The sequence below is a fragment of the Mesoplodon mirus genome (assembly GCF_964341445.2).
Source record: "Mesoplodon mirus genome assembly, chromosome: 12".
In the NCBI taxonomy this organism is placed as follows: domain Eukaryota; kingdom Metazoa; phylum Chordata; class Mammalia; order Artiodactyla; family Ziphiidae; genus Mesoplodon; species Mesoplodon mirus.
In genome coordinates, this window is record NC_138988.1 from 92,804,803 (window position 1) to 92,919,061 (window position 114,259).

The 114,259-nt window shown below is 39.7% G+C and overlaps 2 protein-coding genes and 1 pseudogene across 3 annotated transcripts; 2 read left to right on the plus strand and 1 right to left on the minus strand.

Annotated features, from left to right (window-relative positions):
* The first annotated feature begins 10,286 nt into the window (after window positions 1-10,286).
* On the plus strand, window positions 10,287-91,097 carry NUP153 (nucleoporin 153). The gene is made up of 22 exons (XM_082638458.1): window positions 10,287-10,617; window positions 32,218-32,443; window positions 43,993-44,241; window positions 44,391-44,530; window positions 44,612-44,740; window positions 50,347-50,463; window positions 50,550-50,594; window positions 50,705-50,761; window positions 53,229-53,375; window positions 56,687-56,739; window positions 57,013-57,139; window positions 60,642-60,779; window positions 61,421-61,519; window positions 62,562-62,649; window positions 73,784-73,909; window positions 75,785-76,402; window positions 79,035-79,229; window positions 81,487-82,371; window positions 84,535-84,891; window positions 85,582-85,854; window positions 88,696-88,867; window positions 89,116-91,097. Exons 1-22 carry the CDS (start codon window positions 10,507-10,509, stop codon window positions 89,198-89,200), a joined length of 4,437 nt encoding a protein of 1,478 aa, XP_082494584.1. The 5' UTR covers window positions 10,287-10,506; the 3' UTR covers window positions 89,201-91,097.
* A 1,629-nt stretch (window positions 91,098-92,726) lies between these two features.
* Window positions 92,727-102,332, minus strand: FAM8A1 (family with sequence similarity 8 member A1). The gene is made up of 5 exons (XM_082638461.1): window positions 101,514-102,332; window positions 100,306-100,426; window positions 98,555-98,678; window positions 97,911-98,050; window positions 92,727-96,191 (listed from the first exon to the last, which is right to left on the minus strand). Exons 1-5 carry the CDS (start codon window positions 102,241-102,243, stop codon window positions 96,047-96,049), a joined length of 1,260 nt encoding a protein of 419 aa, XP_082494587.1. The 5' UTR covers window positions 102,244-102,332; the 3' UTR covers window positions 92,727-96,046.
* Window positions 102,333-111,064: 8,732 nt separating this feature from the next.
* Window positions 111,065-112,436, plus strand: LOC309812863 (small ribosomal subunit protein uS2B-like; annotated as a pseudogene). The gene is made up of 2 exons: window positions 111,065-111,192; window positions 111,709-112,436. The product of its transcript is annotated as a small ribosomal subunit protein uS2B-like (transcript).
* Window positions 112,437-114,259: the final 1,823 nt, after the last annotated feature.

Genomic DNA, 114,259 nt, shown 5'->3' on the forward strand with positions numbered 1-114,259 from the left:
GGGCTACTTCTCGTTGTGGTGCGTGGGTTTCTCATTGCGGTGGCTTCTCGTTGTGGAGCACGGGCTCTAGGCTCGCAGGCTTCAGTAGTTGTGGCTCACGGGCGCTAGAGCACAGGCTCAGTAGTTGTGGCGCATGGGCTTAGTTGCTCCGTGGCATGAGGGATCTTTCTGGACCAGGGCTTGAACCGGTGTCCCCTGCATTGGCAGGAGGATTCTTAACCACTGCGCCACCAGGGAAGTCCCCCCTTAGTCCTCTTATTTCATGCAATTAATTACTAAATAAGAGTGTGGGAAACTTTAAATCGTATTCCTTGGTCTCTTCCTCTCCTCTGGAAGATCCTACTTGGATATTGCAATTATTTGGGGACACAATTTGTCCCGTTGCAAACTCAGGGCTATGTATCTCAGTCTAGAGTTTACATTTTACAGTATTTTCTTTTACCCTGTTCTGTTATCCTAAAGAATTTATTTACATCTAAACAAAGGGCTAGGGAATTCCTTGGCAGTCCAGTGGTTAGGACTCTGTGCTTCCACTGCAGGGGGCCCGGGTTTGATCCCTGGTCAGGGAACTGGGATCCCACAAGCCACATGGCCATAAAAATAAATAAATAAATAAATTTTAAAAATGGTTAATTTTAAAAAATAAATAAATAAAGGAATAGCGTACTCAACTCATTCCTTAGTTGAGCATCCTGATCACAATTCCACTGAGCCCAGGGTATGGGGACAAATCTGGTTTAGGTGAAGGTGTTTTCTGACTGAAAATTGTTTAAAATAAAGAATGTAAACTTACAGCCATTTATGCAATACATATTTCCAAAAGGAAATTTATCTGCATTAAGTATTTATTCAAAACCCTTAAAGTAAAAGTATAACCATTTCTACTTGTCCCTAAACGGCAGGCCCTATGTCGTCATCATGTTTCTATCTGCAGAACATATGGCTCAGAATGCTAGTAAATATTTGTTGCATAGTATTCCAAAGGTCTGGTTTTAAAGGATATATCCTCCTCCTGTAGTTCCTATTTTGGTATAATCCCTGAGGGAAAGCACTATCTTCATCCAATTACATAAAAGTGATTTTTTTCTGTTTACTTCTGACACAGCAAATAGTACATGGTCTAAGGTAAACTGTATTTAAAAAGAAAGGGAGGATTAAAGGTGTTTTAATAATAAAAGATTATTTTAACAAACTAAAGTATTTTTGAAATACACAGAAAAATAATTCCATCACATAAAAGTGGTTGAGGGAAATAACAAACTGAAATAACGAACCTCTGTGAATATGCATTCAGCCATCTAGTAAACATTTATCCAATTTGCACATGGTACTCTGGATATAAAATGTTAGGAAACCATGATGTGGCAATAATGAGGGGCTTTTCTTTCTAATGTATTATTTATTAGTCCTTCATTATTTACGACGTTAGTAAGTGATACTCTGCACGTCTGTAGCACCATTCCTGCAAAGTACCCCTCATCCCTCCTTCGTTTATTTTACAGCATGTGAATTTGGATCAACAAGAAGCCAGTCTAGACTCAGAAGACTGACTTACGAAGGGTCAATCCACCAAAGGTGAGTTCAGGTCGGCTGCGGACCTGGCAGAATATTTGACTGAGTTTTCAGGAATTGCTCATCGTGACTATTTGTCAGAATTTAAAATTTGCTCTTCCCTGTTTCTCCTCAGCCCTCCCTTCTTCTATGTCACCCCTTAAACATTTCCCCTTTCTTTTTCCACATTGTTGGCATGGGTAGGAAGTTGTCAGTGAAAGTTGCTGAAAAAAATCTAAACAAATGATCTTACTTGTCTTGTTTTGACTTGATGTAGAACTGGTCGCTGTACTTTTATTTTCCTTAGTTTGAACTTAGGACAGAAAGCTTCTAAGACCTATTGCATTTTTTTTTCCCCTCCATCTCAGTCTTTAAGACTTTTCAAAAAATCCCGTTCTAAAGTTAACGATGGAGCAAATGAAGGGGAAAAGTCAGCTCCTTTTTGTTTGTAAACTCAAAGCAAACCTTGAGAAAAGGAAGAGGCTGTTATCTGAGGAAGTGTGGCTGCAAAGGGTAGGCCCAGATGATGAGTTAAGGAGAGGCATAGTCGCAAGGGCCAGCAGTGAAAAGAGAAAAATGGCTTTTCCTTCTTAACTGTCTACTCCTAGTGGCCTTTTGCAGGTCTGTGTCCTCACCACCTGTTTGCAGAGTAACTGCCGTTCTGCATGGCACCATCTAATCTGGGAGAGACAAGGGATTATACTCCAATGTGAGCAGGCATGAAGCTAAGATCATTCACTGATCTCTGCACCTCAGCTGAAAGGCATGGGCTTAAAAGCAGGTGCTTCTTATAGTAAGTGCTTAGGAGGTACTGCTGCTTCACAGAAGGGTCAAGATTTTATGACCACACAAGTGAAAAAGGGCTGGTTTAACTCTTACTAATTTAAAGCATCTAAGTTGTGGCTTGGATTTAATCGTGGCTGGTAGAAGCTGTGCGTTGCTTGGTTAGGGCCTCTGCAGAAACTTTTGACGTGCTTTGATGTTTTAATTCTGAATCTAAACCTTTGTGGGCAGAGGTAGCTTTCTCTAACCGGAGGTGGTCTGTTTAACAGGCTTTGCTCCATGTCTGCAGAGTTGCCTTTGTTTGGCAACACTGCCTATTTAATATTACATGTAGAATAGTTTAACTTCACTCATATTTGCTTTGGAGAATATTTGTAGAGTTCTTTTTGTTTTCTGGTTCTGAAGAACCATGTTGGTGGTGACTCATGATATGCTGTTGTCCTTATAATGGACCCAAACAAGGTGAGATAGTTTGAAGACAGGCCGTGGGTTATAGGTACTGGCTTTAAAATCATCTTGTTAACCGTTATGTTTGGTTAGTTGCTCTGTTAAATCAGCTCTGCTATCTGCGATAATAGACACTAAAAAAGTACTAAATCCAGAATTTCATTTCAGGTAATACTCTAGCTTCCTTTGAAAGAAGAAGCTAATGAAAATTTTAAATGTTTAATTTCATTTCTGCTCACATTGTGGTAAAGGTGAAATGTACCAAATGTTAAATAAGAGGGAAAAAAATCTACAAAAAAAAATCTATAAGCTGCAGGTTCATCAACTCTTACTTAAATTGTTGATTGCAGACTAATGAAGAACAGGGATTCCTAAGCCTGCTCTTTACAGAAACTTTGGTTAACTTCAATACCTTGATGTCTTGATGTGTAAGTTGTTCATATGAACAAATGTGTTTATATTTGGCCTATAGGAGGGGAGGTATGTGTGAGTCTTTTAAAAACGATTTTTCATTTCTTGTGTTTCACAACTTTTTAGGCCTTCCCTGTTGTAAGAGTTAAGAGCTATAGGTGTGTTGTGGAAAGAATACTTTTGATGACCAATGTCAGGGAAGGAATTTTTACTCTAAAGATCCATTACTATTTAATTATTTTCCACAAGTAATTTTTGGAGAAAATACTGTATCGGAATTTTGTCTTGACTTCATAGCACCTACGTAGGAGGTCAGGCTATTAGTAGGTGATCTATTTAATTGCTTTTATAATTTGTTAAGTAGAAAGCTGCCGTCATTTGTGTCCTGACAGTTTAGGAAAGTGAAAAAATCTATAGATTTTACTCCAAGTTGCCTGACTTCTTATCCAACATTTTAGATATTAGTTGCTAACCCAGTACCAAGAATATTCCCCCTTAAGAGTTCCTACCTTAGCATTGGTTTTGTGAGTGTTTGGAAAAGAGAAAAGCCACAGCAATTCTAAGGAAGTAGTCTGATATTTCTTTTCAGAATTTCTCTCTGCTCACAGCTTCTGGGATTGTAAGATGGTTTACTCTCCATCCATGTCTTTTGTTTCTTGTGAATTAATTCTAAAAGAAAATTTGTACAAGTAAAGAAGGATAGTTGGGAATTAGCAAAGTGCTCTTTAAAGTGCTCAAGTATGTTTCATAACTGGTGTTTAGTTTCAGACTGTTAACATTTCAGATGTGCTTTATGAATTCTACAGCATGGTTAATTCTTAAAACAGTGCCTCTCAGATGTCCTGTGCATAGAAATCACCTGGCGATCTTGTTGAACGGCAGATTCTGATTAAGTAGGCCTGGGATGATCTTTATTCTAACAAGCTCCCAAGGACTGGTGCTGCTAGCCCCTGAGTAGCGAGGGGCCAAAAGACACCCTTTAAGCTAAGTAGGTTGTACCTTTCTGGTGGTGGTGGGGTGACGTGTACAGTAGGCTTGTTAACATGTTAATTAGTAGAATGCTCTTGAAAAGAAGTCTTAATAAGTTAGGGTCTAATACATTCCAGCATTCCCTACAAATGCTTTTAAAAAATGAAAATGCTTGGTCTCACTGTGAGCAAATTGAATTTTGCAAACGTTATAGTTTTACATAGATTGATGTAATGATGAGGCCAGTTTTCTAATGAAACTGAGGAATTATATTTAAAAAAATAAACTAAGCCATTAGATTTATTGTATGGGATGAATTCAATAAGAGGTGTTTAGAATTTAGAAAGTAGAATTTGGGAGTAATTATTAGTGTTACGTGCTAGGGGTTAATAAGAGCATAATACAGTAAACTTTAAGAGAATTCAGTAAAATGATAAAGTATAATGCACTATGTGGACAGAGCTTGTTTTAATGTTTTGTACACTGACATATATACTAAATGCTGAGATTAGAAATCAACACATAGTAGGTTCAACACATAGTAGGTGTTAATGTTTAGATTATGTTTGTAAATTGTTTATAAATATCTATATCCTCCTTTAGCCTTGATCTCAATTGTTTTTGTTTACCCTAGTTTACATTTTGCCTATAGGCTAATATATGTTTAATCTTTGTTGATTCATTAACTGTCTTAAATAATAGGATGGGACTGGTCTTCCTGAATTTGGTTATTATTTCATTCAGTAAAACTGAATTTCCATTTAGGATTGATGAATTTAAAATGTGCCTTCAATTATAATGGAAGGTACATAAACACATATATGCCCAAAGCTACTATATATTGACATACACAGTCAGGAAGAAGAAAAATGTTATATGGCATGTTAGAATTAAGTGATATATATAGTTAATCAAAATTTGATTATATTAGTTAATTCAGTTAGTCTTAAGTATTACTTTATTCCCCAAAGACAGAGAACACAGTAAGTTAATGAGAGTATAATGATGTACATCTTTAAATATCTTCCCAATGCTGTGGCCTCTCTGTCCCTAAAATACAGACAAAAACCCCAGTACTTTCCTAGAATCCCAACCCCACTTTGAGTTTTTCCAGCTGAGATTGAAGTTCATTATATCATTAGAATACATTTTTTTAAAAAACCCACTAGTTTAACCTTATTTTTCTATCTAATGAAATGCTTGGTAATAATTATCACATAGAAATGTCTGTTGGAAGATCAAGGAGATCTGTCTAAAACTACTCTCAATAAAATAATTTGCTTCAATACACATCATAGCAGATACCTCATTTTGTGTAGGTAGGGTAAATACATACCTTTCTAACTTCTTGTAACTGTCATCTCTAAATACTCCTTTGGCCAGAATTGTCTTACCTTTTGAAGAAGATATAAAGGCTGTTTTTCAATCCAGGTTGGGTGTAGACCAAATTGTATTTCACTTGTAATTGGTGGATATTCCTTATCTCTAAAGAAAGGTCAGAAACCTCTCTATTTGCTAATTTATAATTGTCAGATGGATACCATATTATATGGGGAAAAATAAAGACGTTTCTTTGTGGGGAGGGACTTTAGTAGTAACAGTCTTCTCATAAATTAAGATCTCTTCCAATACACCATCTGTTTTGGCTGAAAAAAACTGGATCCACGTTTAAGTGAAGTTGGTCTAATTTTTGTTTTCAACTTACTGAGATGGAATTTCTGTCCTTCTGTGTTTTGTGTCCATTTCTGCCACTTGATCTGAATATGAATAGCTGTCTTTTTTTCCCTTATCCTTCATAGAGACAAATACATTGAATTCTATTGATTTTGCTAACATGGCTTCTCTCTGTGATTTGGAGGTCTGATGTACAATATCCTTTCTACCCAAATGCACCTGTTGATGTACTCTTCACTCCCATCCTTCAACATGTCCTCATATCCCCATGCCACGATGGGAGTCCTGGAATTCCCAGGTGATCCTAAGCCAGCTATTTGAGTCTAGACTTTCCAATGGCTATCATATCATACAGGTGGCAAATGTCTATGCTCACTATGCAGTAAGACAGTACTAGGATCTCAACATTTTAGTCAACATGAAGGCCATCACAGAGAGAGTTTTTTAAGTGTGAAGTTCTCCACTGAACTGGAAAAAAAATCTTAAAAAAAAAATGTTTAAGTGGGCTTCCCTGGTGGCGCAGTGGTTGAGAGTCCGCCTGCCGATGCAGGGGACGCGGGTTCGTGCCCCGGTCCGGGAGGATCCCACATGCCGCGGAGGGACTGGGCCCGTGAGCCGTGGCCGCTGGGCCTGTGCGTCCGGAGCCTGTGCTCTGCAACGGGAGAGGCCACAGCAGTGAGAGGCCCACGTACCGCAAAAAAAAAAAAAGTTTAAGTGGTAGTTAGGTTCCTAAATTGGCTACAAAAATGGCAGAGTGATGGCAAAGGTAAGAGGATAATAATTCCTGCATAATATTTTCATAGGGATCTGTTTACAATGCTAATGAGTGCTTTATCATGAATAAATAAATGAATTTGAGAAATATTAATTTGTTATGCAGTATAGGAAATGAATGTATGCAAGCTAGGAAAGGTTATATAAAATAGTTCATCTGTATTCATCATTGTATTATTTATTACAATAAAATGGAAACAGTTGGCAATGGTAGTAATTGGATGTTGGGCAAATGAGCTAAAGTATATGTAGAGCTACTGCTATGTGTCAACACTCTTCTATGTGCTCAGATTATAGCAGTGAGTAGAAAAATCTTGGCGTTTAAAACCTATTAGGGGAGAAATTAGTTTCTATTAAAATACTCCCAGTGAAACAACCCAAAACACAAGATCACTTCTCAGAGTTATTTCAATTTTGTCTAGACCTAAAGACTGATGGGAATAGAAATAATGAAAAAAGGACGAATAAAGAAGATAACCACTTTATAATAGAAAATCTGCAAGTGATAGCTTCCAATTCTGTGAACTACAGAATATCATAGGTTTTGTAGGGATTAAATTTTATCATTTATAGAAATTGCTTACTTACACGTACTAAATAATACATATTATTCCCTTCCCCCCAAACTTAACTCCTAATATCGCTGGAAGGATTTCAAGAATACCTATTATTATTCCATGCCATTTGATATTTTTCCCAACTTATATATAGTATCTCTTAGAGAAATATTCAGTAATTATTTGTATGTTTTGAAGGTGGGCAGGTTAAGTTTTATAATCAGAATAACTTATTATAACCCATTCAACTACTAGTAATTCCTAACTGAACAGTGAGTTCTGTACCAAAAGTGTGTGAAGAATTCTAGATTTGGTGATTTGTAACTCCAAACTGAATTTCAGCACAGACACCATATTATTTTAGAATCTCAAAGTATGTACAAGAAGTTATTTCATCCCATAGCGAGGCTGATACTATTTCAGGGTAAAATTAGGCAGTGGAAAGTTTAGGATGCAGATTTCTTCTTGCTTCTTATTGCTTCTCTGCTGTCAAGATTGGTAAAGTTTCCAATAACTCAGTTACCTGAATGTGGGACTAAAGTATTATTGTTCCCTCACATTTATTTTACTTCAAAGAAATAATCATAAAATGAGTTAAACAACTGAGATCAAGGCTAAAGGAGGATGTGGATTTTTCCTTATCTCCCTGAATCCTACTAATCTTCTGTTCTGAAGTTTTATCTGAGTGTGGCCCAGCTCTTTCGCATGTCCTTTCCTTTCAGAGCTTGGATATGAATGCTGTCTCATACACCAAATAACAGCCCCCAAGAAAGGAATGATTTTTGAGTCCCAGCCAGTTTATTCTCCTGTGCTGGAAATTTTGAGTTTGGTAGGGTGAAGAGGGCAAATGGTATGTGGCTACAGTTCAGTCTCCTATATATGAAGTGCAGTTAGAGATTCAGGTACAGATGTTTCCTGGGAGTTGGCTTATTAGGCATTACCTTACTCTGCTTGTCACATACCTAGCTAAGAATCATGAAAGACAACTGTATTGAAGAAGGATGAAGTGCTTCAGGGGGAAGAGTTTGTATACCTGGAGAGTTAGTGGTGGAAGGGGGCATGAAGCTAGGACACTGAAGCACAAAAGGAGGTAATTAATTTTGTCTATCCTATTTGGGAACTTTTTATAGTCTTGGTGGTTATAGTCAGAGGTGCCATTTGTTCTGTAAGCCTATGCCTTATACGGCATGATTCTTTAGGTGCTGGAAGGTACTACAAATTCCAAGGTACTGTAAATTTGGCTTCACCTTTTTTTTTTTTTTGCGGTACGCGGGCCTCTCACTGCTGTGGCCTCTCCCGTTGCGGAGCACAGGCTCCGAACGCACAGGCTCAGTGGCCACGGCTCACGGGCCCAGCCGCTCCACAGCATGTGGGATCTTCCCGGACCAGGGTATGAACCCCTGTCCCCTGCATCGGCAGGCAGACTCTCACCCACTGCGCCACCAGGGAAGCCCTGGCTTCACCTTTTGACTTATATGATTTATATAGTGATTGGAATATTGTAGTGAAGTTTGGTGGTAGAGATGGTATAAAAGTCTTGAAGTTAGTTATTTGTATCTGATAACTGGATGATATTAGATGCTTTGTATCTAAGCATTTATTATGAACTATACAGAGATACATAAATCCTTTCATCAGAACCACCAACCTGTTGAGGTTAATATTCATTCTATTTGCAGATGAGGAAACTGAAGCTTAGAAAGAGGATCAGTAACTTCCCCAAGGCTACACAGCTAGTAAGTGATAGATTTTAAATTAAGTCTATTTGACTTCGAAGTTATTTATAAGCTTTAAAACCAATTGTCTCAAATGGAACATTAAGCCTATGTTTCTTCACAGTAGATTTTCTCCCTAAGGTTACTTGTTTGAACTCTTATAGAAAAGCTGGGTTATAGTCCTCACTTTGACTGCACAGCTCAGTGTCCTCCAGTATGCCACCTGAATTCTCTGGACCCCTGTCTTGTCCGTTGAATGAGGGCTGGACCACGTGATCACCAAGATCTTTCTAACAGTCAGCTCTTACAATCTCTCTACTTTGTGGATGCAGTCTCTGAGCCTAGCTCGCTTATTCACTTTCCTAAATATAATGCCCTCAATTTGGGGCAAATATATGTATATTTTTATTACTGGTAATATACCACTCACCTCTAATGTGAGCTGACTGCTGTAGGTAATCATTTATTGCATTTCCTGTATACCAGGAAATATACTAAGTGCTCCATTTGGATGACCACAACAGCTCTATAAGGTGGATTTTAAAGTTCCCGTTTTATAGGGGGGAGGAAGGTTTTGACTTATCCAAGGTCAAACTAGAGAGTGGTGGAGTGAGAATTCCAGCACTTGTGTGTTTTGACAACAAAGCCCTTATATGTTAATGGAACATTAACGAAACTATGTATTTTCTATTTCTGCTTTAGGCTTAAAGATCATGGACATTGTCTTTTCAACCAGTTTTTTTCTTTTTATAAGGTATTGTTAGCTTCTGTCTGTGATTTTACAATCTGCTCACTTTCTGCCCGCTTTACCAACCAAGGGGAGAAGGAGACTGGGAAGGAGGTTACTCTTTTTGTGCTAAACGCCTCTTTCGAAGTCTACGTTTGCAACGAAGAGCAATAAAGCGAACGGAACCCCTGGCTTTGTGCCTCTGCGGCGAACCGTCCATCTCCTTCCGTGTCCTGAGAATTCGCCTTCTTCCGCTGAACTACGTTTCCCAGCGGCCAGCGCAGCCGAGAGCGCGGGCTCGACCCGCCCTTCCTTCCTCCTCGCCTATCACCCGGTCGCAGCGTGATGATGCGAACTCGTCGGGCGCTGACAAGTGACGACCGTCTGGCTCACGACTGCAGCGGCTTTAGCAGCGTCAATAGACGCAACAGCGGCGACTGCAGGGGCGACGACAACGGCTGGGCGGGCGCTGTGCGCAAAGGGGAGGGGTAGGCGGGCGGCGCCGGCGGCTTCAACTGCGGCAGCTACGGCTAGGGCGACGGAAGAAGAATCCCCAGCAGCCGGCGGTTGAGTTAGGCCTAAGCAGCGCCCGGAGCCGCTCGCACTGTCCTCTGCGGGGGAACCTCCACAGAGACGGTGACATACACAGAGGCGGGGGTCCGCGGGAGCCTGCCGGACCGGAGCCAGCTCCTCGGCCTCTGTCGCCGCCACCCCCTTCCCTGCCGCCAGCGCGCGTTCTCTCTCCGCTCCTGCTCGCAGCCCCGCGATTCCCGGTGTGCCTGTGCCCCGCTGTGTGGGCAGCGCGTGCGTACTTCTGGGCTGGGGCCGGGCGGGGGGGTGCTCTAAGGCCGTCTCTGCCTCTCCCGCCCCGGAGGGGGAAGCCGCGGAGGCTCACGCCATGGCCTCGGGAGCTGGAGGCATAGGAGGGGGCGGTGGCGGCAAGATCCGGACTCGGCGTTGCCACCAGGGGCCAATTAAACCTTACCAGCAGGGGCGACAACAGCACCAGGTACGGGACCCCGGCGCCGTGGGGGCCTAGCGGGTCGGGAACTGGGCGGGAGTGGACGGGCGGCGAGGGGCCCCGGCGCCCCACGTGGAGCGGACGGGAGGGCCTGAGCGGAGGCCCGAGCGAGGCGGCGGGAGCTCTGGCCGCTGGGGCGGCGACGGGAAGTGGGCTGAGACGGGCCAATCCTGCGGCGCACACGTGTGGTTCGGCCGCCTCTCCCCAGCCCTCTCCGCCTGGGGCTTTCCCCCGACCGGCGCAGGGCGGGAACAGGAATCCTAGGCCACGCTGGGCCTAGAATTCTTCCGTTTTTTGGCGGGGATTGGGGGTTTGGGGGTATTACTCACGTCCTCTCGAGGGAGAAGGAAAAAGATGTGACTGGAGGCCCCTACGCCTGCTGTTTGCTAGTCTCCCGCGTCTTAGCGTGTGTGAGGAGGGGGCTGCCCGGAGGAATCTGCCTCCGGGGCACCCGGGGGTTGTCGGTGCCGCTGTTAGGGCGGAAAGTGGAATAACTTACAACGCGATTAATTAATTCTCTATCTCCCGGTGTCCCTCCCCGATCTGAGAGCACTGGCTTCGATTTTGTTTTGTTTGTTTGTTTGTTTGTTTCTTAACCGGCTTATAGTTAGTGGCACTGGGGCATTTTGAAAGTCCCTCTCCACACTTACGTCTCTTTTCCGTCGCGAGACTCTTTCCTCTCCACTTTTGTCCAATCCCCCCCCGCCACCCCACCCCCCCGCCTCCCCACCCCCCCGCCTTTTATTTTGGAAGCTGGAATTGGCCATTCTGCACAGCTGACCGGGACTCCAGTTCTGATCTCACGCACAAACTATTTTAATGTTACGGGGCGTATTCTAGAAGTTTAGGTACTTTTGACACTCCGGGAATGTTGGTGGTCTTATAATCTAAGCACCCTGTGCATTCGTGGGTGTTTGAAATTATGAAAAGGAGTTTATCCTAATTGTAACTAAGACATTTGATTCTGAGACAACTCCGTTTTTAAAATTTTACTTGTTATGGGGATTGAGTAGGAATATGTTAAGAATATTCTAATAAACGTCACTTACAACACTTTTCAGGGATACTAGGTAGAAGTAAGTGTGGGTCTTAAACCTATAAAAAACACAAAGGTATAGCAAAAGGGTCTGATAACTTGTCGCTTACTGTTAAGGGTAGACTTCCTAGATTGCCTTATTCTGGATGATGATGAATATTGAACACTTCAACATGTTTGGTGCTGGTGTTAAATTGTATTATTAAAAACAGAATTTTAAAAGATTTCAGAGAAATTTCTTAATAGTAAAAATTGTGGTTTATAATATTAGGTAGCTTTCTACTTACGGTTACAGGTCTTGGCCTTACTTTTACCTCCCACCGGTTTTCCCCCAGATATATACCAAAAGAGCTTGGTTTTCAGATTCCTTTGTGAGGAGCAGGGGTACTTGCAGGCAGATTTAAGATTAGAATTCAGGTCACAAGCCTGGCCATTTAACCTAATCCTTTGGTTGAGTGGAAGTTAAACACACATGCTTTCTGTTTTTCCTAAGAATAAATGTCTTTGAGTGCTTTCGTAGATCTCCTCAAAAGAAAGTTACTACATAAAAAAAGAAATTTGTAAATACAGATCATTGTATGGTCTGGACAGAGTTTAGAAAGGAGCTCATATATTCTGAGTGGCAAAAGCCAAAAATCACACCTTATTTTTATTTTTTTTTATTTTTGCGGTACGCGGGCCTCTCACTGTTGTGGCCTCTCCCATTGCGGAGCACAGGCTTCGGATGCGCAGGCTCAGTGGCCATGGCTCACGGGCCCAGCCGCTCCGCGGCATGTGGGATCCTCCCGGACCGGGGCACGAACCCGCGTCCCCTGCATCGGCAGGCGGACTCCCAACCACTGTACCACCAGGGAAGCCCCACACCTTATTTTAAAATGTACTTAGATAAAAATCTAATTTGGGGGAGATGATGCCTTAACGACGTAACACCTATGATCCAAATGGTCTTAGAGCTGGTATGATTTCAGACTGTGTGGTTTTGTTTTAAAGCCTGATAGTTTATCATTTCCCCCTATCTAAAGTACTTTCAGCTTTTTGCCCCACCCATTTAATTGAAAAAGAAAGTACATTTTTAGCTTTTGAATTGGATCAAAGGTGTTTGGGGGTTTCTTAATCAACACTGCAGGTATTAATATTGGCAGATACTACCAAAGAAAAGTATCCAGGAATATACAAAATAATACTTTAAGGATTTTAAAAAAAAATCTTAAAATAAGGACTTTCTTTAATCCTTACTGGAACTTTTGTGCACTTGTAGACTACCTGGTTGCTGTCAACTATCCTAGGCTGTCACCTCTCTGCTTTGCAGCAACTGCTGAGTCATCATGAATAGCAAGGAGCTTCATGACATGGCATGTTTTGTACTAATGTATTTTGATTAAATGTCCAGTGGTTTCTGGGCAAAAACGAAGTTTTTGGGTTGTGTAGTAGAGGCTTGAAAGAAGAATGAGCGATCTGGCACTGTTAGTTAATGGATGTTTGCCATTGCTTGTCAGGCCAACTGGCTTGTACAGTCACGCAGTACCTGCGACTTTCGCATGTGTTCAACTGACTTGTAATTTCCTGTTTTGACTTATTCTGGTTTAGCTCTGCTGAGGTATATCTAAAGTTCACATTTTTTTTCCTATTAAGTTCTGATCTTTAAAATGGCATCTTGCTTCAAGTTGTGGAGACAAACATCCATTGTCTTATTCAACTAACTGAAGGGTAGTAACTTAAGAATTGTAGAAGCAAAAATGAAGAACAGCACCAAATGATTAAGTTGATCATTTTCACTTGCCTTCTTTCCTACCCGCTAACTCTTAGCCCAGATGCATTTAGGAAATGGTATCATTTTTCTAGTGGGAGTGAACAGGTCAGTAAAGAGAATGTGCTTAGTTCTTGTCACCTGTTCAGTCTCCTTTCCCCTTTCCTTTTTGTGCAGATTGTCAGGCCCAGAAAGTCAGCTCTGGAGAGGTCAAGCTGCTTTTCTTAATAGCCACCACAAAACACTTGAGCCCCTGGGCAAACCAGAACCTTGCCTCTGGAAGAATCTACTGCCACCTCCTGGTGAGAAGGGAACTACTTATTTTTGCCCTTTTTTGGGGGGTGTCCTTCAGAGGTTTTGTCTTCTGGTTTGGAGCTAAGGGAATCCACTCATTTTATCTTCCTAGATGCAGTTTGTCTTACAAGCCAGTTTCTGCATTTAGCTATTTTTTAAAAAGGGGGGGAGGAAACCCCTTTATCTATTCAGTAGCTTAAATCAGGAGTCTGCAAACGTTTTCTGTAAAGGACCATAGAGTAAATATTTTAGGTTTTGTTGCTGCAGGTTCTTTGTTTTGTTTTTATAACCCTTTAAAAAATGTAAAAATCATTCTTAGCTTGCCGCCTGTATGAAAACAGGCTGAGGGCTGAATTTGGCCCACAGACCGTGGTTTGCCTAATCTTGGTTTATATGATAGTGTAGCTTTTTTTGTTGTTTTGGTAGCTTCTGTATGATACTTTGTCCCAAATAACTATGTCCTGCTTGGATTCTGATGGCAAAAGAGTGTTTTCAGTTTTGAAAAGGAGGGATATTTAATGGCTGAATAATTAACTCATTCCAGAAGTCGCTGAGTAGTTTTGACTTTTATCTTTATTTGCTTTATCCTAGATGTTTAATACTGTTAGTGAAAATAGAAATGGAAATAGTTGATAGGAAAAAGATGTGCTGTAATACAGTCAGAGCCTCTGAATTTGAATCCCTATTCTGCCAGAACTTGGACAAGTTCTCTCTGCTTAATTTACTCATCTGTAAAGTGGAAATTGTTGGGAGGGGTTAAAGGAGATAATATAAGGAAAGCTCTTAGAACAGAGCCTGGCATATAGAGTAAGGACTCATTTTAAATTGTTGTGATTAAGTAGAACCTTTTGATTTAAATGTTTTATTGTCTCTGAATTTTGCTGCCTCTTCGTAGAGGTATTTTTCTTTTATGTACCAAAGTTCAATCTTTTATAGGTTTGTATTATATTTAAAAACTTGTTTTCTTTTCTTTTCCTTTAAACTACCTTAAGCTACATAAAAATACATTATTTTTAACATGTTCCTCATAGAAATGCCAGTCATTTAAGTGTATAGGAAAATAAATCCAAGTGTTAAATTACTTAATGCATAGTAGGTTTTTTTGTTTGTGATGAGAGGCCCTTGTGTGTGATAGTTTATCAATTTACTCACCAGTTTTTCAGATAATGACAAAAGAGCCCAGGTGTCTCCATTTCCTGGAAAGTCCTTTGATGAGGCAATTACCTATTACTTAAGTAGAATGGTCTGATGTCACTAATTAAAACCATTTCATTAGGCACAGAATATTATTGGAAAGATGTGATGACCTTGTATTTTCAAAAATGTTTTATTTGTAGCTACTTGGCTAATGGTCATGGTTGTTTTATATATATATATATATATATACACACACACATATTTCTCTTTTAGATATCTGTTTTTGGTTTTTTTTAAGATCTTTACTGGACTATAATTGCTTTACAATGTTGTATTAGTTTCTGCTGTATAACAGGGTGAATCAGCTATATGTATACATATATCCCCATATCCCCTCCCTCTCGCACCTCCCTCCTACCCTCCCTATCCCACCCCTCTAGGTGGTCACAAAGCACTGAACTGATTTCCCTGTGCTATGTGGCTGCTTCCCACTAGCTAGCTATTTTACGTTTGGTAGTGTATATATGTCCATGCCTCTCTCTCACTTCGTTGCAGCTTACCCTTCCCCCTCCCTGTGTCCTCAAGTCCATTCTCTACGTCTGCGTCTTTATTCCTGTCCTGCCCCTAGGTTCATCAGAACCTTTTTTTTTTTTTTAGCTTCCATGTATATATGTTAGCATACGGTATTTGTTTTTCTCTTTCTGACTTACTTCACTCTGTAAGACAGACTCTAGGTCCATCCACCTCACTACAAATAACTCAATTTCATTTCTTTTTATGGCTTAGTAATATTCCATTGTATATATGTGCCACATCTTCTTTATCCATTCATCTGTCGATGGACACTTAGGTTGCTTCCATGTCTTGGCTATTGTAAATAGAGCTGCAATGAACATTGTGGTACATGACTCTTTTTGAATTATGGTTTTCTCAGGGTATGTGCCCAGTAGTGGGATTGCAGGGTCATATGGTAGCTCTACTTTTAGTTTTTTAAGGAACCTCCATACTGTTCTCCACAGTGGCTGTATCAGTTTACATTCCCACCAACAGTGCAAGAGGGTTCCCTTTTCTCCACACCCTCTCTAGCATTTATTGTTTGTAGGTTTTTTGATGATGGACATTCTGACGGTGTGAGGTGATACCTCATTGTAGTTTTGATTTGCATTTCTCTAATGATTAGTGATGTTGAGCATCTTTTCATGTGTTTGTTGACAATCTATATCTTCTTTGGAGAAATGTCTGTTTAGGTCTTCTGCCCATTTTTGGATTGGGTTGTTTGTTTTTTTGATATTGAGCTGCATGAGCTGCTTGTATATTTTGGAGATGAGTCCTTTGTCAGTTGCTTCATTTGCAAATATTTTCTCCCATTCTGAGGGCTGTCTTCATCTTGTTTATGGTTTCCTTTGCTGTGCAAAAGCTTTTAAGTTTCATTAGGTCCCATTTGTTTATTTTTTATTTTATTTCCATTTCTCTAAGAGGTGGGTCAAAAAGGATCTTGCTGTGATTTATGTCATAGAATGTTCTGCCTGTGTTTTCCTTTAACAATTTTATAGTGTCTGGCCTTACATTTAGGTCTTTAATCCATTTTCAGTTTATTTTTGTGTATGGTGTTAGGAAATGTTCTAATTTCATTCTTTTACATGTAGCTGTCCAGTTTTCCCAGCACCACTTATTGAAGAGGCTGTTTTTTCTCCACTGTATACTCTTGTCTCCTTTATCAAAGATAAGGTGACCATATGTGCGTGGGTTTATCTCTGGGCTTTCTATCCTGTTCCATCCATCTATATTTCTGTTTTTGTGCCAGTACAAGACTATCTTGATTACTGTAGCTTTGTAGTATAGTCTGAAGTCTGGGAGCCTGATTCCTCCAGCTCCGTTCTTCTTTCTCAAGATTGCTTTGGCTATTCGGGGGTCTTTTGTGTTTCCATACAAATTTTGAAATTTTTTGTTCTAGTTCTGTGAAAAATAGCAGTGGTAATTTGATAGGGATTGCATTGAATCTGTAGATTGCTTTGGGTAGTATAGTCATTTTCACAATGTTGATTCTTCCAATCCAGTAACATGGTATATCTCTCCATCTGTTTGTATCATCTTTAATTTCTTTCATCAGTGTCTTATAATTTTCTGCATATAGGTTTTTATCTCCTTAGGTAGGTTTATTCCTAGGTATTTTATTCTTTTTGTTGCAGTGGTAAATGGGAGTGTTTCCTTTTCAGATTTTTCAACATTAGTGTATAGGAATGCAAGAGATTCTGTGCATTAATTTTTTAAAATTAATTTATTTATATTTTTGGCTGTGTTAGGTCTTCGTTGCTGCACGTGGGATTTCTCTAGTTGCGGCGAGTGGAGGCTACTCTTCATTGTGGTGTGCGGGCTTCTCATTGCGGTGGCTTCTCTTGTTGCAGAGCATGGGCTCTAGAGCACAGGCTCAGTAGTTGTGACACAGAGGCTTAGTTGGTCTGCAGCATGTGGGATCTTCCCGGACCGTGGCTTGAACCCGTGTCCCCTGCATTGGCAGGCAGGTTCTTAACCACTCTGCCACCAGGGAAGCCCCTGTGCTTTAATTTTGTATCCTGCCACTCTACCGTATTCATTGATTAGCTCTAGTAGTTTACTGGTAGCATCTTTAGGATTCTCTATGTATAGTGTCACGTCATCTGCAAACAGTGACAGTTTTACTTCTTTTCCGATTTGGATTTCTTTTATTTCTTTTTCGTCTCTGATTGCTGTGGCTAAAACTTCCAAAACTATGTTGAATAAGAGTGGTGAGAGTGGGCAACCTTGTCTTGTTCCTGATCTTAGAGGAAATGGTTTCAGTGTTTCACCCTTGAGAACAATGTTGGCTGTGGGTTTGTCATATATGGCCTTCATTATGTTGACGTAGGTTCCCTCTGCCTACTTCCTGGAGAGTTTTTATCATAAATGGGTGTTGAATTTTGTCAAAAGCTTTTTCTGCATTTATTGAGATGATCATATGGTTTTTATCCTTCAGTTTGTTAATATGGTGTACCACATTGATTGACTTGCGTATACTCAAGAATCCTTGGATTCCTGGGATAAACCCCACTTGATCATGGTGTATGATCCTTTTAATGCGCTGCTGGATTCTGTTTGCTAGTATTTTGTTGAGGATTTTTGCATCTGTGTTCATTAGAGATATTGGCCTGTAGTTTTCTTTGTGACATTTGTCTGGTTTTGGTATCAGGGTGATGGTGGCCTCATAGAATGAGTTTGGGAGTGTTCCTCCCTCTGCTATATTATGGAAGAGTTTGAGAAGGTTAGGTGTTAACTCTTCTCTAAATGATAGAATTTGCCTGTGAAGCCATCTGGTCCTGGGCTGTTGTTTGTTGGAAGATTTTTAATCACAGTTCCAATTTCAGTGCTTGTGATTGGTTTGTTTATATTTTCTATTTCTGGTTCAGTTTCGGAAGGTTGTGCTTTTCTAAGAATTCCAGGTTGTCCATATTATTGGCATATGTAGTTGCTTGTAGTAATCTCTCTTGATCCTTTGTATTTCTGCAGTGTCAGTTTTTACTTCCCCTTTTTCATTTCTAATTTTATTGATTTGAGTCTTCTCCCTTTTTCTTCTTGATGAGTATGGCTAATGGTTTGTCAATTTTGTTTATCTTCTCAAAGAACCAGCTTTTGGTTTTATTCATCTTTGCTATTGTTTCCTTCATTTCTTTTTCAGTTATTTCTGATCTGATCTCTATGATTTCTTTCCTTCTGCTAACTTTGGGGTGTTTTTGTTCTTCTTTCTCTAATTGCTTTAGGTTAGGTTGTTGGAGATTTTTCTTGTTTCTTGAGGTAGGATTGTATTGCTATAAACCTCCCTCTTAGAACTGCTTTTGCTGCTTCCCATAGGTTTTGGGTCATCGTGTTTTCCTTGTCATTTGCTTCCTAGGTATTTTTTGATTTCCTCTTTGATCTCTTCAGTGATCTCTTGGTTATTTAATAATGTATTGTTTAGCCTCCATGTGTTTGTGTTTTTTACGTTTTTTCCTTTTATTGATAACTAGTCTCATAGCATTGTGGTCAGAAGAGAAACTTGATACAATTTCAGTTTTCTTAAATTTACCAAGGCTTGATTTGTGACCCAAGATATGATCTATCCTGGAGAATGTTCCATGAGCACTTGAGAAGAAAGTGTATTCTGTTATTTTTAGATGGAATGTCCTATAAATATCAATTAAGTCCATCTTGGTTAATGTATCATTTAAAGCCTGTGTTTTCTTATTTTCATTTTGGTTGATCTATCCATTGGTGAAAGTGGCATGTTAAAGTCCCCTACTGTTATTTTGTTACTGTCGATTTCCCCTTTTATGGCTGTTAGCATTTGCCTTATGTATTGAGGTGCTCCTATGTTGGGTACATAAATATTTGCAGTTGTTATACCTTCTTCTTGGATTGATCCCTTGATCATTATGTCATATCCTTCTTTGTGTTTTGTAATGGTCTTTATTTTAAAGTCTATCTTGTCTGATATGAGAATTGCTACTCCAGCTTTCTTTTGATTTCCATTTGCATGGAATATCTTTTTCCATCCCCTCACTTTCAGTCTGTATGTGTCCCTAGATTTGAAGTGGGTCTCTTGTAGACAGCATATGTATGGGTCTTGTTTTTGTATCCATTCAGCCAGTCTGTGTCTTTGGTTGGAGCATTTAATCCATTTACATTTAAGGTAATTATCGATATGTATGTTCCTGTTACCATTTGCTTAATGTTTTGGGTTTGTTTTTTAAGTCTTTTCCTTCTCTTGTGATTCCTGCCTAGAGAGGTTCCTTTAGCATTTGTTGTAGAGCTGGTTTGGTGGTGGTGAATTCTCTTAACTTTTGCTAATCTGTAAAGGTTTTAATTTCTCCATCAAATCTGAATGAGATCCTTGCTGGGTAGAGTAATCTTGGTTGTAGGTTCTTCCCTTTCATCACTTTAAATATGTCCTGCCACTCCCTTCTGGCTTGCAGAGTTTCTGCTGAAAGATCAGTTGTTCACCTTATGGGGATTCCCTTGTATGTTATTTGTTGCTTTTCCCTTGCTGCTCTTAATATTTTTTCTTTGTATTTAATTTTTGATAGTTTGATTAATATGTGTCTTGGCATGCTTCTTCTTGGATTTATCCTGTATGGGACTCTGCACTTCCTGGACTTGATTGACTATTTCCTTTCCCATGTTAGGGAAGTTTTCAATTATAATCTCTTCTTTCTTTTCTTCTTCTGGGATCCCTGTAGTTTGAATGTTGGTTCGTTTAGTGTTGTCCCAGAGGCTTCTGAGACTGTCCTCAATTTTTTTCATTTTTTTTTTTTTTATTCTGCACTGCGGTAGTTATTTCTGCTCTTTTATCTTCCAGGTCACTTATCTGTTCTTCTGCCTCAGTTATTCTGCTATTGGTTCCTTCTAGAGAATCTTTAATTACATTTATTGTGTTGTTCATCTCTCTTTGCTCTTTAGTTCTTCTAGACCCTTGTTAAGTGTGTCTTGTATTTTCTCCATTCTGTTTCCAATATTTTGGATCATCTTTACTGTCATTACTCTGAATTTTTTTTGGGTAGTTGCCTATTTTGTGTTCATTTATTTGGTCTTGTAGGTTTTTACCTTGCTCCTTAGTCTGTAATACATTTTTTAGTCGTTTCTTTCTTTTTTTTGGGGGGTGGTGGTGGTGCTGTATTCCTGTCCTGCTGGTTGTTTGGCCTGAGACATCTAGCGCTTGAGTTTGCAGGCAGTTGGATAGAGCCAGTTCTTGATGCTGAGATGAGGACTTCCGGGAGGCCTCACTCCGATTGATATTCCCTGGTGTCTGAGGTTCTCTGTTAGTCCAGTGGTTTGGACTCAGAGCTCCCACCACAGGAGCTCAGCCCTAACCTCCGGCCTGGGAACCAAGATCCTGCAAGCTTTGTGGCATGGTAAAAAAAAAAAGAAAAAGAAAAAAGAAAGAGAAAAGGAGCAGTACAGTATCAAAGAATAAAAAAGAAAATAAAATTAGAAAGATAAATAATATATTAGGAAAAATAAAACTGTAGTTGAAACAACTGCAACAAGGTAAAATAAAACTACAACAGATAAAAGAAAAACAAGGGGCGGGGGGACAAGCCAAAAGGAGAGAACAATGACAAGGTATAAAGAATAAAATAAAATTAGAAAAATAAAAGATTAGGGAAAATAAAAATATAAAAGAATTGGAACAATGAATCAACAAGGTAAAACAGAATCTCAATCTAAAAGAGGAAAAAAGAAAATAAAAAAGCCTTGGCTATGGGAGTCAAAAAAAGCTTGGTGAAGTTTAGGTGTGGGTGGAACTGAGTCAGGAGCGAGGTTTAGCGTTGGGTGGGGCCTAGGCAGGGTGACTGTTCAAGCGTGGGGCGGGGCCTCTGCTTAGGACCTGCTTGGAAGGGGTGAGGCAGCACCTCCAAAGGAGGGCCTGCAGAGTGTGGAGCTCCTGGGGCCCTGGTTAAGGGTGTGTGGGAGGGGTGTAAGCCCAGCGCGTTGGAAGGGGTCTCAGAGGGGATCTCTGAGGGTAGAGATGGGGCCCTGGGTGGGGGGGCAGGGGTGGGGCTTGGGCTCTGCGCAGCAGGAGTGGGGCTCCGAGGGCAGAGGATTAGGCCTGGGAGACCAGCAGGCGTCCTGGTGCCCAAGCGGACAGGGAGAGCACGCCCCGTTCCCTTCCGTTCCTTTGTGCCCCTCCCCCACCGTCTCCCCCAGTGTCTCTCCCGTCGTCGCTGGACCCCTAGCCGGGGTGGGTCCCGCTGCTGTAGGACCCCCTCCCTTCCCCTAGCCACACCTCAGGGGTGCCGGTCCCAGAGTTCCGGCCTTTACTTTTGCTCCCCCTTCCCTCCCTCCCACTCCCTCAGGACCCATGCAGCTGGAGGGGCCCTTGGTGAGCATAGGATCAGGCCCGGGATCTCAGCAGGCTCCCGGGGGCCCACGTGGGCAGGGGAAACCTGGCCGTGCTCCCTTTTGATCCTCTGCCCCCCAGTGGTTCCCCAATTTCCCCCTTCGGGCGTGGGATCCCTTCCCCTCCCCCAGCCGCCCCTTAGGGGCACCAGTCCCGTCCCGCCTCCACTTCTCCTCCCCCTTCACTCCCCCCACGCCCCCCGTCCTACCTGGTTGCTGGGGGTTCTTCCCGTGTCTGTGGTCCCCCACTGGTGCCTGGTAGGTGCCCTAGTGGTGAGGAGACGTGAATTCAGCGTCCTCCTAGTCCTCCATCTTAACTCCGCCCTCTCTGTAATATATTTTGAAAGGATTTCTTCTGTGTTGCTAAACCCAGTTGAAAGTCTTGCCACCAGATACAATTTATTCTGTTTACTATTGGAAAAAGGATGGTAGAACGCCTCTTCTGTCTAAAGATATTTCAGTTTCCCTGCCCCTTTGCTTGTGACTTAAAGAATAAACTTTTACACCCAGTTTTCAAGCAGATTGTGAAAGGAAAGTGACAATATCTTGTAGATAACTTTTAGTGGATTAAATTGCTTTAGGCTTTTATTGTGTCTCCTATTGCTAGTTTGAAAGGTCTTTTAGGGACTCCTTTTCTTGTCCTTGTTGTTTGATTACTGTTAATTATTTATTAATACCACCTGTATAATGTAGATCTCTAAAAATAAGAGACTAAGCCAGGTCATGTTTCTCCTTCCTGAATTAGTGTTAGAGTCTTAAAGGACGTTGAAAATTGTGGCCAGTTGTAATTTAAAATTTTCTTAGCTACAATAACTATTATGCTCATTTTTAAAAAAATTAATTAAGTTTATTTTTGGCTGCATTGGATCTTTGTTGCAGCGAGCGGGGGCTACTCTTCATTGCAGTGGCTTCTCTTTGTTGCAGAGCGCGGGCTCAGTACTTGTGCCGGCAGAGAGATATTGGGAGAGCAAGGTGTATGGGTTTGGTACTACTGGGTGGAGAGGAATTATGGCCTCATTGATTAGTCGGAGGTCCTGGACCAGGCGATAATCCCCAGAGGCCTTGCGGACAGGCAGGATGGGGGTGTTGCAGGGAGAGTCAGTGGGGATAAGGAGTCCCTGGTTTAGGAGTCTGGTGATAATAGGTTGTAGGCCCCTAAGGTGAGTCTCAGAGATGGGAAATTGGGGCCTTGATGGAAATTTGGAGGGGTCCTTTAGGCGGATGAGGACGGGGGAATGGTGTGTTGCTATTATGGGCTTAGAAGTATCCCAGACTTGGGGATTGATTGGGTTCGGTGTGATTGGAAGAGGGGGATAGGAGGGGGAGGGTTCTAGAGACAGGCCGAGAAGAGGAAGCAGGAGTTGGGAGGAGGGGACCTTAGGGTCAAGTCTAACCAGCTGGAGGGAGGCCCCTAAGTTGAAAAGGACATCTCAGCCTAGCAAGGGAACTGGGCAGGTTGGTATGACTAAGGAATGAGTAAAAGGGAGGCCTTCGATATGACATGGGAGTGGACCGGTCTGGAGTGGGAAGGATGGTTTGCCATCAGTACCCATGACCGAGATCTGGGAAGGAGAAACTGGCCCGGAATAAGTAGGCAGGACCGAATAGGTAGCCCCTGTGTCCACCAGAAATGAGATGGACTTACCCGCTACCTGTAGCGTTACCCTGGGCTCGGCGAGGGTGATGGGGGTCTCCGAGTCCGGGCGCTGTCAGTCGTCAGCCAATCCCAGCAGTTCGAGTGGTAATGCCGTGGGGTCGGCCTGCCCCCTGCGTGGAGACGCCGAGGGAGGGCCAGTCGTAGGGCAGTCACTCTTCCAGTGGCCCGTTAGCCCGCAGCTGGGACAGGGCTTAGTAGGAGGTCGGAGATTGGGACATTGGTGAGCCCAGTGGCCTTCTTTTCCGCATTTGAAGCAGGCCCCCGGCGGGGTTGCCTTTTGCGGACCCCGTGGATGCTGTGATCCATGGGAGATGGCCGGCCTTAGGGCGGCTACAAGAGCTTGGGTTTGGAGGGCCACCTTCTGGTGCATCCGAGCCTGTCGGCTGGATTCTGCCAAATCCTCACGGCCATTGTAGACTTTAAAGGCCATCTTTAACAGATCTCGAATAGGGGTTTGAGGGCCGTCTTCTGCCCGTTTTAATTTCTTTCGGATGTCCGGGGCTGATTGGGTGATAAAGTGGGTGGCTAGGACCGCTGCCCTTGCTGGGATGTCGGGATCCAGCCGGGTGTAGAGAGTTAAGGCCTCTGTAAGGCGATTGAGAAAGATAGCTGGATTTTCGTTAAGTTCTTGGGTTATCTCTTTTAGTTTTTCAAAATGGACTACCCTATGAGCGGCAGCCTGCATGCCAGCCAGGAGGCATTGGATCATGAGGTCGCGTTTACAACGGCCATTTTGGCCATCCTGATAAGTCCAGCCTGGATCGGTGCCAGGTACGGCAGTCGCTCCGACAGGCATGGAGTTGTCGGGTAAGGTGAACCTGATCTGCATGGTTTCGGGCAGCAGTTTGAATTCTTTCCCTCTCGTTAGGGGTCAGAGTAGAAGATAGGATCACAGAGATATCGTGCCAGGTTAGATCGTAAGCTTGAGAGAGGTAGCGAAATTCTTTGATGTAGCGGGAAGAGTCGGCAGAAAAGGAGCCTAATCGCTTTTCTATTTGAGAGAGATCTTGGAGGGAAAAGGGAACATGAACTCTAACTACTCCTTCCGCTCCTGCCACCTCCCTCAGAGGGCAGAGGAGATTTGGATCTTGGGAGTCGTGAGAGCGTGTATGTGCACTAATTGGCGAAGCAAGGGGCGTGGCAGGAGAAACCGTTGAGGGAGGCGGGGAGCGGTTGGATGGACCGTTGAGGGAGGCGGGGGAGCGGTTGGATGGGCTGGAGCGGGTTCGGGAGGAGGAGGGACTGCTTCAGGGTTGGGTGGAGGTTGGAGCGGAGCTCTGGAGCGGGGAGAGGCGAGAGATTCGGGTGGGTCCGCTAGTGGAGAGGCGTCATCGTCAAAGGAAATGAGGGGCTTGGATGTAGGAGATGTCTGGCAAGAAGGATCTGGGAAGTGGAGCAATCGACGCAGAGGGAGGGGCGGGAGCGTAAATACCAGAAGGCCTGAACGTAGGGGACCTCGGGCCATTTGCCCGTCCTGCGGCAGGAATTATCTAGATCACAGAGGATGTTAAAATCGAAAGTCCCTTCAGGAGGCCATTTTGGATTGACTGTCTAGAGGATATTGTGGCCAGGCCACAGTGGAATAGAAAATAAGCCGTCGGCGACAGAGATCTTGGGAGAAACCGAGGGCTGTAAAATTGGCTAGGAGACACCCCAGGGGCGTCTTAGAATCTGGTTTCGATTGTGAGGTTCCCATGACCCCCAGTCTGTCCCTGAGTGAATGGAGAGGGAGAGAGGCGTCCCTGGTCTCAGTCTCCAATTCACGGCAGGTCGGAGGGCGGTCAGGCGGTTGCGACGTCTCCACAGTTGCCCGAGGCCCGGAGAGAGGACGGAGGAGTCCCTGACGCGGCCGCGATTAGGGACAGGGAGTCTGGCGGGTAGGGACTCTGGGGTTCGGAGGGAACAAGGGAGCGGGACTTACTCGTTTTCTGCCGGATCGGGTGGATGAGTAGAGGTTCCCTGGTTGTCTCCTGGGGGAGGGGAGGAGCGGCCCGCGCGGTAACCCGCGGGGCTTGGTACCCCTCCCGGGTTTCGGCACCAAATGTAAGGTTGGATCTTAACAAACGGCACCGCGAAACGGAGGAAAGCTTCAAGTGAGCTTTATTAGGGGGCGCTCCCGGGCGAGGTTCACTGGCCCGAGAGAAAGGGGCCAGAGAAGTGGCACCCGGGCGAGGGCTGGGCAAGATTTTATAGGGGAAGAAGGGAAAGGGGTGTGGTGAATCTGGGAGGGCGCAGGGTATTCCTTATTTGGTGGTCTCTTCGGGTATCGTGGCGATATCTGGTGCCGGTTACATCAGTCTTGGGACCGTTAGTCCCGCCCCTCGAAAGGCGGGAAGGCTGGGCCGGGTGGAAGGTCCCCAGGTCAGTTTCTGGAACTGGGTGGTCCAGAGAGTTTCGGTCTGATGCAACCTGTGGATCTGATTGCGTTCCCCTGCCTCGGGCCAGTTGGCCTTACAATATATAGGATTTTTTTTTCCATTACAAATGAGTTGAGTTAGGATTGTAGAAGAGCCTTGTCCCACCTCAGCCTCTTTCATTAACCCTTGAACTCAGGTTAAATGAAATTTGAAAAGCTAATATATTCACAGTACCTTACAAATTGGATGTGCTTGATATGTGTATAGTATTGAATTGAATTTACTTCTGGCCCCCAAATTGAGTATTTATTCTAGACCTCAGTGACATTTTGATAGTGTTGTTGTTGTGAGGTTTTTTGTTTTTGTTTTTGTTTTGTTTTTGCCATGTTTGCCAAATGAAGAACGCTTAGTTCTTGAGGAGAAGAAAAATCCAATCATTTTAACCAGTCCAGGTTTAAAGATTCACTCCTGTAAATCCTTGACTCTAACTTCATTACTTAGGATCATCTGGTGTAGACTTTGCTTTGGCTACGAGGAGTATTTTAAAGATTTTAATGCCCTGTTTGTTTTGTTGCTTTTTCTAATAAGCCCTTCATTAATTTTTCTTTCTTTGACTACTTTTCTGCTTCTCTTCATTTAGTTGGCTTTGTTTTATCTATCATTCCAGAGGATGGTTCAGTTTTCCCATGCTCTTGGCTAACTTCACAAGTTGTTTTTTGGAGGAAGGACTATTAGTGTGGCAACAAAAATAATATTTGTTTAAGCTGAAGCTATTATACCAAGCAAATGTATTATTTATTTTTTTGAATTCTAGGATTATTGATGTCCTCTTTTGAAACTTGCCACAGCATATTCGTATGTGGGAATAAAGAGCTGGTTGACTGGTGCAGCTGTAGAAACTTAAAATCATGCACCAGCTACTCTGTGCACTGTACAGGCCTGTTGCCTACCTTCACAGAGCTGATCCTCCAGGGGAGGTGATAGACTGTGATTACCATCCCATGCGCCAGATTGCCTGTAGGAAGTACAGGGTGCTGTCGGTGCATGGAAGTGGGTGACTGTCCTAGACTTGGAGAATCAGAGAAGATTTTCTGTAGGAAAACTGAAACATCAAGTTATAATGACGGCAGTCATGCTTAGCACTGAAGCCTGTGGAAGTGGAGAGAAAGCTATTCTGGTAAGGTAGGACTTGAGTATTCACTCCTTAGTAGACCTTTACTCAGTGTACCTCTTTCCCCCTCAAGGTTGGTTGGTTTGTTTGCTGGTTTATTTTTAATATCACAGAACATTCTTTCTTCAAGTCCATATAGGAAGCTGATTTTCCCCATTCCTGTAAAGACCTGAAGTATATTATCTCAATAACTCCTGAAAAGGTAGACCTTCTTTGGTGATTGTAAAAGGAACCTTTTCTTCCATAAGAAAACCATTTTTCCCCTTTTCTAACTTCCTTCACTTTTTCTCAGTTTTCCATTAGTGGCTGAAGTACTTCGAAACTCATAAAAATTGCCCGCCAGGGAAGTACTTCTCCAAATCTATATGATAGACAGGGTCCCTTACATCTTCAGTCTACCCTATTCTGTGCATAATCAGGAGATTTCTTTTCCCTAACAGTTTTTTAAACTTCTAATATCTGGTAGTTGGTTATTTACTATAAATAAGCATGTTAAGTCTTTAACTGGAAATAAAAGAGATTCAAAGGTAGCCTTTTATGTTTTACTTCTGTTTACTTCTATATTTGATTTTCAGAATTCATATTATAAAGTAGGTATTTATGAAAGTTGGTATAATGGTATGACATCTTTGATGAGATAATCTTGGAAACAGTTTATTTTGTAGTTAAGTTTATACTCAGGGTTATGTTTATCATGGCCTTAATTGGGAAACTTGTCAGAGTTTTTAGATGATTTTAGTACAGTGTTTCTCAAACTTTATAATTTGCATAAGAATCGCCATAAGAGCTTGTTAAAACAAATTTACATTTCTAACATGCCCTTAGGTGACACCAAACCAAGGCTGCTGGTCTGAAGATTCCAATTTGAGAACCACTTTTTTAGGCTTTTTTATAGTCACTAGATGAGCCACAGAACAAAAGGTTACATGTACATTCTCACACGTACACGTATGTGCACACACACATGATTAAAGGGGAATTTTGAAGGATCGAAATAGTTATTTCAGGTCTATCAGATTTTGCATTTATTAACAACGTTATGAGAAGCTTGGATGGCATGTGCCAAGGACATTCCTACATTTGAGTCTTTGCACCTTTTGCTTCCTCAGCCTATAATACTTCTCTGCTAGAAACGTATATGGCTCATTTCTCACTTTTTCAGGTCTTTGCATATATAAAATGACTATCCCCATTTTGCTTCCCTGCTTTATTGTTGCCCATAGCACTGAATCACCATATCATGTGTTACATGTTATACGTATTTGTCTCCCTAACTTAGAATCTAAGCTCCAAGAGGGCAGGAACCTGTTCCCTGTTTTTTATCCCTAGTGTTCTTGCCTGACATGTAGTATGTGATCAACAAGTATAGATTAAATGAAGAAAAGCAATGTTTGCCTTTTACCTCTGTGATCTAGATAAGATTTTAAAATATTCATCAGGGTAAGCCTCTTTCCTGGTCCGTTTATGTACTGTTTTACAGAGAAAACAGTTGGATATAACTTTTGGATAGTAAGTGCTTCCCCAAGTGTGGTATATGTGTTCCATTGTTGCTAAAGAAGATGAATCTAACTGATACGTGGACTGACTTTTTATTTTTCATGTTAATTAGAAAACAAATTTAACAAGTACACTAAGGACCCAACAGGAAACAGTTCTCCAGATGGTTCAGCTGAAATATCTTTAAGAAAGAGTCTACTCAAAGATATGGTGGTGATTAAAGGAATACATGTGGGATAGCAGGATACCCAGAGACTAGCAACAGTGGGAAGCTGCTACCATCCCTAGGACTGGATGGATAAAGGGAAGAAATTGTGTAACTGGAGTGGAGGAAGGGCTACCTGGCTGGAGCTGTAGTTTTGGAGAAGGGGCGCTTGAGCAGAGGGAGCACAGGAAGAAAGACTTCTCTTTTCTTCCATCCTCTAATATCTAATATCCTCCAGAATCTCTCATGAGCCAATCCAGAAGCCAGTTTGTTGAGACAGCCAGTCAGGAATGGTGTCAGGGCAGCGCAAGTGAAGACCAGTACAGCATCAGATTTGTGATTTGGTAGATTTTATTGTGTAGGAAAAACTGTTTATTAAGAGAAATAAAATAAATAGAAAGAAAACCATTAAATAACAGTACAGGTAAAAATCATGGCTAAAGTTTGGGAAACACTGGGGAAATAGTTATTAATCCTCATTGTATTCAGCACAGTCCACAATAAGATTTGTTTTCCTGATTCATTAAATAGCATTTTAATATTATGATATATTTTAATTATTGTCTGACTAGTACCCCACATGTATGTTTTCCGGATAACTGAATATTAAGGTTTAAGTATACATAATTTTATTCACCTCTTGTAGAGGGATTTCTTCCCTGAAATGTATTGTGATTTCCTGAAATGTATCTAATTTCCTGATCTCTTTAATTAGATTGGTGGTTCTCAAACTGTAGCATACATCAGATTCACTTGGGAAGGTTTGTGAAAACAGGTGGGCCCTATCTCCTGAATTTAGTAGGGCTGGGATTGGGCCTTAGGTAACGCAGATAGAAATGGTGAGGGGACCACATCTTGGGAACCACTAATACTAGGGTATACTGAGCTTCATTTAACTTTTCTTGATGACTTAGGGTCATTTACCCTAGAGAGGCATATTGAAGTAAGGGGATATTTCCTTTTAATAACGGTTCCAGGTCAGTTTTAGCATCTGTATTTGATTTTGTTGTCAAGTGCATCATGCTGACATTCATTGTGCCACTAGTAATTCCTCTCTCTCACTGTAATTTTTTTTTTAATTTGTTTATTTTATTTATTTATTTTGGGCTGCATTGGGTCTTCGTTGCTGTGTGCGGGCTTTCTCTAGTTGAGGCAAGCGGGGGCTACCCTTCGCTGTGGTGTGGGGACTTCTCATTGTGGTGGCTTCTCTTGTTGCGGAGCACAGGCTCCAGGTGCACGGGCTTCAGTAGTTGTGGCCCATGGGCTCAGTACTTGTGGTGCACGGGCCCAGCCGCTCCACGGCATGTGGGATCTTCCCAGACCAGGGCTCGAACCCGTGTCCCCTGCATTGGCAGGCGGATTCTTACCCACTGTGCCACCAGGGAGGCCCTCTCACTGTAATTTTGTACTGAGCTGCTCTGGGCTGAGACTAAATAAATTGGTTACATTATAGTTGAGAAAAGAGAAGGTCTCCAAGCAAAATTCATGAGTTTCAACGAAGGAGCTTTTTTTTTTTTAAATCCATTTTGCCTGTTCAATTTTTACTGATTATTCTCCACAATACCTAATGCTGCCACATAAGTGACCTTTGGTTAAGTACGGTGCTAATTTTAAGTTGTTCTGTACTTGCCTCCTTCAGTGAGTAGAGATCACAGGAATCTCTGATACTTTTAGTAGCTAAACACCTTAGAGGAAGTCTACAAAACATTTATTTCACACTAAATTCTTGCTATAGTGCCTTAATGTCACTTTGTATCAAGTGTGTCTTTTTTTTTTCTTATTTAAACTGTGTTATGTATTGAAAGCACTTTCAAGTCTTTTGGAATATGGGGAGGGGGTAAATAAATATTTAAATATAAATAATTAGCAAAATAGTAAACATGAATGTTTTTATAAATATTAAATCTTGGAACAGGTATAGAATCTTTCTTTCCAAAGAAACTAATACTGTGTAACATTGGCATAGAAAAGGGGAACAGTGTGGGCTTCCCTGGTGGCGCAGTGGTTGAGAGTCCGCCTGCCGATGCAGGGGACACGGGTTCGTGCCCCGGTCTGGGGGGATCCCGCATACAGCGGAGCGGCTGTGCCCGTGGGCCGTGGTCACTGGGCCTGCGCGTCCGGAGCCTGTGCTCTGCAACGGGAGAGGCCACAACAGTGAGAGGCCCGCGTACAGCCGGAAAAAAAAAGGGGGGGGAACAGTGAATTTGTGTTTTTCAGTAGTGAGTATTCTAGGGCTGCTGGCTTCATGTGTTGTTAGAGATCTCACACAATGTAGATCTGTTCAAAGTTTCTGTTTGGAGGAAAAGTAATTACTTTTTTCCCAGTTGTTACCTACAGCTTTTCAGATAATCAGGAAAATACTATTCAAGTGCTTATATCAGAGGTGTCCTCCATCTTTCCTATCGACAGAATTTTCAAGGCCTCTTTGTCTTGGGTTTGCTTTCAAGGTTTATGTGTTCTGCGTTAACTTTACCGTTTTTTTTTTTGTACCTGGTGATTCATTCTTTCCCTTCCGTGACTTTCTCTCTGAAATCCTATTCTGTGAAGGGAATTGTTGCCTAAAACTGATTACCTCACCCCAGCTTGTTTCTGCTAATTTTTTTTCTCATTAGTAATAAAATTATCAGTGTATGTTTCTGTTAATATTTAGTAAATTGTGAAGTGCTTTCACATTACTTCATTTGATCTTCATTATAATTCCTATCAGGTAATAATAGGAGAGAGTGTTATTCTTATTTTACATAGAGTAAATCGTAGTACAGCCTACCAACCCCGAAGTCGATGCTTTTACTCTATCCTAGATATACCACAGCAGTCGTATTTGTACCTGGGCAAGTTACTTAACTTCATTGTCTCTCTTCATCTGTAAAGTGGCACGGTTAAAACCAATTTCATAAAATTATTGTGAGGATTAAATTGAATAATATGTTTAAACTGCTGAGAACAGTGTCTGTTCTATGATGAATGTTAATAATGCTGGTAGTTTTTATACCACATCTTTTTCTCTCTTTAAAAGTTACTGTAATAAAATTCTTGGTTTTCAGGCAACATTTGATATAACAAAATTTTACCATCAAAAAAAATCTTAGATTATTTCTTGAGTTTATGTTGGATTAGTTGTCTTATTGCCTTTTAAAAAAATTCTAATTTTTATTTGTCTAAATTTTTGTTCTTAAAGAATGTGCAATAAAATATTTGAGGAAGCTGTTGAAGGTATTTATTGCTTCTTTTAATATGCTGGGATCAAGATGGATGCCTTTTGTCTGGGATTATAACATTTTAGTGCATATCTTATTACTAAATCTAAAATTTATATTGCTTAGTTGAAGACCTGTGGGAGCTTTTTAAAGATTAGAATAATATGGCCATTTGGGACAATTATTGGCTCATGGACATATGCATATGAAAGAAAGAAAAAGTAGGAATTTCATAAAGTATAGAATTCGTAAAATACATTACGTCAACATTAACTCACGTAACTGAATTTTAGGAAACTTTGTTGGAAACAGTTGTGTTTTGCTTGGTTTGGCTTTCTGTAAATAGGTACTTATTTAAAAGATAAATTTCTAAAACTGCCTTACATGTTTTCCCGCCAACAGGGCATTCTCAGCAGGGTTACAGAATCTGTTAAGAATATTGTGCCAGGATGGCTACAAAGATACTTCCACAAGAGCGAAGATGTATGTAGCTGCTCAGCAGACACAAGAGAGATGGCACAGTGGCCGGAAAATAGGGAAGATGACCGTATAATATATGCTGATGAGGAGAACCCTAACATGCATGATGGGAGAATCACTCCTGAGCCAACAGTCAGTAATACAGAAGGTAAATAGAATGTGGATATTTTGTTGTGAATGATAGGTTTTCATGCCTTCATTTAAAATATGTTACCTGGCTATGGTAAATCTAATTGTGTAGTACAGAAACGATGTTGGAGGAGGGTGATGATCACCTTCAAATTAGAAATCTTTTTTATTTATCATCTTTGTTGTTTACTAAGGGAGGCTGAAATACTGTATCAGTTGAGAGTGCAAGCTCTGCTGTTAGACTTTGGGTTTGAATTTTCATACCACCAATTGTTAGTCATGTGGCTTTGGTCAGGATAATCTTTGTTCTCCTCTGTACCCTCGGAAATGGTTTTGAAGAAAGTAAAGGTGAAGCCCTTTGCGTAGGTCGTGGCACTGAAGGAGCAGCGTGGCAGTGCTCCCCACAGCACACGGACTTGGGTGTGGTGTCACTGCGGTTGTCTCCAGTCCTCTGCAGCTAGCGCAGCTGGGCCACTTCATTAATCCTGCCACTGAGTGACCCTGCATTTTAAATGCTTTTTTGGATCCATTTATGGTGTGTTTGTGGGGTTTACAAGTATTAAATAGCTTCAGTGTAACCCATGAATGTGACATATTTGGGAATATTACTCTGTCATTTCACTTTATTTTTTACAGCTTTAGTGAGATGTACTTCACATAACAATAGGACTCACCCATTTAAATTGTATAGTTCAGTGGTTTTTAGTATATACAGAGTTGTTCAGTCACCACAGTCAATTTTAGAACATTTTAATCACCATCCTTCCCTCCCCATCACCTCAAAATCCTATACCCATTAGTAGTCACTCCCCATCCCTACCCCTCCAGCCCTAGGCAACCAGCAATCTGTATACTGGACATTTCATATAAATGGAATCATAAAATATGTGGTCTTTTGTAACTGGCTTCTTTCACTTAGCATAATGTCTTCAGGGTTCATCCATGTCATAGCATGTATCAGAACTTCCTTTTTATTGCCAGGTAATAGCTCGTGGAATGGAGAAACTATATTTTATTTATCCATTCATCCGTTGATGGACATTTGTGTTGTTTCTACTTTTTGGGTATTATGAACAGTGCCACTTTGAGTTGAATTGAAAGAGGTCTTCACATATTCTGGATATAAGCCCTTACCTGTATATGATTTGCAAGTATTTTCTCCTATTCTGGCTTCTTGATGGTGCCCTTTGAAGCACAAAATTTTAAATTTTGATGAAGTCCACTTTATCCCTCAAGTATATGTTTCTTTCAGTTTATATATTTTTTCTTTCACTACATGTTTTACTTATAATTATAAAAAATTTTTTGAACTCTGAAATCTTGTCTTGCCTAAATAATTGATGTGGATGTGCCTATTAATTTTGGTATACTCAGTAACTTATTTTCCTGCCTGATTTGCTTATAAGGGAAAACTAGTGAGGGTGAAATGGGCTGAAAGAGTGATTCTTATTTGGGAGAAATGGCAAATCTAAGTTTTCTTAGTGATATTCAGTTTGGCTTAGTCTTCAAATCCTTGCTTATTTTTATTAGAGTAACTTAGGGAGTTTTAGTATCTGTGCTCTTCAAGATTTCTTTCTAATATATTACCACCAACCATCTTGAGGTTTTATTTGTTAGATCTCTAAGGTGACTGCTTCTATATTGTTCTCTTTTCTGGACATCAAATGGGACCACAGCTTCCTTCTTTCTTTTGACTGGAGACTTTTAGTGTGCAGCAGCGTATATCTACAGTGACTGAAGCCTTCTTTTGCACCCTAATGAGTATGCTTGTGGGGATTAACTAACTTGAAGAATTTAATTCAGGTGTGAGATTAATGGCGTTTCTCATTTTATATCTGTAAAGTTCTTTTCTGTTTGTATTTTCATTGAAATTATGGAATTAATTCAATGGTCTGCCAAGGTTAATTCCAACTTGGATTTTATTCATTATATTATTAGGTTTGTAAGGTAGCTTTTCTGTTATGTGTATATTACACACGCCTTTGTGAATAACTTCTAAATTTAAATTATTGTGGAAATTTTCAAACTACAAAAGTAAGGAGGATAGTAGAACCTCCATGTACCTGTTACCCAGCTTCAAAGACAACCAGCTTTTGGCTGACTTTGTTTTCTTTATTCCCACATCTATTCACCTACCTTCTCAGTCTAACTCCCCTGGTTATTTAGAAGCAAATTGTGAACAGCTTTCTGATATTAACTTCAAAAACTTGATGGCATTTTCCCTCTGTCTTGTCTAAGAGCTGACTCCTGCTCCTATCTTAAAATCTGTAAGTTCCAGGCAGTTCTCTTCACACAGTCTGCCTCCATCTTTCTCAAAGTATTTATTCAATAGTTGCAGTCACATAATGTGTGACTACAGTACCATTGATAACTCCCCAGTATGATGACTATAGATCTTACTAGATGTAGCAAATCAGTTTATGTTTACTCTGTGAAACATTGCTCTTAATTTTGACAATGCATTCTCAAAACAACTTAGAGGGCTTCCTTGGTGGCACAGTGGTTCAGAGTCTGCCTGCCGATTCAGGGGACACAGGTTCGTGTCCCGGTCGGGGAAGATCCCACATGCTGCGGAGCGGCTGGGCCCATGAGCCATGGCCGCTGAGCCTGTGCGTCCGGAGCCTGTGCTCCACAATGGGAGAGGCCACAACAGTGAGAGGCCCGCGTACCGCAAAAAAAAAAATCAAAACCCCCCCCCAGAAAAACAACTTAAGATATACTTGCTCTTAAAGTAGTGTAAAATTATCAAAAGCTTAAAATAATTTAGATATAACAGTCCTGAGGGTTGTTTACTAAATAGTAATTTTACCACTGTAACTTCTGTATTAATAGTAACTGGAGCTGGAGAGTATAGGACATTCTTCAAATAGCACAGTGCAGTATGACAGTTATAGAATCTGTGGCCCCTTTCAGATCTCTTGTCTGCAGCTGTCTGCTTATATGTACCTCCTTGTATTGACTGTCTTAATGATGGTGAGCCATTAGGTGTCTAGATTTCTTCTGCTAGGGTAATGAAATGGATCAGTGAGGAGAACCTCAAATAATGTACCTGTTAGATTTTTATTGATTCAGTAAGAGTTCAGGCCTCTGAGAGGCCCACGATGGCATATCTAATATGCTAGTCAGCAGTAGATTGAAGTTGTAGACCACATTGGCTGATTGATACTATGTGATCATAGGTGTACTCTTAGAAACTGGGCATTTATGGCTGATGTGAATCTGTAGATGATGTGGCCTTATTTAGTCTTATTATCCCAAAATGCATCCTTCATTGGGCCTGATTTGGAGGTTAAGGAAGCTCTGTAAGTATAAAAAACTGGCATTGCTATTAGCAGCATACCTTCCAGTAGAAGTATATCATACTAGATTTCTTTTTTCTCTATAGCTTCTGTATATACTAGATTACTAAATGTCTGCCAATATCTAGAGAGTTGTCCTATCACTTTTATCCTATAGGATAAACTGCTGTAGGGATGAGAGAATGGGTAAGTGAACAGCACTTTTAGGATATAACATACTACAAAATTAGAATACTTAATACTCTAAGAAACAATTCAGCCTGTATGTGTATGAATCCTGACTGCAGAGAAATTGAAATATGATCATCTTTAGATGCCAATAGGTTTAAATGCCAATACCAGCAGATTTCGAAGCTCCAGCCAGTTTCTGTCTTAACTTGAGCAAGCTTGATAAGAAATTATTACATATACATTAAATTCTAATTCCCCCTTCCCCCTCCCCGCAAGCCCCTGGCAAACACCATTGTAGTTTCTCTGTGACTTTGACTACGTACCTCATATGAGTAGAATCATACAGTAATCTGTTGTGACTGACTTATTTCACTTAGCAGAATGTCTTCAAAGTTCATTCACATTATTGTAGCATGTATCAGAATTTATTTCCTTTTTAAGGCTGAAGAATATTCACTGTATGTATTTACCACATTTATTTATTCATTCATCTGTTGATGGACACTTAACGTTACTTCCACCTTTGGCTCTTGTGAATAATGCTGTTAGGAACATGGTTGTACACATCTCTCTGAGACTCTGCTTTCAGTTCTTTTGGATATATACCCAGAATTGGAATTGCTGGGTCATACGGTAATTCTATTTTTAATTTTTTGAGGAACCACCATACTGTTTTCCACAGTGGCCGCATCCATTTTACATTTCCTCTCAACAGTGCACAAGGTTTCTAGCTTCTCCACATCCATGCCAACATTACTTTCTTTTTTTCTGATAGTAGCTGTCCTTATGAGTGTGAAGTGGTATCTCATTGTGGTTTTGATTTGCATTTTTCTGATGATTAGTGATGCTGAGCATCTTTTCATATGCTTTTGGTTGTTTGTATATCATCTTTGGAGAAATGTCTGTTCAAGTCCTTTGCCCAGTTTTTAATCAGTTTATTTGATTTGTTGTTGTTGACTTGTAGGAGTTCTTTGTGTGTTCTAGATATTAACCCCTTATCATATATATGATTTTCAAACATTTTCTACCATTCTGTAAGTTGCCTTTTTACTCTTGATTGTGTCTTAGTGCACAAAAGTTTTTAAGTTTTATATAGTCCCACATGTCTTTTTTCTTTTGTTGCCTGTCATATCTAAGAAATCACTGCCAAGACTAATGTCTTGAAGCTTTTCTCTGTTTTTTTTCCTATCAGTTTTATAGTTTTGGGTCTTACGTTAGGTCTTTAAAACAGTTTGGGTTTATTTTTGTATATAGTGTAAGATAAGGGTCCAGTTTCCTTCTTTTGCCTGTGGGTATCCAGTTTTCCCAAAATTATTTGTGGAAGAGACTGTCCTTTCCCCATTCATTGACTGGTCTTGGCACTGTATCAAGGATCATTTGACCATGTATGCAAGGGTTTATTTCTGGGTTCTCTATTCTTTTCCGTTGGTCTACCTGTCTGTCTGTATGCCAGCAGCATACTTTTGATTACTGTTTTGTAATAAGTTTTTGAAATCAGGAAGTGTGAGATCTCCAGTGTTGTTCTTCTTCAAGATTATCTTGGTTATAAGTGGTCCCTTGAGATTCCATAGGAACTTTAGAATGGATTTTTCTATTTTGTCCAAAAAAAGTCATTGGTTTTTTTTAAAGGAATTGCATTGAATCTGCAGATCACTTTGGGTAGTACATTTACATTTTAACAACATTAGGTCTTCCAACCTAAGAACATGGGATGTCTTTCCATTTATTTACATCTTAAATTGCTTTCAGCGATGTTTTATAGTTTTCATCATGCAAGTCTTTCACTTCCTTCCTTAGTTAATTCCTAAGTGTTTTATTCTTTTTGAAGCTATTAATAATGGAATCATTTTCTTTTTTTTTTTTTTTTTTTTTTTTTTGCTGTACGCGGGCCTCTCACTGCTGTGGCCTCTCCCGTTGCGGAGCACAGGCTCCGGACACACAGGCTCCGCGGCCATGGCTCGCGGGCCCAGCCGCTCCGCGGCATGTGGGATCTTCCGGGATCGGGGCACGAACCCGTGTCCCCTGCATCGGCAGGCGGACTCTCAACCACTGCACCACCAGGGAAGCCCGGAATCATTTTCTTTATTTACTTTTTAGATTGTTCATTGTTAGTGTATAGAAACAAAATTGATTTTTGTATGTTGATTTTGTATTCTGCTACTTTGCCGAATTTGTTTATTCTAACACTTTTTTTTGGGTGGAATATTTAGGGATTTCTGCGTATAAGATATATCATTTGAAAACATAATTTTACTTCTTCCCTTCCAATTTGGATGAATTTAGTTTCTTTTTCTTGCCTTATTACTCGAGCTAGAGTTTCCAATCCTGTGTTAAATAGAAGTGGGGAACGCAGGCATTCTTATCTTATTCCTGGTCTTGGAGGAAAATCAGTCTTGCACCATTAGGTATGATGTTAGCTGTTAGTTTTTCATATATATGGCTTTTGTTATGTTGATGTTTCCTTCTAGTCTTATTTGAGTGTTTTTGTCTGCACTTTTTTTTTTTAATACAATAGCACTTGGAAACTAAATAATCCAGAATTGTTTTGCATTGCTTAAGCTGGTAAATATTTTTGAAGACAAACTTTTAGAAAGATAGTATTGATACATAGAAGAAGATTACAGAGTAATTTCAAGTAGCAAATACAGTCAAGCACCACAGTAAAGAACAGCAGACTCTTCTTACTCATTGGGGACAGTTAATGTAGGGATGCAAGGAATCATTAATCATTAGGGAATTATTAATATAGTGTAGCATGTTAATAGGTGAAATGAGGTTGTAAATTGTTTCTTTCAGGTAGATACTAAATAGGCATTTGTTAAAACTTAAAAATCTATTGTTTTTTATTTCTACTTGTAATATGGAAACCACTGCTTAATATGTCAGTCATCCACAGACCAGAAATCATGTGTCATAGTGAAACAATAGAAGCATCTTTTAAAATGTGATTTTTCAAGTGATTTTTGACTAAATTATTTTGTAGAATATGGGTGGAGATTCTGGGTTCTGTTGTCTTCCTCTGAGAAGTATTGATTCTTGTTTCAGCAAGCAGTTGTTACTGAATGATCATTTTGAACTCTTACATAGTTCTATGTTTTATTAATGTCCATCTGTGGAAAATCTAAGGTGTGTGTTAAGTCCCCTAAAGTGACAGGATTTAGCCTCCAAACTCTGTCTCCTCTGTGGCTTTTTAGATGGGTTTACAGCAGGTCTTGTTCTAGGACATGGCCCTTAGTCTCAAGGGAAAGCTCTTCTGGTATCTCAGCTGAATGCCAGGGTTATTTAAGGAGGTGTTTATGGGACCTCTAAATTCTGGCAGTCTTGGAACTTCACTGTCCTCAGCACTGCTTTTTTCCCCTAGCACTGATCAACCTTCTAGTAGCTGTTTTCTCAGTTTCATAGCAGCTGCTGTTTGGTAAGCCTTAGGTGGTCTTGCTCTGTGTATGTATAGCCCGTCCACGCTCTGGACACTCCTGTGTAGACTTCTGGAGGCCCCTTTCTGTGTAGTTTTCTACTGTTCAATGCCCTTAATTCTGATTTCTGCCTACTGTATTTTGCTTTGACTCCACCTCTCTCTGCCAGGTCTGGAAATGTTCCTAGACAGCTGGGTAGCGATAGGGCTCACTGTGAGTTTTCCTTGTCCGTCTTCTGTTGTCTGAAAATTACTACCTCATGTATATTGTCCACTTTTATAGTTATTTACAGTAAGAAGGGCTAGTCTAGGGCCCCACTTATTCCAGCCTAACTGGAAGAGAGTCTTTTGGAAACTTGACAAATGATTCTAAGGTTCTTAAAAATACACCAGAAAATGAATAGAGAAATCCTGAAAAAGAGTAAGGGAAATGTGATGTAAGTCAGAGTAACTTTTACAAGCATTAAATGTGTTATAAAGGTATAGGATTTAAAACATTATGGTACTGGTATAGATATATATCGTTGGGGAAGGCCTCTTAGAATTTACTATGTGGTAGTGGTGGCTTCTCGATCAGTGAGGAAAAGATGGCTTACTTAAGATTATTTTATTTTATTTTATTTTATTTTATTTGCGGTACGCGGGCCTCTCACTGTTGTGGCCTCTCCTGTTGCGGAGCACAGGCTCCGGACGCGCAGGCTCAGCGGCCATGGCTCACAGGCCCAGCCTCTCCGCGGCATGTGGGATCTTCCCGGACCAGGGCACAAACCCGTGTCCCCTGCATCGGCAGGCGGACTCTCAACCACTGCGCCACCAGGGAAGCCCAAGAAGATTATTTTAGAATATAAACAGACTAACCATTTGGAAAACAATGAAGCTAAATCATTCCCTCACTACTTCATCATAACTGATTCCATATGGAGTCAAGATTAAACCTTATATTGAAATAAAAGCAATACTGCCAAAAAGAAGAGAGTAAAATTTTTTATTTCTCAGTCTTGGAATGGTAGAAGTCTCTGTTAAAATACGTATTATTTTCTATATTACAAAGGACACCATCAAAAAAATAATGGTTTCAACCAACAGTGAAAAAAATTAGTTGTGATATTTCAGATCATGTCACAGTAATCTTACTGATCAAAAAGAAACTAGATTGGACTAATTTTATTAGCAAGATAATAAAATATTAGTATATAGTTATAGTTTATCAATGAGCAGTTAACAGAAGAAATATAAATGACCAATGAATAGGGAAGGGTGCTCAATATGTCATTTAAATAAATGCAGATAGTAATGATGCCACTGGACACAGTAGATTGACAGAAATCAGAAAAGGTTATTATTATCCAGTATTGGAGAGCATGGGGGAAATATACATTGTCATTTACTATTTATGCAGTATAGCTTAACAGAAAACCTTTGGATCCACAGTATCTCTCATAAGCAAAAGTGAGCATGTACTCTGATCCAGCATGACAGGGCAGTTCCACAAGTCATTGTTTATCCATTGATTCTCAGGATACCTTGCACTACTCAGGCTGCTTTATGGGCCCAATTTCAGACTTAGAGTCAGATTTTTTGTGGGTCACTTAGGCATATTTCTTAAATAATTTCTCCTCATGTTTCTCTTACATATTTAAAGAACCATGGATTTATCCAAAAAGAATACAAAGTCTGCAAGTATAAGTGCGCTTGTATGTTTGATAGAATATTGAGAAACAATTACATAAATAATTATGCTAGATCAGTCTGATAAAATAGAATGTGGTCTTCACATGGAATGTGCTCTGTATATGGAGACAAAATTATATGATAAATGAAAAAAACAGGTCACAGAACATAATGCATTAGCATGATTGTGATTAGGGAAAATGTGTGTATGCATATAGAATGTCTGAGAGGATGTACAAATGTTTTTGAGATATAATTGATTTACAGTATTATGTTTCAGATGTACAACATAGTGATTCACAGTTTTTAAAGGTTATTCTCCCTTTATTGTTATTGTAAAATATTGCTTGTATTCCCTGTGCTGTACAATAAATATGTCCTTGTAGCTTATACATTTTATATGTAGTAGTTTGTATCTCTTACTATCCCTACCCCCGTCTGGTGCCCACCCACTTCTCTCTCTCTCCACTGGTAACTATTTGTTCTCTGTATTTGTGAGTCTGTTTCTTTTTTGTAATATTCATTAGTTCTGTTTTTTAGATTCCTCATGTAAGTGATATCATACACTGTTTGCCATTTGCTGACTTATTTCACTAAGCATAATACTTTCTAATACTCTCCATGTCCATCCATGTTGATGCAAAATGGCAAAATTTCATTCTTTTTTATTGACTGAATAGTATTCCATTAGAGGATATACAAATTTAATAGGGGTTGTTTCTGGAGGGATGGACTTACCTTTTTGTTTTATGACTTTTTTTTCTTTTTTAGCAGGAAGTTGAATGATATATTTATTTTAAAGAAGTGAAATGTTTTCAAATGTAGTTCATATAAACAAAAGAAAGTGCTAAGTAATAGAAAATGAGTATTACAGTTAATTTTTTGGATAACAGTTCTTATATATTAATAGATATGTATATATGGCTTATAACTGGGAAAAAATTATTTTTTTTTTGAAAAAAACTTTTAGACTGATTTGCCAATTTATTACACTGGTAACTTAAACATGAAGAAATGGATTTCCTCATCCTTCTATACCCCTTGATTAACAGCTAAGACTTGGGAGAAAAAGACACCTAGATTGAAATCTCACCTCAGTGCATCTTTAGCTGTATACCAAGCTTATCAAGATACTAAAATTCTCTGTGACTCATCTATAAACAACTGACCACAGCTAACTGACAGGATTTTGTGAGAGTCAAAGAAGTAAAGCAGATAGCACAATGTTTAGCACATAGTATGTATTCAATAACTGAAAGCTATTATTGTGATTCCATATGTACGTGGGCCCCTCAATCCCAACTTTAAATTATTTTTGGACTTTAAATTCCTGAAAATGGGATTGCTAACTATATTATGAATAGAGAAAGTGGCTGGGAACTTGGTAGCTGTAGTAATGATGTTCTTGCAAATACTGCAGATAAAAGTTAATTTGGAAGGGAGCAGGGGAAAGATGCAAATCCTAGTTTTATATTATTTCTGGGTAAAACCTGTGTGAATGTGCCTACTTAAGCTCAAGGCAAGGATCTCTGAGTAGTTTTGCTTAGCTAAGTTTGTTGAAGCCAAAGGACTTTATGCTAAACAGCCTGCCCTGACCCAGAGAGCAAACTAAAGCTATGATTTCTTATTCCTCATTGGCATAGCATTAGTGAGGGGCCCACAGTGCAGGCTTTGGTGGAGATTAACTGGAAGAGCCTGTCGTCTGCCAGTAAAATATTCCCTTAGGCAAGTCTCCTAGGAGGGGCAGTTTCTACTCTATCAGACTGATTTCTCCTTCTGTTTTCAAGACTGGGCTACTCTTGAAGTGGAAGGGGGTTGAGAGTGAGTATTCAAATTAAAGTTGCGGCTATAAGGGTTAGACTCTGTAGCCTATGAGTTCTGCTAACGTGAGGGTCATGCCTCATTCATTTTTGTGCCCCTGATGCCTCAACAGGGTTCTGCATTCAATATAATTATGAATATATGAATCCTCATAATTTTTCTTTACCTAATTGTCGCGTGTAGGAACACTACGCCAGTTTTTAAAACAAGTACACCTTTTTAGGTAGTTGCTTTGGAAATGTATGACCTGTGGTGTGAGTAATAAGGCATACCAAATGCCAAGCACTGGAGCTAAGCATTTTACCTTACTACTGAGTGAAGTCAATTTTGGAAACTGAGGCTTCGACATTAAAGAATACAACTAAGATGGCACAGCTCATAGGTGACAGGGTTTAAAACTTGAACCCAAGGCTGCCTGACTTTTAATCACAAGAGAAAAGGCCTCGTATTAATTCGGCAAAACTCGGTGAGCCGCCGCCCTTCAACTTGCAGTTCTCGGCAGGTTCCACCCGGAATTTAAGGCCTGGTTTACCAAGAAGAACCTCACCCTAAAGAGAACTGGACGGGAAAAGGTAAAACGTGGCCCCTGCGCAGGCTCAAACGTCCCTTCCTAATTCTTCCTTCCCTGCTCCTCGGGACGTCACGGCGGCAACTTTCTAGAGTCGGCAACGACTCTAGAACGCTCCCGCCCACTGTGAAGTCAAACGGGTGGAAGCTGTACCCCTCTGTGACGTGGACAACCTTCTCTTCCTAGGGCCTTTCCAACTTGGAAGCCAACACCACGCGCCTCGGCTTCTCGGGGATTCAAGCAGGAGTTTGCCAGATGTCAATATGGCCGCTCTATGACTTTCTTACATAGCTTCTTCGCTTTTATTTTTCCATGAGCAGATTTTATTGTTTTTTCTCTTTCTTATTGAGCATGTTTTATAATACCAATTCAAGGGAAATCAAGAACTTTGTACTTTTAGAAGTGTATTTGATAATGAAGTATATTTTGACACTAGGTTAGGTAAATTTCAGTTAGTTGAAACTTTGGCTAAAGAAAATCTTAAATTGGGCTTATGGGAGGCTTCAGTGTTTTTAATTGAAGCTATATTATACAGTATATTTTCTTGAAACAAACACTGTTTTGTTTTGACAGTGTATTGCTTTTTCTAAGTTGAGTATTCATAATATTAATGCTTTTCTTTTAAGAACCCTCAACAACTAGTACTGCTTCAAATTATCCAGATGTATTAACAAGGCCTTCTCTTCATCGGAGCCATCTGAGTCTCTCCATGTTGGAATCTCCTGTGTTACACTGTCAGCCCTCCACATCTTCGGCATTCCCAATTGGCAGTTCTGGATTTTCCCTCGTAAAGGAAATTAAAGATTCTACCTCTCAGCATGATGATGATAACATCTCAACCACCAGTGGTTTTTCTTCAAGAGCTTCTGATAAAGGTATTCTTGGCATTTGGTAGTATATAATTTTGGTAGTAAAAATAAATTTCATGGGATAATTTTTTCTAATTTGGTTGTCATTTTCAATTTATAAAAATATAGGCCTTGTAATCAGTGGCATTACTATGCATTGCATATTTTTGTTTCAGATATAGCTGTTTCAAAGAACACTTCAGTGCCACCTCTGTGGTCCCCAGAGGCTGAACGTTCTCATTCACTCTCACAGCACACCACCACCAGCTCAAAAAAACCAGCATTCAACTTGTCTGTCTTTGGAACGCTTTCTCCTGTGAGTACTAATTTGATTTGATTTAACCACATTAGTTTTGAGTGTTTATTGCTTATAATTTATCATTATGTTTTTGTGCAGTCACTTGGGAATTCTTCAGTTCTTAAAACAAGTCAGCTTGGAGATTCTCCTTTTTACCCTGGAAAAACGACATATGGTGGGGCAGCAGCTGCTGTAAGACAGTCTAAACTACAAAACACACCCTATCAGGTTGGTTTGAAAGGGAGGAGGATTTGTAACCCTTTTTTTTTTTTTTTAATAATCAATAAGTAACTTGGCACTCAAATAGAGTTTTGGTTTAGTTATTCTTTAGTGAAATGATAGAACTCTGGATTACATTCTTTTCATTTAGGGGCTATATTAATATTATTTGAGACCTAAGGGAACATTTTATACATTATTTGTGATTTATTTATTCATTCATTCACTCATTCATTTGTTCATTGATTTATTTATGGCTGTGTTGGGTTTTTGTTGCTGCACACGGGCTTTCTCTAGTTGTGGTATGTGGGCTTCTCCTGTTGCGGAACACGGGTTCTAGGTGCACGGGCTTCAGTAGTTGCATCACGCGGGCTCAGTAATTGTGGCATGTGGGCCCTAGAGTGCGCGGGTTTCTGTAGTTGTGGAATGCAGGCTCAGTAGTTGTGGCTTGCAGGCTCTAGAGCGCAGACTCAGTAGTTGTGGCGCACGGGCCTAGGTGCTCTGTGGCATGTGGGATCTTCCCCAGCCAGGGATCGAACCTGTGTCTGCCGCCTTGGCAGGTGGATTCTTTTTTTTAAATTTATGTATTTTTTGGCTGCGTTTGGTCTTTGTTGCTGAGCGTGGGCTTTCTCTAGTTGCGGCGAGTGGGGGCTACTCTTCGTTGCGGTGCGCGGGCTTCCCACTGCGGTAGCTTCTCTTGTTGCGGAGCATGGGCTCTAGGCACGCGGGCTCAGTAGTTGTGACTCGCAGGCTCTAGACTGCAGGCTCTGTAGTTGTGGCACATGGGCTTAGATGCTCCGTGGCATGTGGGATCTTCCCAGACCAGGGCTCAAACCTGTGTTGCCTGCATTAGCAGGCAGATCCTTAACCACTGCACCACCAGGGAAGTCCGTGTGTGTGTGTGTGTGTTTTAGGAAGCATGATGATTAATTCCTTTTTTAAAAAATTGAGGTATAATTTACACGTAGTAAAATTTACCCTTTCCACGGTATTTGAATTTTAACTAAACACATACAGTTGAGTAACCACTTCTGCAATCAAAATACTGAATAAACATTTCCATCACCCCAGAATATTACCTTGTGTATCTCTGTAGTCAGCCCTTCTTCCTACTTCTACCTCTTGGCAACCACTGATCTGTTTTCTTTCCCTGTAGTTTTGTTTTTTCCCAGGATGTCATAAATTTAATCACATACTGCGTAGTTTTCTGAATGTGGCTTATTCTGCTTAGCATAGTGTATTTAAGATCAGTCTCTGTATTTGCATATATCAATAGTTAGTTCCTTTTTATTGCTGAGTTATTGTTTATCTGCTCACCAGTGAAAGGATGCTTGGGTTGTTTCTAATTTTTGTCCATTGTGAATAAAGCTGCTATAAACATTAATTTTCATTTCTCTTGGATAAATACCTAGAAGTTGGACTGCTGAGTCAGATGGTAAATATACATTAATTTTATAATAAACCATGAAAGTGTTTTCCAAAGTGGCTGATACCACTTTGCATTCTCACCAGTATCATAAGTGTGTTCTGGTCAGCACTTGTTATCATCAGTGTTTTGTTTATTTCAGGCATTCTAATAGGCATGTAGTGATAACTCCAACTCACTGTGGTTTTGCATTTCCCTAATGACTAATGATGTTGGGCATCTTTTCATGTGCTTATTTACCATCAATATATCTTAGGTGAAGTACCTGTTCAAATCTTACTGCCCATTAAAAAAAAATCTAAAAACATTTTTCACTGAGTTATAATTAATTTAGAATATTAGGTTTAGATGTGCAACATAGTGATTTGATATTTTTATACATTATGAAACAACTGCATTAAGACCAGTTACCATCCATCACCATGCAAAGTTGTTAAAATATTAATTACTGACTATATTCCCCGTGTGTACATTACATCCCTGTGACTTATTTATTGTATAGCTGAAGTGTACACCGATTAATCCCCTTCACCTATTTTGTCTGTCCCTTTTGCCCATTTAAAAAAAATTTTTTTTCTTACTAGTGAGTTTTGAGAGTTCATTATTCAAGATGTAAGTCCTTTATTAGATATATGTTTTGCAAATATTTTCTCCCATTCTCTGGCTTGTCTGAACAATACCTTGTCAAGAGAAGTTTTTACTTTTGATGACATTCAGCATATTGTTTTTTCTTCCTTTTATGGTTCATGCTTTTGGTATCATATCTAAGAAATTTTTGCCTAACCCAAGGTCACAGACTTTCTTCTGTTCTCTTTTAGAAGCTTTATAGTTTTAGGTTTTAATTTAGATCTGTGATTCATTTTGAGGTAAAATGTTTGTGTGTGGTATGAGGTGTGGATCAAGATTCATTTTTTTAACATACAGGTTTTCATTTTTTCTGGTCCTGTTGATAAGACTGTACTTTCTCCATTGAATTGCCTTTGCACCTTTTATGAAAATCAATTGACCATATAGGTGGCTCTATTTCTGGACTTTCTGTTTTTTTCTATTGATGTGTGTGTGTGTGTGAGTGCATATATATATATATATATATATATATATATCTTTTGTCAACACTATCCTTTTGTCTTGATTCTTATATATTCTTATATTCTTATCTTTATATTAAGTTTTGAAATCAAGTAATCTGAGTTTTCCAAACCCCCCTTCCCCCGCCCAAGATTGTTTTGGCTTTCCTAGTTCCTTTACTTTTTCATAATTTTAGAATTACCTTATCAGTTTCCACAAATCTGTTGGGATTCTGATTGTGATTACATTGAATCTAAAGATCAATTTGAGGAGAATATACATCTTAACAAAATTGAGTCTTCCAATCAGTGAACACAGTATGTCTCTCCATTATATAGGTCTTTTTATTTCTTTCATCAGTGTTTTGTAGTATTCATCACGCAGACCTTACACATATTTTGTTGGATGTATACCTAAGTATTTTATGTTATTTGGTATTAGTCAACAATAAATAGCCCGAATAGTCTATTCAGTAAATTGAATTCATAGTTAAAGTACTTTCCACCAAAGAAAACTTCAAGCCCAGATAGCTTCCCTGGCAAATTCTACCAAACATTTAAGAAAAAAATAATACCAATTTTATACAAACATTTCCATACAATAGGAAGGCATACTTCCTCATAAACACATTTATGAGGCCAACATTACCCTGATATTAAACCAGACAAAGACATTACAAGAACTCTACAAACCAGTATTTCTCATGAATTACCTACACAAGCCTTTTCAACAGGTATTTGCAAATTGCACCCAGTATATATAAAAAGGATACTACATTATGATCAAGTGGGGTTTATCCTGGGAATGCAAGGTTGGCTCAACATTTGAAAATTAATGTGATCTATCATGGAAACAAACTAAAGAATAAAAACTGAATGAACGTCTCCACAGATACATAAAACACATTTGACAAAATCAAGCATCCATTCATGATAAAAATTTTCAGTGACCTAGGAATAGATGGGAACCTACTCAACCTGATAAATTTTATCTACGGAAAATCTTCGGCTAGCATCGTACTCATGGTGAAAGCTTAGTACTTTCTTCCTAAGATCAGGAAGAGAACAAGGATGTCTGCTGTCACCGCTACTGATCAGTGTTGTGTTGCAAGACCTAGCCAAAGCAAGAATACAGAAATACAAGGCACCCTGATTAGAAAGGAAGAAGTAAAAATGACTCCTATTCATAGACAACGTGCTTATCTACATGGAAAACCTTAAGAAACGCCAAAAAAAAGTTGTCAGAACTTACAAATGAGCTTAGCAAGGTCACAGAATAAAGGTCAACATACAAAATCAGCTGTATTTACATACATATATTAACAGAACAATTGGAAATTGATTAATTTTTTAAAAACATCAATTTAAGGTAAATTGCATCATTCTGTGCTTTGTCCCAAGAGTTACTTGATCATAAAAGTCCAGTTTCATGTGTATGTTGTCATGGTGCTTACATAACAGGTTTTGACCTTTTAAAGATGGAGGTGTAATAATACTTTAAGCCTGTAGGCTTTTGGTAGGCTTTTGGAGAGGGAGATCCATTTGAAGATGACAATCCATGATATAGAAATGACACAAAAGCCAGTATATATGAAGATTGTGTCTTGTCCTTAAGAGTAGTTTCTTTCCTAAGTAGAGGATGCTTCTATATGTAATTGACAGTAATTATGAGTCTTATTTCTGAGTGTGTTGTTCATTAAGGGCAATATTTTGTTACTTAAAGTGTTAACTGGATGTTGGAGTTACACAGGGAGTTTTTTCTAGAGCTTAAACTGGATCATATTACTCTTTTTCACAAAATGTTTACAGTTAAAATAGTTCAGCGTGTATTAGAAGATAAGATGAAGCATGCCTGTGATTCATGGAATAGTCCAAGTCAGAGTATATTTCTGCTATTTCCTCCTCTGTTTCTTGTATCACATCCTGTACTTTTTAATGCTGAGTCCTGACATACCCTTAGAATCCTTGTCAGCATGAGCTTCCAACTGTTCATCATTGATATTTGGGGTTAAATCTATTTCCTATTCCTTTCCTAGGGTGTTAGAGCTGGGAGGTATATTAAAGATTCTCTAATTCAGTTCCATTTTATTGATTTGTGAATTGAGGCCCTGAGAGGCCAGTGACCAGCAGAATCCAATGACAGACTGTCATGTTTTCCCCAAGGATTTTAATGTTGCCTCATGTTTGCCAAAGCCTCTGGCCTGAACAGCAGTCCTAAACAGTGCACCAAGTTCTTAATAAAACTAACGTAGAATATTGCAGCTACTCTGAAAATAAAATGAATATTGGTATCAGAGAAACTTATTTAAAGTAGTTATTATGATTCAAGTTTTCAGATATTATGAGCTATTTATAGAAACTGAGTTATATTTTGAATGTGAGCATATATATTTTTTTTATATTAAGCATTTCCAGACTACATTTGTGGTAGTCACTTGGCTATTGGAATGTTATAATGCGTTCATGACAAAAGGAAGTGTTTCTATTAGAATTTGTAAACACTGCATGTGTGTTAAAGGGTACATGTTTATTCTTTATAAGGATTTTTCCTTAACTCCAATTTTAAGAACATTTAAAAGTCATTTATTAAGAAATAGCCTGAGTATTTAAAATTTTTCTTATATTAAAATTTGAGAAATAAGTCAGTTTAAAATTTTTAATTTCCATTTCAGTAAAAGTTTACAGCCTTGTTTAGCTATCTTGGATGTTACTATAGTTAGAAGTTATTTAATACCAAAAATAATTAATACTAATGCAGTTCTCATTAGTGTTCTTTGATTTAAATATCAGGGATAAATTGATCCAGGTGATACTATAACTTTTTACCAGTTGTCTCATTTTTCACATTTGACATAGCTGACAGGTCTTTAGAGTAGTGTGTGCTATCTTATCATTTTTATCTGATTGTAAAAGTAATTTCTCAGAGAATTGAATTTTCAATAAAGGCGTAAAGAAAAAACGTTGAACATGAGCTTAATGATACCACCCAGAGATAAGTTGCTGTTAACAGTTAATCCTATTTCACTTCTCACATTCATTCTATTTTGTAAATATTTTCATTTCCTGAAATGTGTGCTTTAGAGTTTACGGTTCCAACAAATAACTCAAGGTTTACATTATAGGCACCAGTCAGAAGACAGATGAAAGCTAAGCAACTGAACGCACAATCCTGTGGTGTGACTAGTTCAACAGCTCGGAGGATATTGCAGTCTTTAGAGAAGATGTCAAGCCCTCTAGTGGTAAATTTTTTAAATCACAAATTCAGAATTGTAACAGAATTTCAGTTTAGTGAAAAATCTTAATTTTGTTATTTCAACATTAACAGGATGCAAAAAGAATTCCATCTGTTTTTACTTCTCCTCTGAATTCCGTAAGTTGACTTTTAAATCTTTTTAGGAGATAATATTTTTATATATTGGTGATGAGAGTCGTATTTTTTCAAAGTTTTCCATCTATTCTAATAGTGTTTTATTTTTTCAGCCTCTTGATAGGAGTGGGATAGATACCACCACAGATTTTCAGACCAGAAGGGAAAAGGTAAGACTTCTTTAGCATTTATTTAAGGTATTGGCAGTTTTGTTGTATTTATTTATTTATTTTTTGCGGTACGCGGGCCTCTCACTGTTGTGGCCTCTCCCATTGCGGAGCACAGGCTCCAGACGCGCAGGCTCAGCAGCCATGGCTCACGGGCCTAGCTGCTCCGCAGCATGTGGGATCTTCCCGGACCGGGGCATGAACCCGTGTCCCCTGCATCGGCAGGCAGACTCTCAACCACTGCGCCACTAGGGAAGCCCTATATTTACTTTTAAGTTGGCACATATACAAATTGACTTTAATTGATAGTCATTAGGGAACATGTTTGAAAAAATAGATTTTTTTTTACTTGGACATTGTAACCTCTTGTGAGGGCCTTACCACATGCTGTATATGTAGTAGATGCCCAGTGAATATTTCTTGGTTATTTGGCATTTCCATCTTCAGTATCCTGGCAGTCTTTTTTTTTTAACTTTATTTATTTTTAAAAATTTTGGGGGGTATAGGTGATTTACAATGTTTTGTTAGTTTCAGGTGTATAGCAAAGTGAATCAGTTATACATATGTCCACTCATTTTTTAGATTCTTTTCCCATATAGGCCATTACAGAGTATAGAGTAGAGTTCCCTTTGCTATACAGTAGGTTCTTATTAGTTATCTATTTTATATATTCCTGTCAGTCTTTATACCTTTTGATAAATGAAAATAAGAGTGAACGGAGTTTGACGTTTTTATTAATTAGAAGTTCAGTGAACTAAAGCCCTCATTGAACATAGTTATCTTTGTAAATTTTCCTCATAAACATTATGTCAAATTTGTTATGTGTGATGGGATTTCTAGTTGGCATATCTTCCATCAGTCAGCCAATGTACTGTTCCAAGATAGCAGAGCTAATAAAAAATATAATATAGATTATACATTGATAACCTTTTTTAGTGTATTCTATTTGTTTAAAATTAGCTTTGGAGGTTACTGTGGGGGGAAAAATGCTTGATAGTTAGAGTTAAAGAGGTATCTTTTTTGTCAGTTATACTTGTGGCTAGTTAAATTTCCTTCAGGGGAAGCAGATTCCCAGATCATTACTTGTGAAAGCATTTATTATGACCCCAAGTTCCCCCAGCAGTAATTGATTAAAATTATCATAAATCTCTGAATTAATTGTGGTAACTATATTCAAGATATTGGTAAATTATAATTATTGTTATGAAATTCTGAAAGCTTAATTGAGTTTTTTCTTGGGATAGCATTGCTTCTCAGTTTTCCGTAGTACCCAGACATTTGTAATAAGGCAAGAGAGAATTCATTATTGGCTGCTGTGATGGGGTTAATTTAAGCCATTAGCTGCTTTTCTCAGACTCACTTATATCAGATTGCTTAAAAAGACGTAAAATTAAAAAATTGTGCCATAAGAGAAGTTCTCATCAATAAAAATTTTATTAATGGTTGAGTATGGTATCAATAAAATTTTGGTAATGGGTGCTAGGAAGTATAAAGACCAGAATACAGTATTGTAGTTCAGGTTTTACGGTTATAATCAGAACAGTCTACAAAATAGACTTGTTTATTGAATTATAGGATCAGCACATTTGTGATGAGGATTTAGGGAAGAGATAGTAACTATACAGAGGCTTTGCCCTGGAAACCAATGTTGTTCACAGCTGCTGCTGGGTGAAAGGACTGTATTCATAGTATTACAGTCTTTGGACAGAGTAGAAGCTCTTGGCTTTATAGTCGTCTTATACCAACAGGATTTTTAGTGTGTTTCAGTGTACCAAAAGAATGTTGACAAAACACTTGTGTACTTAGATAATGAAGCCAGTTCATCTTAAGATTTGGAATTCTTCACAGTGCTTTACTAATTAGACTTAAATTGTATGACTTTTGATTTGGTTTTTAAATAAAAATGGAAGAAAATTTACTTGGAGAGAGATTTGCTCATTTTTTAGCAATTAAGATATTTTCATAGCTAGTTAAAAAATACAGCTGAAGAGAATGTAAATAGTAATTTGGGGAAAATGTGGCAAAATCAGTTTTATGTTTGAATAAACATGTATGTATGTTTATCAGTTTTATGTATGAATCAGTTCATATGTTTGAAGTTCATCCTGTAAAAGCTTAGATTATTCAAAAGGCTCTGCAATAGTTTCCATTTTGTGTGTGTCACATGTGTGTGAAAAGGCATTAAGTCTAGAATAAAATAGTCTGTGAAACTGTTTTGAAATTATATGTGTATATGTAGATATATGTCTAAATAAATAAGTACATACATAAATTAATAATATAAATACACACACCCTTGGTTCTTTACTTTCAGTTTTTCCTCCTAGTATTTGTTTGCACCTACTGGGTATTTCTCTAGGAAGTACTCATAGTCTCTGGGTTACATTCGCTATTGTCAAATAATTTTTAGATATACATCGCTGATACATGAAAATAAAAGTTTGTCTTTTGATTTCTGCCTGTCTGTAAGGTGGACTCTCAACACCCCCCTGTTCAGAGACTCGTGACCCCAAAACCAGTTTCCATAGCAGCAAATCGAACTGTTTATTTTAAACCATCTCTGACCCCATCTGGTGAATTAAGGAAGACTAATCAAAGAATAGATAAAAAGCACAGTGTGAGTATGTGTTTATTTTCACTAGTCTTTGAATATTGATTTAAATGAATAAGAATAAGTAACATAAAGTACCAGTAACCTACTGTTGCAGTCTAGCAACTAGATAATGCATAAAGTTTGCGAATTAGTGATGATTACGGATTGGTATAGCTTTAAATGGTTGGCACCTTGGTCAAATCCTAAATTAGTGTTTACTAGTAAACACTAGTATATATTCATTGTTTAGATTAAATAATTTTGCCACACTAGCTTTATTTGTGTGTTTTGTTTATGTTATTGAACTATTTGAAAATAAATTTGAGACACCATGCCTGTTCACCCCAAACTACTTTGGTATAGATCTCCTATGTCGTCATGTCTAAGCAAATTACTGTCAGTTCCTTCCTAATATTATCTAATAGCTAGTTCATATTCATATGTTATTTATAGCTGTTTGGGGTGTTTTTGTTTCTGTTTTTGTTTTGCCATACCATGCATCTTGTGGGATCTTAGTTCCCCAACCAGAGATTGAACCCAGGGCCCAGGCAGTGAAAGCACAGAGTCCTAACCACTGGGCTGCAAGGGAATTAATTCCCTATGGCTACTTTTTTGAGCCAGAATCCAAACAGGTTTCACATATTACTTTTGGTTTTGTCTTTCTAGACCTCAAATCTTCATGCTCACCACATTGTTTTTGTTTTTAAATAACTTCCTTATTGAGATATAATTCACATACCTTGCCATTCACCTATTTATTTAAAGTTTACAGTTCAGTGGTTTTAGTATATTCACAATTGTTCATCTACCACTACAGTCAATTTTAGAACATTTTCATCACCATCCCCTCCCCCTCACCCAAATCTCACATCCGTTAGTAGTCACTTTCCACCTCTACCCCTCAAGCCCTAGGCAACCACTAATCTGTCTCTATAGGTTTGCTTATCTGGACATTTCATATAAATGAAATCTTAAAATAAGTGGTCCTTGGTGTTTGGCTTATTTCACTTATGTTTTTGAGGTTCACATCATATATTAAACCTTCAGTACTTTTTTTTAAATTTTTTTTTTTTTTTTGCGGTACGTGGGCCTCTCACTGTTGTGGCCTCTCCCGTTGCGGAGCACAGGCTCTGGACGTGCAGGCTCAGCGGCCATGGCTCACGGCCCAGCCACTCTGTGGCACGTGGGATCTTCCCGGACTGGGCACGAACCCACATCGCCTGCATCGGCAGGCGGACTCTCAACCACCGTGCCACCAGGGAAGCCCAGAACTTCAGTCCTTTTTATGGCTGAATAATATTTAATTGTTTGGATATACCATGTTTATCCATTCATCAGCTGAGGGACATTTGGGTTGTTCTCACTTTTTAACTGTAATGAATAAATACTGCTGTGAGCTTTTGTGTGCAAGTTTTTTTGTGGACATAGGTATTCATTTCTCTTGGGTCTTAGAGCTTGGAGTAGAATTGTTAGGCACATTGGTATTTGAAAAGGCCAGGTCAGTTGTCTTATATGATGTGTCTTGTATCCTGGGTTTGTCTGTTTTCCTGTGTCATTTAACTAAAGTGTATTTTTTTGTATTTACATAATATCTTCCTGTTTGTGCCTTTGTTTATGTTTAATTTCATTCAATCTTCATAACTCAATTTCTTGAAAATTTTCAAACTAAAGTTGAAAGAATAGTACAGTATTTACCCATTTCCTTTAACTTGACTCACCAGTCTTTAACATTTTGTCATATTTGCTTTATCAAACTTTAAAAAAATGATTTGAGCATAATTTTGGACTTGGAAGAAAAATCTTAAGAACTCCACATTTTACTACATTTCCTTCATGTTTTTCTGTGTTTTCTACAAACAAGGAATTCCCTCACATAACTGCAGAACAATTACCCAAACCAGAAAGAAACTTGACATCGGTACAGTACTATTATTTACAGGTTTTATTTAGATGCCAGTTGTCCCAAAAGAAAGAAAATGCAAGATCATGTCTTGCACTTAGTTGTCATATCTCTTTATCTCCTTTAGTCTACAACAGGTTTTTAGGGGTTTTTTATTTGTTTTTTGGTATTTCATAACATTGATAGTTCTGAAGAGTAAAGTAAGCTGCGTGTTTGACGTCTCCTCATGATTAGACTCCGGTGTGGTACTTTTGGTAGTAATACCACAGAATAGAGTCTGAACTCTTCTCAATGTGTCGTATTAGGAGGCATGCTCTACCAGCTTGTCCCACTCCTGACACTGTGATAACTAGTTAAGGTGGCATCAGTGGGATTTCTTCATTGTGAAGTTACTGTTTTACCTTTCGTAATTAATAAGATAACTTTGAGAGGATAAATATCTTTTTCACCCACCAGTGTTAGCATTATTTTTTTGCGGTACGTGGGTCTCTCACTGTTGTGGCCTCTCCCATTGCCAAGCACAGGCTCTGGACGCGCAGACTCAGCGGCCATGGCTCACCGGCCTAGCCGCTCCGCGGCATGTGGGATCTTCCCAGACCAGGGCACGAACCCGTGTCCCCTGCATCAGCAGGCGGACTCTCAACCACTGCGCCACCAGGGAAGCCCTGTTAGCATTATTGATGATATTTGCCTGAATCTGTTATTTGTAGATGCCAAATGGTGGCTTTCTAATTACACTATTTCTTCTACCTTTATGAAGTTGGTTTTCTACTGTAGGAAGTTTACTTTTCTCTTTTTTTGTGTGTATTTCTCTATTTAAGTCAGTGTGAATTCTTATATTTCATAAGATTATAATCTTTTACTAGCATTATTTATTTTGATGCTCATATTGTCCCATATTTGGCCTTTGAACTGGCTCCTGTGTGTCCTTTTAATATTTCCCCTTCATTTTTCAAGCACTTAGTTTCTTTTTGATACTATGAAACAACCCAGGCTCATCTTGTGAGTTTTCAGCCCCAGCCCTGTAATCAGCCATTTCTCCAAGGAACCCTGATTCCTTTAGTTGGAGGAATTCTTAAGTTGCAGAGAATCATTTCAAAAGGAATATCCTTGTAAATTTGATTGCACATTTAATAGGCCATAATGAAAGATAAGTAAAAGTATTTTTTTGTGGTGGTAAGTGTATTAAATTTGTCCACTGCTGTTTTGTTGAAAGGACAGTTGTGTTTAGTGATAGTTTATGTGTATAATCACACTGTATGTAGCTCTTGGTTATCATTTTGGAGACAGGGTATAGGTTGCAGATTTTAGGATTCACTAACTAAAAAAATCATTAAATTCCTGATTCCAAATATTAAAATTCACAGATAGAAGGGTGGTGCTAAGAAAATTAAATAAGCAAGCATGTAAATACGTTGCGTTTATTCTTTCCTAGACTGGATATGAAAAAAATATGACACCAGGACAAAATAGAGAACAACGAGAAAGGTAATGTCATCCTTATAGTGAAGCTTCTTTATACTCATTTGTAAGGTCTGTATTTGATTTGTATCTGCCTTTTTGAAGATTAAGAAGGTTAAAAAAATAGAAACCACACACACACACACACACACACAAATCTGTCAGCTTTTAAAATCACATTCAGCTGAACATTTATTTTCTCAGTTGTTAGCAGTTCTAATTTTTCGGTGTTCAATTAGTTAACAAGTTATGGACCAGAGTAATACATCATTGGTTTTAATTTTCTTTTTCTTTGCCTAGCGGCTTTTCTTACCCAGATTTCAGTGTGTCTGCAGCCAATGGTTTGTCTTCTGGAGTAGGTGGTGGAGGTGGGAAGATGAGGCGAGAGAGGACGCGCTTTGTGGCATCTGAACCTCAAGAGGAGGAGGTAGGGTTGTACTCTTAACGTGTGTTCTGAAGCATCGTAATACCTTGAAGTTTATTATTAAAAGCTTTGGTGTGGTGGTGAGGGGGAGACCTGGAGGTCCCCTGGAGGGGTGGGGTTTGGGGAGACCCAGCACAAGAATAATCTGCCATTGAAACAGTTCCTTAAAAGTGTGTGTGTGTGTGTGTTAAGCTGTCAGGCTTTTTTTTTTTTTTTTTTTTTTTTTAAATAATTTTTGGCTGCGTTGGGTCTTCGTTGCTGCGCGGGCTTTCTCTAGTCGCGGTGAGGAAGGGCTACTCTTCATTGCAGTGCGCTGGCTTCTCATTGTGGTGGCTTCTCTTGTTGCGGAACATGGACTCTAGGCGTGTGGGCTTCAGTAGTTGTGGCACGCGGGCTCAGTAGTTGTGGCTCTCGGGCTCTAGAGTGCAGGCAGGCTCAGTAGTTGTGGCACATGGGCTTAGTTGCTCTATGGCATGTGGGATCTTGGTTTCCCCGACCAGGGATCAAACTGGCATCCCCTGCATTGCAAGATGGATTCTTAACCACTGGGCCACCAGGGAAGTCCAGAGAAATGATTCCACCTGTGTAACCCAAACCCCTGTCAAGCTGTCACACATTTCCATCACTCCAGAAAGTTCACTCATGCACCTTACCTGTCAATGCCCATTGCCTCCTGCCCCAGGGACAGTCACTGTTCTCATTTGTTCCATCATATATATATATGGTTTTGCTGGTTCTAGAACTTCATATTGATACAGTTCGTCAGTATGTATTCTTTTGTTCCTGACTATTGTGAATAAAGCTGCTGTGAACATTCTTGAACCTTTTTGTAGACATAAGTTATTTCTCTTAGGGTAAATACTTAGAAGTGGAGTTATGAGGTTATATGATTTGTTTAACTTTTTAAGTAACTGACAAACTGTTTTCCCCAAAGCGATTGTAACATTTTACACTCCCACCAGCAGCGTGGGGCTTTTCTTACTCAGTCAACTACTCTTTATCAGTAGTTGACTGTCATCCTTTAAAGTTCAGCCATTCCGGGCCTCCCTGGTGGCGCAGTGGTTGAGAGTCCGCCTGCCGATGCAGGGGATACGGGTTCGTGCCCCGGTCTGGGAGGATCCCATATGCCGCGGAGCGGCTGGGCCCGTGAGCCATGGCCGCTGGGCCTGCGCATCCAGAGCCTGTGCTCCGCAACGGGAGAGGCCACAACAGTGAGAGGCCCGCATACCGCAAAAAGAAAAAAAAAAAAAAAAAAAAAAAGTTCAGCCATTCCGCTTTGTGTCTGATGGTGTCTCACTAATTTTAATTTGCCTTTCTCTCTTGCTTCATAATGTGTTCTTCTTTATTGGCCATAATATCTTCCTTTGTGAAGTGTCAGATCTTTTGCTCTTTTAAAAATTGGATTGCCTTACTATCATCGAGTTGTAGGAACTCTATAAATTCTAGACCCAAGTACTTTGTCAGATACGTGTCTTACAAATATTTTCTCCCAGTTTGACTTGCCTAATCCTTTTCTTAACAGTATCCTTTGATAAGCAGATGTTCTAACTTTATGAAGTCTGAACTTACCCATTTTTTCCCATTATTTTTACTGTTCTTTGTGTCCTAAGAAACCTATCCCCAGGCTGCCAAAAAAGTCTCCTATGTTTTCTTCTAAGAGATTTATAGTACTGCTTTTATGTTTTTCCTACTTTCCTTTTTGATTCCGTATGTGATCCGTGGATTATTAAGAAGTGGATTTAGTCCTGATTTTAATGTTTTGAAATGTATTGAGACTTGTTTTGTAGCCCAGCACATGGTCTGCTTGATGAGTCTTGACGAATGTGTATTCTGCGGTTGTTGGGTATAGTATTCTCTAGATATCAGTTAGATAAGATGACGGATAGTATTTCTAAGATCTTTGTTCTTGCTGAATTTTGGAGGGAGTGGGGTGGGGAGATGTCTGTTTTCTGTATTGTTGAGATATGAGTTAAAATTGTCAACTTTTATTTGGTGAATTTATCTTTTTCCCATTTATAATGTCAATTTTTGCTTACTTATTTTGAGGCCCTCATTGGTGCATACACACCTTATATCTATTGTGGCTTCTCAGTGATTTGCCCCTTTTAATATTACTAAATGTCCTTTAAAAAAATCTTTGGAAATATTCTCTGTCTTGAAACCTGCTGTAGCCGGTGTTTAATGTAGCCAGCCACTTTATTACTGGAATTAGCCTTCTTATGCTTACTAACTGCAAGTTATATCTTTTTCCATCCATTTACTTTCAATCTGTGCCTTTTCGTTTAACGTAAGTCTCTTATAGACAGCGTATAATTGAGTCTTGTCCTTTTATCTATTTTCTGCCTTTTAATTGGAATGTTCACTTATATTATTGGTATGGTTGGATTAAGATCTACCTTTTTTAAAATTTTCTATTTTTCCCACTTGTTTTTTGTTTCTCTCTTGTTCCTTTTGAAAGCTGTCTTCTTTTAGGTTAAGTGGAAAAATTAAGAGGAAAAATGGATGTTTACCTCACATATTCTCCACTTCTTCCAGAAATCTGAATTTCCATTTGGTATCATTTCCCTTCCCCCTGAAGAACCTATAGAGCAGGTTTTATGGCGACAGATTCTTAGTTTTGTTTTCTCCAATTGCCTTTATTACACACCTGTAGTTTACAGAGATTTGGTTTGCCAGAGATTTAGACAGTTTATATGCAGACTTGGGACTCCCCTTCTGTGGCTCTTCATTCCTGCATCTCCCCTTATTTTCTACCTACTGTGATCACCCTCATGTGTCCTTTGAATGCCTCAATCAACAGATTTGCAGTTTTCTTTCTGAATTTCAACTATCCGACTGGCATCAACTCAAAGAGAGCAGGAAGCTCACTCAGAAGAAGCCTGTCTTCTAAGTATCTTCTTCCCTCCAGTATCTGCTTGCTTTTGGTTGCTTTGAAGTGTTTTCAGATGGATGTTTTTAATATATTGTCCAGAGTCTGTAATTCTTATCTGTCAGAGCATTGGTCAGACACAAGCTCCTCCGCCATTAGCAGAAGTGGAACTCTTTTTGTTTGTTCTAATCTGGGTCATTTGCGACTAGTGGTGGTCTTTGCTATATTGAGTTAAAAACCAAGGCAGTTCACCAGACTTACCAGTGCTGACATTTATTAAATGCTTGTTTTACATGCCAAGACCAAAAGTGACTTTCTTTCGTATTAATACCACAACTGTGGTATGTTGATTTTTTTTTTTCTCATTTTCACCAGTTAGGAAATTGCTACCGAGGACAGTTAGGTTCACAAAGTCACATGGCTGACAGGTGGCACAGCTGGGATTCATATCTTGTTTAGTATTTTTTTTTTTTAATTCAAGAGCTCACATTGTGAACACTGCATAGTGCTACCGTATCCCTGTTATTCTAAACTTACCTGTAACTATTGATACATCAGTTCTACCTGAAAATAAGTAGAGACAGAAGTATGACACAAAAGATGAAATATACCATTGTAAAACATGTTGTGTTTTAGGAACTGGAAGTCCCAGTATTACCGAAAATCTCTCTACCCATCACCAGTTCTTCACTGCCTACCTTCAGTTTTAGTTCTTCTGTGATCACAACTTCCTCTCCATCACCCACTAGTCCTTCACAGTCATTAACAAACCAGGTAAAAAACCATTGTACCAATAGAGGTGATTTTTGTTTTTTCTCATTCTTTATTTTTAAAAAAGCTAATCTGTTTAAAGCAGTGATTAATTTTCACTATGGAAATTAACAACTCAGTAAGATGAGAAAAATGGAAATAGTGTTTTGCTTCTTTTTTTTTAATGTACATCATGATGGGAGCATTCTTCAACTCTTATGAATGCATTAGAGGAAGAGTTGAGTATTAGTTTGTTTCCAAACAATGTTCCCAGTTAAAATACTTTTTTCTTCAGTGAGAGTGGATTTATGTTTTTGTTTCTCAAGTAGTATTAACATTTTTAATCTGCTCCTGAAATTTTTATGCTTTTTTCCCTGACTTTTACATCTTCTGAACATATTCTTATAGATGTCATTTCTCCCCTTTAGATAAGTATCTCCCTCTAAGGTAATGTATATTCCTCTTCTAAGAGGAAGCAAGATCTTATAAGCAGTTAACTGTTTAGTAGTTTTCAGAAGTTAAAAAGTGATTTTTAAATTCAGAAGGGGAAAAATTGCTTTTGGCTTCTTTGTAATAATTAATTTTGCTTAAGGTCTATTTTATTGTCAAATTCTTTTCTAAAAAACTATTTTTGTATCGTTTCTTTAATAATTTGGAAAACCTAGGTACAAATGACCTCTCCAAACAGCACTGGCAGCCCCTTGTTTAGATTTTCATCTCCAATTGTAAAATCTACTGAGGCAGATGTACTACCTCCGTCATCTGTAAGTAGCAAGCAAGGAATATTTCATATTTATTGATTTCAAAGGCCTACTATATTTTTAAAATCAAATCTAAGATGCCATTGGTAGTAAGAAATACCACTTTTCTTACCAAAAAAATTCCAGTGTACAGAAAACTTTCAATGAACATCTATATATTTTTCACTATATATACATATATATATATTATGCATATGCATTTTCTTATGTACCATTTGCAAGTTAGGATGCAGACATCTTGGTACCCTTAATACCTTTCCGTGTATCCCCTAAGAAAAAGGATATTCCTTTGTATACCCACAATGCAGTTATCCTATCCAAGAAATGTAACATGATATAATAGTAATAGTGTTCATGTTCAGATCTACCCATCAGCCCCAGACTGTCCTTTAATTGCTGTTTGTTTCTCTTGGTCCTGGATCCACTTACGATTAGGACTAATCTAAGTCATATTGAATTTAGTTAACATGTCTCTTGAATTGACTTTAATCTAGAAAAGTTGGAAGTTTTTATGTCCCACAGTATGTATTTTTTTCTTCATAATTAAGAATAAATATTTTGAGTAAGAATAATACATAAGTTTAATGTTCAAATTGTCCTACCTGTATTTGGCATGTGTATCATTTTAACATGTTACTTTCTGTTTTTCACTGTGTCCTTGTTTTCTGTCACAACTAGATGTTCCAGATCATTTTGTAACTTCCCTGCCACATGCCTGAAGTGCACTTGTTGGCCATAAAGTCTCATACTTTTTATTAGGAAATGGCATTTAGAAGTCCAGAACTGGGCATTAGGAACACATTATTTTTACGTATTGCTTTGAATGAAAAAATGCTTCAGAAATTTAAAATGCTGTTGTTAAACTGTGACACACCATTCATTATAAGAAGCACACCAAGTTTAGAGATTTACACTAGGAGAAACTGTGAATCTTAGAATATGTGAAGTTCAGTATATTTTTTTGACTTGGCGTAAACTAGAGCTTTATATTTGATCATCACTTGAAGCTAAGTGGACACTGAAAAGACACCTTCTCTTTCTGCAGATTGGATTTACGTTCAGTGTGCCCGTGGCAAAGACAGCGGGACGCCGCGGCCCTAGTAGTACCTCAGAGCCACTTACAAGGAGTTCAGGTAAGGGGCCACTTCCGTAATAGTTCACATAAAAATACATGAGGTCGGTATTTTAAATTATCTTTCACCTTTGGCGGTTCTTGTAAATGGTTTCATTTGAATACAGTTAGCTCTCTAAATGTGAGTGGTTACAGTTTGGATGTGAAAGGGATGGTCACAATAACAAATTTATCCACTGTCTTTATTTAGTCAAAGTAAAGTGATATTTTGTTATAAATGAAATCTTCCCTTTCTTTTTAACATCTTTATGGAGCATAATTGCTTTACAATGGTGTGTTAGTTTCTGCTTTATAACAAAGTGAATCAGCTATATGCATACATATATCCCCATATCCCCTCCCTCTTGCGTCTCCCTCCCACCCTCCCTACCCACCCCTCTAGGTGGTCACAAAGCACCGAGCTGATCTCCCTGTGCTATGCGGCTGCTTCCCACTAGCTATCTATTTTACATTTGGTAGTGTATATATGTCCATGCCACACTCTCAGTTTGTCCCAGCTTCCCCTTCCCCGAGTCCTCAAGTCCATTCTCTCGTCCGCGTCTTTTTTCTTTATTCCAGTCCTGCCCCTAGGTTCTTCAGAACCCTCTTTTTTTTTTTTTTAAGATTCCATATATATGTGTTAGCATATGATATTTGTTTTTCTCTTTCTGACTTACTTCACTCTGTGTGACAGACTCTATGTCCATCCACCTCACTACAAATAACTCAATTTCATTTGTTTTTATGGCTGAGTAATATTCCATTGTATATGTCGATGGACACTTAGGTTGCTTCCATGTCCTGGCTATTGTAAACAGTACTGCAATGAACACTGTTGTACATGTCTCTTTTTGAATTATGGTTTTCTCAGGGTATATGCCCAGTAGTGGGGTTGTGGGGTCATATGGTAGTTCTATTTTTAGTTTTTTAAGGAACCTCCATACTGTTCTCCATAGTGGCTGGAGATTTACATTCCCACCAACAGGTCAAGAGGGTTCTCTTTTCTCCACACCCTCTCCAACATTTATTGTTTGTAGGTTTTTTGATGATGGCCATTCTGACTGGTGTGAGGTAATACCTCATTGTAGTTTTGATTTGCATTTCTGTAATGATCAGTAATGTTGAGCATCCTTTCATGTGTTTGTTGACAATCTGTATATCTTTGGAGAAGTGTCTATTTAGGTCTCCACCCATTTTTTTTTTTTTTTTTTTGATAATGAGCTGCTTGTATATTTTGGAGATTAGTCCTTTGTCAGTTGCTTCGTTTACAAATATTTTCTCCCATTCTGAGGGTTGTCTTTTCGTCTTTTTTTATGGTTGCCTTTGCTGTGCAAAAGATTTTAAGTTTCATTAGGTCCCATGTGTTTATTTTTGTCTTTATTTCCATTTCTCTAGGAGGTGGGTCAAAAAGGATCTTGCTGTGATTTATGTCATAGAGTGTTCTGCCTATGTTTTCCTCTAAGAGTTTGACAGTGTCTGGCCTTACATTTAAGTCTTTAATCCATTTTGAGTTTATTTTTGTGTATGGTGTGAGGGAGTGTTCTAATTTCATTCTTTTACATGTAGCTGTCCAGTTTTCCCAGCACCACTTATTGAAGAGGCTGTCTTTTCTCCATTGTATATCCTTGCCTCCTTTGTCATAGATTAGTTGACCATATGTGCGTAGGTTTATCTCTGGGCTTTCTATCCTGTTCCACTGATCTATATTTCTGTTTTTGTGCCAGTACCAGACTGTCTTGATTACTGTAGCTTTGTAGTAATAGTCTGAAGTCTGGGAGCCTGATTCCTCCAGCTCCGTTTTTCTTTCTCAAGATTACTTTGGCTATTTCGGGTCTTTTGTGTTTCCATACAAATTGTGAAGTTTTTTTGTTCTAGTTCTGTGGAAAATGCCATTGGTAGTTTGATAGGGATTGCATTGAATCTGTAGATTGCTTTGGGTGGTATATATTCTTCCAATCCAAGAATACAGTATATCTCCTCCATCTATTTGTATCATGTTTAATTTCTTTCATCAGTGTCTTATAATTTTCTGCATACAGGTCTTTTGTCTCCTTAGGTAGGTTTATTTGTAGGTATTTTATTCTTTTTGTTGCAGTGGTAAATGGGAGTGTTTCCTTAATTTCTCTTTCAGATTTTTCATCATTAGTGTAGAGGAATGCAAGAGATTTCTGTGCATTAATTTTGTATCCTGCTACTTCACCAGATTCGTTGATTAGCTCTAGTAGTTTTCTGGTAGCATTTTTAGGATTCCCTGTGTGTAGTATCATGTCATCTGCAGACAGTGACAGTTTTACTTCTTCTTTTCTGATTTGGATTCCTTTTATTTCTTTTTCTTGTCTGGCTGCTGTGGCTAAAACTTCCAAAACTATGTTGAATAGTAATGGTGAGAGTGGGCAACCTTGTCTTGTTCCTGATCTTAGTGGAAATGGTTTCAGTTTCTCACCATTGAGAACGATGTTGGCTGTGGGTTTGTCATATATGGCCTTTATTATGTTGAGGTAGGTTCCCTCTGTGCCCATTTTCTGGAGAATTTTTATCATAAATGGGTGTTGAATTTTGTCAAAAGCTTTTTCTGCATCTATTGAGATGATCATATGGTTTTTATCCTGCAGTCTGTTAATATGATGTATCACATTCATTGATTTGCATATATTGAAGAATCCTTGCATTCCTGGGATAAACCCCACTTTATCATGGTGTGTGATCTTTTTAGTATGCTCTTGGATTCTGTTTGCTAGTATTTTGTTGAGGATTTTTGCATCTATGTTCATCAGTGATATTGGCCTGTAGTTTTCTTTTTTTGTAACATCTTTGTCTGGTTTTGGTATCAGGGTGATCGTGGCCTCGTAGAATGAGTTTGGGAGTGTTCCTCCCTCTGCTATATTTTGGAAGAGTTTGAGAAGGATAGGTGTTAGCCCTAATCTAAATGTTTGATAGAATTCGCCTGTGAATCCATCTGGTCCTGGGCTTTTGTTTGTTCGAAGATTTTTAATCACAGTTCCAATTTCAGTGCTTGTGATTGGTCTGTTTATATTTTCTATTTCTTCCTAGTTCGGTTTCAGAAGTTTGTGCTTTTCTAAGAATTCCAGGTTGTCCATTTTATTGGCATATAGTTGCTTGTAGTCATCTCTCATGATCCTTTGTATTTCTGCAGTGTCAGTTGTTACTTCTCCTTTTTCATTTCTAATTCTATTGATTTGAGTCTTCTCCCTTTTTTTCTTGATGAGTCTGGCTAATGGTATATCGATTTTGTTTATCTTCTCAAAGAACCAGCTTTTAGTTTTATTCATCTTTGCTATTGTTTCCTTCATTTCTTTTTCATTTATTTCTGATCTGATCTTCATGATTTCTTTCCTTCTGTTAACTTTGGTGGGGTTTTTTGTTCTTTCTCTAATTGCTTTAGGTGTAACGTTAGGTTGTTGGAGATTTTTCTTGTTTCTTGAGGTAGGATTGTATTGCTATAAACTTCTCTCTTAGAACTGGTTTTGCTGCATCCCATAGGATTTGGGCTGTCACGTTTTCATTGTCATTTGCTTCTAATTTCCTCTTTGATTTCTTCAGTGATCCCTTGGTTATTTAGTAGCATATTGTTTAACCTCCATGTGTTTGTATTTTACAGTTTTTTTCCTGTAATTGATATCTAGTCATATAACATTGTTGTCAGAAAAGATACTCGATATAATTTCAATTTTCTTAACTTTACCAAAGCTTGATTTGTGACCCAAGATATGATCTGTCCTGGAGAATGTTCCATGAACACTTGAGAAGAAAGTGCATTCTGTTGTTTTTGATGGAGTGTGCTATAAATACCAATTAAATCCATCTTGGTTAATGTATCTTTTAAAGCTTGTGTTGCCTTATTTATTTTTGTTTTGGTTTATCTATCCATTGGTGAAAGTGGGGTGTTAAAGTCCCCTACTGTTATTGTGTTACTGTCGATTTCCCCTTTTATGGCTGTTAGCATTTGCCTTATGTATTGAGGTGCTCCTGTGTTGGGCGCATAAATATTTACAATTGTTATATCTTCTTGGATTGATCCCTTGATCATTATATAGTATCCTTCTTTGTGTCTTGTAATAGTCTTTATTTTAAAGTCTATTTTGTCTTATATGAGAATTGCTACTCCAGCTTTTTTTTGATTTCCATTTGCATAGAACATCTTTTTCCATCCCCTCACTTTCAGTCTGTATGTGTCCCTAGGTCTGAAGTGGGTCTCTTGTAGACAGCATATATATGGGTCTTGTTTTTGTATCCATTCAGCCAGTCTGTGTCTTTTGGTTGGAGCATTTAATCCATTTACATTTAAGGTAGTTATCGATATGTATGTTCCTGTTACCATTTTCTTAATTGTTTTGGTTTTGTTATAGTAGGTCTTTTCCTTCTCTTGTATTTCCTGCCTAGAGAAGTTCCTTTAGCATTTGCTGTAAAGCTGGTTTGGTGGTGCTGAATTCTCTTAGCTTTTGCTTGTCTGTAAAGGTTTTAGTTTCTCTGTCGAATCTGAGTGAGATTCTTGCTGGGTAGAGTAATCTTGTTTGTAGGTTTTTCCCTTTCATCACTATAAATATGTCCTGCCACTCCCTTCTGGCTTGCAGAGTTTCTGCTGAAAGGTCAGCTGTTAACCTTATGGGGATTCCCTTGTATGTTATTTGTTACTTTTCCCTTACTGCTGTTAATACTTTTTCTTTGTATTTAATTTTTGATAGTTTGATTAATATGTGTCTTGGCGTGTGTCTCCTTAGATTTATCCTGTATGGGACTCTGTGCTTCCTGGACCTGATTGAAAACTTTCCTAACATGGGAAAGGATATAGTCAACTATAATCTCCTCAAATATTTTCTCAGTACCTTTCTTTTTCTCTTCTTCTTCTGAGACCCCTATAATTCAAATGTTGGTGTGTTTAATGTTTTCCCAGAGATCTCTGAGACTCTCCTCAATTCTTTTCATTTTTTTTTCTTTATTCTGCTCTGTGGTAGTTATTTCTACTATTTTATCTTCCAGGTCACTTATCCATTCTTCTGCCTCAGTTATTCTGCTATTGATTCCTTCTAGAGAATTTTTAATTTCATTTATTGTGTTGTTCATCATTGTTTGTTTGCTCTTTAGTTCTTCTAGGTCCTTGTTAAACGTTTCTTGTATTTTCTCCATTCTATTTCCAAGATTTTGGATTATCTTTACTATCATTATTCTGAATTCTTTTTCAGGTAGACTGCCTATTTCCTCTTCATTTGTTTGGTCTGGTGGGTTTTTACCTTGCTCCTTCATCTGCTGTGTATTTCTCTGTCTTCTCATTTTACTTAACTTACTGCGTTTGGGGTCTTCTTTTCGCAGGCTGCAGGTTCGTAGTTCCTGTTGTTTTTGGTGTCTGCCCCCAGTGGCTGAGGTTGTTTCAGTGGGTTGTTTAGGCTTCCTGGTGGAGGGGACTGGTACCTGTGTTCTGGTGGATGAGGCTGGATCTTGTCTTTCTGGTGGGCAGGACTGTGTCTGGTGCTGTGTTTTGGGGTGTCTGTGAACTTAGTATGACTTTAGGAAGTCTCTCTGCTGGTCATGGCTGGGGTCGTGTTCCTGTCTTGCTAGTTGTTTGGCATGGGGTGTCCAGCACTGGAGCTTGCTGGTCGTTGAGTGGAGCTGGGTCTTAGCGTTGAGACGGAGATTTCTGGGGGAGCTCTCGCCGATTGATATTACGTGGAGCTGGGAGGTCTCTGGTGGTCCAGTGTCCTGAACTCGGCTCTCCCACCTCAGAGGCTCAGGCCTGACACCCGGCTGGAGTACCGGGACCCTGTCGGCCACACGGCCAGGTATGTGGGACGTGTCTTGCCTTTTGGGAGGTCTGAGGTCTTCTGCCAGCGTTCAGTAGGTGTTCTGTAGGAGTTGTTCCACATGTAGATGTATTTTTGATGTATTTGTGGGGAAGATGGTGATCTTCACGTCTTACTCCTTCGCTGTCTTGAAGGTCGCCCACTGTGTTTACTTTTGATTACAACAGTTAATGTTATTCTTCTCTTTGTATCATATTTGATGTATTATTTCAGGAATATCCTGATGGTTATAAACTTGTCCTCAGTTGGGGGAACCAAGCAACAGGGAGCTGTGCTGACGTTTGTTCCTGTCACTGGAACTACTCCTATTGCTGCAGCTTCACTCCTAGGCCTCCACTCACCAGATCCAGGCAGCTTTCCAGGAGCCTTGACTGCTGGTTACTGATCCCAGGGCTGCCCACCAGGTCTCACAGAGGTGTCTGGTATTAACCTCTCTACCAGTGCTCTCGGTACCAGATTCTCCTCTGTGCTAAGCAGACATCGTCATCTGAGCAACAGGAGAGCTCCCTCAGCGGGTCTCTCGCCTTGGAAGGTCTATAAATGAAATGTTACAAGAAGTTCAAGGGTGGTCTACATTGTAATTACAGTGGATTCCATCTGTAGATTTACTCTTGAGTTCATAAGCATTTTTATGCGTAAGGGTTATGCTGGCCTCTGCAGATAGTGATATATAATTTCTAAACTCAAAAAAATGGGCATAATTGAGGGAAAGAAATGAATATTCAGATAATTAAACCATAGGCTTTTGCTGTGGTGGTGGTGGTTTTGTTTCAAGTATTGGGTGTTTGGGAAATGAAGAATAATCTGGGCTGAGTTACTCAGGTCAAGAATTCTGAGTAAGGGCATTTCTCACCCAACAAACAGCCAAATGCAAGAGAACAAGAGGAAAAGCATGGCATACTTTGAAAATCGCAAATAATTTGTCATGAGATTGAGAGGTAGCTTTAAATTCTAAAAATTCTGTGAATGCTATGCTCAATAATTGGATTTTAATCTGAATGTGGTAGGAAAAGATGGGGTGGTTTTTATAGGGGGTGAGATGGTGCCTTGGAGTAACAGCAGTGTGTTAGGTGGGCATGTGAGTGGGAGTGGGGTGTCATATGCTGAGACACCAGTTAAGGGGCTGTTGCCTTATTCAGAAGTGTTTCGTTGACTATCTGCTGAGTTTGGGAATTTTTAAAAACTAGATCCTCCCTCAAAAGATAGATTTAAAAAACTATCAAAGAGCCAGGACCTATAAGCTAAGAAAGTCTTTGTCTTTGGATGATCTGGAAGACAAGAGCATAGGTTACGAGAGTGGCACAAAATAAGAATTTGGTATGTTTTCAATCCTAATTTTTGTTAAATAAAACAGCCCTGTTTAAGAGAAAGTAATAAGCATATTTCAGATGTACTTAACACATGTTTTTTTTTTCTTTAATGTTACTGTGAATTCAAGAAGAATAAACTGATTCAAATTTCATTTTCATGCCTGGTTATGAGGGAAAGGCATTAAAGTCCTTCAGTTTTTATTAATGCTTTACTGATGGTAACTGAATGAGTAATAGTTTGTTAAAACAACTTTTTGTGTTTCATTACGTCTGGGAAGATTGTCCAGATCTTTCAAGAGTTTATTATGAGTGGCATATATAGAATTGTTCTTACATTGAGACCTCTGTTTCTCACCACTTCTTCTTTTTCTTTTCTTTTTTTTTTTTTTTTTTTTTTTTTTTTGCGGTACGCGGGCCTCTCACTGTTGTGGCCTCTCCCATTGCGGAGCACAGGCTCCGGACGCACAGGCTCAGCGGCCATGGCTCACGGGCCCAGCCGCTCCGTGGCATGTGGGAACTTCCCGGACTGGGGCACGAACCCGTGTCCCCTGCATCGGCAGGCGGACTCTCAACCACTGCACCACCAGCGAAGCCCTCTCACCACTCTGTCATTAAAAAACTGATGAAAATGTGGAAGTCATGGTTACGCTGTGATAGGAGCTAATTTTCCCATTATCTTCATTTTCCATCTCTTTTAGTACACTTTAGGAAATCCTTAAAATTTACCTTAAGTTACTAAAAGCAATTCAATATTGATTATAAAGGAAGATAGAATGTGATAAAGTAATAAAAGCATTTTTCTTTGTTTTGACACAGTTGTAAGAGATAGGTATGGTGTTTTGTTTTTTGCACATTTTTATTATTCAGGTGAAATTGACACAAGATAAAGTTAATCATTTACAGGGAACAATTCATTGGTGTTTAGTACAATCACAATGTTGATTGTGTTTAGTACAGTCACCACCTCTAACTGGTACCAAACATTTTTATCACTTCCAAAAGGAAACCTGTACCCATTAACCAGTTTTTCCCCATTTCCCCTCCCCCCCCCCCCCAACTGCTGACAGCTACTAATCTGTGTTCTGTTTCTATGTAGTTACCTATCCTGGAACCATACAATGTAACTTTTTGTATCTGGCTTCTTTCACGTACTGTTTTCAAGGTTCATCTGTCTTGTAGTATGTATCATGACTTCATACCTTTTGTGGCTGAATGATAGTCCACCATATGGATATACCATAATTTATCTGTTTATTCGTTGATAGACATTTGAGTTGTTTCCACTTTTTGGCTGTTGTGAATAGTGTTGCTATGAATATGCATGTACTTGTATTTGTTTGAATACTGGTTTCAGTGCTTTGGAGTGTATACCTGGGAATGGAGTTGATGAATCAAATGAGAGTCCTATATTTAACTCCTTGAGGAACTACAAAACTTTTTCTCAGCAGCCGGCCCATTTTACATTCCCACCAGCAGGATTCAAATTTCTCCATGTTCTCACCATGTTTATTATTTTCCATTTTTTGATGATAGCCATCATAGTGGGTATGAAGTGATGCTTCATTGTGGGGTTTTTTGTTGTTGTTGTTTTGTTTTGTTTTGTTTTTTGCAGTACATGGGCCTGTCACTGATGTGGCCTCTCCCGTTGTGGAGCACAGGCTCTGGACGCACAGGCTCAGTGGCCATGGCTTACGGGCCCAGCCGCTCTGCAGCATGCGGGATCCTCCCGGACCGGGGCACAAACCTGTGTCCCCTGCATCGGCAGGCGGACTCTCAACCACTGCGCCACCAGGGAAGCCCTTCATTGTGGTTTTGATTTGCATTTATTTCCCTGAAGACTTATGGTTTTTAGTATCTTTTTTTTTGGAACAGAGGAAGGTTTATTGCAGGGACAAGCAAGGAGAACAGGTGGCTTATGCTTAAAAAACCTGAACTCCTGGTTAGCATCTTCTCATGTGCTTTTTGGCCCTTTACATATCTTCTTGGGAGAAATGTCTGGTCAGGTCCTTTGCCCATTTTTAAATTGGTTTGTCTTGTTGCTGAGTTGTAGTGTTTTTATATAGTCTGGATACTAGATCTTTATCAGATGTGTGATTTGCAAATATTTTTTCCCATTCAGTCAGTTGTCACTTTCTTAATAATGTCCTTAGATGCACAAAGATTTCTAATTTTGGTGAAGTTCAGTTTTTTATTTACTTGTTCTTTTGGTGTCATATCTAAGAATTCATTGTCAAATCCATGGTCATGAAGATACACCTCCTAGGTTTTCTTTTAAGAGTTTTATGGTTTCAGTTCTTATGTTTTAGGTCATTGATCCAATTTTTTGTTAAATTAATTAATTCATTTTTGTCTGTGTTGGGTCTTCGTTGCTGCGCACGGGCTTTCTCTAGTCGTGGCAAGTGGGGGCTTCTCTTCGTTGCGGTGCGCGGGCTTCTCATTGCGGTGGCTTCTCTTGTTGCAGAGCACGGGCTCTAGGTTCATGGGCTTCAGTAGTTGTGGCTCGTGGGCTGTAGAGTGCAGGCTCAGTAGTAGTGGCGCACAGGCTTAGTTGCTCTGCAGCGTGTGGGATCTTCCCAGAACAGGGCTCGAACCCGTGTCCCCCGCGTTGGCAGGTGGATTCTTAACCACTGCGCCACCAGAGAAGTCCCCATTGATCCATTTTGAATTAATTTTTGTTTATGGTGTGAGGTAAGGGTAGGTTGGGTTTTTGAACTCCTTTACCCACTGCTTTAAAATTGGCAAGCACTTTAGAAGAAAAACCTGATTATTTATATTTTACTATGGAAAATTTCAAACATTCTCAGAAGTGGAAGAGTAGACTGAGTCCCCATACACACTTTACTGAGCTTCAGCGTTTGCCATTTTGTGACCAATCTTGTTTCTCTCTCCCTCCTTCCTTCCTTCTCCCCTCACACACACAAACACACCTATCGGGTAATTTTGAAACAATCCCAAACATATTTCATCTGTAAACAGAAATATAATGACAAAACGATTATTGTACTCACAATATAGATCTCTTATTTAAGTATAAGGATATGTTTGTTTTAGCAAGTTTGGGAACTATGAAAAGTAAAAACATCACTCTTTCGATGTAAACAGTCAAAATTTTCTGGACTTTCTAACCTACTCTTTCCCATAACTGTGCTTCTGAGAATGATTTTTTGTGGCTGCATAGCATTCCATCATGTCAGTGTTCTGTAATTTATGTAGTTAGCTCCTTTTATTAAGTATCATCCAGGTTTTCGATATAATAACTGAAAGATATTTTTAATCATAGGATGAATTTCTAGAAATGAAATATCTGGCTTAATTAAACATTAAATTTTTTTAACATCTTTATTGGAGTATAATTGCTTTACAATGTTGTGTTAGTTTGTGCTGTATAACAAAGTGAATCAGCTATACATATACATATATCCCCATATCCACTCCCTCTTGCGTCTCCCTCCCACCCTCCCTATCCCACCCCTCTAGGTGGTCACAGAGCACTGACCTGATCTCCCTGTGCTATGCGGCTGCTTCCCACTAGCTATCTATTTTACATTTGGTAGTGTGTATATATGTCCATGCCACTCTCTCACTTCATCCCAGCTTCCCCTTCCCCCTCCCTGTGTCCTCAAGTCCATTCTCTATGTCTGTGTCTTTATTCCTGTCCTGCCCCTAGGTTCTTCAGAACCATTTTTTCTTTTAGATTCCATATATATGTGTTAGCATACAGTATTTGTTTTTCTCTTTCTGACTTACTCAGATATTGGATAACAATTATAGATTATATATAGTTTATATAATTTTTTGTCCTTCTGGAGGAGAGAGATATACAGTATGGGAAATAGTATTTTTTGCTTCCTTGTAATGGCAAGGTAACCCTGTACTTTAAGTCATTTGTTCATTATCTTTGAATTACAGTGACTTTTTTGGTGGGTATTTTTTTTTAAGATCTTGATTCAAATTGACTTTGAGAGATTTTTCATACATGTAACTTGCTTTTTCTTAGCATAATATCTCTTACAATTAAAAAAAATTACAGCTCAAGATATCACTGCAGTGAACAGTCCAAGCTGTAAGAAGAAACCAGATGAAGATTGCAAGGGCCCTTTCAAACCTGCAAAAACCCTGAAAGAAGGAAGTGTCCTAGATGTTCTGAAGAACCCTGGTAAGATAATGGCTGCCCTTGAGATAATCTAAAATCTTAATTGCAAAATCATGATCTCATCTTAATATCACTTGTTAATACTTTGTTGTACTTCAGGCTTTTAAAAAATGATGTCTAGTTTGATAGGAGATTGGCTTTTGAATGTAGATGTAGTCAGATGTAACTTTTTAGGTGCAAGAACTTAGAAACTATTTCTTTAGAATTTAAGGACTCTGCGCTAAAATGAAATCTCTAAGGGGCAAGTATAGAAGGAGAAAATGTGAATTGCCTGTTAATTAGAGATGGGCCAATAATTGGAAAAAAGTAAATAAACCTGATGATATACCTGGACATGTCTCTCTCTGAGAGCGTTGAACTGCCTTGTTCTTCTCAGATTATTCCCCAGTTGTGGGATATATATAACAAAGCCAAGTGGAAAGAAAACATATGCTGACTGTAACACACACACACACACACACACACACACACACACACACACACAATAGTACTCACTTCAAATAAAATAAGATATGAATGTTAGTGGTTAAGAATTTGAAAATAATGAATAGAAGTCCTCAAATAGGAATAGGTTTTCAGTTTGAAAATCAAAGAGGATAGTATAATTCCAACTGGGATGTATAAGAATATAAAAGTGTTTATAAGATAATCCAGTAGCTCAGAGAGAATTTAGATTTATCCAGCACATGTGTTCATGTATAACTGAATATGAGTTTCAATAATAAGGTTGGATGCTCCAGCAAGATTTAGAGGGATTAGGTTCTTTTGGTGTCGCTCCCATTTTATAGATGAGTAGACTGCCTACTGGAGTCTCAATATAGACGGTTTTATGCAGTTATGGGCAGGACTCCAGAATGCCTGTGTCAGGGTGAACTGAGTGGTAGTCAGTCAGCATCAAATGCATATAGGTTATCTTCATAGAAGTTACACTTTGCATTCATAATGCCCACTCCTCCCCTCTTTTAAACTTTGTTTAAAGAGCAAAAATTTGGAGAAGTTACATGTTCTCTTGAGGGAAATCCGGAAAATCCAAAAAAGTGGGAGGAAAAGAAAACTTGTAACACCTTGAAGTGGTTACGTTAAAATTTTGCCAACCTTAGTGACTCAGGTTAATCATTAACAAACTAGTACATTTTCCTCCTTTGGGAGTAACTGAAGTACATGGGATTGATTTATCTTTAGGCAAAAAATAGCTCTAGGCTGGATTATTTCTTGGTACCACTAGAAAACCTCTTTAACAACCTTCTGTATCATCTTTCCCTCTGATTTTCTTTTCCCTTGATGCTAAAGGCTAGAGAAACGGGTGTTTTTTTGGTGTATGTAAAATAAAAGTTAATTGGTCCAGAGTAAAGGATTGAAAGGTCATTTCTACAAATAAAGTGTAGTTTGAGTGAATCAAGTCAATGTTATCAGTTTTGGTAGCACAAAGACTTTTCCTCATGGTTTTTTCCCTTATTTCCAAAGACTTTTCCTTATTTCATGGTTCTATGTGCATACCTTAATTAAGTCTCAAATTAGGTATTGGTTGAATAAACAGTAAACAGATTCCTAGAGGAAAATGATATACTATAAACCAAACATCTTTTGTAGACTTTTAACTAGGTCTGTCACTTATTAATTATGGGATTAGTACTAGAAATATAGCTTAGGTGAAAAACTACTCTTAAGTAGTCCATCTTGGATTGTAATAACTCTGTAATTAAGGTAAAAATGTTTTCTCCCAGGAATAATATTTTTATTATTAGCAGCTATTATTCTATAATTATTATTGTCAATATTATTAATATTTATTAATGATTAAAAAAATAATAGGGAGGCTTTCTAATCAAAACATTGACTAATCTTTTCCTTCCCACTCCCCTCTTCCCCGCATTGTAGGTTTCACATCACCAAAGGCAGACTCTCTTGCTGCTCAACCTACCACCACAAGCCTGGTAGTTTATTCAAGACCAGCAATAAGTAGCTTTTCTTCTAGTGGAATTGGGTTTGGGGAAAGTTTAAAAGCTGGGTCATCGTGGCAGTGTGATACCTGTCTACTCCAGAACAAAGTTACAGACAACAAATGTGTAGCCTGTCAAGCAGCAAAATTGCCACCAAAAGATACTGCTAAACAGACTGGAACTGGGACACCAAGTAAAAGTGGCAAACCAACTGTTTCTGCACCAGAGACAGGCTTTGGAGACAAATTTAAACCAGCAGTAGGAACTTGGGATTGCGATACCTGTTTAGTGCAAAATAAACCTGAAGCGATAAAATGTGTAGCTTGTGAAACACCGAAACCGGGAACTGGTGTTAAGCGAGTCCTTACGTTGCCGGTGGCTTCAGAAAGTGCTGTTACTGTGGCTGCTTCCTCCTCCAGCTGCACTGTGACCACTGGTGCCTTAGGATTTACAGATAAATTCAAAAGGCCCGTGGGATCTTGGGAGTGTCCAGTGTGCTGTGTTTCTAATAATGCAGAAGACAATAAATGTGTGTCCTGTATGTCTCAGAAACCAGGTACGTTTATGGCTGTTTGGAATAATTTTGTTCATTTCTTTAATAGAACATTTTAATTTATTCTCTGTAAAACAGCTAAGAATAACCTCAATATTTTAGATGTTTTAAGATGAGCATTTCCTCATATGTCTTAATTTTTCTGAACTGTCTTGAAATTAAAATGACTTGCTTGGGACTGGAACTGCATGTTCTCTTAGGAGAGTCTGTGTGTTTAAATCAGTCCAGCACCTGCTTTGACCTCTTTTTTTGTGTGTAATTTTATCAGAAGCTTCTGGCTCTCCATGATCATTTTCAAAGTTGGCTAATACAGATGCAAAGGTCTTAGAATGGGGCAATCTTTCTCAAACCTTTACACAGAATAAAATACTCCTTTGTCTCTTTTCTTCTAAGTAGAAGTGAGGATGGCTAGTGGTCATTTACACAGCTGGTTTCACTGCATTATGAGAAGGCTGTGGCTGAATGTTAATGGTGATACCTGTACCTATATGTGCTATCTGCCAGAGATACTGCGATGATCATAAATTACTGAATCATTAATGAAAAGTTCTATTAGGTAACCAGAAAAATGAAGTTAGAGTTGAGTTTTTCCTGTTTCTGTTCAATTTTGAAAGAGTTACTGAAGATTTACATTGATCTTTAATTCCTTTGACTCTGCTGTGTTTGTAATGCTATTATATAATTATTTGGTACAGATATATGGTAACATGGATACTAAATAAAACATGTTATGAGTATCCTGGGAATTATACTTCCTATTTTTATTGCATTATCATGGATGTGTGATTTTGTGTCTGCAATGGAAAGCTCTTGAGTTAATAGCCCACATCCCTCTCTTAACACCAGGGGTGAGCCATACTTCTGATTCCTGCTAGACATCTCTACAAGAATAAGGTTTCAGAATCTTTATTCTGAAATATTTTTCTCTTTCCGTCTGGCATTCTTCCTCTTCCCCTTAACAAAAAAAAGAAAGGCTCGCTCTTGATATGTGTAGGAAACCAAAATTTACTCTGAGTTGATGGGTCAAACTTATATTTTTGATACATCACCTGGTGGCTTTTTGGAGGATAGATTTGAAGGCAGCAAAATTTGGAAACCAGAGGACAGGTTAGGACGTTGATCAATAATATAAGTAGAGATAGTAGTGATATGTACTAATAAAAGCAAATGGGGTGTAGAATAATGTACGGTTGAAGATATGTTGATTTCAAGCTGCTGAAGTTGACATCTGTGTGAGGCCTTTGGATATACGGATAATGGACCCTTCGGACTGGGGATACAGATTTGGGAGTCATTAGCCCATAGTTTTCAAGTAAGTCGTGGGAGCAGAGGTGATAGAAGGTGAGTGAGCAGGGCAAATAGAGAAGACAGCCTGGAACTGAGCTCTGCCCGCGTAAGAGAGTAGCAGGACTAGAACTGTGGAGCAGTCAATCTGTTAAATGAATAACCAGACAGGAAAAACGAAAACCACGTGGTACTAGTTGCTTTTTAGGAGGATGGATTTCAAGGGAGCGAAACCAGAGGTCTCAATAACAAGGCTATTAAGCAAGAGATGAGGGGGCTTGAACCAGAAGAGCAGTAGAAGGAGGGTCAGAGAAAGAGAATGAAATCGATTGGAGAGATACATAAGGGACGAGTTGTCATCTCACCATTTTATTGGCAAGATGGAAGAGAACATACCGCCAGTAAAACACAGATCAGGTAACTGGGAAAAGTGACAACAGCTGGAGGACATTTAGAGAAGTGGGGTAACCAGAATGAATGGCTCCACTCTCAACACTGTATTTCTTCATGCAGCTGTGCCTTGCTGAGCCATCCTTCCTGTGCCGCCGCATCTGCCCACAAAATTGCTAGTTCTGCTTAAAAATGTAAATACCACCCCTGTGAATCCTTCTCCTATCCCATAGTAATTTCTTCTCTGTACTCTTGTTTAGATCATTTGTCACTCTCCGTCTTAGTGATGGTGCTGCTATGCATTTATGTTCGTTTTGCTTTCCCCCCTTTTAGACCAGAAACACCTTTAGAAGTTAAGCAACGTTTTATTCATCTTGATATCCCCAGAACCTAAGAACGTTATGGTGCTTAATAAATGTCTATTAAATGGCTATCTTATAACAGAAATGCCATGAACATAGTAGGTAGTGTTGAGTTGAATTGCAAAGTGGATAAAAGAGCACTTCTATGCAAAAATTGTCATTTCAAAGTCAGAGATCTGTGCTTTGAAATCTTGAAATTAATATTGCCTGGGCTGTGTGTTTTATGAATCAGGCTGTTGCCTACAATTTAGAACTTATGTTTTATAATCTGTGATGTTTAACAAAGTTTGACAGATTATTAAGGAAAATTTAGTCTTTTAGGCTCTGATATGTGAGCATGATTCTTAAAAACCATGGCTGTTCAAACTGGGGCTTAAAAGGGGGCTCATCACTGAGCAAGGTGAGTGTGAGTTGCTCTTTTGTAAGATTAAAAGAAATCTGAGATGTCTGTACTGTTTTTAACAATGTGATGTTTAGATTTCTGGCATTTTCTCTTAATAGGAAACACATAAAAATTGTACATTTAGACTTAGTGGTGTCATTGAGATCTTGACATAATGTAAATCCGAACTTTCCTGTATTTCCCCATTATTTTTTAGGAAGTTCAGTACCTGCTTCAAGTAGCAGCAGTGTGTCTGTCTCTCTGTTGTCTGGAGGCTGCCTAGGATTGGACAAGTTCAAGAAACCTGAGGGAAGCTGGGACTGTGAAGTGTGCCTAGTGGAGAATAAAGCAGATTCTACCAAATGCGTAGCATGTGACAGTGCAAAGCCAGGCACAAAGTCTGAGTTTACAGGTAAGGTGTTGTTGGTAAAGTGCCTCCTTAGATTACCACTTTAAAGTGAAATATTTACAAACAGCTTTGGTTTTAAAACTATTCATTCTCTGTTGCAAATTCATGTTAAATGAGCTATTATCCTGGACTTTTAGCTCATCTCTGTCTCTGAATTACTATGCAGTTGAATTGTTTGCTAGTCTGCAGTGAAGATAAGTACATTTTCTATTTTATTTGTTTTCATTTGAGAAGGAAAATGCTGGTTGCAGCCCACTGAATTAATTAACATGGCTGAGGGGATACAGCTGGTTTGAAAAACACTGCATTTGGGTTTTAGAAGATCACTAAAGCTCCTTCTGTGGCTGCCACCTTATGGTCCCTTTCCCATTCTCCCCACCTGTAGTACAGTCACCACCACACCTGTAAACCTTCCTTTTGAGGCAGAACTACCTTTGAGATCCTTTGAGTCAGAGGTGGTAACTAGTTAATTATTGTCTTTGGCACCTTTATTTTTAGCTTTCTGTCTAATATCACTTAAGGTATTTCAGAGACCATGTGGATAGCCATTTGCTTTTGAGGTGGGTTTTTTTTTTTTTTTTTTTTTTTTTGGGTGCGTTGGGTCTTCGTTGCTGCACGTGAGCTTTCTCTAGTTGCGGTGAGCGGGGGCTACTCTTCGTTGTGGTGCGCGGGCTTCTCACTGCGGTGGCTTCTCTTGTTGCGGAGCACGGGCTCTAGGCACGCGGGCTTCAGTAGTTGTGGCTCGTGGGCTCAGTAGTTGCAGCACACGGGCTCTAGAGCGCAGGCTCGGTAGTTGTGGTGCTCAGGCTTAGTGGCTCCTCAGCACGTGGGATCTTCCCAGACCAGGTATCAAACCCCTATCCCCTTCACTGGCAGGTGGATTCTTAACTACTGCGCCACCAGGGAAGTCCTGCTTTTGAGATTCTGATACAATTTTTCAAATAAGTTTCTTATGGAAAGAAAGTGGGGTGGGTAATCATTAAGGGGGGAGATCTGAAGACAAGCGCTTTTTACAAGCCCTTGGCTGCCACTTGTCTTTATTTACATGTGGGTAAACAGAGTAATGGATGAATACCTTGGCACCGTTTAATGATTTTTGTGTTGAGCCAGTCATTCAAGTGCTTCATTTCTCGTTTATTCCACTACAGAGAAGAATTCTGAAACCAAGACTTTGATCTTGTCAGTATAGTATTTTTATTTTTTAAAATATTGCTTCCAGGGCTTCCCTGGTGGCACAGTGGTTGAGAGTCCGCCTGCCGATGCAGGGGACTGTCAGGTTCGTGCCCCAGTTTGGGAAGATCCCACATGCCACGGAGCAGCTGGGCCCGTGAGCCATGGCCGCTGAGCCTGCGCGTCCGGAGCCTGTGCTCCGCAACGGGAGAGGCCACAACAGTGAGAGGCCTGCGTACCGCAAAAAAAAAAAGAAATATGTGTATATATATATATATTGCTTCCACTCATATAATTCTGGTTCTTTGGTGCTAAAAATTTTAATTCTTAAGTAAATAACACATGTACTCACAAGATTTAAAAAGCAAATTATGACAGGATTCACAGCGAAAAGTCTCTCTCTTGTCCCTATTGGCTCATTTTCCATCCTTCCTGCTCCACCAATGGTAATAGCTATCTGTGGTTAGTTTCTTGTAACTCTTTCAGTGTTTCTTTATGCACATCACAAGCAAATATACTTCTATTCTCTATATTCTTACTTCTCTCTCCCTTGTTAGAAAAGGTTGTATACCACACCGCCTTTTTGCACCCTTGACATTACCACAGATTAGCTTGGACTTCATTCTTCATTTACAGCTGCCTGGATTGCCTATGGCATTCTGCATATCTTTGAGTTTATCATTCAAATAAAGACTCGGCTGTAGACTTGCTGGGTCAAAGGGTACATGTGTCTGTAATTTGGGGTAAATATTGGCAAGTTGCCTTCCACAAATTTTGTGCTCATTTACACATCCACCTGCCATGTCTGGAGTGTCTGTTACTCCTAGTCTCATCACCAGCACTGTTTTATCACACTTGTTTGACCTCTGTCAGTGTGATAGATGAAATGTGGCACATCAGTGTAGTTGTGAGTATCGAGATGCTGAATATGGGCAACTTGGTTCATGTTTACTGCCATTGTTAAACTAATACTCTTCGAAGTAGGCCTTTTCAGAGTTGTCCCATGTCCCTTTACTTTTCAAGGTTGACATTCTGTTTGAGAGAGTAGTATTAATTCATTGTCTTTGTGGTGTTTCTTACATTTTTGAAGGCTTCAGCCCATCTTCCTCATCTTCGAACCCAGCAACCTCATCCTTCAAATTTGGTATCCCATCATCCTCTTCTGGGCCTTCTCAGACTTCAACAAACACTGGAAATTTTAAATTTGGAGATCAAGGAGGTTTCAAAATAGGTGTGTCATTAGATTCTGGGTCTTTAACCCCTTTGAGTGAAGGCTTTAAATTTTCTAAACCAATAGGAGATTTTAAATTTGGAGTTTCATCTGATTCTAAACCTGAAGAAGTTAAAAAAGATAGTAAAAATGATAATAATTTTAAATTTGGACTTGCTTCTGGTTTAAGCAATCCGCCTTCTTTAGCTCCATTTCAGTTTGGGGTGTCTAGTCTTGGGCAGCAAGAAAAGAAAGAAGAACCGCCTAAATCTTCATCTGCAGGCTTTAGCTTTGGTTCCGGTGCCATTAACCCTCCCCCTGCTGCTACTGACACCACAGTGACCTCTGCAAGCAAGAGCAGCTTCAGTTTTGGAACCATAGACACCAAGAGTGTCTCAGTGGTTCCTTTCACATGTCAGACGTCAGAAGCAAAAAAAGAAGAAACCCCTGCCTCCAAAGGAGGGTTCACTTTTGGCAGCGTGGACCCTGCCCCCCTGCCATCTGCCTCGTTGTTTGTTTTGGGAAGGACAGAAGAGAAACAGCAAGAGCCTGTCACGTCTACATCTCTAGTGTTTGGGAAAAAAGCTGACAGTGAAGAGCCAAAGTGTCCCCCAGTGTTTTCCTTTGGGAACTCAGAGCAAACCAAAGACGAGGGTTCTTCCAAGTCGACCTTTAGTTTCAGTATAGCAAAACCATCTGAGAAGGAATCTGAACAGCCAACGAAGGCCACTTTTGCTTTTGGAGCTCAAACCAGTACTACAGCTGGTAAGTATTAAACATTGTTTTTGTTTTTGTTTTTTACAAGGTGTCAACAAATGTAGCAAGTCAAGAAATGGTTTATACTGGAAATAGTTGAAAGAGTACCAGGAATAGAACTCTCTGGGAAGGAGCCGAGGGTTCAGCTCCTTCAGAATCCCCCCCTCGCGTGATTCTCATGAAGTTATCTGCGTATCTAATTTTGAGAAACACAGCTCTAATGGAAAGCCCACAATATTTGCACATTTGTCCGTGACTTTCTCCCTTCTGTTTGGGCTTTTGTAATCAGAATTGACATATACTGTTCAGGAAAATAAGCATTTTTTTCTTAAGCTCATTAAATATTTTTTAACTAATAAAATCTTTATGTGCAGGCCTTCATTTACAAATAGAGATAACCAGTCTTCATCTGGCATTTAGGAACATAAACAACAAATATGATAAATCCCTGAGAAATAGAGGTGATTATGAAAACTAAGATCTGGAAGAAATAAATGAAATAGCATTTTTAAAAGTTAAAGAAACGTGGTTTGTGAAATAAAACCATTGTGTGGACTGAGGAGCGGGGGTGGGGGGGGAACAGCTGATAATTGGATTAGTGAACTGGAATTTCCCAGAACACAATGCAGAAGAACATGAACACTTTTGAATAATAAATTAGAAACACAAGAAAATGAAAAATTAACCTGAAAAAAAAATGTATGGAATTCAGCACATAGGTGTGAGCAGTTTTTGTCTATAAAATTCTACTTAAATTTTAAAACACCCTTCAAAGGAAACAAAAACTAAATTATACATTATTATTTAGAAAGGAATAAAAATGAGATAGGGTCTAATTGAATTTAATCCTGGTATCGCTATACTGTTTCCATTGAAATAGACATTTTTAACGTCCTATTAAACCACCTGAAAGTGAGCTAACGTGCTCCATTTTCTGTAAATTATACCAGTGCCCATACCACAATGTGACCAGCCCTGTCTAGTAAGTAGTGTTGGAACTGAGATATTATTGGAACAAGTTTTAAAAAAAAAAAAGTCTTCTACTGAAGGTAGCTGGATTCAGGGTCACCATATAAAAAATCATTCTCTTTTCTCCAAATCAAGAATAAATAGTTGGACAGCATTTCACATTTGTATTTACTAACATTTCCAATTTGTATTTTATAATATCAGCAGAACCTGCAACATGCTAAAGAATTAAGGGAACATAAAAGGCGTGTTTTATACTTGTTCCTGAGTGAGAATATCCTTTACTCTCCACCTCACTCCCAATATAATTTCAGTTCTTAGAGGAATTTTTGTGGAGCTCGACAAGCTAAAATAATTCTAAAATTCACGTGGAAGGGAAAATGTATAAGAGATTTTGGGGAGAAGGGCACACATACAGTCAGGTAGGTTTGCCCTACTGATATCAAACAATACTACAAAGCTACAATATTTTTTTTTTTTTTTTTTTTTTTTTTGCTGTACGCGGGCCTCTCACTGCTGTGGCCTCTCCCGTTGCGGAGCACAGGCTCCGGACACACAGGCTCCGCGGCCATGGCTCGCGGGCCCAGCCGCTCCGCGGCATGTGGGATCTTCCAGGATCGGGGCACGAACCCGTGTCCCCTGCATCGGCAGGCGGACTCTCAACCACTGCGCCACCAGGGAAGCCCAAAGCTACAATATTTAAAATAGTCTAGTAACAGTAACTGTAGAGGTTTGGAAGTTTAATACGTTGTAAAGGTAGAGTTACAAATTAGCAAAAGGGTACACCAGTCAATAAAGGCGCCAGAGAAAACTGGCCATTGTTCAGACAGATCGAAGTTACAATCCTGCTAACATAAATTGCGAAATCAAATTTATAAAAGTGTAGCTCTCTCCCGTTGTCTGAATTTGTTATCCAGAGTATCCAGTTAGATTTGGATTTAAGGAATATTTTTTATTTTTATTAATCTGAATGCCAGAGGTTTTGCTATGTTAGACAAAATTCATAAGCCATAAAAGAAGGATATATTTGACTACATCAAAATTTAACATAACAGATGTCCATTCGATGAATGAATCTATATTGAAAACTTAATGATTCTATTTTCTAATGGACTCGTAATTAGACTTCAGGCTAGGAAAAAATGCTTTCTGGTATTACTTGTTCTTAAAGTTTTTGTTTATTTCTTAATTTCTGTCTTATAGATCAAGGTACAGCAAAGCCAGTTTTTAGTTTCTTGAACAGCAGTTCCTCTAATTCAAGTACACCAGCCACTTCAGCTGGTGGTGGCATATTTGGTAGTTCCACCTCGTCCTCCAGTGCGCCTGCGGCTGCCTTTGTGTTTGGACAGGCCAGCGGTCCTGTGAGCAGCTCTGCCTTTGGGAACTCTGCCGAATCCAGTACATCTCAGTCTTTGCTGTTTTCTCGAGAGAGCAAACCAGCAACCACGTCGAGCACGGGCACAGCTGTCGCCCCATTTGTCTTTGGTCCGGGTGCCAGCAGCAGTGACGCTGCCGCCTCTGGTTTCAGCTTTGGAGCTCCCACCACATCGAGCTCTGCAGGTACATTTAAAAAAGAAGAGACATGTTAGTTTGAATGGCTTTCACTGTAAGCAGATGAGCTCTTAGCAAATAATACCACAAAAGAGCATGGCCGCTTTTAGGTCATCTCTACCCAGGGTGTTGTAGTTATTCACTATGTGGAATGATGTGCATTTTGTGTATAGTGTAAGTCACTCTTGGAAGCACTATTTCTAATCTCATTAGGAGTATAATCTTTAGTTTTTTCAAGTGTTTTTTGTCTTTTTGGGGGGGGTTGTTTTTTTTTTTCTTGGCAATGTTAATTTGTAAATAGCCAGACACTGAAGATTATTTTAATAGACAGTAGTCCTCATTTTGCAACGGATACATAATCACAACATTAGCTGATTTCTGCAGTGTGTCACACTTCTGATGGCAGATCAGTTGTCTTCTTAGATTTATCTCTTTAAAGACCTAAAATTTTTTGGCTGTTAAGATAGGAGTCTTGTTAATAGAAGTTTTTGTTTATTTGGATTTTATATGGTTTTACTAAATAATGGTAGAGAGAATTGTATTCTTAATCAGTATCCAAAACTTGTCTTGATAGGATCTGTTCAGCAAGGTAAGAGTCTGGAAAGAAGCTTGACATTTGCTTTTCAGTTTATAGAGATTTCTTGAGGATTATCTCATTTTAACCATCATGGTAATTTCAGTATTTCTGTGGGCCTCTAGGATCCTCCTTTGTATTTGGCACTGGACCTTCAGCACCATCTGCCAGTCCAGCGTTCGGTGCTAACCAGACCCCAACATTTGGACAAAGTCAAGGTGCCAGCCAGCCTAACCCCTCAGGCTTTGGATCTATATCATCTTCAGCAGCATTATTTTCTGCTGGTTCTCAGCCTGCGCCACCTACTTTTGGGACAGTGTCAAGCAGTAGCCAGCCTCCCGTGTTTGGACAGCAGCCTAGTCAGTCTGCATTTGGCTCTGGAACAGCTCCTAATTCCAGTAAGTATGTAGTAGTGATGTCCTTTGTTTCCGTACTTGGGTTCTGTATGTCTTAAATATAATTTTTTTCTTTGAACTTTGAAACCATGCGTGTCTTTTTTTGTCTCTTGTACTTGGCAGAACAGAGATGTGTATGTTTAGATTTACCTATAAACAGCATTCCCAACTTTCACACAGTTAAGCACTTCTTTTTGGCTGCATTGGGTTTTCGTTGCCGTGCGCGGGCTTTCTCTAGTTGCGGTGAGCGAGGGCCACTTCGTTGTGGTGTGTGGGCTTCTCATTGTGGTGGCTTCTGTTGCGGAGCACAGGCTCTAGGTGCGTGGGCTTCAGTAGTTGCAGCACGTGAGCTCAGTAGTTGCGGGACATGGACCCTAGAGCACGTGGGCTTCAGTAGTTGTGACACATGGGCTTAGCTGCTCCATGGCATGTGGGATCTTCCTGGACCAGGGCTCAAACCTGTGTCCCCTGCATTGGCAGGCGGATTCTTAACCATTGTGCCACCAGGGAAGTCCCCCTCAATTTACTTTTAAACACACCTGTTGAGATTTTACTTCCACTTGTATTACTTTTTAATTTCCAAGTGGTCCTCTTTGTTCTGTGGATGTTTCCTTTTTATATCCTTCTGCTTTTGTTTTAGAAGTGTTATGTATTGATCTCTTGAAGATATTAATGATGCAGGGTTCTTTTTCCCCCCCTTAAAGCTTTTGCTTAGTCAGTTTTCTCCAACTTGCTTTTCTTTATTATTGTTTTGGTCTTAGTGTTTCTTATGAAATACTTTCCTCGCGTGTTTGGTGCTTCCTGCCTCTCTACTTGTAGTGTTTGGGGGTTTTGTTTTAATTGTAGTAAGCATGTTTAATGTGGGATCTATCTACTCTTTCAACAAATTAAGTGTGCAATGCAGTGTTGTTAACTCTGGGCACAGTATTGTGCAGCAGAGTTCTAGAATGTACGCGTCTTGCATGACTGACACTTCATACCTTTTGAATAGCAGCTCCTCATTTCTTCCTACTCCCAAGCCCTCCTCTGCAGGCACCATTCTTTTAGCTTCTGTGAATTTGGTTATTTTAGATTCCTCATAGAAGTGAAGTCATGTAGTACTTGTTCTTCTGTGATTGGCTTATTTCACTTATGTCCTCCAGATGCGTGCATGTTTTCCCATATTGCAAGATTAATATTCCATTTTATGTATATATGTCATTTCCTTTATCTGTGCATCTGTCTATGGATATTTAGGTTGTTTCTACATCTTGTTCATTGTGAATAATGCTGCAATGAATGAGAGAGTCCAGCTATCTTTTTGAGAGCCTAGTTTCAAGTCTTTTGGGTAAATACCTAGAATGGCATTGCTAGATCATATGGTGGTTCTATCTTTAACTTTTTTAGGAACTTCCATACTGTTTTCCATGGTGGCTGCAGCGGTTTACATTTCTACCAACAGTTCACAAGGGCTCCCTTTTCTCCACGTCCTTGCCAACACTTGTTATTTCTTATCTTTTTTTTTTTTTTTTTTTCTTTTTGCGGTACGCGGGCCTCTCACTGTTGTGGCCTCTCCCGTTGCGGAGCACAGGCTCCGGATGCGCAGGCCCAGTGGCCATGGCTCACAGGCCCAGCCGCTCCGCCACATGTGGGATCCTCCCGGACCGGGGCACGACCCCACGTCCCCTGCATCGGCAGGCGGACTCCCAACCACTGCGCCACCAGGGAAGCCCCCTTTGCCCGTTTTTTAATTGGGTTATTTGAGGGGTTTTTTGGTTTGGTTTTGGTTTTGGTTTGTTGGTGGGGGGAGGTTTGTTCTTGAGTTGTAGGAGTTCGTATGTATTTTGGATATCAGCCCTTTATCAAATATATGGTTTGCAAATATTTTCTTCCATTCTACTTATAACTTTATGAGTGCAGGACACCTAAATACCACTCGATAATTCATTGTATGTGGTTAGGGCTTGCAGATCTTGAATATCGTTGTAGGTTTATCTAACTGGCTTGTCCTTTTGGGAAGAACTGGATGCTAGTACAGTATCTTTAGAGCTTTCCTTTCAGACTGCCAGACTCCCCAGAGAAGATTCCTCCAGTCTCCTTCCTGAAGGGTATATATACTCCTGATTGCCAGTGTTTTGGGAGCTGCGTCAGGGCAGAAGGCTGCAGCTCTCAATATTCATTGTATCAACCTACTCTGAATCCTTCTGTTTTCAATATGGTATTCTTGCCTTTATGTGTGATGTCCCCTGGTCCAGAGGCCTCTCCAGAGACTAAAGTTCTATTTTTCTGCTGGGTAGAGGGGATTTATTATCCTGTTTGGTGTTGGTGAGGGATTGCTAGGTATCTGCTTCTTAAACAGATCCTCTACCATTCTGCTGTTTTTTTTTTTTCCAGTCACACCTTCATTCTCACTTCCAGAAGTACCTGGAACCTAAACCTTTTGGGTATGTTTAGTGTGAATGGAAAGCCTCTGTGCTTTCCCTTGCTGCTAGTTTAGTACTTGGCTCCAGTTAGCCTTCCAGCTTCAGAATTTTGTTGTGTTGTCTCCTCTCTCCATTTGTTGTAAAATTCCCTTTACTGTTATTTTAACATAATTTTGAAGAAGATAGAGGTAAGTATGTTTGTTGATTCCACAGTCTTAGCGAAAAGTCCACTCTGCCCTTTTTTCCTTGGTCATGGGTGAGTTAGGTCACTTGTTTGAGGGTGTCAGGTATATATTGTGTGAGTGGAGAAAATACTTCATTTTCTTTAAGTGACCATAAGAGCTTTAACCCTTTACAGGTTTTTGTATGTAAAGGTCAGAGTCACTACTAGAAGAACCATCATTTTTACCTTAACAAAGTTTTTCTGCTTCATCCATTGCAGGTTCTGTTTTCCAGTTTGGCAGCAGTGCTGCTACGAATTTCAACTTCACAAACAATAATCCATCAGGAGTGTTCACGTTCGGTGCAAATGCCAGCACACCTGCAGCCGCAGCCCAGCCCTCTGGCTCGGGGGGCTTTCAGTTCAGCCAGCCTCCAGCGGCGTTTACTGTGGGGTAAGAGAGCTTTTTGTTGAAATGGAGAATTTAACATAATGAGGGTGTGTGTTTGTGTGTGTGTGTGTATAGAATCACCAAGGTGCAGTATAGTTGAGGTGTCTGTCTGTCTGTCTGTCTGTCTGTCTCGGGTATGAGGTGTAGCAGAAAGTAGTGTCCCCCACCCCATCACCAGTCACATTTAGTGTTATGATTGTGAGCTTTCATCTGAGCATCGTGTCACATTACAGAGTTTTTGTTTTTCACAGGTCAAATGGGAAAAACTCCTTCTCTTCTTCTGGAACTTCAGTTTCTGGTCGCAAGATAAAGACTGCTGTTAGACGCAGGAAATAAAGGTCTTGATGCTGTTGTAAACACTGTTTTAACAGCAGCCGGTGCCCTACTTTCAGATTCTGGATTGTACTATGTGCTGGGTTATCTGAAGTCAGATCTTTAATTTTGGAATTTTCCTCCTTTTTTCTTTACAGAAGCCCCAACTTCACTTCTCCCACCCCCTTTTAAAAAAATAATAGCTAGACTGGTGACTCATTCTTCAGCAAAAATGTTTTATGATCCAGCAAATTATTCACTGGTTTGACATAGGCTGGCTGAACCCAGGAATCAAGCCCGCTCGAGAGAATGGCTTTGTATACAACCTCTTTGTCTGCATCACCATGTGCGTTGATGTGCGTTTTATGGAACGCACTGAAATTGTAATTATATCTGAGGAATTCTGTATAGATTAGAGGATGTTGAAATGAATGATTTCTATGCTGAGTTTGTGCTGGTGTATGTGTGAAGTGAGTGAGTTGGGTGTATTGTGCACTAAAATTTTCTGATAGAGGAAAAGCCTGATTAAAGAATGGTCCATGCTAAGGACTTGTTAGATCTAGTTCGTTCTCCATTTAATAGTTATATGCTATTTCTATATTGGCATTCTTCTGACTATCACCTGTCTTGCCTTTTCCATTATTTTATTATAAAACTTGTGTAAATACAGTTTTGTTTCTGTACTTTTTTGGCATAACATAAATCTGTGAACTTGAAATTTTAATTTTGTGTTAGAAAGGTTTTTTTGTTGTTTAGTCTTGTCTCAGATTTTATTATGTAAATCCCATTATTCAAAGTTGCCTAAATCCATTTGGAAATCTTAAAAAAAAAAAAATTGGGGATTCTTAAAGTGAGTTTATTGGCTTTTCTGATCCAGTTTTTGTTTGGACCAAAAACCAGTATTGTACAAAGTATTAAGCATATATTTTTATATTTACTGAAATGGACTGTGGTGACTTTGGATAATAAGGAAAAGTTTAATATTAAAGCCATGTTTATTACAGTATAATTAACATGTTAAACCATGGGATAAATGCCATCAATAAAAAGTTATGAAATACGTTTTGTTCTAGTGTTAAATCCTAGCGAAGGTATGAGTGTTAGTGGAAGGGAACCTTTATATGAAGGTTAACAATGGTCAGAAGAAAAATTCTGAAGAATACATTGAAGTGATTTGGACAACGCCTAAGTGAAGGGGAAGTGTCTGAAGGTAACCCTGCGTTATGTCTGGTGCTAGGAATTGCACCTACTTTGCAGATAAATTGACATACCTTTTTAAAAGTTGAAAATAAACACACGCAGCCATTTCTGTTTGTATCTTCCTTGATAGGTGACTAGACAATGTTTTATTGATAGAGTTCTTGGAGATGGATGCCCAAAATAGCCCACAAAAACTTCAGTGGTCATTTTGTGGAATTTCTTTTGGATTATTTTATCGATTTTTTAAAACTAGATTTCTTTCTTATGGTCCATAAAAGTGCTCTTGGGACAGAGTTTGATAATTGTGTTCTTCAGTTTGTACATATTATTCTGTGGCGACTTTTATTTTGCTGAACTTGTGGTTAAATTCAGTACTTTAAAATGTTTAAGAGCTTTTCTGTGTTTCCAGTGACATGGTTTCTCTTACTGAAAATGTCTTAGGCCATCATCAAATGCTGGTTTCGGAGTAGGAATTTTGTATTTATAATTCTCACCTTATTAAATAATATACATTTGACATGAACCTCTTTGGGGGCAGATGATGGTGAATGCTAAAAGAAGTAAACTGGAAACCTGTGGGGTGTTGATGCTGAGAAGTTAATGCCTAACTAAACTGCATGTTCCTTCACTCTTAGCCATTCTTTAGGTCGATATGGATGGGAATATTAGGCTTTCTATTCTGGGAAAGATTTTTCATTAAAAATGTGCTGGAAATATTTCATTTTACTTAGCACTTTTTTTTTTTTAAAGCAAGTAACTGAAAACCAAACTTAGGGTGGCTTATCTTATAAATGAAATCTCCTGGCCCCCGGAACTGAGATCTCTAGGGCTAGAGTATTTGGGACTTAGGTAGGACTTGTCTTTTCATCTCAACTGCTTTAACTCTCAGGCTGCACACGGCAGCTATAGAAAACATTCGTGGTAGCAGCTCCAGCCTCAAATCAGTCCCTTCCTAAGCCCAGCAGAGGTATCTCTTCGTCAGACTGGTGCAGGCTGAAGACCCACTCCCTGTGGCTGTAATAGCAGCCTTGGGTTCCATGCTCTATACACAAATGAAAGAAGTCAAGCACTGTTTGTGGCAGAAGGGGCAACGTTATGGAAAGAAAACAGTAAAAGCCCACTTCTCGTGCTGGATCAATGAGGAATTGTTTTTAACTGAAAATAATCTCTGAAGGTAAGAAAGGCATATGCAGAAAGATGGAATAATCAGGTATGTTTATATAATTTGATTTACAACAGGGTCCGTTGTTCTCACTGAATGTACATCAACATGCTTGGTGAGGTGGGCCAAATGTATATCCTGGGACGTGCTCACCAGAGACTGATGCATCACCGGGGCCAGGTAGGGCCCAAAATCGTTACGTGAGCACCTGGAAGACTTCTGATGCATGAGGTCCAGGCATGCCACTCTCAAGTGGTAGGTTGACTTTTTAGTAATTTACAGTTTGGGGCATTAAGAAAAAGAAGTACAATTCAGACAACTGAAATAAGTCTTTAGCTATTTGTTACAAATTTCTCTTGGAATTATTCATGGAATTAGGGTTTTATTACTTGAAATAAATGTTGGGCTAATTTTAGCAATTTGTAACCAGGCCATAAACTTCCTGGTTTAGCCTGGGGAAGAACTTATGTTTTTTTTTATTGTATCAGTACGTCATGTGCTGGGCCTGTTTGGAAACTGACGAATTTGGTACAGTAACATTGAGAAAAATGGGTGTGTTGGGTCTAGCTACACACACCAGCTATATATACCATGTCAGAGCTTTCATTCCCTTGTAATATAGGGCAACTTTTGTAAGCTTACCTCAGACATCCACTGTGGTTTCCAGCATGTGTGGTAGTTCACGGCTGAGGTCCTAACAGCACATTGTCTACAGGATTCAGACCACGCCACAGTTTAACTACATTTAAGTTTATCCTTTATTATCTTTGTGTTTCTCGAGGAACCTGTTGTGTGTCCTTCCTTGTTTTGTTTGTAAAGGGCTGAATAGGGAATGCTTACAAGACCAGACTAGGATCAAATTGCCCAGCTCAGTCTTCTCCTAGCTATGAGACTGACTTCTGGTTCCTCATGTGTAACGTGGGTCCTCAGCATCTTGCACCTCGGTTGGAATGGTTAACAACTTTAAGGAACGGACAGGATTAGTTTAATATTAAAAGCTTAGTCATCAACAGCTAACTTCTGAGTGACTTGCTAAAAGAATATCTCTCAAAGTGGATGATTTTTTTTTGATAGACCTCTATTTCTGAAAGCATTCATCTCCTGAAGGCAGAGAATGCTAGAGCAGCTGTATTTGGAAGCAAGAGATTCTGGAGCAAACCTCAAAGAAACAGGCAAAACACAAAAGCATTGGCGACCAGGTATTTATTGAGACAAAGAATACAAATTGGTGGCAAATTATTAAAAATAGAATGTTGAATTTTCATTTATAGGCAGGCCATCAGATACTGTTTGTGGATCAAGCCATACTCTAATGAACTGCAAAGAAATACGCACACAGCTTGAGATAAGGAACTTTACCCAGGGAAGCACGTATTGCAAAGATTTTGGCCTTTGGTATGGGCGGGGGGGGGGGGGAGGTGGAAATGGCAAGTAACTGAAGTATTTGCCTGATTTTAGGAATACTGCTATTATTTAGGAATATTCTTTAAAAGGAACAACAGCCTGTTTTCATAGGGATAAGTATAGAATAAAAAAAGTTAATACATTCCCATCAAAAAGCCCTTTTATTCCCAGGTAGTTTTTCAACTCCTGTCTTCCTTTTGCTGGAAATATTTATGCCTAAGTGAAACGCCCAAACAAGTCACTTAAGGGAAAAAATCCTTCTTTTAGAGTTAGAACAATTTTTACTGTCATTTGAAACATTAAAGACTTTTATAAACTTAAGACAAAGCCCTCAAATAATAATGTTTTTTCAATCCTAAATATTTGGGAGAAACTAGGTGACTGTTTAGGGAGAAAGAAGTAACTTCTGAAGCAGTGCCACACAGGTGCTGGCTTCCTCTCTAGCCACAGACTCCCTAAAAGCACAGCTTGCTTGCCGCCGCTCCCACTCACCTAGCTCAGCCCAGCGTGCATTTAGTATGTCAGACTTTTCTCAAGGTGCAGGAGCCACCCAGGCTGCACATTTCATAACAGAGTTTCTAGGTGACTAAATTAACCGCATGACCTGTGGTTTTATATACAGTATGTTCACTGAAATAGTATTCTCAGCATGACTCCTAATTTCTGTTCCCTTATTATTGTAAAAGTGATGAAGAATATTAATACTATTAAGACAACTTTCTTTTTGCCTTTTTAGGCTGTAGAGCTTCCGTATGAGAATTCTGTCTTGACACAGAAAATTCAGCATTTCTGTAAATGAAATATAATAAAGTATACTGAAAATAGGGAGGCCCCAGCCCCAAGAGAAAAACACGTGGCTCCCCCTTCTTCCCCATTTTGTCATTTTTTCCCCCCAACTTGGGAATCAAAAATCTCCCTAAGTGATGAATTCATAAACAGACTTGGATTTTGTTGTAAAGGCAAAGTAACACTTTTTACTTGATAGGGCTACATAGTGTAACTTGAATCCTGAGAAATGCATCTACATAGATATTAAAGTATAAAACAAACTGGACTATGTATTTCCTTTTGTTTACTGTATAAAAATAGCCTAAGTGGTGAACCATCGAGGAAATTACACATTAAAGGTGTATTCCAGAGCTACATGTCGGAAGGGTACATTTCAACTCCCAATTCCCAATCGGCCAAAGGGGGTGTATACACTGATCCTAATGTATACACTACTAATTGGTAAGTTTATGTAATATTTCCTAATAATTTCTCCTCTAATTTAAGAAGTTAGTGGATGGTTTTGGTTTGTTTACTGTGAAGGGCCATAACACTTTCTCTTCCCAGAAACAGGTGAACGATCTGTTTAGTATTTTGACACATTTAACTAATAGGCTTTCTGTGATGGATTTACTATAAAGTTATTTTGAAAAACATTGTTTATGAAAACCATAAACCATGGCTCATGGTTTTCATGAAATTATAAACCATGGTTCATGGTTTATGAAATTTTACAATAAGAAAAGGCATTAAGGACACTGTTAAGGTTTCTATAAACAAATTGAAAATATTCACATTTTAAATGTCAAAAAAAAAACCACTTTAAAAACTGATATAGTAGTAGCAAATGTATTTGCTGTTAAGACCAAAATAAAGCCTAGATTGATCCTGTAAGCACCCTAGTTATGAACTGTTCAACACAGTTTAGTGTTTTGGGGGAAAATAACAGATGCAGAAAATGCCTAAGAAACAGAACTTTTAGTTCAGATATACCTCAGCACAGCTAACTGGGCCATCTAACAAAAGCACATACACACACTTAAAACTCTACAACTGTGCAATCGAAGAATAAATTAAAATGGCAATACACAAAGTGTTACTTAACATTTCCCTCAAAAACATCATCCCTGGCAGGCCCCAAATGAGCTGTTGGCCCACAGAACCAAAGAACTTGGAATAATGTCTGGAAATGCTACTCTTCCTTGTTACAGAGAACAGTGCCTAACGGGAAAACTGGTAAGTATTTCACAGGCTACTAGTATTTAATCATGAAATGCTAAGATTATTTAATTCCTTGATGCTTCAAAAGTTATGGAACAATATAATGTAATAAAAGGAAACTAGTATGTGAATATCCTGTATATAAAGAGAAGTTATATTCAGAACACTGAAAAGCACTAATACTTTCTTCATGCTGTGCACATACTGGGAATATTGTTTTACAGTAAGTATGCAACAATTTGATAGGACTGCTTTTCCCCACATATTTATGGTTTGACTTAGGGCACTGAAAACACTTGCACATGAGTTTCAATTTAAATTTACAGTGAAAACTTACCCCTCTCCCCCAACCCCATTAAAAGCAATCACTAACTTACCTTTTTCTTTAAAAAAAAACAAAAACAAGGATAAGATAGCAATATGACTTAATACTTTTTCATCATCATGCAAAATCTGCCCCCAAATACATGTTTAGGCATTAAGAATAGTTATAAAGTTACATCATTCCTGCAGTAAACTGCAGTACAGATTTTAAAATTTCAAGTCAGGGAACTGCTAGGCTGGCCTCACTTTTCCCTCTCTCTTGCAGCTAACTCACCAGCTCCTGGGATGGGCGCTAAGTGGCTCATCAAATGTGTGTCCCCACTCCCTCCCCCCAGAGAGCAAAGACAAAAGTTTCCTCAAGAAGTGTTAACTAAAAGATGAGTGTGTTCACAAAACACAACCGGACATTTTCCATCATTTTGGGATAAACCAAAATAAGTTTTTAAAGTTTCATTTGGAGATTTCAAAGCTGAAAATGCTTTCAGCAAGTTCTAATACTTTAGACCTTAAGTATATACTGTCCGTTGTTGATTATGACACCACTTGCCTTTGGCTCAATCTAAAAATTTTAACACTTGAACTTACTTAACAGGTTTTTCTTCTGGAAAAGTTCTTTCCTTGACATTCAAGTAAAATCAATACTTTCAGCATAGTCACCTGCATCGCACTGGAGCGACTGCTTTAATTTCTAAATCATCAGTTAATGTAACCCAGGGATACTGATGGCCTTGATATATAATTTAGTCTTGTCATTATTCCAGAGAGTATGGAATTCAGGGCTTTTTGGGGCATCATCTGACCCCATTTCTTTTTACCACAATGGTTCCTGCTACAATGTCATAGGCTGTTCGATTATGCTGAAAAAACAGCAGTGTGATGAAAGCAGGGAAAAAAGAAGCAATAGAAAAATTCTTGATCAAAGCTCGTACAGTGGACCTAAAAAATTAAAGCAAAAAAAAAAAACAAACCAAAAAACAGATTAAGTTGTATACCAACTACATATAGATTAATTGTATTCTATCAAGTTCAAGATGTATTTAAAACATATTCAAAGTATAATTAACAGTTTTTTTTTTTTTTTTTTTTCTTTTTGCGGTATGCGGGCCTCTCACTATTGTGGCCTCTCCCGTTGCGGAGCACAGGCTCCGGATGCGCAGGCCCAGCGGCCATGGCTCACGGGCCCAGCCGCTCCGCGGCATATGGGATCCTCCCAGACCGGGGCACGAACCCGTATCCCCTGCATCGGCAGGCGGACTCTCAACCACTGCGCCACCAGGGAGGCCCTAATTAACAGTTTTAACCTTTGCCACTTGAAAGTAATTCAGTTATCAAAGTATGATCAAACCACCTGGGCTAGTTCTAAAGACTTCATAACATAAAAGTTAGACTTTAGAATTTACACATGAAAAGCAATGGTACGTCTTAGAATGTGAGCTAAAAGTTTACAGTATTTTCCAGTATTTTGACAGAAGACTAGAATAACTATTCCCTTTACTTACCCTTTCTATAGTCACTCACTACTTTTAGTACCTCTATACTTTGTGTTCTCACTATCTTCTAAACTGAGTACACTTACGCAGTCCCATTTTGTACCTTCTATGAAGAGCACCAGCATTTCAAATTACTGTATTTGTTTATCAGATCCTTCTTTGTGGGCTTCTGTGATTAAGGAAAGCTTTCAACAGTAGCTCAGAATGGAGAATTGTCCTACTAACATTAGATTTCCGCCTTTCAGTGCACTGAACGGTTATAGGATAACACAGCAGCTGAGTGTGGGCTCTGAATCCAGACTGCTTGGTTTCAGATACATTTTCTACCAACTACTAGTTGTATTACACATCTGTAATAAGAGGGTAATAGTACCTAACTTAAATTAGTTAATACATATGCAATGTTTTTAAAACAGTGGCTGGTTTATGAGGTGCTCAATAAATATTAGCCATTATTGACTCATTAAAAGTAATAGCCAGGGTTATTAGAATCACAAAAATGTAAGGAAATTTTGAAGATGTGAGCAAATTCAAGGCTTTTTCTAGAGTCTCTTGTTTAAACAACCCAACTCTGAATCATCCTGGCAGCAATTCCAGCCAGTATCCTGTTTTGCTCAACTGATTACCACCTACTCACCTCCACAACTTCCATTATCACTATCTGTACCTTCCCCCAGAGCCAGATGCCAACAGCTAGCCATGAGTACTGGAAGTATTACAAGCTCTATCACTTAGGAGCAGGATGCACGCATGTATAGCTGTCAAATTTCTTATTGCCTATTCAAGATGGGATAATGACAGGTATTACCAAATGGAAGCTTCAAGGCAGAGCAGTAACTAAACTCCAATATCCACAGATCTAGAGAATAATAAAGGTAGGCCTGGAGCACTGACATAGAGAGCAGCCACGCCCAAATCCTCCTCTCATTATTGTGACCTACAGTTCATAAGATGCTTACCTTTGAAGATGTATACTGAAGAGTCTATAATCATTGAAAACATTCAAACTTTGTTTTAAACTTAATAAATTAAGCCTATTATATGCCATGAAGAACCAACATCCTAAAAATACTTTTATCAAATGGTATAACTTATGAAAATAATTTTTAAGTAATCAGTACAATTCATAAGTACATAATACATTAGGCTAAAAAAAAGAACTTACGTTGTAATGCTAACATTTGAGGAAGGAATCACTAAAACCCGACTTGGCGCAATAAGCACCGACGTATCGCATGTCACAACTCGAAGCCCTAGCAGGAACTTCCCTGGGGTGGCTCCACCTGCTCCCCAAATGCAAATTATCTAAAGAAAGAAGGATAATTTTATAATAATTTACTGGCTCAACTATACCAATTTTAAAGGTAAATTTTCCTGCCATATGATTCATGTTTAAAATTTTTCAAGTTGGAAGAATTTCATAGAATACTTAAGGGTTAACCTTTTAATGCATTTCTGCAGGTCTCTAACATCTTCAATACCACAAGATATCTACTGTAATATTTCTCTATGACCCATTATATTTTTTAGCAAGTTGCTTCTATGGAAAGACGCATTTCAAGTTCCACAACCAACTTACAATATATTTTTGGACAACAAGACTGAAATGTATTACAAAGAAACTGAAAAATGTCTCCATTCCAAAAGTTTTAACTTGGAAAGTATTATGTTAAAGGTAATTTAGAAAAAAATAAAGACATTTGACAAATACATGATTAAAAACAAAAATCTCCACTACTTTTTTGTCTTGGGCTGATAATCTAAAATTAGATTGTTAAATATTAATATTTGCTGAAGTCAGTAGCTTACCTCATAGAAACAAACTAATAATCTGTATATAAGCGCCACAACCATCATTTTCTGCAAGTCTTCCATTGATGTGTCTTCATCTATTTCTTCTATTATATAATGCATAGCAAACTTGGAGATATCCCTACAAAAAATAGTTTTCGGTTACAAAGAATTAGTTACCAGAGCAGTTGCATTGATTTTTTTTTTTCATTAGTGTAAATCAAAAACTTTAATTGAAATTCTAAACTAATCTTTAGGTTTCCAACTGTCTAGTTTCACAAAATATTCATTAGCTTATTCAACAAATAAGCAGCACTACCCTGAGCAGGCGCTGTACTAGCCCCGGGGATAAAATGGCAAGTGAATTCAACATGGTCTCTGCTTTCACAAAGCTGCTAACCCAGCAGGTAAAGCAGAATAAATAATAATGAAGTGGGAAAAGGGCTATAATAGAGAACCATTGGGTACTTGGAGACACGTACCAGGCACACTTAACTTAGTGGAGGCTTCCCAAAAATGACATTTAAGGTGAGATCTGAAGGATGAGAGAAGTTGGCCAGACTAAGAAGGGAGAAATTTCAGAGAGAGGGATTAACAAGAGAGAGAGCCTTTAAGCAAGAGTATGATGGAAGCTGTAGGCAGTTCAATGTGGCTCAAATAACTAAGTGTGAGAGGTGAGTGATTAAGAAATAAGGGTATCTGTTAAAATATATGAGGACATTAATAAGACTTACCCTGATGGCAATGAGAAACTATTGAAGGATTTTAAGGCAGGAGAGTGGCAGAATCAGAATTTATGATCTCTTTGGTTTTCTATCAGAGACTGAATTGAGATAAAACAGGAGACAGTAAACTGAGATACCAGTTAGAAGACTTGTGTTATAATCCAAGCAAATGATGGCAGTGACTGGACTAGGGAGAAGCAATGATGAAAAATGAAATTCTGACAGTGAAAAGGAAATGGTATGGGCTGAAGGTTATTCAAGAGACTGAACAGAGTTAGCTGGTACTTGATTGGATGTGTAGGGCGTAAGGGAGGGAGAGACAGGGAAGAATCATAGTAACATTCAGGCTCCTGGCAGGGGCCCTGAAATTTAATTACCAGGGTCTGAACTTGACTGTGACTTACTGCCTTTGTAAATTCTGGGCTTAACTTTTTGTAAGCCCAAATTTCAATCTCTATAAAATGGAGATATTAACCTCTAATTTACAGTGGTGGCAAGATTAAGAATCCATACAAAGCCTAGCACACGGAAAGTGCTTAGCAAGTGATAACTGCTATTATGATTGTTAATCTGAAAGGAAGATGATTCACATAAATAGCTCACTTTGCAGTTCACTTGGAACTTGCCTGACAATATATGCAACCCCGTTTGGAAATGCCATCTAGCTGATTATTAATAGTTCATCTACCAAAATCTCTTTATGCCTTTGTGTTTAGATACTCCACTCTGAAAACGATTGTAAGAGAAAAATTTGCAACTGGCCTAAGAAAATAGTGAATAAAATCCAACCAGGGTTGGAGGTTCCTTTCACCTACTTTTGATAAGTTAAATTCCCCACATCTTGCAGAATTAAGTGTTTTTCTCCTTTTGTAGTTATTTCTTAAAACCAACAAGAAAGCAAATCTAACAAAGCTCCTATAAAGAAATCATGTACACTGCCACACAGATTATCCAATGTAGTCACTTGCAGGCATGAAAAAAAAATTAAAGCAAGATCTCTAGACAGTGGACATTAAAACCCTTCTGCAAGTGGCCTTAACTTACTTTATTCCGCTGAGGTGCATAATGCTTAAGACAATGGTTGCTTTTATAAAGAAGAGAATAAAGAAGTCCACCATCTCTGCCATGAATCTGTGGGCCAAGGATGGAATAACATACTCTCTACCTGTAAATTAAAAAAAAAAAAAAGAAAAGTTAGGAAAACTAATCGTTGTACATAGGCCTTGGAACCCAAGCTAGGTAATGAATGTAAAGTCAAGGTACAACTTGCTGATAAAAAAAATTTTATAACTGCAACAATTATTGGTATTGACTTCAATAGGGCATGTTAATAAAACAGCAACGCTACTTCACTATTTACTGAGCAGTTTAAAGCTTGTTTTCACCCCCTTAACGTTTAGAAATGATTTCACAGATAAATTTCATTATTTCAAGTACTCAATACATTTCACTAGGGATTCAAATGAGACTCCAGGTGATTACAAGCCTATGACACAAAATTAAACTTTTTAAGCAAAATAGCAAGTGTAGACGGTACGAAGTAAATCCCTGTGCCCCTCATCTTACCCCTTATTTAGTCTGTCTTGCTTTCTATGTAACAAATCCAGGGATTATCAAGCTGCCATCCTAAATTTTGAATCAAATTCAGGCAACTAGGTCTTGTCCCATATTATCTGTGGCTGGATAAAGTAAACAAACAGCCTAAATAATACACTAAAAAGTGTAAGTGATTCAGAATATTCTAATTCCCATACAGAAGTAAACATACAACACACAAGATGAAGCCAAGGCCCAAAGGTTCATAATTCCATTTGCATTAATGAAAATCTTTAATATCCGTCAGTTCCACTGGCCCTAATTCACAAAACAGTTATCATATTAACTACAGATAATATAGTTAATACATCCACGTCTGGATTCTTTCCAGCATCATCAGTCAAAACTTCCCCTACCCCCGAGCCGGGTTTGCCGTCTGAGAGTGAATTAAGCTTCGGATCTCACTCCACACCGTGGAGACGAAGGCTAAGAGGACGCTTTGAGGAGTAAAGGCTTCTCTGCACGTGGAAACCACCAGACCGGGGAGCCAGGGAACCGATTCGGAGCGCTAGGTCTAAGGGGAGGCGCACGCGGGGCCGCGCTGTACACCCTGCGAGCTGACAGACGCGCAGAAGCCACGGCGAGCGCGGCAGCGGTGACAGCGGAGAGGGGCCCGCCGGCCCCGCCCCCAGGTCGCTCCCCGAAGAGCCTCTCACCTGCCTGCCGCCCGGTCTCGCTCGGGGCTCGCGAGGCGGCGACGGGTCCTACCCTCGTCGCGGGGGCTGCCCGGGCCGGCGGCTGCACGTGAGGCGCGCGGGCTCCCGGGCCAGCGACCGGAGCCGAGGCGGTGAGGCCGGCGGAGGCCGGCGGCTCGGGCCCGGCGGCCGCGGCGCTCAAGAAGTAGAAGGGGTTGTAATAGCCCAGCTGCAGGGGCGGCGGCCCGGCGGCCGGGGCAGCGGTGGCGCCGGCGCCCGCGAGGTAGCTAGGCGCGGGCGGCTGGGGGCTGCAGTAGGCGGGGAAGGCGGCCAGGCCGCTGTGCCAGGTGAGGTAGCCGCAGTAGGACTGCCACAGCCACTCGTGCACCTGCCGGGAGTACTCGCGGGCGCTCAGACGCGCCGGCTTCTCCCGCGACGTCGCCGCCTCGGGCGCCTCGCAGCCTGCCGGTGCCGGCAGGCCCGCGCCGGGGCCGGAGCCCGAGCCGGAGCCCGCCTCCCTGCCATTCTCGGGCTCGCGCGGCGGCTCCGACTCCTCGGCGACGGCCGCGGGGGGAGCGAGGCCCAGGGCTGGGGGCCGGCCCGGAGCCTGGGGTTCGGCCTGCGGCCCGTCCCGGGGCCGTGGGGCGGCGGCGGGAAGGCCTCTTCGGGAAGGAACGGGCTCGTGGTCCCCTCCGCCGTCGTCCTGCCCGGGAGGGCGGCCTCGGGCTTTCTCCGGCCCCTCCGCCATCATTCGCCTCAGCAGCACACTCGGCGGTGCTGTCACTGCGCCGTCTCACTCTCCCACTGGCCCCTCCCCAACGGCCCGGTAGCCACCGCCGCAGCCGCAGGCGTCAACAATTCGCCACCGGAAGCGGAAACCCACCCCCTCGTCGGCGTCGCCGGCGCGGGGCGGAGCAAGGAGGCGGGGCGTGAGAGTGGGCCTTGGTGCTCAGAACCTTGGGAGGCGGGACTTCCTCGGCCGGGCGTCGTCGGCTTATCACTTGAGGGGCCCAGACTATCATCACCCGTCCCCCAGACACACACCTCTTGTGGTTTTAATGAAGTTGGAGGCCCGAGGCTTCTCCAGATAATCTCACGGGATGTGGACTCAGGCTGCTCCGGGAGAAATAGCTGATGGAGGAAGGGGATTTCAGAGAGAAGTCCCAGGGCTCGGCGCCGCCTTTTCTGTTTGGGGCCGCGACAGTTTTGGTCTCTAGGCACAGGGCTTGTTACTTGTTTCCGCCTGCGTTCATTCCAGTTAACTGGTCCTCACCCATCTGTACTCAAGGTGATATAAGGCATATCCCCTTAGAGGATAAGAAATTAATAGCCAAACCACACTGGGATCTATCAAGAGAGTATGGCTCAGCGGCAGACATCTTGATTGTAAGAGAAAAGAGGAGTTATGTTGATTTAAGAGCTAGACTCTGTCCTTATCCTGGAGCTGACCTGTGTCCATAATATCTTACTCTCCACTGCTGCAGACACAAACCTACTTCAGCAAAACTGTGCCTTTCCTCAGACCCGTTGTCTCAACCTTTGGTGCCTGCCTTTTATTTTCTGTTAAGGCAAGGCCCCGTTCATATCCCAGGGCTTAGGAGCCTCCTCTGAGTATCGAAGCCCAGGGACGATTTCCCCTTCCTCTGAGCTATGTATGGCACCTTACATAAGTATAGTTTAATACACCTTCCTATGTCCTTAAGTTGGTTAAGTGATAGGAATATATCTTTGTATCCCCAGACCCATACAGGAGATCTACAGGGGCCAGGTATTGTGGGTTATACTTGTTAACAATGATTCCCATAATCACTCTTGACTTTGCTCTGGGAGATGAAAGTAAAAGGCTTAACTTTTGCCCTGAAGGAGCTAATGATTTGGTTAAAGGGAAAGACTTTCATGAAACACTCGAAGGCCTATTTAAGACAATACCAATATGAGTCCAAAATAAGGGAAAGATAATGGTGGCCTATTGCTAGAAAGGTTACCCTTACAGATGTGATTTTAAAAATCAACTCTGGGACTTCCCTGGTGGCGCAGCAGTTAAGAGTTTGCCTGTCAATGCAGGGGACATGGGTTGGATCCCTGGTCCGGGAAGATCCCATATGCCGCGGAGCAATGAAGCCCACGAGCTGAAACTACTGAGCCCACGTGCTGCAACTACTGAACCCGGCACTTCTAGAGGCACAACACAACACAAGAGGCACTTCCACAACAAGAGAAGCCACCGCAATGAAGAGTAGCCCCTGCTCACCGCAACTAGAGAAAGCCTGCACGCAGCAACGAACACCCAACACAGCCAAAAATTAAAAAAATCAGCTGTGAAAAAGTAATATTTAAACATGCATTCCAAGTTTGGGTAGGGGAGGAAGGAGAAGCAGGAACAAATAAATGAAGACGGCATGGAATGAGTGTAAAATATTGTGGTTATTGGAGACACTGGTCTTTGTTTTCATACCACTGATTAGGTAGCACCTGGCACAGTGCCACTCACATAGCAGACATTTATATTAATCAGTACTCTTTGCTGCAGTTATCAGAAATCCAACTGTAACTGATTTAAGGAGAAAAAGTAAATGAATTTATTGACTTGCATAGAAAGTTCAGGAGTAGTTTAGGTTTCAAGGATATCTAGTTACAGATAATCATAACAGCTTCAGGAATCACCTGTTTTTCTTTGACTTTGCTTTTGAGAAAGCAAGAGTGTTTCTGTTTCGGTGATAAACCTAATTCTAACTGGCTTAAGCAAAAATAAAATTATTGCCTTTTGTAATCAACAAATTCAGAGGTTCTACATAATATAAGAAGGTTCAACAGTACATTTAATAAGCATTCCAAAAGAGAGAAAAAGAAATAATGGCCAATAATTTTCTAGAATTGAAGGAAGATGACTCTTTACATTGAAGAAGCACATCAAGTTTTAGGAAAATAACATAAACATATAACATATATATGATGAATATAAGCAAAGAGAAAAATAATGATCTTAAATAGCAGCAGTTAAAACGTAACCTAAATAGAAAGAAATGACATTTAGACTGGAAGCCATATTGTCAAAAGTGAAAATATGCCAAAGATAGTGGAACATATATAGTACAGAGTATGTAACTATATATATATATATATATATATATATATATGTAACCTGGACAACCTAGTAAATCATCACTCAAGAATGAGGATGTGATGTAATGCACCACTGCTAATCCAAACAACACCCTGATCAACCCTAGTCCCTTCCCATCATACTCAGCCAAGGACTGAAGTCTCAGGGATAGAAAAAGGGAAGTATTCATGAGTCAAAAATATAAATGGATTCTGGAAAGAGGGCAGTACATGAATCTTGAATCTCCATGAATCACCACATCAAAACAGACTGTATAGTGAAAACAAAAATGCATGGGGCGGGCCTCCCTGGTGGCGCAGTGGTTGAGAGTCCGCCTGCCGATGCAGGGGATACGGGTTCGTGACCCGGTCTGGGAGGATCCCATATGCCGCGGAGCGGCTGGGCCCGTGAGCCATGGCCGCTGAGCCTGCGCATCCGGAGCCTGTGCTCCGCAACGGGAGAGGCCACAACAGTGAGAGGCCCGCGTACCGCAAAAAAAAAAAAAAAAAAAAAAAATGCATGGGGCAACATTTACAACTAAACTAGGTAACAGATAACTCCACAAACCCCAAAATACAAGTGTGGGATCAAACCACAAATGCAAAATTGCAGTGTTAATGCCGGAAAAAATCAGATATAAACTGTGAAGATATTAAGAAAATTATATAAGACATGAAAGAAAAATCAGAATAGGGACTTCCCTGGTGGTCCAGTGGTTAAGACTCCATGCTCCCAATGCAGGGTGCACGGGTTCCATCCCTGGTCAGGGAACTAAGGTCCTGCATGATGTGGCCAAAAAAAAAAAAAAAAAAATCAAAATTAAAAAAACCTCAGAAATAAAGTAACAACTTGGTAAAGAATTAGAAGAGAAAAAGTGGTTTCAGAAAATACTGAACTAGAAGGAACACAGGAGTAAATACAGATGGTGCCCAAGAGCACTAGAATTTGAAAATGAGATTTTAAATAAGTATAGAAACAGAAATGATTTTAGAGAAAAGATAAATATTGAAGATAGGTAAAGAAGATCCAGTGTATGGATTAAGAGTTCTTGATAAAGAAAACCAAAGCTAGCTAACAGAATATGATGCATAATTCAAGAGAACTTTTCCTGAAGTAAAATACATATATTCTATTTATATATATTCACATATATATTCATATATACATTTATATATATATTCGAAACCTCACACTGAAAGAGTATACTGTGCGCCTGAAAGCACTGAGCATGAACAAGATGTATTCTAGTCAGTAAAATTACTAGACTTTACATTTTGAAAAATGGTCATTTAGGCCAAAAAAAATTTATGAGAGAAAATTGGATTACCATAAGACTTCAACATTAACACTTTATGTGAGGAGAAAATGGTGAAACATTTAAAATATTCAGAGAAAGAAAATGAGAACCAAGTACCCTGTATCCAGCAAAACTGACTTTAAAGTATAAAAGCCTATTGGTTATCAAAATGAAAGAACTCAGAATGTTACTTGAGTCCTTCCTGAGGGGTGAAGCTCGGCAACCAAAATTACTGACAGTGACAGAAAGACAGTTAGTGAAACTTTCAATATTACTTGTAGAACCAAGACTAAATGAGGCTTTGTTTCAGTCAGGGTCCAGTCAAGAGATAGAAACTTCATAATAATTTGAACAGAGGACATTCACTATGAAGAATATTAATGGAATTGGAATAAAGGGAGGCTGACGAGCAAAAGGCAAAGAGAATTCTTACCATATAGGAACAGTAGATACAGGGAACAGCCACCACTCCTGAACTGAAATAGGATGGCGAAGAAACACCCTTAGAATGGCCAAGAAGCACCCTTGCCCCCATGCCCCATCCACCTCCTTGTTGGAGAGGGCATGACCGTGGCTCCCTGCTGTGGCCTCAGTGCGCCCCGTTAGAAATCCTCTCTGGAGTTCTCGGAGAACTAGCCACAGCAAGGTGCCTTTATCAGAATTCACCGCAGAGTGCCCAGAGAAGCCACTTACAGGAAGGTGCTGTACCAGCAGCACACCACTCCATGAAGCCATCTAAAACGGTGCACTGGGGCTTCCCTGGCGGCGCAGTGGTTGAGAGTCCGCCCGCCGATGCAGGGGACGCGGGTTCGTGCCCCGGTCCGGGAGGATCCCACGTGCCGCGGAGCGGCTGGGCCCGTGAGCCATGGCCGCTGAGCCTGCGCGTCTGGAGCCTGTGCTCCGCAGCGGGAGAGGCCACAATAGGGAGAGGCCCGCGTACCGCAAAAACAAAAACAAAAACAAAAACAAAACGGTGAACTGGGGGAAGCTGCCCTGGGAAGCTGCCGCTTGTTGTTGGCTACTGGGCACCGCTGAAAGGAACCACACACTCTGCAGGAGCCGAAGGAGATAAGTACAGGAGAATCAGAAAGAGAAGCCTCTTCCTCCTCCAGTGCCTCCCTGCCCCTACTCCGGCCCCGCCCCCTCCTTGCAACAGTACCTTCTGCTAACAAAGCCTAACATTAAACCAGCTGATATGGGAGAAGTATTTACAGAGTTCAGCTCCATTATTGCACAGCAAGCAAAGATTTGGAGCTGAGAGCCACAAAAAGTATAATCTGAGATGGATTTGTATTCTGAAATATTGGTACAAAATTACTGTAAAACTGGAAAGGAGTTTGGGAGGAGCACCGGCAAAAATTTAACTTTTCAGTATATTGATGGTGGCAATATTAGTATTTTGAGAATGTATGTGTAATATGGGGTAAAATGAGTAATTATCATTAGTATGAACTATCTATCTAGTTTCCTGCATCTTTTCAGTAGCAGTGCTCATTCTTACCATTTGGAGTGTGGTTTTGAAATACCAAGTCCCACTTGAAGAAACAAAGGCTACTTGGAGAAATGGGTGATTCTAGATCTGGGGCAGGAAATGTATAGAATGAGCATAAAATATCTTGACATACTGAAGAGCAGAGGAACTATTAAAGACTTCTAGGGTCATGTCCAAAGGACCCAGGAGCCAACTTGAAGAGGCTCCGCATTGGCCAAAGATGGGACAACTTGAGTTTCAATAAGGGAAATAATTAGAATGCACTGAAACCCATTAAATAAATTTAAATACATAAATTCATGATAATAATGTAGTCTTACCAAAGGGATTAAACCTGAATCTGATCAACTGCCAATTTACAGGAAATAGAGGACAAAGACACATTGAAAACACCATGAGTGTGCAGTCTGCAAAATCCAGACTGTGGGGAGCCCTGCAATCAGACAGCTGAGTTCAATAGATAAATTGTAAGAAAAAGAAGGGGGAGAACCATTAGATTAAAGGAGACTTAAAAGACATCAAATTATCCTAAATGATACATTAGAACAGTTAGACTAATATTTTCAGGACACTAAAATCTGTAACAAGGATGCCCACTGTCACCACTTCTATTCAACATAGTATTGGAAGTCCTAGCCACAGCAATCAGGAAAAGAAATAAAAGGCATCCACATTGGAAGGGAAGAGGTAAATTTGTCATTATATGCAGATGACAGGATACGATATATAGAAAACCCTAAGACGCCACACAGAAACTACTAGAACTGATAAACGAATTCAGCAAGGTAGGAGTATACAAGGTTAACATACAGAAATCGGTTGCATTTCTTTACATTAACAATGAAATATCAGAAAGGGAATGTAAAAAACCAATCCCTTTTAAAATCGCGTCAAAAAATAAAATACTTAGGAGTAAACCTGACCAAGGAGGTGAAAGACTTATATGCTGAGAACTATAAAATATTAATAAAGGAAACTGAAGATGACTCAAAGAAATGGAAAGATATCCTGTGCTCTTGTATTGGAAGAATTAATATTGTTGAAATGGCCATACTACCCAAAGCAATCTACAGATTTAGTGTGATTCTTACCAAATTACCTATGACATTTTTCATAGATCTAGAAAAAATAATCCTAAAACTTATATGGAACCATAAAAGACCCAGATTCGCCAAAGCAATCCTGAGGGAAAAAAAAAAAAGCAGGAGGCATAACCCTCCCAGACTTCAGACAATATTACAAAGCTTACAGTAACCAAAACAGCATGGTGTTGGCACAAAAACAGACATATGGATAAATGGAACAGAATAGAGAGCCCCCAAACAAACACACACACCTGTAGTCAATTACTTTGACAAAGGAGGCAAGAATACACAAAGGAGAAGAGATAGTCTCTTCAGCAAGTGGTGTTGGAAAAGTTGGACAGCCGCATGTAAATCAATGACATTAGAACACACCCTCCTCCGACCATACACAAAAATAAACTCGAAATGGCTTAAAGACTTAAATATCAGACACGACGCCAGAAAACTCCTAGAAGAGAGCATAGGCAAAACATTCTCTGACATAGATCGTACCAATGTTTTCTTAGGTCAGTCTCCCAAGGCAATAGAAATAGAAACAAAAATTTAAAAATGGGACCTAATCAAACTTACAAGCTTTTGCACAGCAAAGGAAACCGTAAATTAAATGAAAAGACAACCTACAGGCTGGGGGAAAATATTTGCAAATGATGCGACTGACAAGGGCTTAATTTCCAAAATATTAAAAGAGCTCATATAACTCACTATCAGAAAACAAACAACCCAATAAAAAAATGGGCAGAAAACCTAAATAGACATTTTTCCAGAGAAGACATACAGATGGCCAACAGGCACATGAAAAGATGCTTAACGTCACTAATTATTAGAGAAATGCAAATCAAAACTACAAGGAGGTACCATCTCACACGGGTCAGAATGGCCATTATTAAAAAGTCTACATATATGAAATTCTGGACAGGGTGCAGAGAAAAGGAAACCCTCCTATACTGTTGGTGGGAATGTAAATGGGTGCAGCCACTATGGAAAACAGTATGGAGGTTCCTCAAAAGGCTAAAAATAGAGTTACCATATGACCCAGAAATTCCACTCCTGGGCATATATCTGGACAAAGCTATAATTCAAAAAGAAACATGCACCCAAATGTTCATAGCAGCACTGTTCACAATAGCCAAGACATGGAAACAACCTAAATATCCATTGACAGATGAGTGGACGAAGATGTGGTACATATACATAATGGAATACTACTCCCCCTTGTGGTTGCCAAGGGGAAGGGTGTGTAGGGGAGGGAAGGACCGGGAGTTTGGGACGAGCAGATGCAAACTATTATGTATGTAGGATGGATAACAACAGTGTCTGACTGTATAGCAAAGGGAACTGTATTCAATATCCTGTGATAAACCATAATGGAAAAGAATACGAAAAAGAATATATATATATGTCTAACTGAATCATTTTGCTGTACAGTAGAAATTAACACATTATAAATCAACTATACTGCAATAAAGTATTTTTAAAAAGACATCAAATTAAAGAGTAAGACTAAATTATAGTGTCTAGAGGTACACTTAAAGACATTTTTTAAAGTGGTGACTATCAAAGTCAAGATAGTGATTACTTTTGGGGGAAGCAGGGGGTTTGTCATTGGAATGGAGAACACAGGCTTCTGGTGTGACTGACGAAACTCTTGATTTGGGAAGCGAATACAAGTATGTTCACCTTGTAATAAACCGTCTGTTTATTAACCAAGATGTTAATGAAACATTTTAACCAAGCTGTTAATGAAAGTGACAAAAATGGAGAATTTTCCACTCAAACACCTAAACTCTAAAGGGGATACTTTAGTAAGAGGGAAATGGAACTCAAAAGCAAGGAATGAGATGCAAAAAGAAATGACTTTGAGTAAATTAGATCCTGAAAGAATATAATTCCTGCGTTAAATTAATTTGAGAAAGAGAGTCTGGAAAAGCATAGTGAATTGACCACATTCACTCATTTTCTTTCCAAAACACCCACTGAAGTGAAACAAAGGTATAGTTACAAACCGACAAGGTGGCTGCAGTTTTGCAAGACAGTAGGTCATTGATTTGAGGAGAGGCTCAGAACTTGGAGGTATAAGGTACCTTGCGGGGTGGAAAGTGCTTACAGGAAGCTGATGAGTAAAAATCTGTATGCTGAATAGTGACCCCTTATCCCCCATTTTTTTCCCATTCCTCTTTTTGAAATTCCATCAGCCAAAGCCATGCCTCCTAAACTAGATACTGGAGTATTATTCTTTTGAGAAACTGAATGGTCCCAGAGAAAGCCTTCTATATGTTGCCATTTGGAGGCCAAGAGCAAAAAGTTTGGTTTAGCAGCTTATCACTCTCACCTGAAACCTATTAGTATATAAAAATAAGTGTAGAAAGAAGTCCCCCAAACAAAAGTGAAATCTATAAATACGAATTGCGGAGAATAATATTGATGAGTATTTGACAATTAAAAAAATAGTTGGATAGGTATACAGAAAACCAAACAAATTTTTAGAAGAAAGGCAATCATTAATATCGGGAAAAGCAAGCCTTTCTGTGTTACCCAAAAAGGGTCCATATGGCATTGTTCTGAGTTCCCATCTTAACTCAGAAGGAAACTATCACAATGTCCAGAGCCCCTGATAGCCTGAAAATGAAGGAGGAGGGTGTCCTCAAATTCCTTGCAGCGGGAACCTACCTTGGTGGCATCAACGTTGACTTCCAAATGGAATACAGCATCTGTTATCGAATCGGGTTCCTTTTGCGGGATGTGCAGCAAGCCGAAACGCTGAGACACTGCAGTTTGCAGCCAAGAGAGGGGTTATTCACAGGGCAACCAAGTGAGGATACGAGGATACGAGGATACGGGAGGACAAATCTCAAAGCCGCCTCCCTGAAGGGGAAGCAGGGCGGTCTGAGGTGTGGGGAGAGTGGGGAAAGGTGATTGGAAAAAGGTGCGGTAATCGTCGTTCTGCGCAGGCGTAATAAGCTGCAGGCCTCCCCACGATCCAATGAGGAGGCACTCAGCGCAATCTGAGGGTGGAGTCTTCAGCCCTCTGATGTCAAAGGTCACCGAGTGGGCGCTCGTGCACGCCCTGTTGGAGGGTGGGTGGTCCTAACCAGTTTTAATCAGCTCAGATGGAACTAGACACAGCTGACTCCAAGTTAGGCTACCTGCCGCTTGGAGGACATGCAATTAAAATAGTGAAGGCAGATGAAATGTATTTAACTCATTAAATACATTACCTATGGTTTCCTATCTGCAAAAAGTGATGGCACCTACATCATAAACCTGAAGAGAACCTGGGAGAAGCTTCTCCTGGCAGCTTTTGCTGTTGTTGCCATTGAAAACCTGGCTGGGGTCAGTGTCACGTGAAATACTCCCGGGATACCGGCCAGTGAGCTGTGCTGAAGTTTGCTGCTGCTACTGGAGCCACCCCTCTTCCTGGCTGCTTCACTCCTGGGACCTTCACTGGCCAGATGCGAGTGGCTTTCTGACTTCTGGTGGTTTCTGATCCCAGGGTTGACCCCCAGCCTCTCACAGAGACGTCTTATGCTAACCTGCCTACCACTGCTCTGTATAACAGACACTCCTCTGTGCTGTGTGAACACGGCCGCACCACGCACCAGCAGGAGAAGCCACTCAGCTGGTCTGATGTAGTGGATGCTGCTTCAGGAAGTTCTGCACATGTACGGCACCATGTCCTGTGACCACCCCTGGGAGGTCAGGCCTGATCACTACTTCTACAGAGATCCTGAGGAGAGTGAAAAGGAAGACCAGGCTGCTGCTGAAAAGGTTGGGGCCCAGGGGGAATTTCAGGGGGAATGGACCCCTCCAGATCCTGAATTCACTGCTACTCAACCTGAGGTCACAGACTGGCCTGAAGGAGCACAGGTGCCCCCGTAACTGGAGCGCTCAGCTGGCCATCAAAGACTGGTCTGCAGCTCCCACCACTCAGACCACTGAATGGGAAGGAGCAACCACTGAGGGGTCTTAAGCTGTTCTACAGACCAGCTTAAGACTATTTCTTAAATAGGAAAGGGAAATAAGGGTGAGGGAAAATAAACAGTTAAATAACAGAAAAGCAAAAAAAAAAAAAAAAAAAGGCCCAGGAAAGGAAACATTCATCATAATTACTACTTGGCTTATCATTGAATAATATTTACAGAGTCATAATAATATCAATACTATTATTTTAACCAAAATTTGTGATGGATTTACTATGAGAGAACAGAGGAAGAGAGAGAATAGAGGAAGTGGGGGAAGAGATAAGTCGGCTAAATGCTGATCTCCTTATTAATAGAAGTCAATAGTTGACATCTAAAACTGATATATAAAAAAATCAAAGTAAACATATTCTTTAGAAATACGGAAGCAATGAGGTACCACATCACACCAATCAGAATGGCCATCATTAAAAAATCTATAAATAACAAATGCTGTACAGGGTGTAGAAAAGGGGACCCTCCTACATTGTTGATGGGAATGTAAGTTGGTGCAGCCACTATGGAAAACAGTATGGATGTTCCTCAGAAAACCAAAAATAGAATTACCATATGATCCAGCAATCCCACTCCTGGGCATATACCCAGACAAAACTATAATTCGAAAAGATACATGCATCCTTATGTTCATGGCAGCACTACTCACAATAGCTAAGACATGGAAACAACCTAAATGTCCATCAACAGATGAATGGATAAAGAAGATGTGGTACATATACATCATGGAATATTACTCAGCCATAAAAAAGAAGAAAATAATGCCATTTGCAGCAACATGGTTGGACCTAGAGATTATCATACTAAATGAAGGAAGTTAGAAAGAGGACAAATACCATATGTTATCACTTATAAGTGGAATCTAAAATATGCCACAAATGAACCTGTCTACAAAACAGAAACAGAATCATGGACATAGAGAACAGACTGGTGGTTGCCAAGAGGGAGGGGATTGGAGGAGGGATGCAGTGGGAGGTTGGGGTGAGCAGATGTAAGCTTTTATATGTAGAATGGATAAATGGCAAGGTCCAACTGTATAGCACAGAGAACTATATTCAATATCCTACAATAAACCATAATGGAAAAGAATATAAAAAAGGAATGTATATGTATGTATAACTGAATCACTTTTCTGTACAGTAGTGATTAACACAACACTGTAAATCAACTATACTGCAATAAAAAATTTTCAAAAACATAAATACAGAAGCAAACATCCGATGAAATAGCTAAAAGAATGGAAGGTACATAGGGTCACCATTGTGGGAACTGAATGAAGGCTCCCCTTCTCCAAGACACATAAACCTGTAAGAACATTATTTTAATATCTTGATTTTGTAAAAGCAAAACCAAAAACACTATCGGACTTCCCTTGTGGTCCAGTGGTTAAGACTCCACAGGGGCTGGGGGTTCGATCCCTGGTTGGGGAAGTTCTGCATGCCACGCAATGTGGCCAAAAAGGAAAAACAAACAAACAAAAAAACAGACAAAAAATCATTGCCATTTGCAAGAAGATAATGTCTGTGCTGTAAATACACCTGCAAGGGTTACGCAGTGCACTCCCTCCACAGCAACAAGCCTGCTTCCAGGGAGCAGAATGGGGTCTGCAGTGGGGAAAGGTGGGTCAGAGTATTTCCAGTTTTCTTCTACAGTTTGATTTTTTAAAACTATATCTATTACTCTGATGGCAAAGAAAGAAAAAAGGGAAGGGAGGGGCTGGCTTCAGGTATGGCTAAATAGAGAGGATTCAAGTAATGTCATCAGGATCTGGATTCTCTCATCAACACAAGCATTCCTGTTAGGATCAAAAGATTGCTTC

What these genes read in the sequence shown, in the direction of transcription:
- NUP153 (XM_082638458.1), top strand. Translation starts at nt 10,507, where the DNA reads ATGGCCTCGGGAGCTGGAGGCATAGGAGGGGGCGGTGGCGGCAAGATC. An exon ending in GAATAGATAAAAAGCACAGT is followed by an intron (nt 53,376 to 56,686) that starts GTGAGTATGTGT and finishes ATTCTTTCCTAG; the next exon opens with ACTGGATATGAAAAAAATAT. An exon ending in CCAGCGGCGTTTACTGTGGG is followed by an intron (nt 88,868 to 89,115) that starts GTAAGAGAGCTT and finishes TGTTTTTCACAG; the next exon opens with GTCAAATGGGAAAAACTCCT.
- FAM8A1 (XM_082638461.1), bottom strand. Translation starts at nt 102,243, where the DNA reads ATGATGGCGGAGGGGCCGGAGAAAGCCCGAGGCCGCCCTCCCGGGCAG. An exon ending in CGAGACCGGGCGGCAGGCAG is followed by an intron (nt 100,427 to 101,513) that starts GTGAGAGGCTCT and finishes TTTAATTTACAG; the next exon opens with GTAGAGAGTATGTTATTCCA. An exon ending in TCAAATGTTAGCATTACAAC is followed by an intron (nt 96,192 to 97,910) that starts GTAAGTTCTTTT and finishes TTAATTTTTTAG; the next exon opens with GTCCACTGTACGAGCTTTGA.